We start from the raw sequence: 144,179 nt of genomic DNA on the forward strand, positions 1-144,179 counted from the left end.
CTATCCGTTAGTCTTTTGTATTATGGAGGATAATGCAAAGTGTAGTATCTGTCCTTATACTAGTTTATTCTATCCTATAGGAGAAATCCTATTAACTGTAAGAAATTCTGCAGAAATAAGCAAGCTCTTTATTGGACGGTTTCTCCGCCCATGGATTTATTTTAAGCAATCAAATTGCATATTATAACTAACTGCCGAGAATGTTCTTGGTGCCAAATTCCCTTTTCAGACCAGAATCCAAAAAGATGCAGAGTTGAACAGACATGGATTTCTCATTCGAATCAAGGCAGCGGAAAATACTTTGTTGCTTTTGAGACGTTTTAATGCCTAAACGTGGAGCGGAACTTTTATCATTGCAATTATCAATGCCCTTAAGTAGGGCAAATTATGTTTGCACGCTTGTGCTACAATTTAATGTCTGTCAAGAGGAATTTAAAGTGTACAGTTTGACCTGCTTGTCCGCCATTGGATTGACTCGAAGGACACCTTGTGGATGCCCGGCTAGCAATATCCATCTTGGAGGACATCTCAACACTCCGACCTGGGCATTTCTTCGTCAGCGGGAATTCTACCCACCCTTTATCGAAGATGAACTACAATTCCCTTCGGGGACGTTACCAGCCCATAGTGGCAGATAGCTGAAGAGGACGCATCTTTTGCAACATGGACCTTTTTACTTTAATAAAATTTACGTTGAAGTTTTAAAGTGAGCTTGTTGTAATTTCTGTTTCGTTTTCTTCCATTCTGCCAAGGGTAAAAACCTTGTGAGAGAAAATTTCACATAACCTTAGGCAATCAATTAGTTTGGATTTGAAACCATTTTTTTTTTTTTTTTTTTTTTTTAATTGTGTAGAATTGTGTAGGTTTAAACATTATTATTTCACTTTAACTCTGTACCATTCTGCTACCAGAGGACCAATTTCTGCTTTTACGTACCCATTTATTGCTAACTGGACTGAATGCGATAACGCACTTTGAAAATAATTAAGTATGGTCCTTCTAGAGCACTTCCGCTGTTGCATTTGGACATTTATTTTTATTATTATTTTTTTTTTTTAGATTAGGTCCACCTCCACAATTTTCTTTTAAATGACAACTTTTATAGGTTATAGACTATGCTGAATACGAAAATTGCATTGATTTTTTTGCAGAAATCAGTTATCGAGATATAAAAAGTTGTATTATGCATTGTATTATTTGGTGGCCATCTTCTTTACACGCGTGCGCGCACCATGAACAAATTTACTCATCTATGACTGACACTGCACGTGCGTAAAAAAGATGGCCGCCAAAGAATATAATGCATAATACAACTTTTATATCTCAATAACTAATTATTTCTGCAAAAAAATCAAGGCAATTTTCGTATTCAGCATAGTCGAAAACCTATAAAAGTTGTCATTTAAAAGAAAATTGTGGAGGTGGACCTAATCTAAAAATTTACCCGTTTATTTTCCTAAATACACACATATAATGTGCACAATGAAGACGTAGTTGAAGTTTACTATGACGTTTTTGGCTATTTCGTAGATTGTAATATCGCGCATTCGCAAATAGACATCCTTTCTTTCCTTTTTTATAGTTAAAAAACAAAATCCCCACCGTGCTGTCGTCTCCAGTGTTTGTGTCTTTTCCCAGTTTCCTGTGGTAACGTAACAAATCACCTGTCATCGACACAATATATCGACATTACTCATAAAAACATCCAGGTAGGTAGAAGAGTAGGGACTGCCAAACGATTGCGAAAAATGGACCGCATGTTTCTGTGACGTCAGATTTGTGTTAACTATACGAACTATGGAAAAGCAGAAGCGACTTAATGATTTTTTTAAAACCTTTATCTTCTTCAAACTGCAATTAATAATTAATCTTTGTTATAATTTTGTTAGATTTTAAGATTTACACAGTTTAACGATTAATAATATTATAAACATTTGTATATTAAATATGAAATACGGTTTTACTGAATTTTCATTTGGTTACCTATGGGGTTCCATATTTTGTTCGGTAAAAAGAGACAAACAAAATATGAGTGGAGGCCTACAAAATGCGTAATATTTGTGCAATAATATTGTTAAATTGGTTTTAATCTGGCGATAAAATAGCTGACAAGAGTCATGTTTATATTAAAACTTAGTATCTAAAAACAAATTTAAACAATAAAAAATCTATGTTGTAACGGAACATTTTGAAATAATGGAATTTTAATCGTTTTAAGCTTTTAAAAATTAATTAATGTTTACAAAGTTTCTTTTTCTTGGCAATTCAACTGATTATAGTACGAGGGGCTTGCAATAAGTAATGCCCCTGACCCACTTCCAGTTGTCTGATCTAGCTGAAATTTTGCATGTGCAATGATTTATATCTCTACGGGTTATGTGGCAAATTACAGCTCTGAACTAATTGTGGTTTCTGTTTTACAGGTGTTTGACCCGAGTCAGGTGTGAAATGAAGCCTATTGAATGTTGAGCAGTGATCCGGTCTTTGTCTTTGAAAGGACGCACACCTCAGGAAACTTATGGTGCTGATGCCCCCTCATATGACCTTGTAAAACGCTGGCATCGTGAATTCAAACATGACCCGAAGTCTGTGGAAACAGCTCCCAGATCTGATCGCTCCCGTCTGCCATTGATGAGACATCTGTCCGTCAAGTTGAGGCTGCCATTTTGGAAGATTGGTGTATTACTATTCGTCAAATAACCCAAGATGTCAAGACTAGTACAGGGTCTGTGGAAACTTATTCATGACCATTTGCATATGTATAAGGTGTCTGCCAGATGGATTCCCAGGTTGCTCACACCATTCCGGAAGCGAGAACGCGTCAAGTGCTCGAGGATGAACTTGGATATGTGCCAAGAAGATGAGTCAAAGCTTTTTAAAAGACTGATTACACAGGATGAAACCTGGGTCATCACTATGATTCAGAGACCAAAGCCGAGTCAATGCAGTGGAAGCACTTGGACTCACCACCTCCAAAGAAGGCAAGGGTGCAGCCCTCTGCTGGCAAGATCATGCTCACAGTCTTCTGGGACCAGGACGGAGTAGTGATGACAGATTTCCTGGCAAAGGATACCACAATTACAGGAGCATATTATGCTTCACTTTTGAGGAAATTAAGGGACGCTATCAAAATCAAGAGGCTGAGCAAGATCAGCAAAAGTACCCTCCTCCTGCAGGACAACGCTCCGGTCCACAACTCGCATGTCGCCAGATCAGAAGCATGGGTGTGTGGTTATGAAATCATCCCTACTCTCCTCACCTTCACCTCTTCCTAGCCATGAAGTTGTTTTTGAAAGGAAAGCGTTTCCCAGATGATGCAGCCTTAATTTCTGAAGTAACGTCGTGGTTGGAGGACCAATCTGGGGTGTTCTACAAAAACGGTCTCCAAAGCGCCACCAAACGATGGGAGAAATGCATAACTCTGGGTAGTTCATATGTAGAGAAAGACTAATAACTGTGCCAAGTTTCGTTGCTCTACTAGCAGTGTCAGAAATTTCGTGAAAATAGTGAATAATTCCACCCCATCTTTCCAAGCTTATAACTCCTCGAAAAATGTAATTCAAGCCCTAATTTTTTTTTTCAATTAAAGGAGTAAGGACCAAGGTTTTATTTAAAAAAAAAAACAAAACAAAACAATGTGTTTTTTTTTTTTAAAAAAGGTTTTAAACTTCGGACTTTACAGGTAAATTTCTAAAAAACTGATTTTTTTTTTTGTTTTAAATTTGAATATATTATTTATTGACCTTTTCTCTTCAATTTGTGATATATAAACCTATTAAACATAAATTAATTATTTACTTTTTAATAGACATTTCAAAATGAGAGGCGTAAATTATTCGACCCCCTATCTTTCTAAGCTTATAACTCCTCGAAAAATGTAATTCAAGCCCTAATTTTTTTTTCAATTAAAGGAGCAAGGACCAAGGTTTCATTAAAAAAAAAAAAAAAAGACAAAAAGAAAAAATGTGTTCTTATAAAATAAGGTTTTAAACTTCGGACTTTACAGGTAAATTTCTAAAAAACTGATTTTTTTTTTTTGTTTTAAATTTGAATATATTATTTATTGACCTTTTCTCTTCAATTTGTGATATATAAACCTATTAAACATAAATTAATTATTTACTTTTTAATAGACATTTCAAAATGGGGGGGGCGTGAAAATGGGGGGGCGTGAATTTAAAAAAAACGTTTGTCTAAAATATTATATTCGGTTTATTGGAAAGAACATAAAATTTCACATTGACCCTGAAAATATCGTAAAAATAGAATCAATAGAAAAATTTTGATAGATTTTTAAAATTTAAAAATTTAAAAATATTGAGTTTAAAAATTGAAAAATATTGAGTTCGGAAAATTCATTACTGTTTTAAAAAAAAAAATAAAAATATTTTTATTACTTTTAAAACAACTGTAATAGTTTATTTTGGAAGTATAATCCATAAAGAAAATAAATAACCCACTTTTAACAGAGAAATTACGAGATTTTTATATTGTATTCGCAGTTTCGTGTTAGGGGTGTCAAAAATTCCTACAAAAATTCTGATACTGCTATTGCTCTACTGCTATGGGAAGTGGGTCACAGGTATTACTTATTGCACGCCCCTTGGGATTTGTTTTACTGTACACAGATTCGAAAAAGTTGTCACAAAAATATAGAACAACTAAATGTTATCAAAGGCAAGATAAGTTACTTTTCTACCCATCTGGATATATTTTTACTGTTTATATTTAATGTAACATGTTTATTCAGCTCGAAAAAACTGTTTACCGATGTATTGGAAAATTCAAAATGGCGGCCGACTCTCTCTCTCTCTCTCTCTCGGAGACGGTAAGTTTGGGAAAAGGGGTTATAAATAATAAAAAAAAGAAAACAGTCTAAATACTGTTAAAAACCCGCCGAATATATGTCAGCCTATGACACGGTAACATATATTGAGCGAGTTTCTAACAGTATTTTGTCTGTTTTTTATTTGTAACTCATTTTTCCAAACTTACCGTCTCAAAGAGAGAGTCGGCTGCCATTTTAAATTTTCCAATACACCTGTAAACACTGTTTTTCGAGCTGAATAAACATGTTACATTAAATATAAACACTAAAAATACATACAGTTAGATGGCAAAATAAGTTAATTTTGCTTTTTATAAGATTTATTTGATATATATTTGTTTTGTGACAATTTCGAATCTATGTGTACACAAACCCAAAGATATATTTTGTTCGAATTTCGAAAAAATAAATAAGGGGGAGGGGACACGCACTAAAAAAAAAATATTTCAGTACTCCTTGGGCGTTCGTTGAGTTCCATGGCGACCAGTAGAAAAAAAATAGTCATTCTCTTAGTCCCCCCTACCCCGCACGTAACATCTTATTTACTGACGTTGCCGTAACTAAACGATTATTTGTCACATTTACAAACATTTATTTATTTTGAAATTTTTTTTTAACTCTTTATGAATATTAGTAAACATTTAATAATTTCTCACTTTTACAAACATTTATTTAGTAACTAAACTATTATTAATTGTTTAGTTACTAAGGCATCATCAGTACGTACACATGCGTCAGGCTTGACTAGGAGGGGGGGAACCAAGGGAGCGACTATTATTTTTTTCTGCTGGTCGCCATGGAACTCAACGCTCAAGGAGTACCAAAAGCGGTGAAAAAAATAATATGCTGACAAGCAAAGCACGCTGTCAGATAAAATGACGGAATCCGAGAAAAAAAATGGTCACGTAGAATTAAATGAAATCACAGCTTCAATAATTGTTGATGGAAATAGATTCGAAAAAGTTGTCAAAAAGCGAATATATATCAAATCAAAGGCAAGACAAGTTACTTTTCTACCTAACTGGATATTTTTTTTTAGTGTTTTTATTTAATGTAACATGTTTATTCAGTTAGAAAAACAGTATTTACCGATGTAGTGGAAAATTTAAAATGGCGCCGACTGTCGAACACGGTAAGTTTGGGAAAAGGAGTTTAAAAATAACAACTATATAAAATGCTGTTAAAAACAGTGATCGAGTTTCTAACTATTTCGTATATTTTATTTTTAACTCATTTTCCCAAACTTACCGTGTTCAACAAAGAGTCGGGCGCCATTTTAAATTTTCGAATTACATCGGTAAACAGTTTTTCGAGCCGAATAAACGTTACATTCAATAAAACAAATATAACAAATAAATGTTATCAAAGCCAAGATAAATTACTTTTCTACCAAACTGGATATAATTTTCGTGTTTTTATTCAATGTAACATGTTTATTCAGCTCGAAAAGCATAGTGTTTACCGATGTATTGGAAAATTCAAAATGGCGACCGACTCTCTCTTTAACACGGTAAGTTCGGAAAAAGGTGTAATAATTAATAAACTAGACAAAATACTGTTAGAAACTCGCTCAATATATGTTACTGTGACATAACTTGACAAATATTCGGTGGTTTTTTAATAGTATTTTTTCTAGTTTATTATTTATAACACCTTTTCCCGAACTTACCGTGTTAAAGAGAGAGTCGGCCGTTATTTTGAATTTTCCAATACATCGGAAAACACTGTATTGTTTTCGAGCTGAATAAACATGTTACATTGAATAAAAACACGCAAATTATATCCAGTTTGGTAGAAAAGTAATTTATCTTGGCTTTGATAACATTTATTTGTTATATATTTGTTTTTTGACAACTTTTTCGAATCTATGTGTACAGTAATACAAACCCACATTAAGTGCTTAATTGTCATGTCGAAAATAGTTATAGATTAAAAAATTACGAAAATTCATAGAGTAGAATTGCTAGTGTGCTCATAGTAAACAAAGAAGTATGTCGCTAGAAGGCCATTATGCCGCCATTAAAATGGCGTCTGGAATTTGCGTTCCGAGTCATGTCCCCCGTTCATCGTCTCCTATAAAACATAAGAAAAATACGACTTTACCCAATTTTTCGGTAAATTTTAACCATAAATAACTTTCTACTCGATGAAAGTTCGTAATTTCTGGATATATTACCATTTTCGACATAATTAAGCAAGTAATATTGTTTGGGCTTTAAATAACATTAAAAAAAAAAAAAAAAAAATCGATCTGTCGACTATCTAAAAGTGTTATAAAAGCTATGACTGATGTGGTTTGGTACTGTGTTGAAATAACATTTTGAAAGCCATTCTTTGCATGCTGTGCTCCACCTAACAATTTAATAAAAAAAAAAATAAAAAAAAAATGAAACTTGAATTTAACCCGACAAAAACTATTTAAGAATAGCGAGGTACCAAAAGTGCACAAGCATCTGTGGTTTTAATGATAGCCATCTTAAAGCTGGAAAATTCAAAATAACCATAAGAAAATCGCCCATGTTTTGAAAACCTACGCTTACGCAGTTTACGGACCGTGCTGAAATATTGTTCAGAAAGCCATTCTTAACATAAGCATTTTATTAAGTACTCTGTACTTTCCACCTAAAATTTAATAAACGATATCGAAAAATTGAATTAAATTTTAAATCCTACTTAGAAAATGGCACGATTCGTAAACTGCACAAGTACTGAAGATTTTTTTATATTAGGAAAATTGAAGAGAGGGCATTTGTATAGTCACAGCGAATTTAGAAAGCCATTCTTTACACGTGAAGAGGAGACTGCTTGAAGACAGCCGATTCAAATTTTAAAAAATAAATCAAACAATATTAATTATTCACGAAGATATATTTTTCAAACTTTGTTGAATATTAAAACTCTAAATCAGTAACATCTTTTTTTTTTTTCCAGAATCTGAAAGGCTGAAAACGTACACACGCGACAATCATATAGTCATGTGGAAGAGAGAGGTTTTTTTTAACGGGAATTTTAATCAACAAAAACATCGTTTTAAAACAAAATATGGCAGGGAGTATACAAAGACATAACAGATGTATGAAATAAACATTTTAAAAAGACGAAATTCAAAGAAGATTATAATGGATGTTAACAATAAAATCAAGAGATGAAAAAACATAAAACTTACAGTATGACGACTTTACCGGAAAAGGATGGAGAAAACTTCACCGGAAGTGAAATAAACGGACGTTGAATACAGCGCCCTCTCGTGTTCGTACGTGATTAACACTATTAAGGGAGATAACTCTAATATTACTTTTTCCATTAGTGTAAACTCTAAAAAGCCTCTACTATTGATAATATAAATTATTTTAAAGAAAATACGGTAGTTGTCCAGAATTTAACCTAATTAAATAAATAAATAAATAATACAGAAAAATATGATGTGCGTACCCATATCGCAACGAAATTATCTGATTCCAAAAAGGACGTAAATTTATTAAATATTTTTTTACACAAATAGAAAACCTTTTTTTAAGTCTTTTAATAAAAGTTTTTAGTAATTTTAACAGTAACTTGTATCCATTATAAGGTTGATTTTGATCTCAGTAGTTCGAATTGAGTTGTATCTTTTTATTTAAAATAGTATGCCGACTCAAAAAAACAGTCTTTTGCTTACTCATAAATTTGATTTTTTAGTTAAAAACCACTTGATCAATTTAGATGAATTTTAAGATATGACATCTTCATTTGGTGATGGGTATGTACAGTTACCCATAAAGATATCTATGTATTTTTTTTATTAGGTTGAATTCTGTACAAGCACTAGAAATACGTTCATGAAATTAGTCAAAACAATATATTTTACTTTGTGAGCTATTTGCGTAAAATTAATCTATCTATATATCTATAAAATTGAGAATGTGTGTGTGTGTATGTGAGGACACTTATAAACTTATATACTAAACGAATTTTTCATCTACAGACTTGAAATTTGGTATATAGGGTATTCAGACATGTGGAAAATTTTTTAATTGGTTTTCACCCGGAACAAAAAAAAAAGGGCAACTAGGAGGTCAAAATTGACAAATTGGTAAGTGGGGTGCGGATGGGGGATCAGATTTTTATCTGTTTGTTAACTGACTGACTGGGATAGCTTCCGTACATTCATATCGGATCTACCTCTGCGTTCCATGTTTAAAAAGGATGTGTCCTCTATAGTATCAGACCTGACGGAATGGTTAATTGTAAGTATAGACCGTTTCATACCCTCAAAAAAGTTCCAGCAAAAAGCTAACAGCCAGCCATGGTTCTCTCCAGAATGTGCTGCTGCCATCGCACACAGAAATCACTTTTTCCACTGCTTCCAATGTAATAGATGTATGGAAACTAAAGCCGCTTTCAGGACTGCCAGCAACCATTGTAAGAAAGTAATAAAGAACGCAAGAGAGTTGTATACTCAGTCCGTCAAGTCCAAAGTAGCTGAGCAGCGGCTTGGTTCCCACCAGTTTTGGCAAATAGCAAACAGAATCCTGAACAGAAGAGTGCGCTCTATCCCAACTATCGTCAATGGACCTGAGGTAATCTCATCAGCATCAGACAAAGCCAAACTCTTGCCAAGAACTTTGCAGCCAATTCTACCCTTTGCGACCAAGGCCGCCAACCCCCAATATTTCCTCCTGTATCAGAAAACATGCTATGTGATATACAAATATCTGTATGTGATGTTGCCAAGCTAATAAAAAACCTTGATTCCAGTAAAGCAACCGGCCCTGGCAGTATTCCAATTATAGTACTCAAAAAAATTCAATCAGAACTAGCGCCCATACTTACAAAACTGTTTAAACGTTGTCTTAAGGAGAATTGCTTCCCATCACCCTGGAAAATCTCATCAGTATTCCCTATATTTAAGAATTCAGGTGATCGCTCATCCCCCTCTCAGTACAGGCCAATAAGTCTCCTGTGCGTCATGAGTAAGTTGCTGGAATCTGTGTTAAATACGTAAGTAATCAACCATCTCAGCAAAAATAACCTTCTAAGTGACACACAATATGGTTTCTATTCTGCTAGATCTACAGCAGATGTGCTCACAGTTATATCTCATAGGATTAGCGAATCTCTCGACGGAGGCAACCTTTCTAGGGCAATTGCTCTTTACATATCTAAGGCTTTTGATAGGGTATGACATGATGGTTTACTTCACAAGATCTCTAGCTATGGTATAGCTGGAAATGTCTTCTCAATTATTAAATCATTTCTTTCTGATAGATTCATAAGAGTAGTAGTTGATGGGCAAAAATCAGAAGCTCACAGTATTAATGCTGGAGTCCCTCAAGGGTCCATCCTGGGCCCAACTATTTTCCTGGTCTACAATAATGATCTTCCACATCACATCCTTACATCATTTGTAGACATTTATGCTGATGACACTACCAAGACAGTAAATGACCAAGTTCTCTCTAATTCTCTCTCCTCTAATCTTGAGCATGTGGTACAATGGGGAAAGGAGTGGTTGGTTACTTTTAATGCATCTAAAACCAAGCTTCTCTCTTTACATCATCAACATTCTGATCCACATCTGGCATCAATTGAAATGAATGGCTCTCGTCTTCAGGAGGCCTCAAGTTTTGACAAGCTTCTGGACTTGACCTTTACTCCTGATCTTAAATGGAACACGTACCTCAAATCTGTTGCTAAGGCCGCTGGAAAAATGGTGGGATCCTTCTATCGATCCAGTAGATATCTCACTGCTGATGCAATTCTCTATCTATATAAGAGCCAGGTATGTCCAAGGATGGAATACTGTTGCCACATCTGGGCAGGAGCTGCTAGAAAGGACTTGTCCTGCCTTGATAGAGTTCAAAATAGACTTCGTAGCCTTGTGGGGGATGTCCTTTTCTCTTCCCTGCAACCTCTATCTTACAGAAGAGATGTTGCGAGTTTGTCTCTGCTGTATCGTTATTTTCATGGAAAGTGTTCGACTGAGCTTCAGTCTATGGTCCCCCCTCACCAAACTTTCACTCGTCTAGCTGAAAACACTATCAATAATTCCCCCCCACTCTTTATCTGTGCCTAAACCTAAATGTAGATTCCATGAACAAAGCTTCTTTCTTAGAACTGCACGTCTGTTTTCCTGCTTTCCGGCTGACTACAATATGGTTGTTTTCAAGTCTAACGTAAACAAGTTCTTGATGAGCCATTCCACTTGTTAACAAATTTACTGAATTTCCATTACTAACGATTACTATATTGTCCAATTTCTACTGTACACTCTTTAACCCTTATCCTCGAGTGGCCGCTTGGCCTTGATAAGTGGTGATGCCTTTGTAAAAAAAACAAAAAAAACTGTTTTGTGACTGCACATGTATGAATCGTTCACATTACAGATTCCTTATGTTGAGAATAAGTAGGTTTGAAAGCACCTTTTAAAGGTTGTGTCAATTTGAACTAATGATCATGCTTGATTCACTGACTTTAGGTATCGGTTTCGATCACAGCTCAGTCATTTTTCTTTTTCTTGGCTGAGATCAAAGTGTAGTATCTGTTCCGCAGATGCTGCACTTAAGATAATTTGTATCAGTCAATGGAGGGGAAACTCTCTATACTGGGACAATTATTATTTTATGTAACCAGAGTGCCTCCTTTTTGCCTACTTTTACGGGAGCTGGTTTTAACCTCACATTAAAAACGGCCTTCTGCCTAATTTGCTTTGGTGGGGAAGCAAATAAATACAATAAGACGTGAACTGTTTAGAAAAAACATGATATTTGCATGACCCTGTCTCAGTTTTTTTGTTTGTTTTTTTTTAAGGAATTTAATGTTATATTTAATACCGGGCAACGCCGGGTATATCTTCTAGTATATCTATAAAAGTGAGAATGTGTGCGTGTGAGGACACTTCTCAACCTATATACTCCACAATTTTTTTAATATATAGGATATTCAGACATGCAGACACGTGGAAAACTTTTTAATTGGTTTTCATCCAGAAAAAAGAGCCGCTAAGGAGTCAAAATTGAAAAATTGGTACTTGGGGGGTCATCGGATTTATTCTGCTTGTCAACAGTTTCATGATTGCGCATGCACGGTCGTGAAACCTGACATCTTCCTTATGCTAAGAATAAGTAGGTTTTAAAAAACACATTTTAAAGATCGTGTCAGGCTGGTCTAATGGCTATTGTACTTGACTCACTGTCCAAGTTTGGGTTGTGATCTCAGCTCGAGTATTTTTTTTTTATTTACAAAAAGTGAACTGTTTAGGAAAACAACAATACTCGCATGCACATGTCTCAGTTTCTGCATTAATTAAAATATAATGTTTATGTGTATTTTATGACTGGGCAACGCCTGGCGGCCTGCTAGTATTCAATAAAGTTATAAGGATTTTAAGTTATGGAAATATTAATTCTGAGGAAAGTAACCACCTTTGTTTAGGAAAGTTAAATCTGCTAGATTATTTTTTGTGGACAGATTTCTTCCCAAAATTCCACCAGATTCTCTTTGTAGCAGTAATTGTTCGGCACATCCAAACTTGCACATTGGTACACAGGCAATAGGTGCACCTTTTCTCTTCCCTGCAACCTCTCTTCCACAGAATGGACGTTGCGAGCCTGTCATTTTATTGCTACTTCCATGGCAAGTGCTCATCTGAGCTCCAATCTCTGGTCCCCCCTTGCCAATCTTTCACGATAAACACCCGTCTAGCTGAAACCACTGTCAGTAATTTTCCCCACTCTTTATCTGTGCCTAAATCAAAACGTAGACTCCATGAACAAAGCTTCTTTCTTAGAAATATTTGCAGGAGATTCTCTGGTGTCGGAGAGTAAATTACTTTGGATAGCTATAATATAAATCTCTGTTTGTATGTATGTATGTATGTATGTATGTATGTATACTTTTGACAAAAAAAAAAACAAACAAAAATCACTGAGATTCATGACTGCTTTTTGTGTTGGATTTGTTTTTACTTTTATTCATTGTTTGGATTCATTTTAATTGTAAACATCATCACTGTCGTCATGATCATTGAGGAATTCCACCGTTTTTAAACGCTTCTCTCAATTCAAAAAAAAAAAAAAAAGAAAACACTGTGATTCATGACTGCTTCATTTTACATGTTGCATGTGTTGGATTTGTTTTATCTGGGGTGGAGAGGGCTCCAGAAAGCCATGGTCAAGGCACCCTCTCTAGGAGAAGCAAATCTCTGATTTAAAAAAAACAAAAAGCGGAAGACCAATACCCGCTTTAAGCTGGTCTGCAGCTTGATTTGTTGCTGACTCTCTTGCTCTTGCTTGTTGCTGGATATCAACATTTTGAACCGAGAGAGAGACTAGCTGTCGTACAAAGCTAAATCTCTGTAATAACATCTTTGTACAGATACTTCCTCAGACATTTGTCAAAAAAAAAAAAGTCCTATTGGTGATAGCTGTCCATATTAAGAGGAACAGAAGATATGCTAAATGACACCTACTCCAGCTCTGTTGCTAAGCTGTTTCGGAGTCCATAGGAAACTCTTTCATATTATAGTAGGAGAGAGAGAGAGAGAGAGAGAGAAGAGAATTCTTTGTCATCTGTTTGTGACATATCGCACTACGTAACATTCTCGTCTGGCTTTGTTTCTTGTTCACGTGGTTGAGAAGAGAAACGTAAAAAAAAAGGTATAGTTCTAAATGAAGTAATGTGATGTAATGCTGGAATGTGAGAACACTTATTGACAATGGTCAAAGACTAGAACAGAAGACTGCAATTTTGACTAAGGAATTGCAAAGATACAATATAGACATTGCTGCACTCTCTGAGACACGTTTCACAGGTGAGGATCAACTGGTTGAGCATCAGTTGGGCGACACGATCTTCTGGTCTGGTAGAACTGAAAAGGAACGGCGTGAGGCTGTTGTTGGTTTTGCAGTTAAGAACTCCTTAATTGACAAGATCGGACAGCCAGTAGGCATAAATGACTGTGCAATGACATTGAGAATACCCCTTGCTACTGGTCGTTATTTGAATGTTCTTTCTGTCTATGCACCGACTCTTACTTCGTCTGAAGATGATATCACTTCCTTTTATCATATACTTAGATCTATTACCGGTTTGCCAAGTGTTGAGAGTTTGGTGGTTCTTGGTGACTTCAATGCATGGGTTAGATCAGAAAATGAGACTTGGTCTCCATTGGGTCCATATGGCACTGGTAGAGTCAATTCAAATGGTATGCTGCTTCTCCATCTCTGTAGCGAACTAAATCTTGTTATCACCAACACTTTTTTCCCATCAGCAAAACAAGGAGACCTGGTTCCATCCCCAATCTAAACATGGCCATTTGCTTGATTACATACTGTGTAGACGTAGTGATCTTGGAAATTTTTGCAAAGTTAGAGTAATGTGTGGTGCTGACTGTGGTTCTGATCATTTAATGGTCAGAGCTAAACTGAAAATTAGTTTGTAAAAATAGCCATTTCAATGGTGTCAAAGTCCCTAAACGTATTGATGTTTCCAAATTGAAGGATCCAGTCGTACGAAGTTCCTCGAAATCTGCTTTCGACCAGGTGGATTTCTCAGATTGTGATTGGGAGACAGTAAGATACAATATACCAAAAAGGTGTTGAAGCTTTTGGATTGAAGGTTCCCAGACATAGATATTGGTTTGTTGATAATTACAATCAAATTAAGCCTCAAATTGATAGAAAGCGGAAAGCTTATTTGAAACTTCTCAACTTTTCACCTCTGAACAAGCCAGCTTTCGCTGCCCACTTCTCTTCTGTGCGGAGTGAGGTTCGCTGTTGTCAGTGCCAAATAAAAAACAAATGGTGGTCTGACCTCTCCAGGGAGATACAGACTGCCTACGATCATAGAGATGTCAAGACATTCTACACTTTGCTTCATCAGGCTTATGGTCCGAAATCCTCTTTAACTACACCACTCCTGGCGAAGGATGGGAAAACCTTGTTGAAAACTTCAGATGAAATTATGCATCGATGGCATGAACACTTTCATGATCTTTTTCATAACCCATCCAATGTTGATGTTGCTGCAATATAAAGTATCCCTCAATGTTCCTTTTGTCCAGAACTTGATGTTGAACCGACTCTTGTGGAAACAGTTGACTGCATAAAACAGATAAACTCGAACAAAGCCCCTGGACATCCCTGTTGAGCTGCTGATACATGGTGGTGTCAATGTATATTGTGTGGTCCACTCTTTGATACTGTCAGTATGGCAGGGTGACCCGGTTGCCCAAGATTGGGTAGATGCCATCTTGGTTATGTTGTACAAAGGAAAAGGTACAAGGTATGATTGTGGAAATTATCGAGGTATCTCACTGCTGAGTGCGGTTGCAAACCAATTGGAAAAGTATGTATGTCCTGATATCCTTCTGGAATCCCAGTCTGGTTTTAGAGGTGGACAAGGAACTGTGGATATGGTGTTTTCTGCTAGGCAGCTTTTGGAAAAATGTATTGAGCAGCGTATGCCTCTTTGCCAGGTGTTTTTGGACTTAACCAAGGCGTTTGAGACAGTCAACCATGAGCATCTCTGGAAAGTGCTGGAAAAATTTGGCTGTACACCTGCTTTTACAGACAAGTTCAAGCAACTTCATCATAGTATGAAAGGTTGCATCAACTTCAATAGTCGGCTTTTGGAAGAATTCCCCATTGATAATGGTGTGAAGCAGCGTGATATAGCTGCACCAACATTGTTTTCGCTCTATCTGACTGCTGTGCTCTGATATGATTTCCACGATTGTGATATGGGTGTTTGTATTAGATTCCGAACGACTGGAAAGGTGTTCAACCTCAGAAGATTCCAAGCCAAAACACTTGTTAGTGTTGGACTTGTTGTATGCTGATGATGCTGACCTGGTAACACACTCCCCAGTAGATATGCAACTAGTGATGGATTTCTTTACAAATGCTTGTACCTGCTTCGGACTGACAGTATTAAGAAAACTAAAGTCATGTACACTCCAGCTCCTGATGATCTGTATATGGAACCTGATATCTTCGTCTGTGGAAAGCTCCTTGAAGTTGTAAAAAATTTTGTCTACCTTGGGAGCACCTTATCAAATGATGGCATTCTTGATGCGGAAATAAGACAGAGAATCAGCAAGGCATCTGATGCTTTTGGAAGGTTACAAGATAGAATCTGGTCTGACAGTGATCTAACTCTGACAACTAAAATTTCAGTATATCAAGCATGTGTAGTACCATCCTTATTCTACGCATCTGAAACTTGGACCTTGTACCGGTCACATATAGAATTGCTCGAGAGGTTCCATCAGCACTGCCTTAGACATATTCTTGGTTTAAAGTGGTATAGCTTTGTCCCTGATACATATGTCTTAAAAAGGGCCAAAACAACCAGTAATGCTACCATTGTTATTAAGAACCAGATACGTTGGGCAGGTCATCTCATCTGGCTTGAAGACTATTGACTCCCAAAACAGTTGTTCTATGGTGAGCTATTTCTTGGAAAAAGACCCCAGCACAAGCCCAAAAAACGTTTTCGTGATAGCATCAAGGAGAGTTTGGTGAGTTTTCATATTCCTGTTGACAGTTGGGAGTCCCTAGCGTTTGATCGCAAGCAGTGGAGGACACTGATATATAGGGGCGCAGAAGACTTTGAAGCAGACAAAATAGACCGAGCAAAGCTTAAGAGAGCATGTAGGAAATGTCAAACCTTGCCGCCCAACCATGGAGATTTCTGGATCTGTAAGGTGTGTGATCGGGCTATGTTGTCTAAGGCGTTTTGTTAATCACATGAAAACCCACGATGATACAGGTTCCTCTGCTGCTAGTTTCATCCAAACCAGTGAACGTTTTCAGTGTCATGTCTGCTTGAAGGTGTGCAAGTCGCTGGCAGGGCTAAAAAGTCATCTTCAGGCACTTGGACTTTCAGTGACTGAGGGAGTGGTTCTCGTCTGACAAGACATTGCAATCATCATACTTTCGGCAGAGGCAACGGATTTTCACGAGATCAGTATCGTTTTGAAGCTCGACCCTTCAGACGATAAATATCGAAAAATTGGCTAAATACATTAATTCCTTCACCCTCAACTGGGCACTTTTCTAGAGAGGGGGTTGCTTTTTTTTCGCTGATATTTTCGAAAGTCATCCCCTCTTTTCGATTGACTAGCCTTAATTTAAACCTACACCACTTCCAGTTTGGCGATGGACGCAACAGCAAAGACGGCACTTTTTTTACGCGTTCTTTTCTTCCTTCACAGTATGGGTTCGAGCCTGCCTGCTTACTACAACTTTTTTTTTTTTTTAAACAAACATCTCCAAACACCCGGGCAATGCCGGGTACCCAGACTAGTATAATATAAAGTGTAATGCGCCAGTATTATGATTGTTAAAGAAATTACTTTATTATTTTTATAATAAAAAAATGTCTGAGATTTTCTAAAACTTAATTACATTAAATATTTTTATAATTCATAATTTCATTAAATATTTTTTTTAAAAATAAAAACTTTTCATATTTTCAAAATAATATCAATCCACTTTGGTGAGTAATTTTTTTGCGAAAAAAAAAAAAAAAATTGTTAAAATTTTTTTTTAATCATTATTTTTGTAAAATGAAAATATTTAAAATACCTAAAATATCTAAAAAAAGAAAAAAAAAAAAAAAAAAAAAAAAATCATAGAAACCATATGAATCCATTTTTTTTTTTTTTTAAGCCAAACCAACGTAGCCGGTAGTATTTTATATCCAGAACCTATTTTGGCCTAACACCATTTTATGCTAAGTTTGAATTATGACTTATTCTATTATGCCTCGCCCTTTTTATTTCCGTCAGGGTTAAATAAAAACATAGACACAAACATACCTAAGGGACTAGAGACTTGCACTCACGTCTTTATCTGTGATACGGTTAGGGTGCATTCTCCGCAACCACCGTATCGTGGTCCCTTTAGAGTTATCAAGAGACACAAGAAGTTCTTCAGGGTTCTTATTAAGAACGAAGAACAGAACGTTTTGGTAGACGGGCTAAAACTTACACACTAGAGAAAAAATATTTTAAAATAGCATCCCCAAACATCGTGCCAGCAGATATGACACTTGAGAGAGTTGCCCAGGAAAAAAAGAAATGGTCAGGTAGACATGTAAGATGGCCGGCCCATTTCAAGAACTGTATTTGTATTAATAAAATAAAATTAATAAAAAAAAAATCAAGAACTGTATTTGTATTAATAAAATAAAAATAAATGTTCATTTTTCAGGTACTCCATATTTTTTTTTGGGGGGGGGGTATTATAGGAGAATAAGGACAAACAACACTGGTTACAGAGTAGACGGGAATGTATGTTTTTACCTCTCATGGGAACGATGCCCACTTGAATCAGAGTAAGACTCTAGAATGAATGATATTACCTGCTGCTCACAGTAAAGCCACCACGAAAGTGAGTACCATTTTATTGTATTGTTCTGTATTGTAGTGTTGCTGTTTTCACTCACATTTGTTGATATTGTAATATGTATTTATATACTTAGGCTTAGTCTAGTCCATCATTGTATGCTATGCTTATTAAGTATTTTCTACTGCAGTTAACTCATTTAACAATAAAACACAGTCTTTTACTGAATAGTCAATAATTTTTTTTGATGAAAAGGAGAAACTGTTATTTGGTTAAAAAATTTTTTGTCTTTTTGTAGCCAGAAAATTGACTTTTCAAAATTTACACATGTAACAGTTTTATTAGATGTTGGGAGAATTAATCAGAATCAGAAAATTGTGCTCATTTTCTAATCTTTTTTATATGATTTTGCTTAAAGCAAAAATCTTCCACTCCTGGCAATAATGATAAAATAAATATATATGGATTTTAAATTACTAGAAAAACTAAAATCTATAGATACCCCCCCCTCTCCTAAAATGCGTTTTTATGTCTGAAAGCATATATGTACACTAGCAAAGATACCTGCACGTGGGCACCCGCTTTGCAAGCACTCTTACAGTAAGTGGATGTATCTGTTTCTTAAGGTGTTAAATTTTTTTAACTACCTCCTGAAGTGACTGAAATCCAACTATGAACTTCAAAGCAAATAGTTTATATCAAAGTTAACACTTATATTGTTACACATAAAACTTCAACAATTACAAAAGAATCATAATTAATTGGTTGAGGGGGATGGAGGTAGAGGAGGGTGATCTGATTCAAATTCACAAAGAAGTTGGCCGAATCGTTCGAACTGCTATTTTCATATGTGATGTTATTCTAGCTAACTTGTGTCCGGTGTCACTTCAGTCATCTTAATTGTGTCGTACCATCTCGAACACTTGCACAACATCTCAAATTGTACCATACGCAATTAAAGTGCTGACGGCTCCCAGGATGGTGATGAACCTCAACTTGGTGAGCACCATCTTTAGGTGGGGAAGTTTATGAAAAGCTACGTTAAATATGACCTTAACCTTTGACTCAATTTGAAAAATGGTGTGCACCATCCCTAAGTGGGGGATCATCATCATTTCAGGTTTGGTCATGATCAGTCCAGTGGTGTGGGTTGTAGAAGAGTATATATATACATAGGTTATGATCTTGACCTTTGACTTGAAACATGGTGTGTACCATCCCTAGGTGGGGAAGCATCATCATCTCAGGTTTGGTCGATCAGTCCAATGGTGCAGGCTGTAGGAGTGTTGTACATACAGACACATACACAAATGATACTACTTATATATATATATATATATATATATATATATATATTTTAAGCATTTTCATGGTAATCATGGAAAATATAGCAACTTCCTAGTCTAATATTTAGAGGTTTATAAAGAATCGGAATCTGTAATTGTATCGGAATCAGGAAAAATATTGAAATTGACGCATTACTAATAAATATCAATATACAAAGTGTCCTTGTGTGTGTATGTGTGCAGAACGGTCTCTATTAAGCTACTCATACACGTATATTTGAGTCGATTGATTTGTAAAGTTTTGATATGCATGTCATCTTAACTCAGATGGTAGCAAATAACGCTGGAGAGCAAAGGTTTCAATTCTAGCCAATGGCAACCAAGTGATCATTTTAAACTTTTGAAATCACTATATATATATATATATATATATATTGGGTACAATATAATAATCAATACAGAATTGGATCTATAATAATAATAATAAATACAAAATCTGCATAAATTAAAATACATTTTACGATCGGATGGCCTGCTAGCTCTCATCTATTTCTTAATCATAAAGCCATTAATTTTAAGTTGGCTTTTTGTTGAAGCTCTGCATTTTTTTTTTTTTTTTCAATACTCTGTTAAGTTGGAAACTTGGAGGCATGGTAGTTATTCTTTGCTCAATTAATATCATTACTTTTCATCCATGTCTTAGAACAGAGTTTGTACAAATTTTTAATGTGCATTTTCAAGACAAAAATTCAAAGTTTTCAAAAGTCAAAATTTAATATATAAAAATATGATAAACCCAAAAATTCAACTGAAAAAGTCATTTTGATTTATCTTTTTATTTCATGAAGTATTTTAAAAAGGTCACAGTTATTTATATGAAGTTTTCTAACGCGCGACAAAACTGTTCAAATATTTACAGCTTTCGTTTGTTTTCTGTTTAGTGCCAACCATGTGTGATTTCAAGGCATTTTCACCGATTTTGCTCAAAACAAATGCCTTTTTTTTTTCTTTAAATACATACACAACAATGTGCCTATCGACAATGATATTTACATTCCCTGATCCACCAAGCAGAATTAAATGTTATTTTTCCTCATTGTAGATTTGTCTATGCTGTGTTCTTTTCATTTTTAAATTTTGAATTTCCAATATTGTGGAGACAAGAATTGCGTCCCTTTATCACAAAACTACCTGATGCTATTTTATAGAAAAGCACGTATTTTATGATAAAGGGACATAACTTTTGTACCCAAGATTTGCAATTTCAGAACAATATAATTTGATTTTAATTTAAAAAAATATTTTAAATGATATTTCTATTACTAATTCCGAAATAAATAGTATTTAATTCGATTTTGTTTTTAATATCCCAACAAATTTTTACTGGAAATAAAGATTTTAAAGACAGTTTCCATATTTTCACGGTAATAATATAAATAAAGCCTTTTCAAGACAACAGTAAATATTCAAAAACTTTTCAAACCTGTATGAATACTGTAGAAGCATTGTCTAGAGAATTTGAACTAAATGGTTAACAGCAGCATCTCACAATATGCAAATGATCAAGTCGGTGCACGAAGTGACATCACAGTGAGAAAGAGAAGGAAAAGAAAAATATGGACCAAAGGACACACGTGGTCGACGGACGACCGGCAAGGTTTGCCTGCATGAAATGGATGTGTGACCAGGTGGTGGCGTAAGAGACTTTTAAAGCATGTATTCGATGTGGCAAAGATTTGTTAAGCACATGTCTGTGCTAGAGGAACTGTAAAAAAAAAAAAAAAAAAAAAAAAAAAGGCAGGTATTGTTTGGAAAATACTGGTAATGAATGTGTTTTGTTAAAACTGAAAAAAAAAAATTTTTTTTAAATAAAGCTGAGGGTAATTTCTTCCTTTTGACTGTCACAGACACACTGTGTTGGGTCCAAGTGTTAAAATGTAACGACAACTGTTGGAGATTGCTGATTACGTTACATTATACATACAGGTTTTTTTTTTTTTTTTTTTACACAGTGGTCACCACTTATCAAGGCCTGGAAGCCACTTAGGGATAAGGGTTATTGCAAGTACATTACGTTAGTGTGGAGATTTTACGAAGTGTTTACTTAAGGGAGCGGTTCATTAGGAATTTGTTAACATTGGACTTGAACACATCCAAGTTGTAGTCAGGTGGGAAGCAGGCAGACGGCACAGAGTTCCACAGGCGTGCAGTTCTAAGAAAGAAGCTTTGTTCATGGAATCCATGTTTTGATTTAGGCACAGATAAGAAGTGGGGGAAATTTTTCACAGTGGATTCAATTAGACGGGTGTTTTTCGTGAAAGATTGGCGAGGGGGGGACCAGAGATTGGAGTTCAGACGAGCACCTGCCATGGAAATAACGATAAAACAAGGAGAGAGGTTTACTAGCACTTGCTTGTGTAACTATGTTAACTTCAAGATTTGGGGTTAATGTCTTTCAATATTTCAGTGCTTTTCGTAGTCTCCAGCTCTAAAACAAAAACAGTGTTACGTGCGAGCGTGATTAAGTGGTTATACCGTTACAAGAGTCAGCTAAAATGCGTGATAACAAAGATCCCCCCCCTCCTTTAGAAGATGTTTTATTCGATTGGTGAAAACAAGAGAAAAGTAACAAATTCATGACGCCCAAATGCTAATAACGGAAATGGCGTAGACAAACAGCTCTCCAAACCCTTGTCACGTCACATATTTCGTCATCCCCTTATCCTCCCCATTCTTCCTCTCTTTATCTTAAGAGAAGGAAGAAAGAAAAATTAAATAAAAATTAGTGGAAAAAAAAAAAAAGCAAAAAACAAAAATATAGCGTAGAAAATATTTAAGAAAAGATTTATTCTGGAATCAGCTGTCGAGATTGGTAGATGCGAGCTGACAGAATCCGTCGTGGATAAATGATTAAATTCGCCATACGCTCTAATTCAAATTGGACATAACTGCATGGGACAAGAGCCAGCATGTTGGCATATAGTTGTTGATGCAGCAAAAATATAAGAAGAAAAAAAAAAGAAAAAAAAAAGAAAGAAAAAAAAAAGAAAGAAAAAAAAAAACCCAGCACGCTGTATAATTCTTTTCACTTTATCAAGTAGTTATACACATGCTAAAAATGTTATGTCTTTTGTCTTCATTCCAATAAATTTAAAATCTTATTTTATTCTGATCAAAACGATACCAGTAAAGCTCTCATTTTTGATGATTTCTTCCGGTGTTTAATTTGTTTTTACACACACGCACAAACACACATATATAGGATTGAAAGATACAATGTTTCACTATTTCTTTAAAGAAAAAGAGTAAAATGTTATTGACAAATTTTTTTGTTTTACTTTTCTTCATCCCAAGCAAAGTATGTTGCTACATGGACATATGGGACTACTCGCTATGTAGGGAGTTGCACAACGCGACGTCTGTTCACATTACATTTAAATTTCTGCATGTTAGTACAGTCAAGGAAACAGAAAAGTGAAGGACTCAACCAGCCCAGCTCATTCCCCTCTAGCAGAATACACATGCACAAATTTCTCTTTATATATAAATTCAAGTAAGGAGTCTGAATTTTCTTTCCAAATTCACTGACCCACCCACCCCCATAACCTGACTAAATTTAGTTAGTTTTGTGAATTTTTACTTTTGAATGGTTTTATCATCTAGCAGTTCCCTTATTCTCAATTATAAACCTAAAAAACAGTTTTCACTAAAACTTCTGGTGAAACCATATCTCCACTCAAAATTTTCTACCCAAATTGGAAGTTCTTGGGGGGGAAAAAAAAAAAAAAAAAAAAAAAAGTGTCCTCCAAATATATAAGCCAAGAACTGATAGCTTTTTGAAAAGCTTTGTATAATACCAAAAACTTCTTAGTTTATAGAAAACTGATGAATAAAAACACTTCGAAATTTCTACTCTGATCACAACAGAATAAAATTCTTGTAACTTAGAATTTGCAGCAGTGCTTACCTTCAGTGAAGACATCTACGTTGAGAAGACTTACAAAACTTTTAAAATATCCTCAATTTTTTTAAAATCCAAAATGTAAAAAGACTAAAACCATAAACATTTTCTCTTAACAATGCAGCATGAAAACAATACTGACATGATCGATGAAAATAAATCTTACATAGCCATAACCCAAGAACTGGTAGCTTTTTTGAACTCTTGAAATAAGAAAAGTCACGTTATGCCATCAATTTTTAAATAAATAGACATAAAAAAAAAAAAAAAAAAAAAATTAAACAAATGAGGGAAAAAATTTAAGAATGTTAAAAAAAAAAAAAAAAGAAAAAAGGAGAAAGGGTACTAGCGCACTTACTGATCCGCACTATTTCTTTTTAAATCATATTTCCAAGTTTAAAGTTTTGTTTTTTTTATTCTATTGTAAGGTTAAAGTTTAGAATAGGTACAAAACACCCTCCCCATGTTAAGAATGGCTTTTTAAATAATATTTCAGCACAAATCAATAAGTGCACTAGGAAAAAGAAAAGGAAAACGAAAGAAAAGGATAAAGAAGAAAGGAAACAGGAAAAAGAAAAGGTATTTGCTTAGTTTAATCAGGACATTAAAAAATAATATTGTACATACCCGTTATGGAATTAAGTTCTCATAAAACTTTTTTTTTTTTTTTTTTTTAAACGGAGGAAAATCAAATTTTAATGCGATCGATTGTATCGCGGCCATCATGCCTATTTCGCGGATCAGGAGGAGGCACCAAGGGAGATAACTCCATCCACCACTTAAAATTTGACGAAATTATTTTGAAACATGGGCAGAAAAACATCTAGATAAATATTTTAGTTTTTTTTCACTTATTTTACAGAGTTTTTTTTTCTGTCCTTTTTCATTTTATCCTTTGTTAATCATTTTTTCGATTAAAAGGCGCCCCCTTCCTCGTCTGTAAAATAAGCAAGATTGCTGTGAAACAATCGATCTCGTTAAAATTTGATTTTCCTCTGTAAAAATAAACTACTTGATCAACTTGAGCAATTTTTTATGAGAACTAAATTTTATTAATGGTACGTACAATATAATTTTTTTTTTCAATATCTTCGGGGGGGGGGGTATGTCCTGATTAAACAAAGCAAAAAAAAAAAGAAAGGTGTTACATCCTCGTTTCGGCGTCATACTTTAGAATTTTATTCAAGGGTATTAATTTTTTTTTTTTTTTTTTTTTAACACAGGAATCACTTTATCAAGGCCAAGAGGCCACTCAAGGATAAGGGTTAAAGAGTGTACAGTAGAAATTGGACATAGTAATCATTAGTAATGAAAATTCGGTAAATTTGATAACTTATATGGAACGGTTCATCAAGAACTTATTTACGTTAGACTTGAACACGACCATATTGTAGTCAGCCGGAAAGCAGGAAAACGGAAGACAATTCCACAAGCGTGCAGTTCTAAGAAAGAAGCTTTGTTCATGGAATCTACGTTTAGGTTTAGGCACAGATAAAGAGTGGGGGGAATTATTGATAGTGTTTTCAGCTAGACGAGTGTTTCTTGTGAAAGTTTGGTGAGGGGGGACCATAGACTTAAGTTCAGTCGAACACTTTCCATGAAAGTAACGATACATCAGAGACAAACTCGCAACATCTCTTCTGTGAGATAAAGGTTGCAGGGAAAAGAAAAGGACATCTCCTATGAGGCTACGAAGTCTATTTTGAACTCTATCAAGGCAGGACAAGTCCTTTCTAGCAGCTCCTGTCCAGATGTGGCAACAGTATTCCATCCTTGGACGTACCTGGCTCTTATATAGATAGAGAATTGCATCAGCAGTGAGATATCTACTGGATCGATAGAAAGATCCCACCATTTTTCCAGTGGCCTTGGCAACAGATTTAATGTAGATTTCAAGTTAGAAATAGTTCATATGTTGAGAGGGTCATCAATTGGAGCATGTGTCCAGACTTTAATAACATATAAGTTATAACAATTCAACTTAGAAACGAGGTCTATGAGCTTAAAAGTGGTTATACAAATTATAGGTGCAGTTAAACAGAGTAAGTTCAGGTTGACCATGGTTGGATTATTCTTTTTCCTTTATTCCTATACTAGCATGGGTGTTGGCGTTGTCCATGTGTTTAGGTGTATGTTAAAAAAAAAAAAAAAAAGTGATAGTAGGAAGGCAGGCTCGAACCCGTACTGGGACGGAAGACTTTCGAAAATGTTGGTGAAAAAAGCGCCCCCCCCCCTCCCTGTAGAAAAGTGCCCAGTTGAAGGTGAAGATATTAATGTTTTTAGCCAATTTTTCGATATTTGTTGTCTGAAAAGCCGAACTTCAAAATGATACTGATCTTGTAAAAATCTGTTGCTCCTGTCAAAAGTTTTAGGCAGACATGCCAACATACATACATTTATATATTGGTAACTCAAATTTTCAACCCAAACCGATTAAAAAGCTTGCCCTATCTCTGAATACTCTTTATGGAAAATTTCAAATGTTTAGACCAGAAATTGTCCGAGTAATTTGGTAGACTAAAGCGGTCAAAATTTTTAAAACTTTGACTCCTATTATAACCCATTAACATTTGTTTTGGGCTCAAATCAAGTTATTAATCCATGTTCAAGAAACCTATATCTAAAATTTCAAATGTTTAGACCCAAAATTGGCGGAAGAGTTTGGTAGAGTTCTCAAAGCTCAAATCGTTGAACTTTGACCCCTTAACAGCCACATTTCTGGCTGAAAACCGATTAAAAAGATTCTCCCAAATCTCAATACCTTGTATATTAAATTTCGAGTCTGTAGACTGAAAATTGACAGAGTTATTGTGTAGGGAAATGTACACAGACAGACACTTTCACAGATATATAGATTGGGTTAAAAATATAGCAGAGTTCACATGACAATGTTTAAATACAGAAATACAAAGACGATAATTTGGTTATAAAAATATTAATCTTTTTTATTTGAAATTATGATAAAGAAGAGTCGAAGATAATTTAACTTACAAAGTCAAGCATCAAAAAAAAAAAAAAAAAAAAAAAAATTGAATCAGTTGAAAGTTTTTGTTTGTTTGTTTTTTAATGAGTGTTCATCTATATATTAATACAATAGCGTGTGTTTTCTGTGTCACGTTTACATCCGGGTAGTTTCATTGTACTTCCATTTCTTGTTATAAATAATTTTACACAGAATTCTTCATAAGTTTTGGTTAGAACTGACGGCACTCCAGTAATCTATTTTTTTGTTATAAATAATTTTATCAAGAATCCTTCATAAGTTTTAGTTTCAGCTATGGCTGAAAGGAACCAAGTTTTATTTTTATATATATATGATTGACATGTAGTTTGCTTGAAGCATTGTGTGGGATAGGTATGTAGTAGAGATTTAGAAGGTTATCACAATGCGAGGAATGAGATATAGTCGGTGTTGATGAGAAAAGACGGAAACAAATCAATAAGTACATACATATGTCTATATAGACATATATTTATTCAATTGTATTAAGTACAAATGTCTTGTTATATCCATGGCAACATCCATTATATTTCAGAAAAAAAAAAAAAAAAATCCCCTTTTCAAACAGTGGATGTGACAGATCGAATATATATATATCTCAATATATTACATATGAATGAATCCCCTATGAAATTTCCACAGGTCCTGTTAGTATAATATAGATGTTATGAACACAAGTTGATTCATTCGAGAAATTTCTGAATTTCTCCCCCACCTTTTTTGTTTTAAATTCAAATGTAATAATTCAATCATATCTTGTCTCCTTTTTTCTTCCTTGATTTATTATTTTATTTTCTTAAAAAAAAAAAAAAAAAAAAAAAAAAAAAAAAAAAAAAATGGCTCTTAAGGTATTCAATTCGTTCTTGAGCACAAAATTTTCAAATGAAGATTTAATTTCAATTGCTGTTCCCAGTTATTTTCAACAGGTGATAATGCATATCTATATATTATATTTATTTATATATATCTATATGACTAAACAAATTTCAAATTATGAAATTGATTTCATCCATTTTGGATCAAGAATGATTATAATCAATGTCATTTTTATTTGACTGAAATTTACACATTTTCCAAAACAAGACGGAAGGTATTAAAATCGTGATACACATTTTATTACGCTTCACTTCAATGGTTTATTTTTTAACACGAATAAATCATGAGATTTTATCATAAACAAAATTTTACATTTCAACAAGATGTAATTGTCATTAATGAGTTATTTTTGCATTCCCCCCCTCACACACACACAACACAATCTTTCTTAAGCAAACTTCAATTCAAAAAACAAACATTTTCCTGAGGAGGTTTTTATGCAGGATGTAAGCTCGTAAAACATTTACACTCACCGATTCTATATCGGATTTATTTCTGTTTGGAAATTCATGGTTTCAATTCTTTTTGATCCGGTAATTATCCCTTTCGTCTCGATCGCTAAGCTATTAGCATCGATTTTTTGTTGTATTCTAAAGTTTTTGTTTTTTTTCCTACGTTACTATTTGTTGCTAACGGAGTCACAAGATCGTTCAGCAGGTCTGGACCGACTAAAGAATGCCCAGAATAACGGTTACTTTTATTTTTGGTGCTAGAGTTGGTTTGACTTTTAATCCAACCCGATTCTTCTCGGTTCTTCCATCATTATAATGCTCTGCTATTACTAGTTAACTTAGGATCATCATAATTTTATACGTTAACTGATAGTCGTTATTTGGCATTTATTTTATGTAATAACAATCTTGTATCGTCAAAAGGAAAACAAAAGAAAAAAAAAACAAAAGAAAAAAAGGAAAAACAAACCAAATGAAAAAAAATAACAGGAAAAATAACAGGAAAAATAAACAGTAAAGACAAAAAGAAAAAAAAAAAAAAAAAGAAAAAGGAAACTAACTTTATTGGCAAATTTAATTTTTCCATTCAAATTTCCAGGAAAAAAAAAAAAAAAAAAAAAAAAAAACATTTATCTAAAAGATTTGATTAAATTATTTTTCATATTTTAACTGCATTTAATGCCAAATAAAGTTGTCAAATTAAATTCTATAATTATTTAGATTCCAAGAATACCTTGCTCATAGAAGAGAATTTTACAGAGTGAGATGCGACATTACTTGCAGAACACATTACCCTTTGTAAAAATTACTCGTTGGCATTGGTAATCTTCTTTGTTCCAAACACGATTCATCCTCAGCCACCGTACTCTAAACACTATTTGGGAAAAAAAAAAATAAAAAGGAGAAATAAAGTTTTGAGTTTTTGATAAATCAGACTGAATTTTATGGTTGAACTTATACATATCAATGCATGACAGGGTCAGCCGATTGATCAGATTGGATCTCATTGATCTGCCGGCTCACTGAAGTAAGGATCGAAGTGGGGGAAAAAAAAAAAAAAAAAAGAAGCTAAACCTTTAGAATCCTGTCCTAAAACATCATAGGTCACCAACCATGGCCTACAGGTGGCCTTGTTTTTGGGTGGGTGAAATTAGGTCCCCAAGGTACAAGACTCCTTTATAACAGATGCTCATATTAATCTAAAAAGCAAATTGCCCCACCTTTCCACCCCAAATAAAAAGGAGAAATAAAATGTTGAAAACTCAGGTTGGATAATAATATGGTTAGGGATGACCGTATAAATATTAGGGAACAATCAGTTGATTGGATCCGGCCTCTACAAATCCTGTGCTCAGGTAAAAATGGAAGAATTACTAAGCCACTAGGATCCCATTCATCCATGGCTAACAGGGGGCCTCTTTTTTGGAGGTTAATCCCTCTATATAGGGTACCTCACTGGCAGGTGATATTGGATTCTTGTCAAAATCTTTTAAACACACAAAATTGGTAAAAATCTTTTATAACGAAATTAAAACAAAAAATTCAAAATAAAAACAAAATAAAAATAAAAACAAAAAATAAAAATAAAAACAAAAAATTCAAAATAAAATAACGAAATAAAAACAAAAAATTCAAAATATAAAATAAAAACAAAAAAGTAAATACAAAAATAAAATTTCTTTTCTAAACTCAAATGTAAAGGTTGCTAACATCCATAATAAAAATAATGTTATGGAACCCTCAGATACAATTACTGATTCTGTGCTGAATTCCCTATTCTGATTTAAAAATTTCTAAATATAGTTTGTTTTTTGAAAAAGCAAGGTGTCAGATTACCTCAAAAAATCCATTTGATATGTACATATATTTTTTAAAATGTAAAAATATACTTATGAATATGACCTATAGATTTTGGTTTTACTGGTCGCTTAAAAATCAAATATTTAGCATTTCACGAGTCATGAAAAATTAGTTCCAAACAAAAACAAAGAAAATCGCTTTGGATATCAAAAATTTTTCTGATTTGAATACCCCAAAAAGTTCCGCTTTTTTATATTTTTATTCCTCGATTCAGATTAATCGTTCCAACGTTAGTTGCAATTCAGTCTATAGATGAGGTCGTATTAGTCAGCCAACGTACTTCCTAACTTCCGGTGCATCTGCTACCGGAAATGGTGACAAGGCAAATTGGGCTTCAGTATTTCTATTGTAAAGCAATCAATTGAAATAAAATATAATAAAACGATATTATGGAATAAAAAAAAAAAAAAAAAAAAAAAAAAAAAAAAAAGTGAAAAAGTGTTTTCAATAATGAAAAAAAAAAAAATTTTTTTAAAACTAATTTTAATAAGTCTTGATTAAAACAAGAACAAAAAAAACTTTTCAATGATTAAATAAAAAAAAAAAACAAAGCAAAAGAGTACATACAAAGGGGAAATATAGGTTAAAAAACAAAAAAACAAAAAACAAACCGATTTGCCTTGTCATCGCTTTCTGTAGCAGACACACAGGAAGTTAGACAGTACGTTAGCTGACTATAACTGATACGCCTGTTTTTGGGGGGAGTTTTACCCCTCCGTGTCTGGTTATAGTCGGCAAATTTGTGGTCTAACGAAAAAATAATTCAGGATAGATTTGATTACAGAAAAGAAAGAAATTAGACATCATCTTCGGTTTCCCTGTATGGGGGTTTATCAGGCCATCCTAACACGAAGTAAACTGATCTCTATGTATCTCATATGGAATTAATGTTCCAGTGCATTAACTTAAAGTTTTAATATCGATGTGTCCTAAGGTCATCTGATAGAAAAATAAATGTTTTGGTTTTGATTCTAGCTGATGGTACCCAAGTCATATTTTTTTTTTTTTTTTAAACTTGAAATCACTATTATATATTGAGCACAAGATAATAATCTCCCTGTTAATTATAATTATTTTTTATGCCTACAAACACTAGTGTTTTATGCTCACACAATCATCAGTGTAGGTGATAATTCCTGTCGGTCATGAGATTGGAACCCAGCCACAAAGCCACCCTTTGCTCCATTTGCTAAAACTACCTCGGGGCCACCAAACAATTGCTGCGAGAATGAAGCGAATTAAGCGAATATATTTTAATAATCTAAAGTGTTCACACAAGCAGAAGTCTTGGTCGTTATATAAAGGCTTTAGTTATAATCCCACAGACAGAGTCCATCCTTAGGTATTCTTGAAGGAACTTGATAATTATGATAAAATAATAATTATTTCTTTATACCTACAGACACTTGTGTTTCATGCTTTTGCAATCATCAGTGTAGGAGGTGACAATTCCTGATTCGAACCCAGTTACGAATCTACCTTTTGCTCCAGAAACTTCACAAAATTTGATATTTTAAATTAACATTTAAGAAATTTGTTATGAACAACATTCATTCATACAAAACAACATTCATTCATACAAAACAACAACATTCATTCATACAGGGTGACCAAAAAAAAAAAAAACAAACAAAATGGAAGCCATCTAGAACATATGCTGTAGAACGGAGAAAAAAAAGGCCAAAGGCCCTAGTGTTTTGATGTGATGTTTTGAATATAATAAACTAGTTATGATCAAAGTTTCATTTCATTCGGACAAAACACTAAGAAACAGGGCCTAATTAGAGTTGGGGCCCGTTTTTTTTGGGCCACCCTGTATAAAACAACAACATTGATATAAACGAATAACATTCATTCAGACAAATTTATAAAATCAATAAATATTAATATTTTGGTGATTTGATACAAGATCATTTATCTTTAAAATAACATAAGGAAATAAAAAGAACAAATCAATTCGCCGAGCAATTTTATGGAGGGTGAGGGCTAAGATTTGTTTTTCCTTTTCAAATTTACAATTTAGAAAGGAATGGAAAATATTTTGAAAATCAAGTCAGCCCCATCCCTTACAGGTTGGAAAGAAGGTTTGGTGATGCAGAAAAACAGGCAACTCAAAGCTCACACCAAACTACGCCAGATAAAAACTTTGCATGGATATATAAATGTTCCTCTTGCTAAACCAGACTTCCTGATTTAGTTGAAAATAAGTTTTCAAATCATCATAAAAAAGAAAATGTAATGGTTCTATACACATTTTTTAAAAATATCTTTTACAACAAGGCCGATAGCCATTAGTCGCCTGTTCTCGTGTAATGAATGAATGCGTGAATGTAGGATTGACATGAAATTCTTAAAGATAAACTAAAATGACCAAAAAAAATGGGCTGAAATGACTTAAATAAATAAAAAGTAAATGACTTAGAATGACTTTAATGATGAATTGAATGACCTTAAGAATGACTTGAATGGCTTTGAGACTGACTGGTTGTAAAGTGGGTGATCATTTTACATTAAAAAAATACAGAAAAGTGATCCCCCACTTCATATCACAAAGTTACAAACATAAGTACAGCATGTAGTAAGGACAGATACTACACTTTGATCTTAGCCAAAAGGCCAGGAAAAGCTTAAAAAAGCTAAGAACAGCATTTATTAACAACAGACCAAAAAGGCCAAACACAAAAGTGTTACGGACAGACCGACCGACGGAGTGACTTATAGAGTCGCTTGCACGCAACTAAAAAAATTTTTTTTTAGTTTCATAAAAAATAATGTTATTGTTTCACTGTTATGATTTTGTTTTAGTATTATAAAAAATATTTTATGAAATATTTATTTTCTTTTTAGAAAAATAGAAATTTTTTTTTTCTATATTAAAATATATTTTTATCAATACAGAATTGTTGCTTTAGAAAAGACGACAGGATTCCATTTCCGTTTGATGAAAACTGGTTTTCTTTTTTCTTCTTTTTATTACATTTTCACCCCAAACAAGGCACATTGCCATTTTGGTGTAGGGGGCTACTATCAGGGACATAAGTTACTGGGGTACTATGTAGGGATTTGGGCGGGGGACCAAAAAACGAACATGTTGACAGTTAATAAAAAAGTTACTTTGAATTGAAAGAGAATGATAAACCAATTACTTTAAAATAAAATTAAAAAAAAAAAAAAAAAAAAAAAAAAGAAATACCATATATATTTGTGTACAAGTCGATCTTGTGTATAAGTTGACGTGCATTTTAAAACCAAAAATGGTGTCATTTTAGGTATTACCTGTGTATAAGTTGACTGTAGATTCTAGACAAGTTAAATGGTCCGTCTCATGGCGTTTTCTTGCAAAGATAATTTCTTTTTTGATGTTTTTTGTAAGATATATTACAATTTGTTTCTTGGCATTCGTGAGTGATAATATGTGCATTTACGTGAGTTTGGTCTATTCGATTTTCATATATAGAACCAACCCGCTGCACACTTACATGCAACGAGCGCAAATGTTGCTAATCAGACATTTTGATCAATGAAATGTAGATTCCAGGCGCAGTTACTGTTTTTAGACATAATTTATGTCGCATACCATAACGTAAATGCATACGTTGCACGAGTTGCAATATACCGTAATAATGTGAACGCATGCGTTAAGTGCCATCAAATGGTTTCATTAAATAGTTGTCATTAAATCGTTAAAACTTGTTGAACTCAGGAGATAACGACATATAAAAACATTTTCTAACCTACTAGAAAAAAGAAAAGAAAAAAAAAAAGAAAAGACAAATACTAAAACCCCGTCATATAACCGAATACATCATATCAAATTTAGGCCTATAGCCACATCTAGAGAGTGACCATTGCAAGAGCTATTTCAATCATGATTAAGTCTCCCGCTGAAAAACCACGCAATTGTTTACATGCTGGCAAACACTGCAGTGGGGTTCAGAAGGAGTGCGATTAATTACTAGGATTACAGGTATATACCAAGTGCACAAACAAAATGGCGTTTTCTATGTTATGATCGAGCGCTGAGTCGCTCTTTAACATTTCCAAAAACATATGTAGAAGTCGACCCCCCCAAAAATAACCTTAATTTGTCTCCCAGAAATTCTTATACACAAGTATATACAGTAAGTTACTTAAAAATAAAACAAATGAAAGTCAAACAATTTCAATACAAAGTTACTAGTGCAGACTCCCCCCCCCAAAAAAAAACAAAAAAACGTTGCAACTACACTTTAATAACAAAATTTGGAAAAAAAAAAAAAAAATGGTATCTGACTTTTATCAATTTCAACTAAAATTAATATCTATTTAATTGTCATATCAGAAGTACTTAAATATTACCGCATTATTTAAAAAAAAAAAAAAAAAAAGAAAAAGTTTTCAATTTATAAAAACCATTGTCATGATTTTGAGAACATACGACATAAGGGAAGTAACTGTTATACTCAAAACAAGGCAAGTAACTCGTTTTAACGCTCAATTTATTAAAAAATTGGCAATAGTTACATGTTAGTTACTTCCCCTTGGAACTCTTCTGTATTCTTTGTTAAACTTATTTTCCTAAATTTTTTACAAAAGTATTTTCTTTAATAATTTTTTTTCTATCTTATCGTTTTTTTTTGTAACTTTTTGATATAGTCATTACTGTGACATGACAATTAAGTAAAGACCATTGGTTTGCCTTGAAATTCAATATGAAAAAATTTCCAATTTCACTATTATAGTGTACCTATTTACTATGCCTCCCCACGGGACAGAGTTAGACACTAGGGTCGTTTTTTAATGTAGAGAAAAGGTACAAAAATAAAAATTGTCTCAGTCGTGAAGGATTTCTCCTCCACCGAAAGAGAACAAGAAATGGAAGTGCAGCATCTGAAGAACAGATATTACACTTTGATCTTGACCAAAAGGCCGAAAAAATCTGATAATGTAGTTTTAATTTCTTTTACTACTACTTAGTAATATTGGTATTTTTCTTACAACAAAAATGATTTAACAGAATTTAAAGTATTTACGAGCAGAATTTTTTTTTTTTTTTCAATACTGCGATCTGAATCATAAGAGTCAATCGGAACAAAAATTAGAAAACCTATATTAATTCCCTAAAAATAGCAGTTCATTTAAGGTATATTTCAAAGTCTCATTAGGTAACATTTAGCACCAACAACTGTGATGTCATCAGAAAAACAAGACTCAATGGAAAGGCCTTTTCTTTATGAAGGCCACAGTTGTGCCCATACTATGCTCCTTAAAAACCTTTTAAAATACTCCAAAGGAGAAAAAAAAAAAAAAAAAAAATGTGGAGAATATTTTATTAATTGACGTCTACCTACAGTTAAAATTTCACAAAAAAATTGCAGCCATCTGCATTTTTACATAAAACTAAATTAAATTAAAATATAGACCATATCTAAATCGTTTACACTTAACAACAGTGTTTCCAAAATTCATAATGATCAGTTAATTAGTTTAGGTTTGATCGTTTTGTTTTATGGTATATCAACCCTTTTCAGATTATTTAATCTTGAATCCAATAATTTTGGAAATACAGGGTGAAATTCAAAAAACAGAATCTAAATGGAGGCCATCTAGAACATATGCTGTAGAACGGAGAAAAAAAGGCCCAAGACCCTAGTGTTTTGATGTGATGTTTTGAATATAATACACTAGTTATGACCAAAGTTTCATTTCATTCGGACAAAACACTAAGAAACTGGGTCTAATTAGAGTTGGGGCACGTTTTTTTGGGTCACCCTGTAGTTCTCAGGCTTCAAGTTCTTTATATCTCAAATACATTATATATCTCAAATACATTATATATCTCAAATACATTATATATCTCAAATACATTATATATCTCAAATACATTATATATCTCAAATACATTATATATCTCAAATACATTATATATCTCAAATACATTATATATCTCAAATACATTATATATCTCAAATACATTATATATCTCAAATACATTATATATCTCAAATACATTATATATCTCAAATACATTATATATCTCAAATACATTATATATCTCAAATACATTATATATCTCAAATACATTATATATCTCAAATACATTATATATCTCAAATACATTATATATCTCAAATACATTATATATCTCAAATACATTATATATCTTGAATACAGGTTGTTTTGTAGGGGAAAATTGATTTTGCTTCTAACTTTGCAGAAGATATTTTGAGTTTTTCAAAGAGAAAGGAGAAAAACAACATCAATGTTCGGTGCATTTTAAGTCAGAAAGCCAGTACCTTCAGATAGCCTGATCTGTTAGTTTAATTAGTTTAGGAGTGAATCCTGCACATACAAAATTTATAAAGACAGGGAACAGATTGAACACTAGCTAAGCATAATATTAAACGGAGGGTGCATGTTCATAAACACAAGGAATAATAACTCCATTTACATGGCAGCAACAAAAATTGCCTCAGTCTGTATTATTTATACGATGCCAATTTTTTTTTATTTTTCCTTTTCTTTTTATTTATTTATTTATTTTTTTAATTCACTTTTTATTTGATTATGGTTTTTTACAACTTTTTATTAGTGAATAATATTTAAATATAATGTCCCTCTCCAAATCCCATTCTTTGCAACCACACGCTACAGATAAACATCACTTTACGACTGTCTGAACTAGTGTTCCAACATACAATGCAGTCAGTTGTATGACTAAATATTTGTTTGGACTCGAGTTTATGTTGCAAATACAAACTACCTGCGCAAACTAGTTAATTGAACGTGTTGCGCGAGTTTCTCTTGCATGCCATTTGCATGCCTTGAATACAGTGTTGTGCAGCTTTTTTTTATTTTTTTTTTTATTTTTTTATTTTAAACTATCATAATCATTAACCACACACACCCCCGTCAAATCCAGGAAAATTTTAATAGTAAAAAAATAGTATGAAAGAGCTTGGTCAAAAAAAAAAAAAAAAAAAAAGAAAAAAAAAAGAAGAAAAAAAAGAAAGAAAAAAGAAAGAAAAAAGAAAGAAAAAGAAAGAAAAAGAAAGAAAAAAGAAAGAAAAAAGAAAGAAAAAAGAAAGAAAAAAGAAAGAAAAAAAAGAAAAAAGAAAGAAAAAAGAAAAAAAAAAAAGAAAAAAAAGTGCATTTTATACAATCACACAACCACGAGAAAAACAAAGAACCGTTGTTTTTATTTTTCAATAGGCTAACAGTTTTGCATATATATATATATTTGCAAAACTTAAAATCTACAATATATATATATATATATATTTTGTAGATTTTTTTTAAATAGGTTTATTGTATGGATTTGCTAAATATGCCAAGGTTCTTCCACATATATATGCCAATTATCAACTCTTAAAATATTGCTGCATATTGAAATGAAAAATTTTTGTTTCAATTCTTTTTTTTTATATGCTATGTAAAAAACTATGGCAGCTAAAGGCTCGCTATTTTTACTTTACTATGTTCCGTGAACTTTATTTCCAACATTTTCTTCACATAACACACAATCAGAATCGTGAATGATATGTGCTGCCATAGTTGAACACAGCAGATAAAATGGAGACAGTCATGTAATAAGTAAAATGCCAAAACGGTATACAACTCTTCCAGACCGTTCCCTGCTCCCAACGCACGACTCTTCTGGACCCTACCCCCTCGCAACAACACACGATTCCTCCCGACTATTCCTCTCCCAATAATACACAACTCTTCTTCTCCCTCTATATGACTTCCGGACTATTCCAAATATAGTTTTTCATGATGGTGTGATTGCACAAAAGTATGCACAGAGAAAATTTACTAATTTTGTTGCTAAGAAATTGGTAATTTTAATTCAGTTTCGCACCGGTGTATACTGGCCCAAACGAACGTCTTGAATTACAGGATCCGGACATGGTTCATTGGTATTCTGAAAGAAAGAAAAAAAAATTCAGTTTTTCATTTGGAGTGCATGTAATTCAGCATTTCGATTCGATTTGTGTTTGAAAGAAACGTATTTAGCACAAGATATCCGATCTGAACTCAATAAAATCAGTCATACTTAGAAGTGCAAGTAACTTTCACTTACTCAAAAATAACTACTTATACTCTCCCATCGTTCACCGACAATTCTTCTTTATGGTATACTTTTCCAATCATAGGTCATTGTTTCGTTTTGTTATTCTACAATATGTTCTTCAAATTTTTGAAATGAGGATTGGTTATCCATATTTAAATTTTTCGGATTACTATTCTCATCTTGAGTGTCATTTTCCCAACGTTTCAGTCGATGTAACCTCTGACCTTCTTCAGGTGTATCTTATCGAACTCTGGAATGTTTCTTTGGAACTCGGCAATTTGGATAGTATTTCGAACAGAATATTCTATTTACTTGATAGAGTAGCATGCTCTTGTTCCGTCAGCCATCACTGGATAGAGGTCCTAAGTAATTCACAATTATATTTTTTAGCCGACCACACTGAGAACAGAACCTTCTTGAAAAATGTCACTTTTACAAGTGATTTTTCCAAGTACTCTAACCACTATGCCACGGGTCCTCGTGGACAGTTCTAGTACAAATTTTGGGAATTAAACCCATTTTATTTCTAGTTATATATATCACTATTTATTACTAGCTATTATTACTACATATATTACTGTGTGTGTGTTTTTATATATCAGATTGACAAGTTCTTGTGATTTTTAACCTTTAAATTCAGATGAACATATCTTGACTCAAACAAAAATTTATTGATCAAAATAAGCACACACAGAATCAACACTTTCGCCAACGCAAAACAAGTGCATTTATACCAGTAACGGGAAAATCTTGCGTTCTGGTGGCGATGAAGTTGCTGAAGGTGTTTATGATATCGCTTAGGTTTTTGAAGTATTTCTCATGTAAAAAGTTGTCAAGATGCTTGAAAAAGCGGTAGTCGATGGGTAAGAGGTCTAGAGTGTATGGCGGATGAGGCAGAGTTTCTTAGCCCAATTCGTTCAATTTCTGCAGGGTTGGATTAGCAATGTGCGGTTGAGCATTGTCGTGGAGGAAAATTGAGCCTTTTCTGTTGACTAATGCTGGGTGCTGTTGTCGAAGTTCCCGATGCATTTCATCCATTTGTGACAATACTTGTGTGCCACGATGGTTTTGCTTGCATTAAAAAAAAAAAATAAAAAGATAAAAATAATGGCTGAGACTGGTCGCAGACCACCAAACAGTCAGCATGACCTTCTTTTGGTGCAACTCTGGCTTCAGGAAGTGTTATGGAGCTTCATTGGCGTCTAACCACTGAGCCAAGTGTTACTGGTTGTCGTAAAGAACCCACTTTTTATCACAAGACACAACCTGGTCGAAAAACGGGTTATTCTTGTTGCATAGAAGAAGGGAAGATGGCACTTTATAACGTTTCTTTTGGTTGTCATTCAATTCGTGAGGTACTCATCAAGATTTTTGTCTTTCCAATCTCAAGTAGTTGAAAGTCGTATACGTTACATCTAATTCAGAAGCAAGTACTCAAACAGTTGTGCGTGGATTAACTTTGAGTAAGGCTCTTAATTGATCGTTGTCAACATCCGATGACCGACCACTATGCTCATCCTTTTCAAAACTCGTCGCTGCCACAAAATTTCCTTATCTACTATTGTGCTGTGCATTCAGTAGTGGTTCCTAGGCCAACCGTTTTGTTGGTATCGTGAGCTGTTTCAGCAGCTTTTCAGCTTAGCTTGAATTGAAATAAGAAAATTTTGCAAATTTGCTTTTTTTCTATCTTGCCTAAACCTAAACATCAGATTCCATGAACAAAGTTTTTTTCTTAGAACTGCACGCCTGTGGAACTCTTTTCTATTTTCCTGTTTTCCAGCTGACTACAATATGGCCGTCTTCAAGTCCAATGTAAACAAGTTCTTTATGAGCTGTCCACTTAAGTAATCCAATTTACCAAATTTACACTAACTACTATATTGTCCCATTGACTACTGTACACTCTTTAACCCTTATCCTCGAATGGCCTCTGGACCTTGATAAGTGCTGACTCCTTTGTAAAAACAAAAAGGAAACGTTCTTGTTGCATAAAATTCAGAAACAAGTTCTCAAACAGTTGTGCATGGATTGGCTTCAATTAAGGTTCTTAATTGATCATTGTTAACATCTGATAGCCGATCAACGCTCATCGTCTTTAAGACTCTTGTCGCTGGCAAGAAATTTCTTAAACCACTATCGTGCAGTGCATTCAGTAGTTGTTCTTGGGTCAAATGCTTTGTTGATATCGTGAGTTGTTTCAGCAGCTTTTGGGCCTAGCTTGAATTGAAATAAGAAAATTTTGCGAATTTGCTTTTTTTTCATCTTGTATTCAACATTCTGAAAAGAAAATTTTTAAAACGATTGTTATTTACACGGTTATTTAGAGTGAAAAACGATCTTTAAAATGATATATAAAGTAAAGGTATTATAACTAAAACTTATTTCAAAATACATCATTTGAAATCAATTTAAAATTCTACAAGAACTTTCTTATTTGATTGTTTTGTTTTACGGCATATCAACCCTTTCGGATTATTTAATGCCGAATCCAGTTATTTTGGAAATAGTATTCATGTCGCATTCAATTATTTTGTAGAAGGTTTTTTATTTTCAAACTCTTTGTATCTTCAATCACTAGTTTGTAGTGTTTGGTTTGGTTGTTTTATAGTGGATTTTATCGTTTTTGTTCCCTGGCCTGCAGAACATGAGTTTTGCAATGGGAAAAGGGTTACAGTATTAATATTTGGTACATTTTAAGTTAGGAAACCAGTAAGGGAGATAAAAGGGGAAATGGGAAGAAGGAAAAAACCATCACTAATTTTCCCCACTCTTTATCTGTGCCTAAACCTAAGCGTAGATTCCATGAACAAAGCTTCTTTCTTAGAACTGCACGCCTATGGAATTGTCTTCCATTTTTCTGCTTTCCAGCTAACTACAATATGGCTGTCTTCAAGTCTAACATAAACAAGTTTTTGATGAGCCGTTCCATATAAGTTAACAAATTCACCAAATCTCCATTACTAACGATTACTATATTGTCCAATTTCTACTGTAGAATCTTTAACCCTTATCCTCGCGTGGCCTCTTGGCCTTGATAAGTGGTGATGCCTATGTAAAAAAAAAAAAAAGTGTGTGTGTGTGGGGGGTTGTTTTTGTTTATGCAGAACATAATTTTTTCAAAAAGAAGTAGAAAAACAAAAGCACCAATGTCTGCGGAAGCCAATATCTTCAGATAGCTTGAGCTGGTAGCACTAGATTTTCTTAACCTAATATAATTTTTATTAATAATAATTAATTATTATCAATAATTATTATTATTAATAATTATTATTATTAATATAATTTTTATTGTTTAGTCATTGCTCTATATATTATCTATCCAGTTCCTAAAATGCGCTTGTATATATTCACAAAGTCAACCTTCAGGGCCACGGGCAATTAATGCAAAAATCGAAGGAAATTATGTGCATATATAAAGTCAGCAGACATACATATTAAATAGTCAGCATATTCACCGATCAGTTTGTTTCATAAGTAAAATAAATAATATTTGTTTACATCCAATATATCCATATATGGCCGATCGTTCTAAGGAAATATATTTTCCCAGATCTCTAAGGATGGAGACGCTAATAACTGTATTCAATTAAGGTCATCAGCCCTATCACTGCAACATGATAAACAAAGATACAAATGACCAATGGGGGAGGGAAAGAACGGGGGGGGGGGTCTTTTACCCCCTCCCCCCAAAGTGGCTAGAGAGTGGTAGTGGGGGTAGAAATCACATATATCCTTGCCAGAATTTAGGTTTTTGCAGTCATTTCAAGGACGAAAGTCATTCTTTATTGTGGTAGAAAGAGCTCTTGCTGTGAATGTCTTTCTAGGAGGAACCGGAGATTTAAGTTCACTCAGCTGAACACTTTCACAATAACATTCATTGGATGGAAATATATCTTCAAAACCTTTACAACGACGATGTTCACTCTACATAGGTTCGAACGCTTCTTTCTTAGAACTGCCCGCCTATGGAACACTGTTCTGCTGGCTTGCTTCTTTACAGACTAAAACATTGTTGCCTTCAAGTCCAATGTAAACAAGTTCGGAAAAGTCTGACGATATTCACTCTACACAGGTCTGAACGCTTCTGCCCACTCCCAACAACCTGCTTTTATGGTACCCGGGCGCACCTCAAAATCACGTGTGAAACACAAATTTTCAAGAACTGTTTGAGACCATGGGCGTTAAAAGACCACGGTCGCTATCTTGGAGCTTTTTGATTTTTCTTCTCAGCCCACACGACAGACACGAGCACGTTTTTGCGGGTAAGCCTTCTCTATCCCCTCCCCCCCCACAAAAATTATAAAAATCAAACGAACAAAGCCTCTCCCAAAATACTACTCCCACTGATTATCAAGAGACTGAAAGCACTCAAAGAATGACTGAAACAAGATCACTGTGCCACGATGTACAGGGTTCGTATAGATTTTCAATGTCCATTTTCAAAGATTTTTCAAGGCTGTTTACATGGAGTTCACCACTTATCAAGGCCCAATAGCCACTCAGGGATAAGGGTTATTGTGTGCTCAGTAATCAAAGGGATAGTGTAGCAATAGTTTTGGAGAATTTGTAAGGTGTCATTACTTGGGGAGGGGGGGGGCGGTTCATCAGGAATTTGCTTGTGTTGGACTTGAAGACATCCAGGTTGAAGTTGGGAGGGAAACAGGCAAGCGGAACAGAGTTCCACAGGCGTGCAGTTCTAAGAAAGAAGCTTTGTTCATGGTATCTACGTTTTGATTTAGGCACAGATAGGGAGTGGGGAAAATTATTGACGGTGGTTTCAGCTAGTCGGGTGTTTTTTGAAAAAGATTGGCGAGGGGGGACCTGAGAATGAAGCTCGTTAAGCACTTGTGAAGAGACAGCTAAATAAGAACAGAAAGGGGGAACAATGAAATAAACAAATAGAGTGTTTCTTACCGAAACCAATAGGTGACGTTTTGCAAAAGCTGCTCTGAGTATTACCCCCTGGAAAAAAAAAAAAAAAAAAAGAAAAAAAAAAGAAAAAAAAAAATCAAATATCTATACTCTTATTTATTTTTTTGTGTGTTGATATTCATTAAAAAATATTTATTTAAAAAGAAAATACAACTTTGTTATATAAGGGTTGTGAAATTGCATTCACTAGCAAAAGGTCTAGCTAATTTGTATAATCTTTTGAACATTCATTTTAATTCATTCCCTATTAGTGTTTTTCGGTTTTCTTATACGATGATCATCTTTAGTTAACTATTACGTGTAATTATATTCATGCAGATATTCTACATGATTTATACTTGCGTAATATTTGCGTAAAAAGGATATAGTAAATACAAAATTGTCTCCATATATATTTATGTATGTGTATATATATATTTGTTTTAAAAAATTTTGCCTCCTGTCAGTTTTTGGTCTACAGACATGAAACTTAATATATAGGATATTCAGACCTATGTGAAACTTTATAATTGGGAAAATAGAAGTTGGAAACAGGGAAAATCAGAGCAAAAAGTGTGAAATTAAAAAAAAAAAAAAAAAAAAAAAAAAAGATTTTTCCAGGTGAAGGGCGAACGACGGCATTATGAATATGCATGCATAACGTAATAGCTATTGGTTCATGTTTTAATTTTCAGCCTTGCAGAAAACCTGTCTTCATAGCTCAGGCATTAATGTAAGAAGAAAAAGTAAATTGTAAGCTAAACGTTTTGGTTTCGATTTTCTGTGGTGGCGCACAAATTGTTTTTTTGTTTTTTTTTTAATCATTACGATATACTAAGTCCAATATCTATAATATAAATATTATCCTGATAGATTCTAAAATCAAGAAACATAACCATACTAAATAGAGCAATTTAAAAATAAATTAAAAAATTTTTAAATTGATAACGAAAATAAAAACTGAAAAATTAAAAATGTTTATTAATCCATCAAAAATTCAAACAAAGAATTATTCTTAACCCATGGATTTTCAAAGACAGGTTGTTTTCATCAGAAGATGAACATAAAATTATCACTAATTAGCATGAATAAATAAATTTAAAAAAAAAAAAAAAAACCACTGATTTATCAAAAATGTATTACTAAATGTTTATTCTCTGGTAAGTGTCTACTTTGGAAATTCATGTGTCAAGATCTATTTTTGTGAGATCTCTATATATATATATGTGTGTGTGGATAACTATAATGCTCGCTATCTTGGGTTGAGTATATTGGGAAGTGATATACAAACTGCCATCAGCATAGTAAGCGATGCTCTTTGTGTAAAGAGATTGAGCTTAGGTATTTGGACAATGTAAAAACATTGTTAATTCACTGCCCTCATAGTAGCAGTCGTATAGCGCAACGGTTAGAAACTGACTCATTTGGGCGATCGGGTTTCGATCCTGGCTTGAGATAGTTGCTTGTCTAGCCGCACTGATGAGCTGTGAAACAGCGAAACAGTACTGTATGTGGATGACTATGTATATATATATATATATATATATATATTACATACAAACACACAAGTAGGGTGACCTGGCATTGTCCCGGACTGAATCCATGAATATTTCACATACCCATATTCGTAGTCGAATTTGGTGAAATCACCCATTTTTCTATCAAATCGATTGATTGCCTGCTCTAGTTGAGGAACTCATCGCGATGCACCGGAAGGAAGCTGCAGTCCACAATATATTGTAATCTACATTGCACAGTAGAGAACCTGCTGTTGATTTTATAATTTTTTTCTTTATATATATATATATATATATATAATGGCCTGAATTAAAATTTAAAACGCGAAAGTCAAGTATTATGCTTCAATTATGCTCTAAACAAAAGCATTCATTTTAGAACATGCCTCTGTCATGTCAATAAAACCTACTGTTGATTTTATATGTCAGGCCTTTCAGCTTGTGTACTAATAAAACTTCTCAAATGAACTCGTGTTGTTGGACTGTGCAAGGTGTTTATTTTTACCACTGTTTTTTTTTTTTTTTTGGCTCAACACACCTCCAAACATCCGGGCACCCATGCTAGTCTATTATATAAAAGGGAAAATGAGTGCAAGCGTTTGTGTATGTCCTCGAATGGGTTTTTCGCCAAGCTTCTCACGTCTGTTACGTTTATTTTGAAGTTTCCTTATACTCCCTAGATTGAAATATCTCTTGTGACATTTCAGCAAGTCATCGTCACCGATGAATTGACTTTGGTTAATTTCAAAAGTGTCTGTGTAGCCTCCTAGCTGGGACATCTTGAAAGCAATTAGGTTTGACCAACTGGGGGAGAGGGGGGGGTCATCAGACAATTGCTATTCATTAAGACACTGCCAGAGTTCCCCCCCTTTTTTCCTCAACATCATGGGGAAACATAAATAAAACAGTAGAAAGTGGGAAGCTTAACTGGCCTCCAGCCAGACGTTTATTTCTGCGCCTGCGTGAACCCATTCACTTAACTATCCATTTCTGCAAGTCAACTTCTTGATTGACATCGCTAAATTTGAACGCTTTATCCTTCCGTTTACATCATGGCGTAGCGATAAGATGTCAGGTTTCCTTTCACTTTCTTTTCTGCTTTCACGTCAAAGGTTAGAGCCTGCCTTCTGTCACTTTTTTTTTTGGGGGGGGGGGGCTCAACACACACCTATAAACAACCGGGTGACGCTGGGCACCCAGGCTAGTTGAATATATAAGAGGCAAAACGTGTGTGTGTGTGTTTGTATGTCTGCAAAAAACTTTCGACAGACACGACAGTTCCTGACAAGATCAGTATCGTTTTGAAACTCCATCTCTCGGATGACAAATATCGAAAAATGGGCCAAAGACAATAATTCCTTCACCCTCAACTTGGCAGTTTTCTACAAGGAGGGGTCGCTTTTTTCATCGACATTTTCGCAAGTCATCGTCTCTGTTGGATTGACTACACTTAATTTGAATGCTTGTGACTTCCGGTTGTGCCATGGACGCACCAGCTAAGATGTTACGTTTTTATTTTTCCTCCTTCGCGTTATGAGTTCGAGCCTGCCTGCCTACTAACACTTTTTTCTTTTTATTATTATTTTTAACACCTCTCTCCACCCAAACTGCCTACTGTAATTTTGACCCTCTGCTACTACCACTTTTTTCGGGGTTCCTTATTACACCACCTCCATACACCCGGTCCTCTTGCTAGTATATATATATATATATATATATATATATATGTGCCCGGCATTGCCCAGGTGTTCGGAGGTGTGTGTTGAGAAAAAAAAAATAAATAAAAATAAACAAAGTGGTAGTAGGCAGGCAGGCAGGCTCGAACCCATGCTGCAAAGGCGGAAAAGAAAGTGAAAGAAAATCTGATGTCTTAGCCGATGTCTCCATGACACAATCAGAAGTCAAAAGCATTGAAATTAACAAAAGTCAATTCAATGGTGACGATGACTCGTTAAAATGTCACACACACACACACACACACACACACACACACAAAAAAAAAAAAAAAAAAAAAAAAGCCCCTTCTTACTTTTCGATATTTGTCATCAGAGATATTGAGCTTCAAAATGATACAGATCTTGTACGGATCACTCGCTTCTGTCGAAAGTTTTAGGCAGACATACAAACATACATTTAAACAAACTGGTTTATATTTAAGTTATATTATAACTGGTGGTATAGATTGGTTTCCTAGAAGTAAATCTACTGAAACCCGTGTGATTATTAAAGATTGCTCAGTGGAGGACAGAAACAGACCATATATAAGTATAAAGATTAATAATTGTAAATTATAATTCAATTTCAAAAGGACGGACAAACAAAATCAAATGGACTGTACGATCGTTTCGGAAATGATATTCATTTTATTAAAATCGACAAAGATTGTGTTTTTGAATATCGTCTCTTCATAATCACAGACAATTAAGACTTTACAACATCATGCCCATTTATGTACTGATAAACTTTTAAACAAATTTTCTAATGCAACTCAATAAGGACTATCCACTTTACTACAAAAATGTTAGATTTATTTTGGTGTCTTAACCCTAACCCACCATGCTGATGAGGAGACTATATTAAAAAACACATTCTTTGTCAATTATTGTCACTTTTAATAAAATGAATATCGTTTGCGAAACAATTGTACACTTAATTTGATTTTGTTTGTTCATCCTTTTGTCAAAACTTCAGCTTTTCACAGTTGTTGTTTCTAACATATTGGGTTTTAAAATTTCATCCCTTAGTTTTGGATGCTACTGTAGCTCTCGAATAAATATACCTATGACACTTATTATATATCAACACTATGAGTACTGTTCTTTTAAACTATTAATATATAAAAATAAACTTTTCTCTTTAGACTCCAGGTCTAATTCCCTGTATAAAATATAAATTTGTATACACACATGTCTTATTTGTAGTATTCCGAATTTTACTGGGTTTATGTAATTCAGTAATTGTTCATATACCAATAAATTTTAAGCCAAAAAGAGATGACTTAAACCGTAAGCTACAAAATTATCGTATTTCATAATTGAGCATTCATATACAGAAACCAAGACTTCAAAGAATGGGTTGATAGTGTATTTCATTGTTAGTATTATTTCAAGACCATTCGGACAAATCCAAAAAAAATACTTTGCAAAAGAGAAATGTTTTCCATAATTTTTTTATTGTTAAAGTGTTTTTTATTCAATAAGTCTGAAGAAAGGCTATTCTTGTGAAAATTTTCAAACAACAATGTTTGAATTTGTGCAAAGGGTCTCAAAACAATTATAACCAACAATGAAATAAACTATTTGTTGCTATCAATCCATTCTTCTCTGAAGTCTTGGTTTTTTGTTAAAACAGTGTGTGTATATATATATATATATATATATATATATATATATATATATATATATATATAGAGAGAGAGAGAGAGAGAGAGGGAGGGAGAGAGTTAAGAACGTGCAAATAAATTCTAGCATTGTCTTACTAAAGTTTTCCGCTGATATTCGTGCAAAAAAGTAAGAGCCTTCTCATAAGTGGAACTTCGCTGGTCTATATTTTTGGTATATACAACCTGGAAAACAAAAACAAAAAAAATCTCACACATAATTGCGAAACAGGAAAATCTAAGTATTTTGTCAGAAATACTCATTTCATGTTTAAAACAACCTCGTATTTGCATATTAAATAGTGATGGGACGATTCCAATATTTTTATGATTCCAATACAATTACCGATTCCAATTCTTTATAGATCTCTATATTAAACTATGGATTTTTTTTTTGTTTTCAATTACCATAAAAACATGTTAAACGTGCAGATATTTTCTCAAACATAAAATACCTTTTTTTTTGGGGGGGGGGGTTGAGCTATTGCTTGTCTTGCTCTCCTTTGTGACGGAGTCTACGTGTTGGGTCTCTACATGTTAACACATGTAAATGTGTATAACATTCCAGGAAGTGATAAGGATATGCTATATAGTTGTGGAACACGAGAAATTATGTTATTTCTGTTTGTCGAGCTATCTATATATCTATGCACATCTATCAATCTAGCTAGATATCTATATAGATATGTGTATTTATCTCGATCTATCTACCTAACTGGCGATCTAAATAAGAGATGTAAAGCTATGTTTTGATAAAAGTTGTCAAAACATGATTGAGATATAAAATGGACAAGTTGCAACGGAAGCTCTAAAAATAGCTGACCGGAAGGACGTGTTTGTTATCACGTGTTTAGATTGGCTGGACATAGAGAAGTTAGAATTTAGACGTTGAGAAGAGCGGATGGATTAATGGTTGTTTTTTTGTTTCCTCAAGATGTTGAGGGAAAACCAGCTCCCCATAAAAAGGGAAGTGTCCAAATGAATAGCAATTGTCTGATATGACGGTTTTCACTGCATTGATCAAAGCTGATTGCTTTTTGGACGTCCCTAGCAGGAAAGCCAAGGAACACTGCATTCGCTTCGATTAGTTTCACTTTATTTATACTAAAATGCTGAACAAACAAGACAAAACGGAATAGCACGAATTTTATAAAAAGTCAATCAAAATAAATCTAGACATAACATCCCTTTGCAAATTGTAGATATTATGATCTAGGAGGTATATAAAAAGTTCTAAGACATTGTTAACTCTTAGATATTATCATTTAGAGGTGATATAAAAAGTTTTAAGAAGGAAGGAGCCGACCGAGAAGTCCAGCGAAAAAAAGCCTTTTACAGACATACACAAAAAACGAACATATATACACACATTTTCGCTTTTATATATATATAGATTAACGGTTGAATATGGTTAAATTTATGTCTGTTTTTGCATTAAATATTAATCCCTATATACCCCTGACTGTGCATTGAACAGATACCATAATTTTTTTTCTTTTTCCTATTCACCTCTTCATTACCAAACAAGGCATATTGCCACTTGGACGTAAGGGGCTACTAATTGGAACCATGCCTAATAAAGGTTAAGATGTTGGTTTACATTACATTTAAATTTCTGCATATCAGTACAGTTTTTTTTGCTTTGTTTTTTTACATAGGCGTCACCACTTATCAAGGCCAAGAGGCCACTCAAGGATAAGGGTTAAAGAGTGTACTGTAGTCAAAAAGACAATATAGTAATCGATAGTAATGGAAGTTTGGTAAATTTGTTAACTTAAGTGAAACGGCTCATCAGAAACTTGTTCATGTTGGACTTGAAGACGACCATATTATAGACAGCTGGAAAGCAGGAAAACAGAAGAGTTCCATAGGCGTGCAGAAGCTTTGATCATGGAATCTACATTTAGGTTTAGGCACAGATAAAGAGTGGGGGGAATTATTGATAGTGTTTTCAGCTAGACGAGTGTTTCTTATGAAAGTTAGCAGGAAGGGAATTCCAAAGTTTAGCTGCTCGAGGGAAGAAACTAATTAGAGTAGAAAGCTTCTTGACATTTAGGAACCTCAACAGTTAAGGGGTGTGATTTTGTTGCTAAGCATGTTTGTCGATGATGTGTACGTCGTGGAGGGGGGGGCACAAGTGCAATGAGCTCAGAGCACATTCCATTAAAATACTTGCAAAAAAAAGGCACAGAGATGCAACATTGCGTCGATGGGACAGGGTTGGAGCCTAGTTGTTGCACCTTATGAAGATCCATACAAAATTTCATTCAGATTGACCCAGTAGTTTCCGGAAAAAAAATAGAACAGACTGACTAAGAGAAATATGATATAGAAGTGATACGGAGAGATTTGAGAGAAAGAGGGATAAATGAAGACCTGGCCAGAGATTGGAAGTACAACTTGTTGCAAAATTTAAAAAAAAAAAAAAAAAAAAAAAAAAAAAAAAAAGTAATGGACGGTTATCAGGGAATCGCCCGGACCAAAGGACACCACTGAAAACATAAGTCCCTCTCCGATAAATTTAGGGGCAAAAAAAAAAAGAAAAAGAAAATGGAACAGACTAAGAGAAATATAATATAGAAATGATACGAACAGATTTGAGAGAAAGAGGGATAAATAAAGGCCTGGCCAGAGATATGAAATATAACAAATGTTTTTACATTGTCATCACAAACAGAGAATTTGCACGATGACGAGAACGAATACCCTTACCTTGTTATGAGAATCGATCCTGGCATTAATCTGCCCTTCAAGAATCAGTTGCATCAGCTCGTCTTCTAAATCCTTCACGTTTGTATTGAATGCTTCGGCCATGTCGTGCATATCAACGGAAAGATAGGGCCTGAAATACTGAAGACATAAAGCAAATTGATATCTATCCCATATGCATCATACAAAATATGTGCTAAAATATTCCTGAGTATTCGAATCCAGTAAGGTTTAACAAAAAACAAAAAATAAATAATAATTAATTACTCTAATTCACTGTAATTGGCAATTAAATCACCAGAAAGTTATAAAAAAAAAAAAAAAAAAAAAAAAAAGGTCTGAAATTAAATGATTATTAGGGCTGTGACAACAGAATATTCTTTTCATTCTTTTGACTCAAATATATATCAGACACAGACAATCAACTGAGAACCACATCAGTCTATATAAAAATTAGTGTTGGGCCGATTAATCGGAAATCGAAAAAATCAGAAATTTTGGGGGTATCGGAAAAATTTGTGCCTATTTTCTGATGCCAACAATGATTCTTTTAATGGGCTTTTTCATTTGATTTTTTTTAAAGAAAAATATTCCACCACTGATAGTAAAACTAAAATAGTGAATATCTGTTGATTTTAACCTATTAATAAAACTAAAATCGATAGATCATCCCTCACAAGTGTATCCTTACATGTTTTATGGTAATCGTGAAAAATAACTTTATAGTTAAATATGTAGACGTTCTACGCATGCGTCAGATGACGTCATGACCTGATTTAGTTTAAATAGTGGAAGAACTGACAAAATTTCATGTTAGCTCAGTTGGTTAGCGCGTTGGTTCATTATCTAAATGTTTTGGGTTCGAATCGTGGTGTGAGATGTCTTCTTTGTTTTTTCGATTTTTTAAATTTAAATATTGAACCAGTGTTATTTAAGCCATTTTTCACGTAACGTTCGTTTTTCTGTTTTTTTTTTTTTTTTTGTTTTTTACTTGGCTTATTCTTCGGTTTTCATTAACACCCCCGACTGACCACACACACCCAAAAACACCCGGGTACCCACCGATTTTTTTAAATCTTAATATCGAAACAGGCTTATTTAAGCCATTTTTCACTTTTTTTTTTTTTTTTTTTTTTTTTTAACGCTCGTTTTTCTGTTTTCTTTTTTTCGATTTTTATATTTAACATCGTTCGTTTGCCTTATGTTAGTTTCTTTGTTTTTTTCTCGATGTTTTGATTACCCCCCCCCCACACACACACCCGGATTCGTTTTTCTGTTTTCTTTTTTTACTTCGCTTATTCTTAGGTTTTCATTAACACCCCCACCCCTTCCAAACACTCGTTTGTTTTTCCAATTTTTAAAAAGAAGTTTAACATAGGGTTTGGATCTAACACCCCCCCCCCACCCACCCCCAAAAAACATTTCGCTGTCATTTTTTTTTTAAATATTTGTTTTCATGCCTACCTTCCTACCAAAACGTTTTTTTGGGGTTTTTGATCTACCCTCCCCTCTCTACAAGCACCCAGGCAACGCCGGGTACACCCGCTAAACTATAATATAAAAGTGAAAATGTGTATGCGAGTACATTTTTTTCGTATGTCTGCCTAAGGCTTGGGGGAGAGGGGGGGGGGCTCATGGTGGTCACTGTTTCTTAGAACTTTTTATATACTCCCTCGATTATAATAGGTCCGATTTACGAAAGAACGTTCTGTCTCTTATTTCAGTGACTTTTATGTTACAAAATTTGTGCTGTGATGTTTGACCTAGAAAACCACACATTGGCGTTTAATCACCTGCTTTTTTTAAATGTTTAATTTCAAACATTATCACTTCCCTGCCCTCGTAGCGTTGTGGTAAGTTATCAGACTATTCGCCTCAAGGCTTCGGGTTCGACTCTACCTCCCTACCAAAGCTTTTTTTTCTTTTTCACCTCCAAACACCCGGGCAATAGCGGGTATCCCTGCTAGTCCGTAATATAAATCTCAACTGTCTGTTTAATTCTATGCATGTTTATATGTCTGCCTAAAACTTTTGACACAGGCAACAGATTTTCACGAGATCTGTATCATTTTGAAGCTCGACCCTTCGGACGACAAATATTGAAAAACATTAATTCCCTCACCTTCACCTTAGCACTTTTCTACAGGGAGAGGTAGTTTTTTTTTTCGCTGATATTTTCAAAAGTCATCCCCTTTTTTCAATTGACTAGCCTTAATTTAAACATTCATCACTTCCGGTTTGGTGATGGGCGCAACAGCAAAGATGTCACGTTTTTTTTTCATGTTCTTATCGTTCTTCGCGGTATGGGTTCAAGCCTGCCTGCCTACTACCACTTCTTTCTATTTCTTTTTTATTATACTCACTACACATCTCCAAACACCCTTGCAACACCGGGCACTTAGGCTAGTTATATATAAAAATAATTTTATAAAATCAACAGTAAGTTCTCTACAGTGCAATGTAAACTATAAGGTATTGTGGATTAAGTCCACTGCAAGAGGTATGTGAAGCTTCCTCCAAGAATAGGCGATTTCACCGATTTCGATGACAATAAAAATACCCGAGTACAAAACATTTATTGATCATCATGCAATACTTTTTACTGTATTCATATCCAACACGGCAGCAGAAAACAATAAAACTTACCTGAGAAAGAGCCTTCTTACGAATCAGCATATACAAAGGTTGTACGTGTGGAGCCAAAAAATTATCCAATAACAAATTATCCTGAAAAAAATAAGAAAAAAAAAAAAAAAAAAAAAAATGAATCAAATCTATATGAATAAAACAATAGATGTATGTATGCAGGGCTTTACGTTGAGAGTGAAACAGTCACATTTGATTTTTTCAAGTGGCAACTAGAAAGGATAAAACGCTTCTCTTTTGGCAATCCTGTTTTTACTGAATCTTCACTATGGCACATCTTACACATGTCTCACTGAATGGTATAGATTGGTCAAACATGAGAGGAAAAACTTAGCAAAATAATCAGAGAGAAATACTAATATTTAGCATGACTACGTATTTGATAGTTAATACACAGGATGGAACTAAAAGTTTCGAGTTTTAGACACAAAACTTAACATAATATAAATATGAAAAACAGTTCATGCAAACTAAGTATTTACTTCAACAGTGCTCAATACATAAGTAGAGCTAGGTAGTAAGTTATAAAATATATATGGCAATTAAGCTACACGGAATATTCTGCATAGCTTAATTACCATATATATATATATATATATATATTTTATAACTTACTAATATATATATATATATATATTTTATAACTTACTAATATATATATATATATATATATATATTTTATAACTTACTAATATATATATATATATATATATATATTTTATAACTTACTAATATATATATATATATATATTTTATAACTTACTAATATATATATATATATATATATATATTTTATAACTTACTAATATATATATATATATATATATATATTTTATAACTTACTAATATATATATATATATATATATTTTATAACTTACTAATATATATATATATATATATTTTATAACTTACTAATATATATATATATATTTTATAACTTACTAATATATATATATATATTTTATAACTTACTAATATATATATATATATTTTATAACTTACTAATATATATATATATATATTTTATAACTTACTAATATATATATATTTTATAACTTACTAATATATATATATTTTATAACTTACTAATATATATATATTTTATAACTTACTAATATATATATATATATTTTATAACTTACTAATATATATATATATTATAACTTACTAATATATATATATATATATATATATATATATATATATTATAACTTACTAATATATATATATATATATATATATATATTATAACTTACTAATATATATATATATATATATATATATATTATAACTTACTAATATATATATATATATATATATATATATATATTATAACTTACTAATATATATATATATATATATTTTATAACTTACTAATATATATATATATTTTAAACTTACTAATATATATATATATTTTATAACTTACTAATATATATATATATATATTTTATAACTTACTAATATATATACACTTGTGCTCGATATTATTCATACCCCTCGGATCTTTGAGATTTCTATAAGAATATTGCTCAAACCAGAAGGTAGACAATATTAAAGGGATTTCAAACAATAAATCAAGCATAAGCATTTATTTTAAACTCAACAAATAAATAAATTATGCAAGTTTGAAACAGTATACAAAGAAAAACAATAATGGCACTAGTTCAAAATTATTCATACCTCTCTTACTAATAGTCAATAGCATGCCCTTTATTCTTAATAACTGCCTGTAACCGTTTTGGATATTTATCAACAAGGTTTTTACAAGCATCAACACTGATTTTTTACCATTCTTCAATGCAGTAGTTCTCCAAATCCCTCAAATTTCTAGGTTTCCGCTTTTTAACCTCAGTTTTCAATATGTGCTAGAGGTTTTCGATAGGGTTCAGGTCGGGACTCTGGCTAGGCCATTCCAAAATATTAATTTGATTATCCTCAAACCATTTCTTGACTATTTTGGCAGTATGTTTTGGATCATTATCCTGTTGAAGGACCCAGTTTGGTCCTAAATGGAGCTTCTCCGCATCCTGTCTAATGTTTTTCTGGAGTATCTCCAAATATTGCTCCTTCTTCATGGTTCCATCTATCTTGACCAAACTACCTGGACCACTAGCCGAAAAGGAGCCCCAAAACATTAGGCTACCACCACCATGTTTCACCGTGGGTATGGTGTTCTTTGGGTTGTAAGCTTCTCCTTTCTTCCTCCAAACGTAAGAAGCATCCATATGGCCAAACAATCCAATTTTTGTTTCGTCAGTCCACAAAATACTTGAGAAAACGGACTCTGAAGAATTCACATGGGTCCTAGCAAACTTTAGACGTGCTGCAAGGTGTTTTCCGGTGTGCAATGGAGTCCTTCTTGGTCTTCTTCCTTTCAGACCATTTTCATGCAGAGTCCTTTGCAATGTTTGCCTTGATATTTTTATGCCAGAAGACTCCAGATTTTCTAAAATGTCCTTAGTAGTGGTGGTTGGATTTGCATTAACACTGCTTACAATATTCCTGGTGGCTCTAGCAGACAGTTTCCTTTTCCTTCCTCTACCAATCAAGTTGTTTGTTGTGTGGTGGCTCTGGAATTTTTTGATGATGCTCTGTACTGTTGCTGTAGGGACCTCAAATTTCTTGGAAATTGACTTGTAACCTAAACCATCCTTATGTGAATTCACAATTTTAGTCCTAAGATCATTACTAAGCTCTTTTTTCTTCCCCATTCTAATAATTTTTATTCTTTTATTGGTTTTCAGTTGATATAATTTTAATTTCTGAAAAATGCAAAAAACGAAATGAAATTAATCAAAGGTTGTATAAAAGCATTCAAAATAAGAATCAAACAGGAAACAAACAGTCAGAAACTCGATTAATACTGAAAAAATAAGGGGGTATGATTATTTTTGAACATTGCAGATTTTATAAATAGCTGTATATTTCTTTTATTACAAGTATCCCAAGATTTTAAAATGACGAAAATGATCAGAAGAGGTTTATTAAGAATATGTATCAATATGGACGTAAACAATAAATTCTTACAAAGTTACACCTAATAAACTCAATTTTCAAGGAGGGGTATGAATAATATCGGGCACAAGTGTATATATATATATATATATTTTATAACTTACTAATATATATATATATTTATATATATATATTATAACTTACTAATATATATATATATTTATATATATATATTATAACTTACTAATATATATATATATTTATATATATATATTATAACTTACTAATATATATATATATTTATATATATATGTTATAACTTACTAATATATATATATATTTATATATATATATTATAACTTACTAATATATATATATATATATATATATATTATAACTTACTAATATATATATATATATATATATATATTATAACTTACTAATATATATATATATATATATATATATTATAACTTACTAATATATATATATATATATATATATATATATATTATAACTTACTAATATATATATATATATATATATTATAACTTACTAATATATATATATATATATATTATAACTTACTAATATATATATATATTTTATAACTTACTAATATATATATATATTTTATAACTTACTAATATATATATATATTTTATAACTTACTAATATATATATATATATTTTATAACTTACTAATATATATATATATATTTTATAATTTACTAATATATATATATATATTTTATAATTTACTAATATATATATATATATATATTTTATAACTTACTAATATATATATATATATTTTATAATTTACTAATATATATATATATATTTTATAATTTACTAATATATATATATATATTTTATAACTTACTAATATATATATATATATTATAACTTACTAATATATATATATATTTTATAGCTTACTAATATATATATATATATTATAACTTACTAATATATATATATATTTTATAACTTACTAATATATATATATATTTTATAACTTACTAATATATATATATATTTTATAACTTACTAATATATATATATATTTTATAACTTACTAATATATATATATATTTTATAACTTACTAATATATATATATATTTTATAACTTACTAATATATATATATATTTTATAACTTACTAATATATATATATATTTTATAACTTACTAATATATATATATATTTTATAACTTACTAATATATATATATATTTTATAACTTACTAATATATATATATATTTTATAACTTACTAATATATATATATATTTTATAACTTACTAATATATATATATATATTTTATAACTTACTAATATATATATATATTTTATAACTTACTAATATATATATATATTTTATAACTTACTAATATATATATATATATATATATATATATATATATATTTTATAACTTACTAATATATATATATATATATATATATATTTTATAACTTACTAATATATATATATATATATTTTATAACTTACTAATATATATATATATATATATTTTATAACTTACTAATATATATATATATATATATATATATTTTATAACTTACTAATATATATATATATATATTTTATAACTTACTAATATATATATATATATATATATATATTTTATAACTTACTAATATATATATATATATATTTTATAACTTACTAATATATATATATATATATTTTATAACTTACTAATATATATATATATATATATTTTATAACTTACTAATATATATATATATATATATTTTATAACTTACTAATATATATATATATATATATTTTATAACTTACTAATATATATATATATATATATTTTATAACTTACTAATATATATATATATATATATTTTATAACTTACTAATATATATATATATATATTTTATAACTTACTAATATATATATATATATATATTTTATAACTTACTAATATATATATATATATTTTATAACTTACTAATATATATATATATATTTTATAACTTACTAATATATATATATATATTTTATAACTTACTAATATATATATATATTTTATAACTTACTAATATATATATATATTTTATAACTTACTAATATATATATATATATTTTATAACTTACTAATATATATATATATATTTTATAACTTACTAATATATATATATATATATATATTTTATAACTTACTAATATATATATATATATATTTTATAACTTACTAATATATATATATATATATATTTTATAACTTACTAATATATATATATATATATATATATTTTATAACTTACTAATATATATATATATATATATATTTTATAACTTACTAATATATATATATATATATATATTTTATAACTTACTAATATATATATATATATATATTTTATAACTTACTAATATATATATATATATTTTATAACTTACTAATATATATATATATATTTTATAACTTACTAATATATATATATATATATATTTTATAACTTACTAATATATATATATATATTTTATAACTTACTAATATATATATATTTTATAACTTACTAATATATATATATTTTATAACTTACTAATATATATATATTTTATAACTTACTAATATATTTTATATATATATTTTATAACTTACTAATATATTTTATATATATATTTTATAACTTACTAATATATTTTATATATATATATTTTATAACTTACTAATATATTTTATATATATATTTTATAACTTACTAATATATTTTATATATATATTTTATAACTTACTAATATATTTTATATATATATTTTATAACTTACTAATATATTTTATATATATATTTTATAACTTACTAATATATTTTATATATATATTTTATAACTTACTAATATATATATATATATATAAAGAGAGAGGGGAGCTAAAAGAAAAAATAAGATCAATTCTTTAAGAGGAGACTTATTGGGACAATACAAAGCTCAAATTGTTTTGGAGCTTATATAGAAATTAATAAAGAAAGAAAATGGTAATATAAAACTATATACTAATAAACAGTGCCTGCAAAAAGACAGTCTGCACTTGTAATTTTCAAAAACTGCTAATTTAAGCTACATTTAATGTAACTGTTTAAACAAGCTATACCTCATCTGATTCACCTTTTATTCCTCTATAATTTTACCTATTCATATTTGACTTTTGATTGAAATATTCCAGTGTTCACGTCAATTTAAAAAAATAACTTCAAATTGGGGAGGCAAAAAAAAAAAGTCAGCTGCAACAAATTCGCTTAAACCAGCTTAAATTATCGGCCCTAAATCAGTTTTAAATATCCACCAACAGGTAACAAAGCATCTCTAATCGTAATTGTTGTTATTCCAGGTTATACAACGTAACATTTAGTCAATATGCCACAACTTTCTGTTAGTGATCATTCGGAGCTCATTAATCTCCACCTTTCTGGTTTATCCAATCGAGAAATCGGCCGCAGATTGAAATGTGATGAGAAAATGGTACAAAAGACTGTGCAAAACCACCAAAACACCAGCAGTGTTCATGATGCCCCTAAATCTGGTCATACTAGAGTTACTTCTAACAGGGAAGACAATGCTTTCAAGATCCGCAGCCTAAGAAACAGATTTGAAACGGCTCCCCAAATCCAACAACAGTGCAATCTCGTTAAAAAATGCTCTCTTTCTACTGTCAAAAACAGAGTAAAGGAATCTAATTTGCAAGAATATGTTGCAAGACGCAAGCCAATGATTTCTATAAAGAACAGAAAGCGCCATCTGGACTTCGTCAGATGCAATGAAGATCATGACTCTTCATATTAGTCAGAAGTGCTTTTTAGCGATGAAAGCAAGTTCAATAGGCTAGACAATGATGGTAAGCAGTACATCTAGTGGAGGAAAGACAAAGAATTTAATCCTAGGTGCTCAGTTTCAATGCTGCAAGGTGGTGGAGATTCAGTTTGGGTGTGAGGCATTATTAGTACCAATGGTCCAGGGACTATAATTCGCTTGCAAGGTTGAATTAATTCGACCAAGTACATTAATATGTTGACTGAGCATTTTCTACCCTACTTTGGTCGGAATTTGGATGATAATCCCATCTTCATGCTCCCATTCACACAGCTGGCAATGTCAAGAGGTTCCTGGAAGAGCATGATATTCCTTGTCTTCAGACCTCAATCCTATCGAAAACGTATGGCATTACATCAAGCAACAGCTATGCAATGATAAAATTTCAAATTTGGAAGAACTTTGGACAAAAATTAAAGAAAAGTGGGATGCCCTTTCCCTGGAGTATTGCTGCAGTCTAATTCAAGGAATTCCCAAAAGATTGCAGGCTGTCAAATTTCAGAATGGCTATGCTACTAAATATTAACTAGTTCATTATGTTCCTGTTGTATTTGTGTTGCATTAATGTCCTAAAGTTACATTTAAATAATTTTCCATTGCGTGGACTTTCTTTTTGCCTCCTCAATTTGAAGTTATTTTTTTTTTTAAATTGACATGAACACTAGAATATTTCAATTAAAAGTCAAATATAAACAGGTTAAATTATAGAAGAATAAAAGGTGAATCAAATGAGGTATAGGTTGTTTAAAGAGTTACATTAAATTTAGCTCAAATTTGCAGTTTTTGAAAAAAATTACAAGTGCAGACTTTCTTTATGCCGCCTGTGTATATATAGATTCATTCATTTATTCAATAAGGGTGATATATCAATTAGGGGTGTTGGGTAAGTGAACTCTTTATACCATGGTATTTCGAAACATATCGTTTATCATTTCTAGTTGGCACTTGAAAAAAAGAAAATCACTTGCAAATGTGAAGCTCTGTGTATGTGATATTTATTGCATTTGTGATTTTTTTCTTTTTTTTTTTTCAAGTGGCAACTAGAAATAATAAACCGCTCATCTTGACGATTGTTTTTTTTTGTTTTTTTTTTCAACGACAATCTACCAAAGTTCATTATGGACTGAAAAATGTCTTTTCAACCTTTAAATTTTTTTTAATAAAACAAATTATTTAAACAATAAAAGTTTATTAGAACAATTATTATTATTTTTTTTTTTTTTAACAAAAGGCTGTTTAAAAAAAAACAAAAAAACACACCTGAAGAAATGTGAAGGTTTATATTTTCAAGTCTCAGCATAAAATCTGGTAGACATTTAGAATTAAACTCGTTTAGGCAAAAAACAGAAAAACATTTATGTACATACTTGTCACTGAACGGAGCATCATATTCCAAAAATCGTGTGGATTTGGCTAGTAAACAAAAATATTTAGTGGTTAAAGGTCAACTAAAGATAAATTTGTGTGTAGAGCCCTGGTATATGTGAAATATATCGTCAAGTTGAAATGCAAAATGTCCATTTCAACATGACACATTTCTACTACGTCTATCACTAGGAAAAATCAATTGTAAAAGTGATATTCTCCTAAAGGTTGAAGGTTCAATTCTCAGTGTGGGCAACTGAAAAATACAATTGCAAATTATTTAGAATCTCTATCCAGTCATCATGGCTGACGGAGTATGCTACCCCGTGAAGTAAATAAAGGTTTCCGTTTGGAATTTTGTCCAAATTCCAGAGTTTGACAAAAGACACGTGAAAATGACACTCAATCTTTTTTTTTTTTTTTTTACACAAAGGTGTCACCACTTATCAAGGCCTGGAGGCCATTCAAGGATAAGGGTTAATGAGTGTATAGTGGTCAAGGGGAACATGTCAGTCATCGTTAGTGGAAATTTGGTAAATTTGGATTACTTAAGAGGATGGCTCACAAAGAATTTGTTCACATTGGACTTGAAGACATCCATATTGTAGTCAGTTTGAAAGTAGGAAAACAGAAGAGAGTTCCACAGGCGTGCAGTTCTAAGAAAGAAGCTTTGTTCATGGAATCTACGTTTAGGTTTAGCCACAGATAAAGAGTGTGGGGAAATTATTGATAGTGGCTTTGGCTAGACAAGTGTTAGGTGGTCAGACATTTTCAGTTCTATGCCCCTGACCCCATGCTTTGGCCAAGCATCTATCATCTGCCATCCATATGCATGAAGGAAAACATGTCACACATTTACAATTCAAATATTGACAAAAAAAATAATGTCTTTTGAACTGATAAAAAAAAAACATTGATAATCATAAACTAAAAAGTAAAATACTTGACCATAGTCAAGGGCAACCTGAAGGCTGCCTTTCCATAAACTACTACACCAAGAAAAGGGGGAACCACTCATTTTTCCGAATTATTCTAATTACTATTAATTCCTACCTTATAATCTTGAGTCTTCAGCAAGCGGAGTGCATCAACTACCATTTTTTTAATTATTAGTATAAGGTAGAATCCTAGAACACTTAACTAGCATGACCTGTAGAAATTCAACAGCTGACTCATCTCCATATATAATAAAATGACTGCATAAATTGCTATCTAGACCAAAGTATTGTAGATTTGCAACAACAGATGCCACATACAAATTCAATACATCTAGACTAATAGCCACTATTTTATGTAGCTTTTGAACACTGTTACAGACGCATTCAATCGTGATATTGGATCCTACGAGCAACACCATCACAATCGCAACATCTTTAGATGAAGGAGTCCTTATTTTTCTAAATATTTAGTCCTAACACTGCCACTAGTTGTCACCGGGACGAATTCTACATGTTCCACAGATTCTGTAATTACACCAACCGTAACTGGCTCATACATAATCTTTCCAATTTCCGATTAATAAATAATAAAGTTTCCCTTTCCAAAGTCTGTCCATTCTGATAATCACATTGACACACGTTGAACCTGGTCAGTACTAAATGGGTGACCACTTGGGACTTCCAGGTGCTGTATGTGCTCTCTGCTTATCTCGGCATTGTTTCCAGTCGTCTTGGACTTCTTGCCACTGGACTCAGACAGTGCAAATCAGGAAAGGTGTGGTTCGAGATTGCGCAACCCTTGCCTCACAATTACACATGCAGCTACTTCTACAGGGGGTATCCTTTGTCTTTTAAGACTGAACAGAGGCATCGACCATTTGTTATTCATTTACAAGTTACTCAAGAAACTATAAATGCCGTCAAATTAAGGTGAATGTGAAAAGTCAATTTAACTTTTTTTTTAACATTACCTTATTAATGCTATACAATTTCCATATATGGCTATATTCAAGATGTTAACTCTAGACTAAATTGAAGAGGTTAGCTCCCAAATATTTGCGTTTGAATGATAGGCAAAAAAAAAAAAAAACAATAAAAATACATGTTTTATTGTACTACTTGATTTTTGGAAAATGATCTTTTCTATTCAGTCACGGTTATGCATAGAATAATTTTTTTTTTTTTTTTTTTTTTTTTTTTAAATCCAGGTGTAATTCTGTACAATCATCCATTCCATTTTAATAAAATAAAAATTCCTAATTTCATTAGATTTAGCCGAATTATCTCCCCTTTTTTGCAAACCGTTTGGGAAATTGCGAAGCTCTTCTAGGTTGCACAAGTAAGGAGTTTACCGTGTTCTTTTAAAATTTGTATACTTCAGAATAGAAAAGTAAATAGCTAGCCGCATCCGATTACTCACCTTGATTTTTTCCAACAATGTAAAGAAGGAATGGTATTTGCATTGGTGGAACATGTCTACAATTTTCCGAAGTATAGGTTCACTCTCAAAGAACATTTTGAAACTACTGAAATAAATGAATACGCAAAAAATATCAATAGCGTTTTTTATTTTAATAGCCAAAAGCAATTTTTTTTTTTTTTTAATTTAACTGCGTGTTGGCATCAAAAAAAAAAAAAAAAAGTTAGCCAATTCAGAATCTTAACTCATTGTTCTAAAAACAGGTAACTATTTTAAAAATTGATAAAGACCATAATAGATTACACAGGTTTAAATAAAAAACTAACTATATTTAAAAAAAAAAAAAAAAAAAAAAAAAAAAAAAAAAAAAAAAAAAAAACCTAAATGTTTTAAAAACATTAACACAAAATAAAATATATAAAAATACAAACTTTTTTATCAATTGTGTTTTTTTAAATTGCATATCTTTTTAAATAACTGTTTAAAAAGATATGCGATTGAAAATATATATATATATAAGATATATATAAGATATGCGATTGAAGAATGGCAAAAATAATTTATAAAAAGTTTACATATTTTTATTAAAAAAAAAAAATAAAAAATAAAAAATAATAATATATATATATATATATATATATATATATATATATATATATAATTGAAAATTGTATCGATTCTATGCTTCCATACCTAAATTGAGACGCAGGTGCCAACTTCCAGTGTTGGAAAAGTTAGGGTGTCCTTTTATACATCATTACCCATTTTTTCCTTAGAATTCTTAGTAGAAAAAAGTTACCTCCCTTAGAACAAGGAGTTAAGATGATTCCGAACTGCGAAAATTTAATTTACACTCATAAAAACGCAATTTTTTGGTTATTAGGTTGCTAGTTTCCAAGAACATTTTGAAACGACCACAATAAATGAAAAAAAAACTAATAAATGAATAAGTAAAGCATTTAATAGTCCAAACATTTTTTTTTTTTTGCTATAAAACACTGGATCGTCCGTGTGTCTTTGCTTGAATCTTGTGTACACATATAACATTTAAATGTTATCTATAAATATAAAAGCGAAAATGTGCGTTTGTGTGTATGTATGTGTGTGTTTTTGTGTATGTCCGCAAAAGGCTTTTTTCCAGATTGCTTGCGTCCAGAAAGCAATCTTTTGATCAATGCGGGGACACACACACACACACTTCACTTCTCAACATATTGGCGGGGGAAACAAACAAATACGCAGAAACTCGCCTGCAGCACCAAAATTAAGTCATGTGATGCTTTGACCTCATTAAATTCACGCACCTGTCATTAAACTTTATAATCGTTAAATTAAAACGGTTTTCAAGTCGTCTCCCTCCATGGCCGAGCAGGTAAGATGTCAGGTTTTTTTCCCTTTCTTTTCCACCTTCGCGTCAAGGCTTCAGGTTCGAGCCTACCTTCCTACCAAAGCTATTTTTTTTCTTTTACACCTCCAAACACCCTCGGGTAACCCCGCTAGTCAATCTTCTATATATATATAAAAGCGAAAATGTGTGTATGTATGTGTGTGTGTGTGTGTTTGTATGTCCTCCAAAAACTTTCGACGGTCCACGGATTTTCGCCAGATAGGTATCATTTACAAGCTCGAACCATCGGCCAACAAATATCGAAAAATTGGCCCGAAACATTAATTCCTTAACCCTCAACCAGACCCGTTTTTACCAGGAGAGGGTCGAAAAAAAATGGTATCTTCATGACAAGATGGCTTCTATGTATGCGTCGACATACACAAAAGACGTAGTTGAATTCGTTTAAATACTATAAAAACCGACCTACTTTCGCTCACGCGTCTAAAGCATGATGGGTTAAGTGACAGCGTCGTTATCTTAAGATTTCAGGTTCAATCCCAGTTATCAGATATTTTTTTTTCGATTTTTAAGCATTTGATATTGAAACAAGGTTATTGATACCATACACCCCCCCCACACACACTTTTCGCTGTGTTTTTTTGTTTTTTTCTCCTTTTTTGGTTTTTGTTTATCCGATTGTTTTAAAGAAGTTTTATGTCCGTTCGCTGTTTTTTCTTGCTTTGTTTTTTCCGATTTTTTTAAAAGTTAAGTTTAAACAGGGTTATTAATTTGCTTATTCTTTACCCGCCCCCTACACACCGCCAAACACCCGGGCAATGCCGTCCTTTTTTATTTTTGGTATTTGTTTTTCCGATTTTTAAAAAGTTTTACGTTCGTTTGCTGTTTTTTTTTTTTTTTTTTTTTTTTCTGATTTTTTTTAAGTTTAAACAGGGTTATTACTTCGCTTATTATTTAACCCCCCACTCCACACACCGGGTACCCCCACTAGTAAATATATATATATATATATATATATATATATATATAAAAGGCAAAATGTGTGTGTGTATGTGTGTTTATATGTTTCAAATTTTCGACAGAGGCGACAGATCTTCACAAGATCGTGTCATTTTAAAGCTCGACCCTTCAGATGACAAATATCAAAAAATTAGCCAAAAACATTAATTGCCTCACCCTAAACTGGGCAGTTTTTTTTTTTTTTTACAAGGGGGGGGGGGGGGGTCGGGGGGGGGGAGTCGCCATTTTTGCAAGTCATCGTATCGGTTGGATTGACTATGCTTAATTTCAACGTTCCGAAGTTCCGGTCAGACGATGGAGACATCGGCAAAGAAGTCATGTTTTTTTTTACTCCTTTGCATTACATGTTCGAACCTGCCTGCCTACTCTTTTTCTCTCCCCACTCAAACTGCCCACTGTTGTTTCAACCCCCCCCCCCTTACCACTTTTTTTTTTTTAACACTCCTCTCCATCCTGGGTTCCTTACTCGACCCATGCACTTGCAACTATAGCACTTTTTTTTTTTTTTTTAAAAACACCTTTTGATCTCCTTCCCCCTGGGGTTCCTTATTACACCAACTCGACATACCCGGGCAACGCCGGGTACCCCCCGACAGTCTTATATAAATACTATATAAGGAAGGTAATGTTTGAATAGAAAGGTTTGAATGATACCTAAGAGTTAGAGGTGACTCCAAATGGAAGTCAATGAAATCACATGATTTTCGGGATAAGATTTTTGCCTCTTAGCTGGCAAAATTCCAAGGAGAGAGATATAATGAGAGGGCAGGTGTGCACAATGTAACTGGATGTTGTGAGACAAAGTGTTTGATTATCTGTCAGACACTCGCCTTGTTGATTAAGTTCATCGATATTTTGTGGCAGGCATCAAGTTATAAATATTTATATAGACTGAAAAAATATACTTACAGACCGAAAAGATTTTTCCGCAGTTCTTGTCGATCAAGTGTAGCTAGTGAACACAATGTGGCATAGATGACCACATCATTCACGGTAAGAAGCTTTAAAAAATCAGAGAATGTAAAAAAAAAAAGAAAAGTTCAGAGAATGTAAAAAAAAAAAAAGAAAAGTTCAGACAATGTAAAACAAAAATTCCGGCAATGTAAAACAAAAATTCCGGCAATGTAAAACAAAAAAATTCCGGCAATGTAAAAAAAAAAAATTCCGGCAATGTAAAAAAAAAAAAAATTTTCCGGCAATGTAAAAAAAAAATTCAGGCAATGTAAAAAAAAAAAAAATTCAGGCAATGTAAAAAAAAAAAAAATTCAGGCAATGTAAAAAAAAAAAAATTCAGGCAATGTAAAAAAAAAAAAAAAATTCAGGCAATGTAAAAAAAAAAAAATTCCGGCAATGTAAAAAAAAAAAAAAAAAAAAAAAAAATTCCGGCAATGTAAAAAAAAAAAAATTCCGGCAATGTAAAAAAAAAAAATTCCGGCAATGTAAAAAAAAAAAATTCAGGCAATGTAAAAAAAAAAAATTCAGGCAATGTAAAAAAAAAAAAAATTCAGGCAATGTAAAAAGAAAAAAAAAAAATTCAGGCAATGTAAATTCAGGCAATGTAAAAAAAAAAAAATTCAGAAAAAAAAAAAAATTCAGAAAAAAAAAAAAATTCAGAAAAAAAAAAAAATTCAGAAAAAAAAAAAAATTCAGAAAAAAAAAAAATTCAGGCAATGTAAAAAAAAATTCAGGCAATGTAAAAAAAAATTCAGGCAATGTAAAAAAAAATTCAGGCAATGTAAAAAAAAATTCAGGCAATGTAAAAACAAAAAATTCAGGCAATGTAAAAACAAAAAATTCAGGCAATGTAAAAACAAAAAATTCAGGCAATGTAAAAACAAAAAATTCAGGCAATGTAAAAAAAAAGAAAAAGAAAAAAAGACAATGTAAAAATTGTTTTTGAAACTATGACTACGGATCTAATTCAATGTAAATTTGAAATATTTGCAATTTCAAACGAGACATCATCTATAATATAAATCTCACCTGTCTGTTTAAATGTATGTATGTATGTATGTATGTATGTCTTGCAAAAACTTTCGAAAGGCGCAGATTTTCATGAGATCGGTATAGTTTTGAAACAACCCTTCGGATGACAAATATCGAAAAATTGGCTAAAACATTCCTTCACCTTAACTGGGCACTTTTCTACAGGGAGGCGTCGCTTTTTTTTTCCGATATTTTCAAAAGTAATCGCCTCTTTTCGATTGACTAGCTTTAATTTAAGCCTACGTCACTTTCTGTTTGGCGATGAGCGCAATAGCTAACAAGTCAGGGTTTTTTTTTTTCACTTTCTTTTCCTCCTTCACGGTACAGGTTCGAGCCTGCCTGCCTACTACCACTTTTTTTTTTTTTTTTTTAATGCTCAACACACATTCAAACACCCGGGTAATGCCGGGCACCCAGGCTAGTCTATTATATAAAGGGGAAATTGAACGAGAGCATTTGTGTATGCCCACAGAAGGTTTTTCCTCGTATTTCAGCAACTTTTCTGTTACAAAATTCGCGCTATCATTTCATTTTGCTCTAGCATGAGGTTTGACCTAGAAAAGCAGACGTTGACGTTCGTTTAAGAACCTGCTTTTTTTAAACCATTTAATTTCAACCTTTCACACTTCTCTGCCCTCTTAGCGCCGTCGTAAGTTACCAGGCTTTCTTTTTTGACTTCACCTCAAGGCTTCGGGTTTGAGCCTACCAAAACTTTTTTCTTTTACACCTTCAAACACCCGAGCAATGCCGGGCACCCCCGCTAGTGTATATATATATATATTGTAAAGAAATGAACCATAGCAGAAATTCAGTTGACTAAAATAAGATGGAAAACGGGGTGAAGAAAAAATATGGGGGAAGTTACATGTAACAGATGTACAATTCTGTAAAATAAATAAGTCTATTAAAAAAAAAAACGAGATAGCTAAAATACACCAGAAACGCTTTTTGTTCAGACTAACTTTTCAAGGATATATGTCTGAAAAATGATTTTTTTTTTTAGAATATTAGGTAGTGGAATGGAGTAAGAGTGGAGAGGAGGTTAAAAACTGTGATTACCTAAATAATTCTAATTGAAGCCAGAGGTTTCTCTGCTTGCACAAAGTAGGGGGGTTGGAAATGATGGCAAGTGCCTTGAGGATAGACAGGTGGAACTTTGTACGTCCTCGGTGCAAAACAGAAAAACACTCCGGAGAGAATGCAAGCCCACAATCCTTTTTATCAACTAAGTGTTGGTCGATGGACGATTCTACCGATTGAGACCTTCTGGTCGGATGGAGCGGGGAACATGTTGGCCGATTCTAACCTGAAGACGCTGGGTAGTCTTGCCTATATAGATAGCATCACACCGACGTTGAAATTTGTAAACAATATTGCTTGATTGAGAGAGGCAAGACATCCTTACGAAAAGACGGAAAGGCGAATTTTGTGGAAAAAGCAATTCGGAGGGATAGAGCACCAAAATTAGAAGAAACCAGAGCGGAAATCTTATCAGCAATAAGTTGGCCTTCAGGTCCAATCCAGGGTAACTTAAGGTATACCTGGAGTCTAGATGGACCATATTTTTGTAGCTCAGAAAACTTAATCTTATTAGAAACCTAACCCCTCAGGCACTTGTTATTTGTTCCCCACCTTTTATTAATTCGGATATTGACAACATTAAAAGGATTTTCATTATGAATTGATATCCACCTCCATTAGTTAAAGTTATCTATAAATATAAAGGCGAAAATGTATGTATGTATGTACGCTTTTCCTCGATGTCCACAAAAGGCTTCTTTCAGAGAAGCGCTCGCTTGCTTCACAACTTCTTAAAACTTTTTATATCATCTATAAATTGTAATATCTCACAGTTAACCACGGAGCTTGCCTGTCTATTTAATTTTATTGACTTTCAAACGTTAATTATTCCACATTTCCCCGCATCGGCACGCGTTACATTCGGTTTTCGGTATAAACAAAAAAGCTTGACTAATCACAGGCCCAGAGCCAGTGGTCTCTAGAGAGCTAAGTAACGTTTGGTCAATGTCGACTTCGTCATATCAGACGGTAGCTTTCATTTCGAGATAAGGGAGCAGGTTTTTAAAAACAAACAAACCGATTTATTGACCTCATTAAAAACTGTCCCGCACAAAATGCTAACTGCTGAATAGCTATCGCCGTCACGTCAATCAAAAACGAGCACCTGTTTTTTTTTTTTCACACTTTACTATTTTCGAACTGCGCCTCGTCAAGGCTTTTTTTTTTTCATGGGCACCCGTTTTTTTTCACACACACCTACAAACACCCGGGCAACGCTGGGTACCCCTCGCTAGTTAATAAGAAAATTCAATCTTGCTAAAAAAAAAAAAAAAAAACATCTGAAGAAATTTAGATTTTTATACCTTCAAGTCTTGACATAAAATTCAGTGCATACGTAGAATTACTTAAAAAACAGAAAAATCTTTGATTTACATATTTGTCATGGAACGAAGATGTCATATTCCAAAAATTACATGGGTTTGGCTAATAAATGAAAATATTTAGTCAAAGGTCATTTAAGGTCAACTAAAGACAAATTTGTTCATAAAGCCCTATAAGAAGGTCTGCTTTTCCCCAGCTGCTTTTCCAGTACTGTAAACTGCCATACATTGCACAGGATCTCAATCAGCAAATGTTTTAAAAGATGTCCTAGTTCTGGAATTTTTAATTGAAATCAAAGTTTAATAAACAATGGTATTTGTGACTGTGATATTATCGATGTCTCTCCCCCTTCCCAAGTGTTAGAAGAAAAAGAAAAATATAAAGAAAGAGGAAATAGGTTTATTTGGGAGATCAAAGAGGTGGAAAATGTGGTTGAAAGAGAATGGATAGGAATTTGTTCACCAAGGTAGACAAAGGAGAGCTTAAATGGTGTTGTAATTAAGGTGAAAAGAAAAAAAAAGGAAAAAAAAAGAAAAAAAAAAAAAAGATTAAAATTATTTATATTGTTTTCACTTCTCATCTTGCATATTTAGAATTAGTTTCCGGATTGGCAAGAAGTTTTACGACAGCTTGACGATGGTTGGAAGTGTTGGGTTTTGTGGCAATAAGTTTTTATGATAGTTGGGAATGTTTTATGACATTTTACAACAGTCCAGTTGAGAACAGTGGTCAGTTGAACACAGAAGCAGATTGTAACATGAACCAAGTTGGGAAATCAAAATGTATTGATAGACTGACTGACAAACAAAGCTTTGACAGTAGATGCAGACATTGCACAGGATCTCAATCAGCACCAAATGTTTTAAAAAGTTCTTAATTTTTAAATGAAATCAAAGTTTAATAAACAATGGTGATATTATCGATATCTCTCCCCCTTCTCAAGTGGTAGAATGTAAAGAAAATTTTTTATTTATTTATTTTTTTTTTTATGTAGGAGTCACCATCAAGACCCAGACACCACTTGAGGATAAGGGTTGTAGATTGTACAGTAGTCAATGAGATAATATTGTAGTAATCGTTAGTAATGGAAATTTGGTAAATTGGATTACTTAAGGGGGGGGGGGCATTCAAGAATTTGTTTATGCTGGACTTGAAGACAACCAAGTTGTAGTCAGCTGGGAAGCAGGCAAATGGAAGAGAGTTCTACAGGCATGCAGTTCTAAGAAAGAAGCTTTGTACATGCAATCTACGTTTTGATTTAGGCACAGTTAAAGAGTGGGGAAAATTATTGACAGTGGTTTCAGCTAGACTGGTGTTTTTCATGAAAGAATTGCAAGGGGGGGACCAGAGATTGGAGCTATATATATATATATATATATATTAGCATTTCAGCTTGACATTGCCTGGGCGTTTGGAGGCGTATGTTGAGCAAAACAAAAAAAAAAAAAAAAAAAAGCGGCTAATTTTTTTTTTAGTATGACCCCTTAATATTTATTGTTTTGGGTTCAAATCAAGTTATTAAGTTAGATCCATGTCCAAGGAACCTATATCTAAAATTTCAAGTCTTTAGATCCAAAATTGTCGTTGAACAACAGCCAAATTTCTGGGCGAAAACCGATCAAAGATTTTCCCAAATCTCAGTACTTTGTATATCAAATTTTTAGTATGTAGACTTAAAATTGACAGAGTTATTGCGTAGAGAAATGTAGAAAAAAGACACGTTCACTTATATATATATATATATATATATATATATAACATAAGAGGAAATAGGTTTATTTAGGAGATCAAGGAAGTAGAAAATGTGGTTCAGAAATTCGATGGTGTCATACACACATCCAGAGAGCAACTAATATTTGCAGAAAATAACAGAGCATGTTACTATTGTTTTATCTTTTTTTTTATACTTGTAAATCAGTGCACCACATCTCCCTTGGCAGTCACCAATGCATAAAAGACAGCAATATATTCAGAACTAGAGAAGATGAAAGACAAATCAACTGCACATGGCATTGAGGTCAGCGATGTTGTTGAGTAGGGGACCAGTTAGTTTTGTCACAACTTGATGGGTCACATGATGGGTCAGGTAGATAAAGCCAAGCTTTGTTATAAGATGGAACTTACCTCTGTGTATTTGAAATTCTCAAATGAAGCTTGAAGGAAATTTCTGGCTGCAGGCCTGTATTTTCCCATGACTAAATCGTATAATCCTGCAGCACATTTCACTTTAGTTGTAAGAACCAAATCGTCTCCCTTGAAAAAAAAAAAAAAAAAAAATATTCCAGTAAAATTGAAAATAGAGTACACCGATATCACAAAAAAGAGGGACGTTGCAAAAAAGAAAAGAGGGATGATAAAAAAGGGATCATGAAGAATGATACAATTTTTTTTTTTTTTTTTTTTTACAAGGTGGTCGCCACTTATCAAGGCCCGGAAGCCACTCATGGATAAGGGTTATTGTAAGTACAGTATGTTAGTGTGGATATTTTAGAGTCTACTTAAGGGGGCGGTTCATCAGGAATTTGTTTACTTTGGACTTGAAGACATCCAAGTTGTAGTCAGGAGGGAATCAGGCAGACGGAACAGAGTTCCACAAGCGTGCAGTTCTAAGAAAGAAGCTTTGTTCATGGAATCTACGTTTTGATTTAGGCATAGATAAAGAGTGGGGAAAGTTTTTGACAGTGGATTCAGCTAGATGGGTGTTTTTTGTGAAAGATTGGCGAAGGGGGACCAGAGATTGGAGATCAGATGAGCACCTGCCATGGAAATAACGATAAAACAAAGATAGGCTCGCAACGTCTCTTCTGTGGGAGAGAGGTTGCAGGGAAGAGAAAAGGGCATCCCTCACTAAGCCACAAAGTCTATTTTGTACTCTGTCAAGGCAGGATAGGCTGTTTTTAGCAGCTCCTGCCCAGATATGGCAGCAGTATTCCATCCTTGGACGTACTTGGCTTTTATATAGATAGAGAATTGCATCAGTAGTGAGATATCTTCTGGGGCGGTAGAAGGATCCCACCAGCTTTCCAGCGACCTTGGCAACAGACTTGATGTACGTGTTCCATTTCAGATCAGGAGTGAAGGTCAAGCCCAGAAGCTTGTCAAAACATGGGGCTTCTCCTAGACAAGAGCCATCCATTTCAATTTATGCCAGATGGGGATCAGTGTGCAATGTCAGTCTTAAAGATGATCTCAGTGGAAGATTAATCTGGACTGTATAAGGAGATTTGTGTAGAATAGGAGATTCCACACATATATAAGTCATATTCAAAGAATGGAGGAGAGCTCTTAATATAGTTGAGTTAGCAAGGTCAATAGGAAGGCGAAGGAAAACAGGAGAATGATAAGGGTGTATTTGAGAGAAAGATAGAATAATGACCTGGTCAGAGATAACTTTAGAAATCAATTGCTAAAGGCCATCTAGCTCATGATAAAATGTAAAACGGACATTAAACCAAATATGATGATGAAATGAAGGGATGAGAGTTCTTGGGTTAGTAGATGTAGAATAGTTGAGGTAACAGGGTCTGTTGGCAGGGAAAGGCCAAGAAAAGGCCATGAAAAATGTATGATACCTCAGATCGACGTATTGCAAGCTCAGCTTTCTGAACATGATTACCAACTTGTTGCCAGTTTCGGGTAAAACAACCCACCTGTAGGAGAAAAAAAAAAAAAAAAAAAAAAAATTAAAGTAATTGGCCATATGTTTTTTAATTTGAGAGAAAGAAAAAAAAGAGGTCTTATTTAGAATTACATTAAAAAAGTAACAGCAATATCTTCATGTATGTACTCGTCATAAGATGTCATACTCCAAAAATCAAATTGATCAAGTAACTTTTATATAGAAAATCTTAAATGATTTTTAGCAATTTTAAGAGTAAATTCAAAAAAATTGACAAATTCAAAAAAATTGACAAATTCAAAAAAATTGACAAATTCAAAAAAATTGACAAATTCAAAAAAAATTGACAAATTCAAAAAAATTAATTCAAAAAAATTATTAAATTCAAAAAAATTATTAAATTCAAAAAAATTATTAAATTCAAAAAAATTAATAAATTAAAAAAAATTAACAGTAAATTCAAAGGTCAATTTTGATAGGTCAAATTTTGTTGTCTCTCCTTTTTTTTTTTATAAACAATGGCTGCCAGATTATTTAACAGCTAAAAATTATAAAATTTGATATTCTTTAAGAAAAACTACTTTAGCAATTTGATTTTTGGAATATGACATTTGTTCAGTGATATGCGGTATTACGAGAGAGCATTTTCCTAATAGAAAGTGTTATGACATTCTATTTTTCTGATAAAAATGGATAGAATATAAAAATATTCTATTTTGAAAGTTTTCTACCTCCGATACCACTTACACCATTGCCGATTCGTTCATAAGGGATAGTACGAAGAAACACCAGTTTGGAATCGTAGTTGCTTAAAAAAAAAAAAAAAAAAAAAAAAAAAAAAAAATGGAATGTCATTTTATTTCATTTTGTAGCTGATTAAAAAAAAAACCTGGAATGGACTGCGTGAAACACACCATTGGATTTAAGCGAATCAAATGGTTATTTATGCTATTTTTTCTTTTTCGCCACCACTGTGTTCTTTTGTTTTCGTTTTTCCAAACACGTCAATCTTTTCCCCTGATTTATGCTTTCTGTTTTTCCGATTTCTTTAAAAACAAATCGTACGTTTGATCGCCGTTTTTTTTTTTTTTTTTTTTTTTGCCAATTATATCCAAATTTAACATTGTTTTTTAATTTTTATTTTGATATTAAAACAGCATTACTTGTTTGCTTATTCTTTACTTTACCCCCACCCCACCTCCAAACAACCAGGCAACGCCGGGTACCACCGCTAGTATGTAATATATTGATGTTGGCATTCTGTAGATGTTCAGTATAAATGGATATACTGATATTATTGTAACTCTTTTGTTAAAACTGCAAAAATATTTATCTAAGCTAGCCAGGTCATAAAATACGCTTAAATATGATATTTTAATTCTTGCAGATTTCGTATATATTATTATAGAGTTGATGTTCTATTGATTTCTATATATTATAAAGTTGTGATTTCAAAACTAAAAAATATATCCATATGACTTGAGCGCATTAGCTTAAATCAAAACCCAAACTTATGAAAAAAAATAAATAAATATATATATATATATAGTTGATAAAACTGGTAATTAGTAAAAACCTGAAGAGAGTGCTCAATACTATTGCAGAGCAAATATGTGTTTTATTTTTTTTATTACCATTTTATTTGTTATATGGTTACATGTTTCGGATGTTGGACCATGTTTATGATCCAACAGCCTCGTCAGACCTTACAGAAATGGTTGTTAGTATTTGGAAGAAGTGTTTTAGAAGAAATACGAGAAAAAAAAGGCGGGGGGGGTAAGAGATAATAAGGAGGAGGGAGACGGGTATCGACAATATTTCAGTTTTGAAGATTAAAATACATTAGATTGTAGCGTGTGTGTGTGGGGGAGGGGTAGCAGATTCAGGTAGGATAGTGGGGGAATTGTTAATTGCCCCCTTATTTACTACACTGTAGTTAAGCGATAAAAGTTTTTCGTTTTTAATAAAATATTCGTTTGGGTATTGCACGTGGAAACAAATCGGAGTTAGAAGGTCGCCATGTTAACTTGTTGTATTCCAAAAGGCCTCGGCAAAGTCTGCTGCCCGGAAGGGTCAGGAGGAAAAAAGTAGTGAGAATTTCAGATTTCGCCTTTTATGTACTCAGCCACGTGATGGAGTTGGCTTGTGATTGGACAAGCTAAGGAGAAAATGGATTTCAAATCTCGAGCCACAAGAATTATCTCCTGCCTGTGATTGTAGCAAGTTTCAGCTGTTACAAGTTCGAAAATATTTCAGTTGAGTTGTTTTAAATGAGCAGACAACATGAAGGCGTTCAAGCAGTAATTGTGTGTGTGTTGCATTTTTTAAGCATGAGTATATAAATAACGGTGTATGATTACGCGAGTTAAGGATTGTTGTGATTGAGACACAGCATTGTCTGAATTTTTGGTCTCAACTGTTTATTGAAAGAAAATCTGTCCCTTCTAAAGAGTTTAGTCGGCTCCCACAAAGACCAATTCGAATAAATTCAGGAAGTTCTGATTAGTCAAAATATAAGCATTTGTTTACAGTAATTCATGCCCGCACGAATTCAGTGTACTGAAATGAGTTTATGCACTTTAATTTTGGACACTGAAGGATAACCTTGTGCTACCAAAACCACTATGTATTAGTAAACTAGCGAGGGGTACCTGGTGTTGCCCAGGTGTTTGGGGGTGTTAAAAAAAAAAAAAAAAAGTATGAGGATCGAACCCGAACCGTTGAGGCAAAGTTGTGAAAAAAAAAAAAAAAAAGTGTGACGTTAACCATTGCCCCACCGCGACATGCTTACAAAAACGTTTGAATTTATTTAATTAGTTGGATTCAGCAGGTGCTCGTTTTTAATGAGTTAATGAGGTCAGTTTGACTGTGAGATTTCATTTACTGCTGAACGCTTTTTTCCTCGCCCCCAAGATGTTATAGGAAAAAGACTAACCCACATGCGGCGAGCGACAAATATTGAATATTTATCTTCCCGAAATCCACCAAATTAAATAGACAGGCGAGCTTCGTTGTTAACTGTGAAATATTACCATTTATATGTGATATAAAAAGTTTTAAAAAGTTGTGAACCGACCGACCGCTTCTCTGAAAGAAGCCTTTTGTAGACACACAGAAAAAGCGAACACACACATACATTTTCGCTTTTATATTTATAGATAGCAAAATATGTAGAAGGGGAGATAAACAGCAGAGGCAATATACATATTAGAAGGTTGCAATTCATGAAATATTTTAAATTTTCTAGAAAACATACAATGTGTTACAATAGTCCTTTTTTGTTTTATTTTTTTATTTTATTTATTTTTTTTTTTTTTTTACAAAGGAAGTCACCACTTATTAAGGCCCGGAAGCCACTCGGGGATAATGGTTATTGCGTGTACAGTAGCCAATGAAATAATATTGTAGTAATCGCTAGTAATGGAGATCTGATAAAGTGTCTTACTTAACGGGGCGGTTCAACAGGAACTTGTTTATGTTGGACTTGAAAACATCCAGGTTGTAGTCAGGTGGGAAACAGGCAAACGGAACAGAGTTCCACAGGCGTGCACTTCTAAGAAAGAAGCTCAGTTCATGGAATATACGTTTTGATTAGGCACAGATAAAGAGTGGGGAAAATTACCGACAGCAACAGATTTTTTGGGAGAAATACTGTGTATTTATTTTCGCCAAGAATTCTTCATAAATTTTGGTTTTAGCTGATGCCAAGTTATTTTTCTTACTTTTAAAATCACTATATATTGGGTAACATTATAATCTATGATATAAATCTCACCTGTCTGTTTAAATGTACGTATGTATTTATGTTTGCCTAAAACTTTCGATAGAGGCAACAGATTTTCACGCGATTGGTATCGTTTTAAAGTTTGACCCTTCAGACGACAAATATAGAAAAATTGGCTAAAAACATTAATTCCTTCACCCTCAACTGGGCACTTTTCTACAGGGAAGGATCACTTTTTTCGCCAATATTTTATAGTCATCCCTTCTTTTAAACCTTTGCGATTTCCGGTTTGGCGATGGATGCAACAGCAAAGACATTACTTTTTTCCTACTCCGCAGTACGGGTTCAAGCCTGCCTGCCTTCCTACTACCATTTTTTTTTTTTGTTCAACACACATCTACAAACACCTGGGCAACACCGGGCACCTAGGCTAGTATATAATAATCGATAGAGAATTAACTATAATAAAACATCTTTTAGTGTGTGTGTGTGTGTGTGTGTGTATCGTTAAAATTATCAACACGCAATCAACACTGACAGAAATGGTTAATTGTAGGTATAGACCATTTCATACCCTCAAAAAAGTTCCAGCAAAAACCTAACAGCCAGCCATGGTTCTCTCCAGAATGTGCTGCTGCCATTGCGCACAGAAATCACTTTTCCATAACTATCAACCATTGTAAGAAAGTAATAAAGAACGCAGGAGAGTTGTATACTCAGTCCGTCAAGTCCAAAGTAGCTGAGCAGCGGCTTGGTTCCCACTGGTTTTGGCAAATAGCAAACAGAATCCTGAACAGAAGCATGTACTCTATTCCAACTATCGTCAATGGACCCGAGGTAATCTCGTCAGCATCAGACAAAGCCAAACTCTTTGCCGCTAATTCTACCCTTTGCAACCAAGGCCGCCAACCTCCAATATTTCCTTCTGTATCAGAAAACACACTATGTAATATACAAATAGCTGTACGTGATGTTGCCAAGCTAATCAAAAACCTTGATTCCAGTAAAGCAACCTTCCCTGACTGTATTCCAATTATAGTACTCAAAAAAAATTTAAACCGGAATTAGCACCCATACTTACAAAACTGTTTAAATGTTGTCTTAAGGAGAATTGTTGGGTTGGGAGGAAAACCAGCTCCCCATAAAAAATGGGGGTGTCCAAATGAAAAGCAATTGTCTGATATAACAGTTTTCGCCACATTGATCAAAGTTGATTTGCTTTCTGGATGTCCCTGGCAGGAAAACAGAGGAGCTGTGTTCGTTTCAGTTAGTTTTAATAGCACTTACTTGATAAAAGTCGATCAAAATAAATCTAGATGCGACGTGCGTTCACAAATCGTAGATATTATCTAGGGAGTATATAAAGAGTTCTTAGATATAGTAACCCCCACGAAAAAAAAAGCCTTTCTTGGACATACAAAAATGCGTGTACCCGTTTTACCTTTTATTTTTATATATATATATATATATATATATTTTTTATTGACATTATATATATATATATATATATATATATATATAAGACCAAGTAGTTAATAAAACATGTTAAAAAACACTTTGAAAAAAAGAGTTAAAAACATTTAATTTTAAAAAGGAAACATTAAATAAGTGGATAGTCCTTAATCCGCGGAGTTTCGAAGAAATATTTTCCTTCTCATCAAAATGCGGGATCGGATTTTGCTTGCAAAAGTATTAAATGAAACTACAAGTAAGTCATAGATCTTACTTGATTCTTATTATAAGCTCTATCTCCTATTTGCTTTTATCAAGCTTTTACATCTGATTGAGATTACTTTATGAATATTAATTCTTTAATATTTATAATTTACTTTAGTTTTGCCATCTTGGATCATTTTGGTAAACTTAACTGTAATTCTTATATATATATATATGAAATCTGCATAAAATATTTTATGACCTACTCTACTAGCTTGTTATATATTTATTTCTACACCACTTTTTATTGTCTATAGTCAAACATGCCCCCCCCTTTAATTTGATATATCCTTTCATTCAAAACAACTCTTAACGTTATTTGATAGAATTCCAATTCTTTAACTTGCGTTTCCAGAAAATACAAAAAAAAATAAAAAAAGCAGGAAAATGAAATACAGATTTGATATTTACCCTGACGACGTTCAGGCACATATTAAGGATATGTTTCGAGCTGGTACAATAGTCTCGAGTTCTTAAATAACATTTTAGAGAATTGTTTAGATCACCCATATCAAAGTAATGGGCAGCTAACTCATCATTGCCACGTCTGGAAATCAGAAAAAAAAAAAAAAAAAAAAAAAAAAAAAAAAATGAATAAAAAAATATAAATACATTTAAAATATTAAAAACGTTTTTTGTTAAAAATTTCCATTATATTACACAGCGAAAAGAAAAATCTGGATGTATGCACCTGTAACAAAACCACCATATTCCAAAAGTCATGTAAATTGATCAACTAATTTTATTTTATGCTTCTGATGGATGGATTATTCGAACTACCGTTTTCATCTAGAGTTATTTTCACAAGGTTTCGGTTTATGTAATCTCCAACTGCCTTCAGGTATATCTTGTCAAACTCTGGAATCTTTCTGTTGGATTCATGAATCTGCACAGAATTTCAAACGGAACCCTTTAATCCATGAGTGTAGTATACTCTCATTCCATCAACCATGACGTGGTAGAAATCCTAAGCAAGTCGCAATTGTATTTCTAGTATCACCTGCACTTGTTACGTTGTGGGGTGGTGTTCATATATATATGTGTGTCATGTTATTGTGTGATGTGTACTGGTCTATTGTGGGCTTCTTCACTATCTGAACCCTAAGTTAACGTGTTGCAGTCTATTTGTGTTCTGTAATCGTCTAAGTGTGTTGTATGCATATATGTGTCAGACAAACGCATACATGTATTTCAACCTACCTCACCAACTTTTCAACTGCGTTGTTGGTCTTTTGATCCACCTGGAATTTTATCTGTTCTTGGAGGGAAGCTGGAACCTATTTAAATGAATGCATTTCATTCCAAGATGATGGTTGGTTTTATATAGTTTTTATTCACTTTCCCTGTGTCGATCGCAGAAGAATGGAAAGTGAATATCTTTGTTTGGGTGGTTAATTCTAGTCTCCAATTTTAGACATGTCAGCTCCCTCCCTGGTAAGGGGTGGGGGGAACTACCGTTAACCCCTCCGCTCTTCTCAACGTCCAAATTCCAACTTGACTATGCGTAGCCAACTAGAACACATGACAATAACGTCATTCTGGTCAGCTATTTTTAGAGCTTACACCTAATTATGTTTTGACAACGGTTATCAAAACATAGCTTCACATCTCATCTCTTCTTTCTCGCCAGTTAGATAGACAGCTAGATTGAGATAGATATATAGACAGATTGACAGACAGGTAAATAACAGATAATTTCTTGTGTTCCACAACTACATTAAACCTTCTATCCCCAAAAGAGGGCAACTTTACAGAATTCTACTAAGCATTCCATCCGCTATATTTTATAACAAGGAAAATCATCAACAGCAAAGTGGCCCTCTTGTCCATCATTTTGAAAGCAATTGTTAAAAAAAATAAAGAACCCAACGATTTCCTTTATAAAAATTAATTACATTAATTTACATTAGTTTTGGAACATGAAAAATTCAAAAGATGGCGTGACTAGAAAACAATTGCAAATTTATTTCCGATTTTGATGCAACATCACTATTGATTAAAAACTAGCGAGACCTGTGGACATTCCATAGGGGACTCATTCGCATGTAATATATTGATTTTGGCATTCTGTAGATTTTCAGTGTAAATGGAGATGCTCTTATATTATTGTAGCTCTTTTGGTAAAAATGCAAAAGTATTTATCGAAGCTAGCAGGGACACCCGACATAGCCAGGTCATAAAATATGCTTAAATATGATATTTTAATTCTTGCAGATTTCGTATATATTATTATAGAGTTAATTTTCTATCGATTTTTACATATTATAAAGTTGTGGTTTCAAAAATAAAAAAAATATATCCATATGACTTTGGTTCATTAGCTTGAATCGAAACTGAAATAAAAACTTATGAAAAAAAAATAAAAAAAATAACGAGTTCCTTTAGCCAAAATCGAAACCAAAACTTATGAAGAATTCTTGATAAAATTATTTATGACAAGAAATGGAAGTACATGAACGACCCGGATGTAAGCACAACACAGAAAATAACATGCACGCTATCGTATTAATATATAGATAAACGATTAAATCTATATGCATTAGTCGTTCTTTTATATAAGCTCCAACCCAATTTGTTGAGCTTGGCATTATTCTGACAAGTCTCCTCTTAAAGAATCTATCTTATTCTTTTGATTTCCCTATATATATATATATATATATATTAGTGATGTGGAATTGTCTTCCGTTTTCCTGCTTTCCAGCTGACTACAATATGGTTGCCTTCAAGTCTAACGTAAACAAGTTCCTGATGAGCCGTTCCACTTGTTAAATTTACCGAATTTCCATTACTAACGATTACTATATTGTCCAATTTCTACTGTACACTCTTTAACCCTTATCCTCGAGTGGCCTCGATAAGTGATGCCCATGTAAAAAAAAAAAATTTTTTTTTCATTATTCCGATACAATTACCGATTCAATACTAAATTCCAGATTACAATTCTTTATAAATCTCTATTTAACTATAAAATTGTTATTTTCCCCGATTTTCGTAAAAAACACATGTTAAATATGCAGATATTTTCCTAAACGTAAAAATACACTTGTGGAGGATGATCTATTATTTTAGTTTTACTGGTATTTTAAAATCAATAAATATTTACTAATTTATCATTATTACCAGCAATGGAAGATTTTACTTTAAAACAAAATCAAATAAAAAAAGAAAAGGTACATGTACAGTTTAATCAAGACATTAAAAAGTGAAAATATCAAAAAAAAAAAAAAAAAAAGGTTATATTGTACATATCCGTTATGGAACGAAGTTCTCCGTAAAAACATTTCATCAAGTAGTTTCTTTTTTACAGCGAAAAAACAATTTGTTATGATGCTGAGCAAAAGGCTTGATTTTTAGGAAGAAAAAGATGGGGAGGGAGTGAGTGTCAGCGATAACATGGAGTTATCTCCCCGTGGCGTTTCTAAATCTAAACAAAATTTTTAAAAACGTGTTTTTCCGCGCTGTAAAAAAAAAAAAAAAAAAAAAAAAAAAAAAAAAACTTATCTGAAATTTTTTTTCAAAGATTTTCAGTTCAAAACGGATATGTACAACTTTTTTTTTTTTTTTTTTTTTTTCGATATTTTCATTTTTTAATGCCTTGATTAAACTGTACGAGTAACAAAAACAATTAAAAGAATCGTTTTGGCATTGGAATATAGGTATCAATTTTTCCAATTCCCCAAATCTTCTGATTCCCGATTTCAATTAATCGTCCCAACACCAATATATACACACACACATTATATATATATATATATATATATATATATATATATATATATATATATATATATATATATATATATATACATACATACACACACACACTTAACTATATATATATCTTGGCTTAAATTTACTTGGGAGAAGAGGGTTGACACTATATACAGGGCAAATATAGATAAAATCAAGAAAAAAGACAAGAAGGCTTTATGCCACTCAAAAAGTACTCACCGTATACTTTCTTTGATGGAATTGTCTTTATAATTCTTTAATTCCGCATCTAGCACGTTTAATTTTAACTCAGCTTTCCGGTTTGTTACAGCACTCCAGGTATTGTCCGGAGGAGGAATGGAAGTTTTGGAAGTGTTTGGGGTTAAATTCAAGCTGGAAAAAATAAATTAAAACTTTCATAACATTTATACACTGTTCAACAAGAACTTATATTATTAAATTGGAATTCATTATTGAGATGAGTATTATTAATTTATTTATTGCAGACTATTATCCTCATCTTTATTAGTTGTTTCACGATGTTTCGGCCAACTATTCCTCTGGCCTTCGTCAGGTGGTAACCACGATGAGATAGGAACTCTGAATCTCCCAATTGCATCCTTAGTAATTACTGCCTTCCACAGTTGTCGTCTCACCACGTTTTGGCCAAGTAAGCCTCTGGCTTTGGATAGGATTGAAACCGCTATCTTCAGATAATTCTCACCTGGAACTATAGAGATTCAACGTCTGTCCATTGTGCCACGGGCCTTGAAGGGCAATCAAGGTTGAATTTTTTGGTCTTATAAATCCACGTCTATTATCTGATCTTCCATGGTCGGGTCCGTAACGAACAGTATATATTATCACCTGACCAGAGGAATAGTTGACTGAAACGTCACGAAACAACAACTAAGAAAGATGAGGATAAGTAAACGAAAGGGGGGGGGCATGAAAAAAAAAAAAAAAAAGGAAAACGGAACAAAATGGGAAAAAAAAAAGGAAAAACGGAACAAAATGGGGGGAAAAAAAAGGAAAAACGGAACAAAATGGGGGGGAAAAAAAAGGAAAAACGGAACAAAATGGGGGGGAAAAAAAAAAGGAAAAACGGAACAAAATGGGGGAAAAAAAAAAACTAATCCAGCAATACGATCAAATCAAAAAGGAAAACATACAATTCTTTAAGGTTCTTGTGTAGTTCCCAATATAAGTTTGTGTTGTACGTTTTTTGTACAATGTCAAGGGCTAGCTGAAACGCTTCCATCTTCAGCGTTGATGAATTGTTGATGATGAACAAAAGTTTGTTAAGTTTTGCATAACCCTCGTACGGCTTGATATACGATTCCAGATCCTACAAAAACAAAAACGGTAATTTCATTAAATAACAAGTCGTGCATCTGTGGTCCCCCTGTGGTGCTGCGTGTGAGATGACACCACAAAATAGAGTGAAGAAATGATGAATGTGAAAAGTGTGAAGAGCAAAAAATTGCCTCCACATTTTCGGCAAGTTTCAGAAAAATCTAATTGACGGGGCAAAATTTTTTGGGGTAAAAAGTGTCACTTTTCGCAATTTGGGGGCATTTGTGACCGCTTTTGAGCTCCTAAAAATGCTGAATCCCAGTGAAAATGGACAAACAGTGCAGCTTCACACCTTAACACACGTATATTTGAGTTGACCACTGAAAAACCACAATATAGTCAAACAAAGTTTTTGAGAAATATAAATAAAAGAGCCATAAAAAGTGGTGTTTTTAGCACTGAAAGTCCCCGGGGACACAAACCAGAATTTTGCCAGGGTCACCCATACTGGATTTATATGAAGGACAATGGGGTCCACATTTTGGCCAAGTTTCAGAAAAATCTAATGGATGGATCATAAGTTATGAGGCAAAACATATCTTGAGGCATTTTGACTCCTTTTAAACCCCTGAATTTTCGCAAAAGAAAAACCCGAGAAGGAAAGAAAAACCCGAGAAGGAAAGAAAAACCAAAGAGAAAAAAAAAACCATAGAGAAAAAAAAACCATAGAGAAAAAAAAACCATAGAGAAAAAAAAACCATAGAGAAAAAAAAACCATAGAGAAAAAAAAACCATAGAGAAAAAAAAACCATAGAGAAAAAAAAACCATAGAGAAAAAAAAACCATAGAGAAAAAAAAACCATAGAGAAAAAAAAACCATAGAGAAAAAAATAGAGAAAAAATAAAAAGGAAAAAATAAAAAGGAAAAAAAAAGAAAAAAAGAAAAAGAAAAAAATAAAAAGAAAAAAATAAAAAGAAAAAAATAAAAAGAAAAAAATAAAAAGAAAAAAAGAAAAAGAAAAAAGAAAAAGAAAAAAAGAAAAAGAAAAAAAGAAAAAAAGAAAAAAAAAAGAAAAAGAAAAAAATAAGAAAAAAATAAGAAAAAATAAAAAGAAAATAAAAAAAGAAGAAAAAAATAAGAAAAAAATAAAAAAAAAATAATAAAAAATAAAAAAAGAAAAGAAAAAAAAGAAAAAGAAAAAAAGAAAGAAAAAGAAAAAAAAGAAAGAAAAAGAAAAAAAAAAAGAAAAAAAAAGAAAAAAAAGAAAAAAAAAAGAAAAAGAAAAAAAAAAGAAAAAGAAAAAAAAAAAAGAAAAAAAAGAAAAAAAAAAAAAAAAGAAAAATGAAAAAAAGAAAAAAGAGGAAAAATTTTTTTTTTACTGTGCACATCTATTTAATGAAATAGAATTTGTGGCAAAATTTCAGGAAAAACTAATGCACGGTTATCTAGCTCTCCAATATATCAGGGGACCAATACACAATATGGGATTTATTAAAAGTTAACAATTACACTGAGCAACAATTTTTTTTTTTTTAGTTTTTGAATGTCGTCTGTGTTTCTCCAACTGATTTTTGCACTGCTAAATCAAAAATTGGCATCTGTTTCACTCCATCCGATCAGGTTTTTATTACAAGTTAATTAAAAAAAACTAAAAAAATGCAAACTTTGTAAGAAAAATTGATTACATTTTTGTTGCATTATCAGTTGAGTTTTCTCAACACAAATCATCCTAAATATGTTTTTAAGGGAAAAAATGTTTTGCCAACAAAATATATCGATTACGTGATAGAAACATTGATTACTATAAACTGAATGGTGGCCATCGATAAAAGTAAGTACATGTAAATTGCATGCTGCTTCACGATTGTTCAAACTGCAGGGCTTGAACTTCTGTTTCTTCAAACACCTGGAATGCTAGGTAGCAGAGAGCTCTTTTCAGATTTCAACAGTAGTGAACCATCATGATACCTGGTCTCCATCTTTTTCAGGTTCTGATGGAATCTCTTCCCCTGCGTGTCACTAATGGAACTCAGGTTCCCAGGAAAGAGGTCTATGCGTAAAAATAGGTAGTGTATTTTTTATGCTTATGCTGCAACCAAAGTTCCTGAAAGCAGTTAACACATTGCTGACAAGTTCTGCATAGTTTCTGGCCTTATTGTTGACAAGTTCTGCATAGTTTCTGGCCTTATTGTTGACAAGTTCTGCATAGTTTCTGGCCTTATTGTTGACAAGTTCTGCATAGTTTCTGGCCTTATTGTTGACAAGTTCTGCATAGTTTCTGGCCTTATTGTTGACAAGTTCTGCATAGTTTCTGGCCTTATTGTTGACAAGTTCTGCATAGTTTCTGGCCTTATTGCTACCAAGAAATTCTTCACTACCAAAACAAATGCCTTTCACGCTTCCAGTTCCATTTTGTTTGAGTTTTCAAACTCTGGATCTCTGATGCTTGGAAATGCACATCAGCTAAGAGTTGGGAGTCAGAGAGTTAGCAGACTTAGTCGGAGTCAGAAGAGAAAGACAGTTGTAGATAGTAATGGCTCAGAGTAGGGGCAAATGTCAACAGTAAAAATGTAGGACCAGCATTGCAGTTTTCTAAGGGAGGGAAACTTCGGTAAATAAAACTGCTGTAAATACTACCAAGACTGAGTTGTACGAATCTTCAGTGTTGCAACTTTTCAGAGGATCTGTCAAGTGAAGACCACATGGACCAGATATGTTCCGATTGGCCACATGTTGAAACCACAAATAAGTGTTATTTGTCCTTTGTCATAAAGGTATTTATGTATATTTTTGTCCCGTCATGAACTGTATTTAAATGTACTTACACACAACGAACCCTAGATTAGATGATTACAATGTTAGACGGTCATAGATGAACACATGTATATGCATTCTCATACAATTTAATCACTAGACAATACACGAATTCAGACATAATTATTACAATAATTGTTTTTTTTTTAATATCTACAGAGTTTCATCCTTTCGGGAATCATCAGTGCAGGGTGACACGATAATTTATGTATATATATATATAATATGCACGCACATACACACACACACAGCTACATAAAATCGTTTAAACTTGAAATAGTACAATAGGCCAACTTTTGCCTTCATTCAGATTGATTTAAAGGGAAAAAATTAGGAAGAAAAGGACGAGGACGAGGAAGAAAAGGACGAGGGGGAGGAAGAAAAGGACGAGGGGGAGGAAGAAAAGGACGAGGGGGAGGAAGAACAGGACGAGGGGGAGGAAGAACAGGACGAGGGGGAGGAAGAACAGGACGAGGGGGAGGAAGAACAGGACGAGGGGGAGGAAGAACAGGACGAGGGGGAGGAAGAACAGGACGAGGGGGAGGAAGAAAAGGACGAGGGGGAGGAAGAAAAGGACGAGGGGGAGGAAGAAAAGGACGAGGGGGAGGAAGAAAAGGACGAGGGGGAGGAAGAAAAGGACGAGGGGGAGGAAGAAAAGGACGAGGGGGAGGAAGAAAAGGACGAGGGGGAGGAAGAAAAGGACGAGGGGGAGGAAGAAAAGGACGAGGGGGAGGAAGAAAAGGACGAGGGGGAGGAAGAAAAGGACGAGGGGGAGGAAGAAAAGGACGAGGGGGAGGAAGAAAAGTGTTACAGAGAGAGAGAGGTGAGTAAACGTGGAGGTAGACACGTTTACCAGAACCGAAGGTCAGCTGACCAAATTACGTATGTGTGACGTGGTCAGGCAGGTTGGCTAGATCGGTGAGATTTGATTTGAGCTTTGAAGAAGACGGACGTTTTTTCCGTGGTCTCCCCCTCTTAACTGGGGAGGGGGGGAGACGAACGCTGACATGTGTGAAGAACCACACAAGCAGATTTCACTTCCACCTGCTGCAGGACCTCTGGGGAAAGTGAAATAAAAAACTATAAAACCGATTCATCGTCTTGGAGTGATAAATCTTCGTCAAACAGGTATCAAGTCTCCCTCCAGGATGAGAAATTTCCAGATGGTCCGTTTTGAAGAAGCAGAGGTAGGTTCAGAAATTACATGTCACACACACGATTCCCTTTATGATAATCAAACACACAACCATTTATATTAGAGACAATCACACGGAATCTTTGATGTTATATAGTGTATACACCCAAACGTAAAAAGTGCCCCTCAATGATTTAAATGGCGCCCCTAAATGAAGAACTCGATAACGAATATATAACAAAAGGACGAGGAGGAGGGGGAAGAAAAGGACGAAGAGGACGAGGAGGGGGACGAAGAGGACGAGGACGACGAAAAGGACGAGGACGACGAAAAGGACGAGGAGGAGGAGGAGGAAGAAGAAAAGGACGAGGAGGAGGAGGAGGAAGAAGAAGAAGAGGAGGAGGAGGAAGAAGAAGAAGAAGAGGAGGAGGAAGAAGAAGAAGAAGAGGAGGAGGAAGAAGAAGAAGAGGAGGAGGAAGAAGAAGAAGAGGAGGAGGAGGAGGAGGAGGAGGAAGAAAAGGACGACGAGGAGGAGGAAGAAAAGGACGAGGAGGAGGAGGAAGAAAAGGACGAGGAGGAGGAGGAAGAAAAGGACGAGGAGGAGGAGGAAGAAAAGGACGAGGAGGAGGAGGAAGAAAAGGACGAGGAGGAGGAGGAAGAAAAGGACGAGGAGGAGGAGGAAGAAAAGGACGAGGAGGAGGAGGAAGAAAAGGACGAGGAGGAGGAGGAAGAAAAGGACGAGGAGGAGGAGGAAGAAAAGGACGAGGAGGAAGAAAAGGACGAGGAGGAGGAGGAGGAGGAGGAAGAAAAGGAAAAAGTTAATCAGAAACCATTTCTGATTGTGTGCTAATGGTTGGCATGTGCCCGCTGTAAAAAAAGCATTGGCACTCAAACCTGAAACTGATAGAAGAATAAGTAATATTTTTTTTTCAGATTGTTTCCGACTCGGTTTTAAAAAACTGTTTCTATGCACAGTAATGATTCAATGACATATGCAGGTCCACCTTCTCCATTAAATACAACAGAGCCATCTACATTGCATTAAGTTATCAAATATAACTACTATACGGAAAATTCTCGCACACCTATAAATACATTTGCTCTTTCACAATTAATGATATTGCAGGTAATTTTGAAGGCAATTAATCTAAATTTGCCCTATTATTGGATTGTGCATAAATTGCAGAACACACGCTTTAAGTTAAAAAAAAAAAAAAAAAAAAAAAAAAAAATCATATATATAGAAAACATGGTCTACAATTGTCAAAGCTTCTGATCAAAAACTTGATAAATCGTTTGACATTTCATCTTATTTGCGTGAATTGCTAATTGCAAGTTGTAACGACAAAAATGTTATATGCAGAAAAGAAAATTCTTAGACAAAGCACGGTCTGTACCTGTCCTATCAAACAGAAGGTGAATTTATTTTCATCTCTTTATTTCCCTGTTTTTATTTTTTAAATGACAATATCATGCAAATCTTCAATTAATTTCTATACTTTTATGTAAACCACGTACGCAAATTTAAGTGTTGTTTGAAGTCTGAGGTGGCAACATAAAAATATTGGTTTTATTCAATAAGAGTCTTTCGTTTTTGGATATCGCTTCATTTGTGCACAAGTTTATTATCAGTTGAGGGGGGGGGGGAGAACTGCTGCTGCTTAGGTGGATAAGCAAAGGTTTTGTCCTAGAAGAGACAAAATAATCCCACTCCAATGTGCGTTTTGTTAACTTGAAAGAATTTAAGTGACTAAAATAGGAATTCCAAAAGCATCATTCAATCGCAAAAAATTATAGACAATCTTCCAATATAAAACTGGGGGAAAAAAAAATTGCTAAAGAGCAGAGAATTCTCATCCGCAAACACATCAAGTGAGGATTGCGTGAAACTATTATAGGGACTTTCCCATTTATGCATAATGGACACTGCTAACCATTATATTAACTATGAGGCTAATAATCTTGTGGGGAAACATTGTGACTTAATGTGAGACTACAGATTGTCTAACAGTCGGAAATACCAACAATCTTTCTTTGTATTCACTTTCTTATACAATATACTCTTTCTACCTTAACTTGTTATTCATATCTTTCTTAGTGACCCTTTCTGGTTTGGAAAAATTAGACATACACTAGAAGGAGGAGGGGGGAATAACCTTGCCGGCCATAAAATATGCTTTAATATATTTTAACTTATTACAGAGTACAGAGCCAATTCCCTATTGAATATTATATTGTACCTATTATATTGTACCTAATATATGGTACTAGTTTCAAAAGTTAAAAACTTTAGTGCAATCAGTTAGAATTGTAAACCATATCATTTAGCGCTTCAGTCATGTTTTTTACCATTTGAGCTAACCCGACAGAGATAAGTTAAAATTAAATTGCTTTTAGCTATGATTAATTTTACGCATGCGTAAAATTAATAGAAATATGTATGCAAGTTAAAATGGACACTTTGCATTTTAACTTGCTGACATTTCTGTACATGTTATTCATCCATCCAAACAAAGATTTTACTCATTATAAACCATTCTTGGTGTATAATTACTATTTCCTGTTAATTTCAGTGTTATGTGACTGGTAGTTTAAGAATTTATCAGTTAAATATTTTCACACACTCACATACATCTACCGTTATATTTACTTAGATTAGAGATGTGTACATACAATATTTTTATTGCTTTAAAAACAAGTGGGGGTAGCCAGCTTTCAAAAGTTAAAAATGACTTGGATGCTTTCAGCTAAAATCGAAACCAAAACTTCTGGCGCTCCTGCTGTATTTCCTATCAATGCAGCTATCAAGAAATAGGTAGGAAAAATTTAATATTAAACGATTTGAGGAAATTAATTAAATTTTAGCATGCGCAGAAAGAAATAGAAATATGTCAACAAGTTGAAATTAGCATTTTGTATTTCAACTTTCCGACATATACACGTTATTCATTCATCCCAACAAAGACTTCACTCATAAATCATCCTTGAAATAAATATAAATCATCCTCAAAGTTTTTCACATGTCTGAATGCCCTATAAACCAAATTTCAAGTTTGTAAAAATAAAATTCATTGAGTATATAGGTTGAGAAGTGTCCTCACACACACACACTTATTGATATATAGATGATAAAATAAATATTCTAGAGTTCACTTACACCTCATCCTTTACCCTTTTTGAAATTTTCAAATTTACATTCTCACCTATTTGCTAAACATTTATGACACCTCTCAGGGAGTTCACAGTTGAGTATTAAAACACTTTCAAAGATAATCCTTTTTATATATATGATTTTAATTGGAATTCATTATCAAGATGAGTATTATTAATTTTATTTATTGCGGACTATTATCCTCATTTTTCTTAGTTGTTGCTTACTTGGCCAAAAACGTGGTGAGACGACAACAACTATGGAAGGCAGTGATTACTGAGAATACAGTTAAGAGATTCCGAGTTCCTATCCTGTTGCGGTTACCACCTGATGAAGGCCAGAGGAATAGTTGGCCGAAATGTGAAACAACAATTAAGAAAGATGAGGATAATAGTTCGAAATAAATAAAATCTTTTTTATTTTAATCAAATGTATATAACCATAAATAATAAGTGTTATATTTTTCACTTTTTTCTTACAACCTAATGCTTATTTCTCTTTGAAATTAAATCAATTTCTTTTTTTTTTTTAATTTATGGTGATTTGGCAGATGCTGATCTATGTCGAAAAAAATGGCTAAAAAAAAAAAGATTCTAAATAAAATTTTATAAATTCATTTATTTATTGCGGACTATTATCCTTATTTTTTTTTTAGTTGTAAAATACGCATAAATATTTTAATTAATACAAAAACGGAGACACGTTTCTCATAATATTCGCATGCATAACTAAAAGATGAGGGTAATAGTCCGCAATAAATAATACTCATCTCAAACATTCCAATTGATTAAGTTTGTCAAATCGCAATTTTAGAAAATTAAAAAAAATGTTAATTTTAATTCACACAACACAAGTGACATTTTTCTTTTAAGCTTCTCCAGTCAGAATACTTTTGATAATTTTCGTTTTTGCCGATTTTTTTTTTTTTTTTTTTTTTTTTTTTTTTTTTTTTTTTTACAAGGTTGTCACCACTTACCAAGGCCTGGAAGCCACTTGGGGATTGTGTGTACAGTACGTTAATGTTGGAGATTTGATAAAGTGTCTTACTTAAGGAGGCGGTTCATCAGGTATTTTGTTCACATTGGACTTGAAGACATCCAGGTTGTAGCCAGGTGGGAAACAGGCAACCGGAAGAAAGTTCCACAGGCGTGCACTTCTAAGAAAGAAGCTTTGTTCATGGAATCTACGTTTTGATTTTGACACAGATAAGGAGTGGGGAAAATTTTTGACAATGGTTTCAGCTAGACAGGTGTTTATCGTGAAAGATTGGCAAGAGGGGACCAGAGATTGGAGTCCAGACGAGCACCTGCCATGGTAGTAATGATAAAACAAAGACAGGCTCGTAACGTCTCTCCTGTGGGAGAGAGGTTGCAGGGAAGAGAAAAGGGCATCACCCACTAAGTCACGAAGCCTATTTTGTACTCTGTCAAGGCAGGATAGGCTGTTTTTAGCAGCTCCTGCCCAGATGTGGCAGCAGTACTCCATCCTTGGGCATACTTGGCTTTTATACAGATAGAGAATTGCATCAGGGGTGAGATATCTTCTGGAGCGGTAGAAGGATCCTACCATTTTTCCAGCGATCTTGGCAACTGACTTGATGTACGTATTCCATTTCAGGTCAGGGGTAAAGGTCAATCCCAAAAGCTTATCAAAACATGGAGCTTCCCCTAGACGAGAGCCACCCATATCAATTGATGCCAGATGGGGATCAGTCCTTTATTGATAATTTGTGATTTTAGTCGACTTTGGAGGTCAGTTTGATCCTCAAGTTTTCTGCTTTCTTTAGTCTCTTTACACTTTCAATTAGAAAAAGCCTTTGATTATCTCTTTCATAATCTAAAATTTGAAATCCTGGAGTTGGGTTGTTTTGTAATGGAAAACTGGGGTTTTGCAGAGCATGATTGAGTTTTGCAAAGAGAAAGAAAAATATATGACAATGTTTGGCACATTTAAGTCAGGAAGCCGATATCTTCAGATCAGACTGATTTGGTAGCAGCACGTACATAGGACAGATTGGTCGTATCGAGATGCAGAAGTTCGATCTCCAATACTTTTTTGATAATGGGCAGACTGACATTTTTCAAGGTGATGGAAAACTTCACAGCTAAATCATTTCACTGTGGGATAGCATGAAGCAATAAAAAAACAACAAAACAAACATCTCACTACTGATGCAATTCTCTATCTGTATAAAAGCCAAGTACGTCCAAGGATGGAGTACTGCTGCCACATCTGGGCAGGAGCTGCTAAAAACAGCCTATCCTACCTTGACAGAGTACAAAATAGGCTTCGTGGTTTAGTGGGGGATACCCTTTTCTCTTCCCTGCAACCTCTCTCCCACACAAGAGACGTTGCGAGCCTATCTTTGTTTTATCGTTATTTCCATGGCAGGTACTCGTCTGAGCTCCAATCCCTCATCCCCCCCCTCGCCAATCTTTCACGAGAAACACCCGTCTGGCTGAAACTACTGCCAATAATTTTCCCCACTCTTTATCTGTGCCTAAATCCAAACAGATTCCATGAGCAAAGCTTTCTTAGAACTTCACACCAGTGGAACTCTCTGCCGCTTGCCTGTTTCCCACCTGACTACAACTTGGACGTCTTCAAGTCCAACATAAACAAACTCCTGACAAGCCTCTCCCTTGAGACACTATCTAAACACCCAATACTAATGATTTCTACAATACTATCTCATTGATTACTGTACACGCAATAACCCTTATCCCTGTGTGGCCTTCGGGCCTTGATAAGTGGTGTCTACCATGTGTAAAAAAAAACAAAAAACAAAAAAAAAACTCACACACACTGATGAAATATCGTAAATTTTCAAGAGAAAAAAAATAAAGCAAGCAAACAAACATTGGCATTTCTGAAAATTGAATACGAATGCAAAGTTAGGTGTCATTCTGCTTACCAAAATCGCATTTTCCAAAACAGGGTAGCTATTTGTAAGACAATCTGGTTCTACAGAAGGAACATCCACCTGCATTGATTCCTCCATTGGCTTCTCTGGAAAAGCAAAGAGAAAATGGTTACGGAAAGTCGAGATGGTGAGGAAAAGAAAATGAGATGAAAAGTGAGGAGGACGAGATTAGAATAGATGAAGTGATACGAGGGAGAATTTTATTATGAAAAGAAATTTATATGCAGTTTTTTTTTTTTTTTTTTTTTTTTTTTTTTTTTAAATAGAAATTTTGTAAATTCATCTTTTGACAACAAAAAAAGTCCCATTGCATAAGAGTACTCCCCAGTCAAATAATTAAAAGAAATTTGTCATCTATAATATAAATCTCACCTGTCTGTTTAAATGTATGCATGTAGGCAAGTCTCAAAAACATTTGACAGAGGCAACGGATTTTCACGAGGTCGTATTATTTTGAAGCTTGATCCTTCGGACGACATATATAGAAAAATTGGCCAAAAACATTAATTTCTTCACCCTCAGCTGGGCACTTTTCTACAGAGAGGGAGTCGCATTTTTTGCAGATATTTTTGAAAGTCATCGCCTTTTTGATAGTCTAGCCATAATTTAAACCTACGTCACTCCTGGTTTGGCGATGGGCACAATCGCAAAGACATCACATTTTTTGTTTTCACATTCTTTTCCTCCTCCGCGGTACGGGTTCGAGCTTGCCTGCCTACTACTACTTTTGTTTTTTTGCTCACCTCCAAACACCGGGGCAATGCTGGGTACCCAGGCTACCTAAAATAAAAACGGGCCCCAACTCTAATTAGGCCTCGTTTTTTAGTATTTTATCTGAATGAAATGAAACTTTGTTCATAACTAGTTTATTATATTCAAAGCATCACATCAAAACACTAAGGTCTTTGGCCTTTTTTTTTCTCCGTTGACTGTAAAATGCTCCGAAAAACAATTGAATTTCCTGTTTTTTGGGGGTCACCCTATATTAAAGCAATTGAAAATGAGAAACCTTTTCGATGAGCATTTTAATATTTTTGCAAAATAAAATTCCATTATCAAGGAAATTCAGAATAGAGTATCAAAAAAAAAAAAAAAAAAAAAATATATATATATATATATATATATATATATTGGTTTTTATGCAGTTTATGGTTAGAGCCTTATTTTATTTTTTTTTTTTTTGATAGGATTTTCAAGTTCAACTTTTACAGTATCTTGTTTATTAAATTGTTAGGCAAAAGTGCAGAATAGTTTACAAAGCCCCCCCCCCAGTTAAGAATGGATTTATAAATAGCAATGTTATTTCAGCACATAAACTATTCAGCACAAACTGCACAAGTGCCATTATTTTTTATGCCAGTGTTTTGCTGCAGCAAATTGCCCGATAAATTAAAATCTTGAATGAAAGAACTTGCAATGCTCACTTGTTCTTACAGCCAGAATTTGAATTCAGCAAACATTGAAACACGTGGATCGTTTGTCTAACGACCTATCAACCTTTCTATATTTGCATTTTGTGGAAATTTTGGTGTGTTATTGTATATAGGAGGTTGTTTTCTATTTTGTTGAATAAGTTTATTACTGCATTCATTCTTTTGGCAGACTTATCCTCATCTTTATATATGTTGTTTCAACAGGTTTTGGCCAACTCATCCTCTGGCCTTCTTCAGGTGATTAACTGCGATGGAATAGGAATGCCAAGTCATGTATCCCCAGTAATTACTGCCTTCCATGGTTGTTGTCTCATGTTTTAGCAAACTAATCCTGACCGGCTTGAGTAAGACTGAAATCACTATTTTCAGACAAGTTCATCTGGAACTGTAGGACACCCAATACTTCTATCCACAGCACCACAGGCCTCGAAGATTGAATTTTATGGTCTTATAAATTCAATTTTTGTGTTCTTATCTGGTCATCCATTGTCAGATCCATGCCAAATTTTTTTTTTTTTTTTTTTTTTTTTTTTTTTAAATCCTTTGTGCATTCATTCTTTTTAGTGGTCTTATTTATTTTCATATTTATAGTTGTTTCACCAGGTTTCAGCCAACCTAAAGAAGGCCAGAGGATGAGTTGGCCAAAATGTGATGAAACAACAACTACGAAGATGAGGATAACAAAAGTCCACAAAAAGAATGAATACACAAATTATGAAGCCTCATCTGAAAGGATTAAAAAAAAATTAATTATTTCAAAAAGTTTATTATTTTGGATAATTCTTTTTTTTTTTTTTTTTTTTTTACAAAGGCATCACCACATTATCAAGGCCCAGAGGCCACTCAAGGATAAGGGTTAAAGAGTGTACAGTAGAAATTGGTCAATATAGTATTAGTAATGAAAATTTGGTAAATTTAATAACTTATATGGAACGGCTCATCAAGAACTTATTTACTTTAGACTTGAACACAACCATATTGTAGTCAGCCGGAAAGCAGGAAAACGGAAGACAATTCCACAGGCGTGCAGTTCTAAGAAAGAAGCTTTGTTCATGAAATCTACGTTTAGGTTTAGGCACAGATAAAGAGTGGGGGAAATTATTGATAGTGTTTACAGCTAGACGAGTGTTTCTTGTGAAAGTTTGGCGAGGAGGGACCATAGATTGAAGCTCAGTTGAACACTTTCCATGAAAATAACGATACATCAGAGACAAACTCGCAACATCTCTTCTGTGAGATAGAGGTTGCAAGGAGGAGAAAAGGACATCTCCTACGAGGCTACGAAGTCTATTTTGAACTCTATCAAGGCAGGACAAGTCCTTTCTAGCAGCTCCTGCCCAGATGTGGCAGCAGTATTCCATCCTTGGACGTACCTGGCTCTTATATAGATAGAGAATAGCATCAGCAGTGAGATATCTACTGGATCGATAGAAAGACCCCACCATTTTTCCAGCGGCCTTGGCAACAGATTTGATATACGTGTTCCATTTAAGATCAGGAGTAATGGTCAAGCCCAGAAGCTTGTCAAAACTTGAGGCCTCCTGAAGACGAGAGCCATTCATTTCAATTGATGACAAATGTGGATTAGAATGTTGATGATGTAAAGAGAGAAGCTTGGTTTTAGATGCATTAAAAGTAACCAGCCACTCCTTTCCCCATTGTACTACGTGCTCAAGATCAGAGGAGAGAGAATTCTATTTTATTGAAGAGATCTTAAAGGTTGGACTCGTGGTAGTATTTCTTTCGGTATGGTATAAAGTTAAAACACTCTTCTAATATATGTTTGACGGTTAGTTTCTCCTTGCATGCTGTACATAATGGGGTTTTGGCACATTCCAGTAGGTACAAGGCGTGTTAAACAAGTGCGGTCTATGTGTAATCGATTTAATAGAATTTCTATAGAGTCGGGTTTTTTATGCCATTATCCAATGATTGGTTTCATTTTCTTGTTTATTGTTTACACATGAATTCCATTCCTCTTACCATTTATTGGTGATCATTTTTTTTTTTTTTTAAATTTCAGGGTTTTAGTATGGTATCTTGTTGCAAGAGATTTTTCCCTTTGCAGCTCTTTGCTTCTTTGTCAACTCAGTGATTTTCATGAAGCCAAATTTGACTCGGTATCCAACATGTTATTTTGTGAGCTTATGCCAGAGCAAAACATTGATATAACTAGCCTGGTTGCCCGGCATTGCCCGAGTGCTTGGAGGTGTACGTTGAGCAAAAAAGAAAAAGGTAGTAGGCAAGCAGGCTCGAATCCGTACACGGAGGAGGGAAAGAACTTGGGGGGGAAAAAAAAAAAAAAAAAAAAATGACGTCTTTGCCGTGGCATCCATCGCCAAACCAGAAGTGATGTAGGTTTAAATTAATAAGCAAATTTTTGAAGGAACTAATGTTTTTAGCCAATTTTTTCCATATTTGTCGTCTGAAGAGTCGAGCTTCAAAACGATACCAATCTCGTGAAAATCCGTTGCCTATTTTAGGCAGACATACAAACATACATTTAAACAGACAGGTGAGATTTATATTTTAGTTAATACTAGCGAGGGTACCTGGCGTTGCCCAGGTGTTTGGAGGTGTGTGATTGATGGGGGGGGGAGTAAATCAAAACAAAATGATAAATGAAGTAATAACCCTGTTTAAATATTATAAAAAAAAAAAAAAAAAAACAATGTTAAAATTTCTTAAATTCGGAAAAAAAAAAAATAAATAAAACGCGAATGTGATGAACCCCCCCCCCCCCCGAAAAACGAATGTTAAAATTTCTTTAAAAAATCTGAAGAAAAAAAAAAACAAAAAAATAACAGCATGATTTGAACTCTCAACCCTTAGATAATGACGCCACGCTCTAATCAACTGAGCTAAGAGGACGTTGACAAAATTGGGTTGTTTTTGTTTTTTGTTTTTTTTAATATATAAACTAATTCAAGTTCCGACGTTATTTGCGCATACATAGTAGCCATCTTGTCACGAAGATGCGATTAGGAATGTTTTTGGCCAATTTTTCGATATTTGTCGGCCGAAGGATCAAGCTAGAAAATGATACCTATCTCGTGAAAATCCGTCGCCTCTGTCGAAAGTAGCAGGTCCAGTTCAGGGGAGATAGTAATGTTGCATTCCTCTGCTAGTTTTACAAGTACTACAGAATATGTTTTGATGAACCTGCTGCACTTATACCCCTCTCTACTATAAATACTAGTATTGGGGCGATTCCTAAATTTTTTCTGATTCAAGGAAAATGTTGATTAACGATTCTGATACCAAGTACGATTCTGATAAAATTGTTGTTCTAAAATATACCATTATATAATTGAAAGCTTTTGTGTAGCAAAAAAATTTGGTACGGCGAAAAAGTGGAAATACAATTAAAGGAATTTCGAAAACCATTTGATTTTTTCGTAAAATTTCTTTCATTGAAGAGAAAAGTCAAAACAAATATTTTAACCATGAATTAAACATGCACCATAAAATTAATAATCAATTTCAGGAATTATTTTATATATTAAAAGATATAAAGAAAAAGTCATGATTAATTCAACAAAAATACAATAACATCAAATTTCAAGGGGAATAACGTGTTTTGTTTATCTTTTGGTTTTCATTTTTGTTTGTTTTATTTTCTCTATCTTCGATAACTCTTTAAAATTTAACTTTTTTTTGCATCTTCAATCGCTGATTTTTATTCCACTTTCTAGAATATTCTTATTTCTAAATGAAATTTAAAAATAACTAAATCTGATTAAATTTTTAGCCTTTTTATATTCAATCGTCTCAAATTATTCCAATTTATTTGACTTTTTAAAAAAATATTTTAAACAATAATGTTATTTTTAAAATCTAAATAAATTGGTTTATTTCTATATTTATTTTTATTATATAATTATATACGTATCGTCCTTTAATGTTTATTCTTATTTAATGTCTTAATTTACCTCTTTATTTCTATATAAAAAAGTAAATTTTGGGTAATTGTTTATTTCTATTGTTAAATAAAAGTCATTTATTGAACTTTCAAAATCGCCTCTGCCTTAATGCTGTTTCTGACAACCTTTTTATTTTTTTTTTTGTTAGGGGTTGGGAAACATTTACCTATGCTCACATCACGACTGTGATACCAGGCATCAGTGAATGTCGACCAAGCGGCAGAGTTTCCGTTTAGTTGTACAAATAGCCTCAAACTATCACAAAAAGGGACACGGGTCAACACCGGTATATAGCACTCAATGTAAACTACATTGTTAAACATAAAAAAAAAAAATGAAAGATAAAGTTTTAAAATGATTAAATGTTTTATTTTATAATTTTTTTTTAATAATTTAAAACATTGAACAATACAAATAATATGTTGTTTAACAAATAAAAAAAGAAATGAAAGATAAAGTTTTAAAAATTATTAAAGGTTTTATTTAGGTACGGGCAAAATGAATGCCGATGCTTAAAATGTATAAACTAGTGGTGGGACGATTAATCGGAATCGGAATCGTTAATCGTAAGAATCGTGTATTTTGGGAGGTATCGGAATCGGAATCGTTAATCGTTAAAAAATACCTTAATTTTCCGATTCCTTCATTACGATTCTTTTAGTCTGATGTTGAAAAAAAGAAAAAAAAATCCTGATATTTCTAACCGCAAGAGAGAAATAAAAAGAAACCAAAGAAATTCATTATTAACAGGGCAATGCTTAGTGCCCCTTCCTTACAAGGTTCATTCATTCAGATCTATTGTAATCAAAACTACAAAAGAGTTAACTTGAAAAGAAGTATGCAGGGCTCTACATTGCGAGTAAAAAAAAAAAAAAAAACGCTTATCTTTTTGGCGATTGTTTTTTTTACTGACAAATCTTCTAATACTGAATGAAAATTCTTTTTCAACTTATATTTTCTTAAAATAAAACGAGCAAAGTCAAATTATTTAAACAGTAAAAGGTTTAATAGAACAATGTACTTTTTTTTTCTTTTAAAAAGAAGGCTTTTGAAAGAAATATCTCTAAAATGAAATTGATCACGTTGTATCATTTCGCAAAGTTTTGACAGTAGTCGGTTTCTTTTTGAAGTTTCAAAAAAATCGACCCCATACCTATCTCTTCCAAACCTAAAGTTATTAAATAACCCCTTCGTTAATTTAAGGGTAATTAATTCAATTCAGTCAAGTTTTTTTTTTTTTTTTTAATTTCGTTGAAATAAAATCCATTATTTTTTTTTCTCCAGAAAGATAAAACCCTGAATTTGATTATATTAAAAGCAGAATAGGGTTTGTATTACTGTACACATAGATTCGAAAAAGTTGTCAAAAAACAAATATATAACAAACAAATATTATCAAAAGGCAAGATAAGTTACTTTTCTACCAAACTGGATACATTTTTTTTGTTTTTATTCAATGTAACATGTTTATTCAGCTCGAAAAACATGCAGTGTTTACCGATGTATTGGAAAATTCAAAATGGCGCCCGACACTCTCTTTAACATGGTAAGTTCGGGAAAAGGTGTTATAAATAATAAACTAGACAAAATACTATTAAAAAAAACACCGAATATATATCAAAATATGTCACGGTAACATATTGAGCGAGTTTCTAGCAGTATTTTGTATAGTTTATTTATAACATCTTTTCCCAAACTTACCGTGTTAAAGAGAGTGTCGGGCGCCATTTTGAATTTTCCAATACATCGGTAAACACTGTATGCTTTTCGAGCTGAATAAACATGTTACATTGAATAAAAACCCGAAAAATATATCCAGTTAGGTAGAAAAATAACTTATCTTGCCTTTGATAACATTTGTTATATATTTGTTTTTTGACGTTTATTCAGCTCGAAAAGCATGCAGTGTTTACCGATGTATTGGAAAATTCAAAATGGCGCCCGACACTCTCTTTAACACGGTAAGTTTGGGAAAAGATGTTATAAATAATAAACTATACAAAATACTGCTAGAAACTCGCTCAATATGTTACCGTGACATATTTTGATATATATTCGGTGTATTTTTTAATAGTATTTTGTCTAGTTTATTATTTATAACACCTTTTCCCGAACTTACCATGTTAAAGAGAGTGTCGGGCGCCATTTTGAATTTCCCAATACATCGGTAAACACTGTTTTTCGAGCTGAATAAACATGTTACATTGAATAAAAACAAAAAAATGTATCCAGTTTGGTAGAAAAGTAACTTATCTTGCCTTTGATAATATTTGTTTGTTATATATTTGTTTTTTGACAACTTTTTCGAATCTATGTGTACAGTAATACAAACCCGGTTATTTTGTATCTACGGCGCCATGTCACGTGATATATTGGGGTTTTTTTTCATTACGCACGTTCATTTATAAATTATTAAATTAAATATTTATCTTTTTTATATTTAATTAGTATATATTTTCTTTCTTTTCCGCTATATATTTTTTTATTTAATTCATTAAATCTGTTAATTATGAGGACCAAAATAATGAATCGTGTGTATTTATTCTCTAATTTTCTTGTTTTTGTTCTGTTATATAAATTCTATTTTATTTGTTTTTTCTCTGAAGGATAAATTCTATTTTCTTTGAGTTTTTTTTTCTGTATTCCAATTAAGTAAAATAAATTTTCTCTAGAATAAATTTTGCTAATTTTTCCGTTTAGTTTGCTATATAATAATTTTATTTAATCCAAAACACGACGGTGTAGACATAAAATATCTCTTCCAAAGTTAGGGAACATATTTGGGAACTACCGACCATAAGTATAAAACTACCTGATATATTTCAAAACAATAAATTCCCTAGGAATCGGAATCGGAATCGTACTTGGTATCGGAATCGTTAATCAATATTTTCCTGGAATCGGAATCGTATAAAAATTAGGAATCGTCCCAACACTAGTATAAACATTTTGACCCCTCCCTTTACTTAAAAATTCACCAAGAATCAGGAAATTAACCAATTTTAATGAAAATTTCAGTATTTATCAAATAATGATCGTGGAATATTAATTATTTTATGTAAATCTTATTGGAAATGTATTATTTTGTTTAAACAAAAAATACTTTAGTTATAGTTTTCAGTAGTAAATAAAAAATGCAAGAATTTATTTTTGCTTTTTTTATATAAATAAAGCCTCGTAATTTGTAACAATAAAAAAAAAAATAATTTTTTCAGGAACATTACGAAAAAAGTCCCTAATGTCTGTGTTAATGAATTTGATAGAACTCGAAGAAAAATGAATTTCTCAAGTTACCAATATTACCATTGAATTAAGCATTGTTTATTTATTATTTTCACAAAAAATTATAATAGCAAAAATATTTCTACTTTTTTTTTAGCATAATTTTTATATGCAAGATTTTAATAATTTCTTTGCTCGCAAGAATGTGAAACTTTTGATGTAACAATTTTTATATAATCTCAAACAATAATTAAAACAAAATTAATTTAAAAACAGGAACATAAAAAATAATTAAATTAAAAAATGGCAAAAATTGATACAAACGTTCAGAATAGGAACGTACGGATGCACATCTGGGGGGGGGGAGAAATCTGACAGCCCTACCTCCTTTTACTATCAGAACTTCATTTTGAAACAGTGTTTCGATTGGCTGTAATTTTGGGCTTTCGTATAATCAGGTTTACAAACCTTTATTTGTTGCGTTTTTGGCGAACGGTAGAATTACTTGCTTTTTGAGAGCTAATTAAGTTATATTTGCACAAAGGTGTTTTTTTTTTGTTTTTTTTGTTTTTTTAATTTAATTCAATATCTTAGGACTTTACTAATTATCTTTGAAATAGACCCAGAAAACTAATACTTATCTTTCAAAGATTTTTACAATGAATTTATTTAACTTCAAAATTTAGCTGAATTGGCTAGCTCACCGAGAAAACATTTTTCATAACTTTTTTTTTTCACATGTCCAAATATTTTTTTCCTTTAGGAAATTAATTTTAGTCTCTAATTTTTCAAATGCAATGTAAAAGTAGTCGGAAACCTACAAAAAAAAAAAAAAAAAAAAAAAAAAAAAAAAATTATGATAAATCGGCCTTCAAAACTAGGTCCCTCTATCTTTATCCGCCCATTTTTGCCTGTACCTATATTTTATAATTTAAAATATTGAACAATACAAATAATACGTTGGTTAACAAATAAAAGAAAAAGAAATCATGCAAGATGAAGTTTAAAACGATTTCTTTATTATTATTTGTTAAACAATGTGATTAATTTAAATTAAATTTTAATCTTACGATTACATTTTCAATAATCATGTAAATATAAACAAACATTTGTTTACATTAAACGTTATATACCGGTGCTGACCCAACATGTTCCTTTTTGTGATAATAGAGTTCAAGGCTATTTGTACAACTAAACGGCAAATCTGCCTTAAAAAAAAAAAAAAAAAAAAAAAAAAAGTTAAATCTTTTTCAATAAATTTTTCATATTTTTTGTTTTTGTTGTGCAAAGAAGTTCCAAAAGAAATGTTTAATTGCTCCATTCGCAGAACATTTTAATGCAATGTAAATTTCTAAAAGAAAAAAAAAAATTAAATTCACTTACCACATTTATTTAAGAGGTAGCAAAATCATTGTTTACTTTTGGAGTTTTCAAAAGACCTTAAGCGGAACAGTATGGGAGTTGAAAACTCCCAGCCTAACTTGATTGTCGTCCTTTAACTCAGAAGAGCGACCTAGCTACGTCACTTCCTGTTCCTCATATTTCTTCCTCTTTTGCGCTGGACCTTCAAGCAGTTAAGATGTAACAAACACCGCTCCAGGTAGCATCGGCCACCACAACGCCCTGACTAGCCAGTCAGCCTTTCACAGCTACCGATCGCAAGTAACGTTACTCATCTTTCAACGAACTTTCATTCTTTCTATCGCTTCTTCATGTATATTTATGTAAATAAATTGCATTTCTTTCGCTGATATATAATGGTATGTTTTCGTCTTCATTATGCGACCTTTTGCCTTTTCAATTCCTCTACCATTAAATACATACACCATCATACACATGGGGACGGGGTCGTCTATCACACAGCAGATCATCCTGTCCCCAACACATCTGGTGACCCCGACGTGGTATTTCTTCAAATGGTGACCTAACGAACGCTGAACAATCTTCGTTCCCAAAAACATTTAAAACGTTCTTACTGTCGCAATGAAGCAACTCTATCTTTTCACCCTGCTACTTAATAAATAAAAAAATTCTCTCGTTCTCTATACAGTGGACATTATATATATATATATATATATATATATATATATATGCATGTTTTTTCTCCAATTTTCTTTTCTCTAGCTTCCAGCTAACTAGGAAGGGAGTATTGTGGGAGTTGAAAACTCCCAGCCTAACTCGATTGTCGACTTAACTGAGAAGAGCGACCTAGCTATGTCACTTCCTGTTCCTCATATTTCTTCCTCTTTTGCGCTGGACCTTCAAGCAGTTAAGATGTAACAAACACTGCTCCGGGTGGCATGAGCCACCACAGCACCCTGACTAGCCAGTCAGCCTTTCGCAGCTACCGATCGCAAGTAACGTTACTCATCTTTCAACGAACTCTCATTTTTTCTATCACTTCTTCATGTATATTTATGTAAATAAATTGCATTTCTTTCGCTGATATATAACAATATATTTTCGTCCTCATTATGCGACCTTTTGCCTTTTCAATTCCTCTACCATTAAATACATACACCATTACACACATGGGGACTGGGTCGTCTATCACACAGCAGACCGTCCTGTCCCCAACAACCGTCAGTCAGCATAATATGTAGTTCTAACGTTTTTATTTTTGGATACTTCAAAAAAGCCGACTGACTGTCAAAGTTTTGCACCACGTGATCAGTTTCACTTTAGAGAGGCTGACTGGCTAGTCAGGGTGCTGTGGTGGCCCATGCCACCCAGAGTGGTGTTTGTTACATCTTGACTGATTGAAGGTCCACCACGAAAGAGGAAGAAATATGGGGAACAGGAAGTGACATAGCTAGGTCGCTCTTCTGAGTTAAAGGGCGACAATCGAGTTAGGCTCCCACACGGTTCCGCTTAAGGTCTGTCGAAAACTACAAAAGTAAACAATCATTTTGTTACCTGTTAAATATTTACTCGTTTCATTCCAAAACGCTCATTTATTGAAAAGTGTGTGCAATAAAACAATTTTATAATGAAAGCAACATTGGGTTTTTATAAAATAGTTTTTTTTCTCCAAACAAATAATTTCAATGAAACATTTTTGAATTAAAGGGTCAACAAAAAATTAATTTAAATGAAACTGAAAAATCATTATCTAGTTTAATTTTTGTTATTTTTCGGTCAGAGTTTAAAATACCGATTTCTACCTCGCATTTTAATGACAGGTGTGCGAAGAAAATGGTGTCTGCATTTTTGGTGATAAACTGTAGAAGTACCCTCGAGACCTATATGTTCTATCAGATGTTTTTGATAAACTTGAACTGAGATATCTCAAGGTTGTGTTAGGTGTCAAAATCAACACCAGTAGAAATAAAGTTCAACTGGAAGCTGCTTTCTCCGACTACTTGAGAAAAAAATCCAGTCGATTCATTTTCACCTCCAAAGCACACACACACACACAAAAAAAAAGTCCCTTAGTGAATCTGCTGAACATTCAGATAACTCCTGCAGTTGTGATGAAGAACCATCTCAGGATATCTTCAGTTATGAGCATCAAGGACAATGGTTGCTGTCGACTATGACACCAACTTTTACATTGACCAAGTCATTGAGGTTATATCTGCATACAGCACTGTAATAAAATTTTTATTGCAAACCAAAGGTAGAAAAGATTTTTTTCGATGGCCTTTGTCAGATGACATTGCACAGGTAGAGTCAGCATTTGTTTACAGATTTGGTTTTGAGGTAATGCCAGTTTCAAGTGATGATAGGATTTGGAGTGTTCCTGATATATCTACCATAGAAGAATTCTGAGAGAAAATCAATAAGGAAAGGAATTGTAGTAAGACCTCTGCCTATAAAATATCTTACTTGTTTACTTGTCTTTTTAAGTTGAAAGTTTTTCAATGCTTGAAAAAAAAAAAAAAAAAAAAAAAAAAGACTTGACTTTGTATAACAAAGTTCTAAATCTTATTGTTGTCGGCCCTTTTTTTTGGTGAGTTTAAATTCCCCAAAGTAAAAATATTTCTGTGGCAAAAAGTTTTGTTATTAGAAACAAGCCAAACATTTTTTTTGAATTCCTCACCCAAAAATTAGCAAAGTTGCAAAGTTTTAAGCTTCTACCTTTTTTTACAGCAATTTCAGTAACGTATACTTTTATTTTTACCCTTTTTACCAAATTGTTTGTTCGACTGCTTTTACATGGTCCACAATTGAGTGGTTTTTATCAATTTATAATTAAAAGAAAGAATTATCTTGATCTCTAATGTGTTATGAATCATGCTAAGAAGATTCAATACATTAGCTATTGAAATGAAATTGATATGAACAGTCAAAATTTGCACTTCCGTGTCATATTTGCACCCCCCCCTGTTGGTAGTGGGATTTTGCCTAGTGTTTAGGTTGGTTTCATCTAATAATTATTGCTATCATTAGTATTAATTTTCATTTACCACAAGATGACATTACATTTATAAGGATTTTTCACTTGTTAGTAGCTTACATTTTTAGTTATATACAATGAAATTTGGCTTCTGGACCATGATAGCAAATTTTCAACTTTCCGACAAACTTTGAATGACTAACTTGATGGCTAATTGAGCCACCAAAAATAAATTTGGTATTTTTTCTTTATGGCTTACAAAAATCTATATGACCACATAAAATGTTTTTTTAATTTTTTTTTTTTAGATATAATGAAAATAAAATTTTGGTTTGGAATACCTACTTAAAAATATAAGAAAATCGTAGATCTAAGATATTTTTTAACGATGCAATTCTGATTTCCCAAAATACTCGATTCTTACGATTAATGATTCCGATTAATTGTCCCACCACTAATAAATACCCCAACAAACCAGACTAACAGTAAAACACCATCCATCCACTACAGAGGTCCGAAGACTCCAGAAAAGCTTTTATTCTAATAGTTTATTTCCTTTCACTGCTGTAGCAGGAAGAAAAAAAATAAATAATCCGACTGCTTTTTTTGTTTTTTTTAGTAAAAAATAATTACCAAACAATGCCTGCTTGTTTTTTTTTTCTAAGTGTTCTGGCATAAGATTTTTTTTTTTTTTTTTTTTTTTTTTACACAGTGATCACCACTTATCAAGGCCCGGAAGCCACTCAGGGATAAGGGTTATTGCAAGTACATTACGTTAGTGTGGAGATTTGATGAAGTGTTTAATTTAGAGGGCGGTTCATTAGGAATTTGTTAACATTGGACTTGAAGACATCCAAGTTGTAGTCCGGAGGGAAGCAGGCAGACGGAACAGAATAACAAAACCCTGCCATCTCAACACTAGCTTAAGTCTTGCCGCCACTAAAGGACCACACATCCATCTCACCCAGCACACATTTTTCTTTCTACACCCCCCCCCCCGACCTCATGTTGGTATTAGAGAGCCATTTCTCACCTTCGACTTTACACAACCATCTTTTTATTTATTCATTTATTTATTTATTTTTTTTACATGGAGATCACCACTTATCAAGGCCCGGAAGCCACTCGGGGATAAGTGTTATTGCGTGTACAGTAATCAATGGGATAGTATCGTAGCAATAGTTAGTATTGGAGATTTGACAGGGCTCTATGGATAAATTCATCTTAAGTTGACCTTTGACAACTAAATATTTTTGTTTACTAGCCAAATAGAAAATTTACCTAGCCAGATTCACATGAATTTTGGAGTATGACATCTTCGTTCCGTGACGAGTACATACATCATAAAGATCTTTCTGTATATTTTTAACAAGTGTAATTCTAAGTAAACACCTAATTTTATGTTGAGACTTGAAAGTATAAACATTTGTATTTCTTCTTCAAACGGTTTTTCTGAACAAGCTTCATTAAAAAAAAAAAAAAAAAAAAAAAAGAGTATATTGTTCTATTAACCCTTTTATTGTTTAAATAATTTGACTTTGCTCGATTTATTTTTTTTAAAAAGTTGAAAAAACTTTCACTCCATAATGAGCTTCGGAAGATTGTCAGTGAAAAAAAATCACCAAAAGATGAGCGTTTTATTATTTCTAGTCGCCACTTTGAAAAATCACTCGCAAATGGGACTGTTTCACTCGCAATGTAGAGCCCTGTTTGAAAAAGTGTCATACTTAAGAGGACGATTCATCAGGAATTTGTTTATGTTTGATTTGAAGACCAAGTTGTAAATCTCTTCTTCAAATCCAAATTAATACAAAATAACTCGACCTCACAAATTGAAAGTTCCACATATAAATATAGGAGGGGAAACTATTTTCAACCATCTTCTCTTGTGCAAACTTTACTTCTCCTTCCGTCACGTTTTCTTTTTGTCACGCTAGCGCTGTACACACTTCCTAATTTGCATATGTGCTTTTTCGGCTACTGCTGCTAATATCTATGCAAACCAGCTATACGTGCTCATATGCGCTGTTCCACTGTTTAGCTTTTGGAATTTCATTCACGCTCCCCGTCTCCCCACCAATTGTAAAAGAAACTTAAATACAATGTAAACAAACACCCTGCTGTTCAATTTCTCAATTAAACTGTCTATGTATCTATATATCTAGAAAAGTGAACATGTCTGTCTGTGTGTATATTTCCCGATGCAATAACTGTCAATTTTTAGTCTACAGACTCGAAATTTGATATACAGGGTACTGAGATTTGGGAAAATCGATGTGATCGGTTTTCGGCCAGAAATTTGGCTGTTAATGGGTCATGGTTCAATGATTTGACCTTTGACAACTCTACCAAACTCCTTCGACAATTTTGGGTCTAAACACTTGAAATTTTAGATATAGGTTCCTTGGACATGGATCTAACGTAATAACTTGATTTGAGCCCAAAACAATAAATGTTAAGGGGTCATAATAGGGGTCAAAGTTAAAAAAATTGTTTTTTTTTCCCCTCAACATACACCTCCAAACACCCAGGCAACGCCGGGTACCCATGCTAGTAATCTATAATCACTAAAGTCCTTTCATTTCATCGGCCATCCACTAGACTTCGAAGTTGGTTTTGTACTCTGCAGAAAAAAAAAAAGCCTTGCTTGGAGTGAAGAAAAGGGTGGAAGTGATAAAAATTGACCAGAGATAAAAATCAATTCAGAGATGGGTTCGAAGTCAATTTCTTAAAAGCATCTAACACATGCTAGGGCTTTTATGTTGCGAGTGAAAACAGTCACATTTGGAAGCGATTTTTTTTTTTCCACGTGGCAACTCAAAATAAAACATTTATCTTTTTGTGATTCTGTTTATTCACCGACAAGCTTCCAAAGTTCATTACTGAGTGAAAAAAATATCTTTAACTTTTATTTGTTTTAATAAAACGAACGAACAAAGTCAAATTATTTGAACAATAAAAGGCTTAACAGAACAATATACGTTTTTTTTGTTTTTTTTTTAAACAAAGGCTGTTAAAAAAAAAAAAATCCATAGAAATCTGGTTTTTTTTTTAAACCAATGTATTTCATATATATTTACATATTGAAGAGTTTAGCTCCCAAATATTTGGCAGTTTATTAAAAATATTTTCCGCAAAAAATTAAACAAAATAAATTACGCAAGTTAATTAATTTATCATTTCCATATGATTGGACAACATTTAAAAGGTTTTCAGGTATTCTGAAAATGAATATCGCATGTAAAATTGCCGACAAATAGTTTGTTATGCTTTCGTTATGCTTTCTGACAGCAAACCAAACAATGCATGATTGCATGGCAAGACAATGGAAAATTTTTAGTTTATCGACTCCTCGGCATTCACCTTTAATTTGTCGACTATTATAGGTTTTCGGGTACGCTGAGAACGAATATCGCATTTATTTTCGGCGCAAACCTGCAGTTATTCGTATTTGAAGACATTCAGTATCCAACGTAATCAGTATTGTTTTTGCTGGCGGCTCGTATAATAAAATGCATTCAAGAACAATTTATTTTAAAAGAAAACATTAAAAAGTTCAAAATTATAAACAGTTCTATTTACATTGTTTAAAATTAAAAAGGTTTGTGAACAATATTTCTTTCCAAATTATAAAAAAAAAAAAATCTATTTCTGTTGTCTAAAATTAAACTGTTCTATTTATATTATTTATTATATAATACAATTCTGTATATATCGTTTAAAATAAATAATTGTTTATCATTTTAAGAAAATATTCTGTTAAAGTGCACGCATATTTTTGGTGCAAAACTATGGCCACCATTTTTAACATAAAAAATTATGTTTAATATTCGAAAAACTACGTATTTGCGGAAAATTTAAATGCGATATTCGTTTTCAGCATAGTCAAACCCCCATAGAAGTCGACATTTCAAAGGAAAATGTCCAGATGAAAACCAAGTAAAAAAATCATTATCAAATTATCATTTAAAATTATAAAATGTTTGGTACTTATGTATTTTTGTTACCGTGCTGAAATAATATTTTGAAAGCCATTCTTAACATGGGAACAGGAGGGTGTTTTGTAACAATTATGTGCTTCCACATAATAATTTTTAAAAAAAAGTGCTTTCTGTTTAATATATCGTGTAAGGTTCTGTTTAAAATTAAAAAAATGTTTAAAATAAATAAGTAAAAAGTGAGAGAAAAAAGATATTGTGAAAAAAAAAAAAAAAAAAAGATCGTGAAACGTTTTAAAAATAAGTTGGGTTTTTTTTTTAAGTGAGAGAAAAAAAGAAAAAAAAAGGGTGCTAGTGCACTTACTGATTCCGCGCTATTTTTTTTTTTTTTTTAATCGTATTTCTAAGTTTAAAGTTTTGTTTTTTTATTCAATTGTAAGGGTACTTGTGCATTTAACGAACCAGACGTAACTCAGCATTTGTTCGGCTTTGTCCGGCGCATGATGACGTCAACAGCCGGATATAACCGAGCGTTGCCGATTAAGCAGACGAGAATTTCGCTATCAATTGGAAGAGTGTCACAACTCAAGAAACGCTTATTTGAAGAGAGTTAAAAAAAATTTGTTTTAAAAAGGGTAAATGTTTCGTTTAGGTCCACCTCCACAATTTTCTTTAAAATTGTGACATTTATAGGTTTTCGACTATGCTGAATACGAAAATCGCATTGAAATGTTGCAGAGATAAGTAGTTATCAAGATAGAAGAAAAAAATGCATTATGCACGGTAATTTTGGCGGCCATTTTTTTTACGCGCATGCGCGCGCGCCCTAAGCAATCAGAATTTTACACGAAGGAAAAAAAAAAAAAAAAAAAAAAAAAAAATGGCCGCCAAAATTACCGTGCATAATGCATTTTTTTCTATCTTGATAACTACTTATCTCTGCAACATTTCAATGCGATTTTCGTATTCAGCATAGTCGAAAACCTGTAATTGTCGTCATTTTAAAGAAAATTGTGGAGGTGGACCTAAACGAAACATTTACCAAACTTTTGCCAGCAACGGAAATTGTTGGCAGAAGAGAAAAGGTGTTTACATTTTGGCTAGGATTGTGTACTTGCAAAGAGAACAAGCCTTTCCGACGGTTACGGTTGGAGGTGTAGAAGTGTAACATGTCGTCGATGGACCTCCATTAGGATTGGGACCTTCTTCTCAAAATCCCGACTAACCATCGCATGTATAAGAAAAACAATATACTTATGGACGTTCGAGATGGCATCTACAAAAAATCTCCATCGCGATTGTGGGTTACGTTCTCGCCACACAATCGTGGATTGGAAAATTTGCTGCGTGATATATGCAGGGACTATTTTCTTAGGAATCCCCGGCAGATTGGAGGCCCAGGCCATAACGGTAGAAATCGACGAGTCTGTTTTTAACCGCCGGCAGACTTGTAACACCGGTGGTCTGGGTCTTCGGTGGATACGACCCCGCCGAAAAGGAGGGTTTCTTGGTCACTGTACCAAATAGGAAGGCCGAAACCCACCTTCCACTAATAAATATAAATAATATATATATATATATATATATATATATATAATAAAGGGGTTTGTATTACTGTACACAGATTCGAAAAAGTTGTCAAAAAAACAAATATATAACATTATCAAAGGCAAGATAAGTTACTTTTCTATCAAACTTTTCTACAAATCCTTGTTTCTGGCGAAAAAAAATGTACAAATAATCCTTGTTCCTGCCCCCCCCCCTTTTTACGTTAAAAATTGAAAAAAAAAAAAAAGTTAACAAAAAAAAAAAAAAAACTTGTCTTATATGTATTTATTTTGAAAACAGAAAACAATTCCAAACAATAATTAAAAAAAAAAAAAAAAAAGATCGTGAAACATTTTAAAATAAAAAGTAAAAAGTTTGGTACTCCTGCAGTATTTTACCCACCGATTTCACGATCTTAGCCGAGCGTTGATCGACATCCATCGGAAAACGCCGGAACATGGCGAGCGGTACGATACTCTATCAGCCAATCAGGGCGCTTCAAACGAACGCGCAGCAGACGAATAATTTTCATTGAAATTACACACATAGCGTTTCATTTCAGTTATTTTATTGTTCAAAGTAAAAATACACAGCCTTTCATTTCAGCTATTTAATTTAGCGATAAAAAAAAAAAAAATAAAAAAAAACGGGAGCTGTTGGAAACATATTTATGCGAATTTATGTGGAGACAAAAATTTGGACACAACCCTTGTCTCCATAATAAATCAAATCGCGGAAGGCTACCCGGTTGGGAAGGAGCTTCTTTCCACATCCTCTGAAAACCCTTTGCTCCCTACTTTGCTTCTACAGTCAGTAGAAAATCTTCCAGTCGGAACTAAAGATAAACAGTAATTGTTGTCCCCCCCCCCTACAAACATTACTGAGAAAAAAAAAAACATTGCTACTGTTTAATAACGTTTTGTTAAAAACAAACAAAAAAAAAATCATTGGAGTGTTTATTACTGTTGCTTACCCCCCCCCCCAAAAAAAAAGCTATCGGAAAACAAAATGAACCAAAAAAAAAAAAAAAAAAAAATTCAACAAAATAAATTTATTTTACTTTAAAAAAACTTACGGTAAGTGTTTGTGATTTATTTTATCCAAATTTTTTGTATTAATTTTATCCATTTTGTTGTGTGTGTGTGTGTAATATCTTTTCCTTGTAATGGTGTTGCTATTCACATACTTTTAGCGTTCTTGCACCGTAGTAGCTCCGAATTCTCGGCTTTCGTCGGCGTTAACGCCGAAAGCGTTCGTCAACGCTCGGCTAAGATCGTGAAATCGGTGGGTAAAATACTGCAGTACCAAAAGTTTATATATTATTGCCATGGTAACGTACCGGTGATTAGGGAAATTAGTTCCTTTTATGTGATAAAGGGTTCGAGATTATTTTTCCACCTAAACTACAGACATGCAGAAGTGGGTCCAGAAGACGAGCCTCGTCCTGAAAAATCTGAACAGTTAGGTTATGTGACACCGGTGCCGGTGCTTCTATCATTATTGACCCTTTGAATAATGTACAAAGCATGAGCCAAATAAATGTTCGAAGTTTCTTTTTTTTTTTTTTTCTTATAGCTTAACTTGCTTTTATATTTCATCATTTCGTTTTTTAGTAATAAATGCTTCTCCATAAACCGAACTTGTGTCTAACTCTGCCCTCGTGGGGAGGCAAGTAAATAGGAAGAAATATGACCGCTTAAAAACGTTTTGACTCCAATAAAAGCATTACAATTTGGCCTTCGGGACAAGATCAAAGTGTAGTATCTGTTCAGATGCTGCGCTGCACTTCTATTTCTTGTTCTCTTTCGGTGGAGGAGAAATCCTTCACGACTGAGACAATTTTTATTTTTGTACCTTTTCTCCACGTTAAAAAACGACCCTGTTCCGTGGGGAGGCATAGTAAATAGGTACAATAATACATTTAAACCCTGAAGAATTTCGTCATGCGTACGCCCTTGTTGTTCAACTAGCCACTACTTGAGTTTTAAACTTAAAAAAAAAAAAAAAAAAGCTTTAAAATAGTAAAAACACTAAAGCTTTTTACGCTTGTCTGTTTTTTTTTTTTTGGAAGGGAGGTTTAAGGCGCCCCTATTATCCCAAAGACCCAGCTATGTAAACACTTTGCAATATTTTTCAATAATTATTTATAAAACAATTATTTACAATCAATTTTTATTTAAAATTAATAAATCATTTCCTAAAATATTTTGTTTATATATGTTTACATTTTGTTAAGTAAAATTAAGAAATTAATTAAAAATATTGTTTATATCCATCTTCATTCAAAAGGGTTACCTTTTTGGTAGCTTCACCGGTTGTTAACCTAAATTTTCCGAATGTCAGAGCGAGACCTACTTCTTTAAGTTCCACAAATTTTTTTTTTCTTTTGAATGACGACTTTAAGAGATTTTTGACTATGCTGAATACGGAAATCGGGGTTTGTATTGTACACAGATTCGAAAAAGTTGTCAAAAAACATATAACAAATGAATGTTATTAAAGGCAAGATAAGTTACTTTTCTACCAAACTGGATATATTTTTCGTGTTTTTATCCAATGTAACATGTTTATTCAGCTCGAAAACCATACAGTGTTTACCGATGTATTGTAACATTCAAGATGGCGTCTTATTCTCTCTTTAACACGTTAAGTGTGGGAAAAGATGTTATAAATAAAAAACCGGATAAAATACTGTTAAAAACTCGCTCAATATATGTTACCGTGACATAGGTTGACATATATTCGGCGGGTTTTTAATAGTATTTTGTATAGTTTTTTTTTTATTTATAACACCTTTTCCCAAACTTACGGTGTTAAAGAGGGTGTGAGACGCCATCTTGAATTTTCGAATACTGTATATTTTCGAGCTGAATAAATATGTTACATTGAATAAAAACACGAAAAATATATCCAGTTTGGTAGAAAAATAACTTATCTTGCTTTTGATAACATTTATTACCCATTTATTTGTTATATATTTGTTTTTTGACAACTTTTTCAAATCTATGTGTACAGTAATACAAACCCACAAGTTTTGTTTTTTTAATATATATAAAAAGTACGATTGTTGAATGCTATTTTTTCTATTACTTTCGTTTTTTGGGGACTGGTGCGGGGGGGGGGCGAGCACACAAAAAAAGATTACAACGGAAAGAAATTTAAATTTCCGTTCCATTTTATACAACAACCGTAAAACAGAGCATTCTCCGCAAGTTTTATCATTTGTTTTAATTACATTTTCACACCAATGTGCATTGTAAACCAAATTCAAGAATAATTTTAATAAAATATTTCATAATTCATTTTCATAAAATTCTTGTCTTAAATTTATTTTTGAATGGAAAAAAAAGTTGTGAATTCAAAACTCCCGGAAAAAGTTAAGCAAAAAAAAAAAAAAAAAAAAAAAAAAAAAAAAAACACGTGTCTTTATTTACATTTTTTTCTAGTAATTAAAATTATTCAACGAAATAAATAGCTTTAAATTATAATTAATATAGCAACAAAATAAAATATATACATAAAAACAAATAATACATACCTGAGTCCTGGAAAACAAGTCCAACAATAAAATAAAGTACCTAAAGTTTTACAAGAAAAAGTAAATATGTTTAAAACTAAACCGGAAGTAAATAAATACGCATGACGGAAGTTGTACGCTTTTTATTTTTCGTTAGACTCATATTCTGAAAGTGATTTTTTTTTTTTTTTTTTTTAGATTATTGACTCCACAAAAAAATCTTTGGCACTTGTGCATTTTTTGCGTTTTTAGGACAAATTTTGGTTAATTTGTAGTTTAACGGCGTAAATTCTCTGACAGACATAAAACCATAAAAAAAAACTATGTTTTTTTAGGTAAATGTTTACTTTAACTACAACAGAACACCGATCAATAAAATTTGTTTTTTATTGGTTTTCGGGGTCGCTGACAACGAATCTGATATTCAAATCCGTCGCAAATTTACCGTTTGCATGGTATTAACCCCCTAAACTCTCGTACTATTTTGTGCCAACTCACTGCCATCGGTTATGCTATTCTTACATGATGCGTTCGCGCATGAACGCGCGTAGTAAGGTGACTTGTCACATCGCGGATGAATTGTTTAGCAACAGAACAAAAAAAATGTGGTTCATTTTTCTGTGTTGCGTAGATTTTTTATGCTTTTTTAATTGATCTAAAAATATAAGTTTTCACGAGCGGTTTACAAAAGCATTTTTATTTTTCGTTTTTTTTTTTGGAGGGGGGGCCTTATTCAATTATAGAACTTGTACAACAGGTGCTCCTGCAGTTTAATTTACCGTTTTTCCGAAAATAACGCCCCCCCCACCAATTTACCGTAAGTAATGCGCCGACATATCCTTCACGACTGAGACAATTTTTATTTTTGTACCTTTTCTCCACGTTAAAAAACGACCCTGGTGTCTAACTCTGTCCCGTGGGGAGGCATAGTAAATAGGTACACCGAGCAGAAGAACTGTTTAATTTTTCACAAAATTCTTCTGCTCGGTGTATGTCGGCGCGTTACTTACGGGAAAACGGTAAATTAAACTGCAGAAGCACCTGTTGTACAAGTTCTATAATTGAATAACCCCCCTCCCCCAAAAAATAGAGAAATGTGTTCAGTGCATACGTCTGTGGAGTGCACGTGGAAGAAAGTGTGAGCTTGAAGAGAGCCATTGTTAGCTTGTTGTACTCACATTTGTCCGGGGGCCCGAAGCTCCCTGGCGATGTGTGCTGCTGGGAAGAGAAGAGAGAAAAAGGGTTAAGAGTTTCAGATTTCATCTTTTATGTACTCGGTCATGTGATTGAGAGCTGGCTTGTGATTGGACAAGCCAGGGAGAAAATGGATTTCAAATCTCGAGTTGCAAGAATTAGCTTCTGCCTGTGATTGTAGCGAGTTTTGGCTGCTACAGTTGCGCAATCCCAGCCACACCTCTCCTGATTCGGCACTGTTTGAGTTAAGTGACAAGGAGAAGTACTAGACGACTGAAAACAATGCCAAGATAAGCAGAGAGCACATACAGCACCTAGAATTCTCAAATGGTCACCCATTTTAGTACTGACCAGGCTCAACATTGCTTAACTTCAGTGAGAATGAGTAGTTGCAACTCAAAATGTTCATTGTATGAATATGTGCATATTTACGTATTTGGCAGCGTGACATTGTGCACATGTGTGCATTAACTTTGTTCTTATTTAATTTATAAAACTCATTATGTCTATATGTCTCCATATTTTCAAAGTTTACCTCTTTCGGAACTAAAAATCGCAGAGCGTCGCTAAGGGTCTCAAATGATTGTATTTTTTATAGACCGTTCTTTTATGGGTCTTTCGCCAGTTAAAATAGTTTTTAAGGGGTCAAAATTGGGTCAAAATTGAAAAAACTCGCTATATATTTTGTACATTCATCTTAGTTTTTTTTTAATCAGTTCATATGCGTGTCACTTTGGTACAGTGGTAACGTCACCAGCTTTGAATGCTACAGTTTTGCTTTCGGTTTCAATTCTAGCTGTTTCCCGGAGGCTTTCACCCCCGCTCATGTCATGAACTCTACTAGAGTGGACCCTTCCTGGACGAAGAAGTCCACAGATGATGTTGTTGCGGTTTCTGTAACTTTCTTTTACAGAATTGGTTTGTTGGCCCTATACTAGCCCCCAACCTGGAGGACCAGTGTGCTCTTAGTCTGATCTCTACCCTTCATCCTGTCTGGCTTGGATGACCCTAACAGGAGACGAATCTCCCGCCAGCATAGCTACCCAGGTCCTAGATACACACAAACCCCCCCAACCACGCCAAGGTTGCACTCGCTAGGGGGCGAATCATATTTACCACATATTAAACATTTTTCTCAAGAAAAAGAAAAAAAAAATCCTTTTTAAGACAAAACTATTTGTGCCTTTGCACTTTTCTTTTATTTTTAAAGCAAAGAATTTTTTGTTTGTTTTGTTTATCAGTGTATTTTTGTGACCAGTGTACATGCCTTACAAATTAGATTTAAGTTGACTTCGTCTTGCTTATCAGTGTTTATTAATTTGTTTGTAAATAACAGTCATTGAAGGATCTCTCAAACTGATTTTGTTGATTAGGTCTAATAAGAATATGTAAATTTGCACTGTCTTACTACATTCACATATAGGTGTTACATTTGGAGGTTTAGAAAGATTTTTATTGGTCGCAAAAACGAACTACACTGCGTATCAAATTATTAACGAGTTTACATTTTTCTCAATGTTTAAGGAACGCGTGAATAAAAATCCATGAAACTTTGAGCAAGTGCTTACAATACTAATCAGCTACTTCAGTCAAAAAATAAAAGTATTTAAAGCAGTATTAGCGAAACTATGGCAGAAGATAGGAATATTTGTTGCTTTCAGTGTGTCAAATTATTAACGAGGTTAAGAAAAAAAACACAATATACCCTTAACTTGTTTATTAGGATAAATTTTCAATCATTAAATGAACTAGTAAAAGGCTTAGAACACAATAACTACATAGCAATTTCCACGTTGACATAATTAGTAGAGGATATGCAATCTTTTTTATGAATGACTTGTGAAAGACAATGTGACTTTTATGAAAGATGTTAGTCCATAGAATTAGTCAAATTTGTGATTTCGTCAACAGTTATTCCTCGCAATACCTCTTGGAAGGCATTTCACAACTTACCTTTGCTCTTAAAATTGGCGTCCACTTGCATAGAGGCGTCGCTTCATTATACTCCAAAGGTTCTCAATTGGATTCAAACCTGGTGAATTTGCAGGCCACTCCATCTTCCGTCGCCCAGAGAACCCCAGTTGTTGCAAACACTCTTTGCTTTTATTTGCTGCATGTGAGGGAGCATTATCCTGCATAAAAATAATTGTTTTTCTGAACGTTAACCCTTGCTTCTTCAGCAGTAATCCTTCAGAAAAGCTATGTAAGCATTTAACATCATCTTTATGCCTTCTGGGACTTTCCATGTGCCAACTAAAGTACCTCCAATAATCCCAGCCCAAATCATTATCCCACCACCATCTTGTTGGCTCCTTAAACGCTGATGAAGGTGTCGCCCATCTAGGACCCATCTCTTGCTTCAGCCATCTGAGCAATCAAGAGTGACACGCACTTCATCTGTAAATTAAACTTTGGAAAAATCCGTTTTCATGTTGTCCTCTGCCCATTTCAATCGGTTTTGTATGTGATGTTGCTTTAATGGGGCTGTGTCACAGGTTTAACAGACTTTGCCACTTCTTTCAGAAGGCGACATCGAGTACTTTTTGAAACATTCTTCAATCTGGCTTGGTCAAAGACTTCTCGACTTGTCTGCCCAGGGTTCTTAACAACTTCAGGTTTTATTTGGAGTAGAGAGCGACGTGAAACAACTGTAGATTTACCTTTATAAGCTATCTTACATACCTTTGTAGGATCCTTGACAAAGTTCTTCACAGTTTGATGGTACCTTCCTATCATTTTTGATATTTCGAGGGTAGGTTTATTTTTTGCTATCTGTTCTGTAATAGTACTCTTTTCAGAACTACTCAAACCACCTTTATGACCCATTTTATTGACGAAACAAACTGCTTTGTTAATAATTTGACACACCTCAAATACCGTGGATTCAGCAATTATGATGGCAAGTTGTTTACATTGCGCAGAACAGTACAAAAATTTTACAGTACGCGCAGCTCAGCATTGCCAACGTTTCCAAAGCTTTTGATATGAAATTACGAATAAGTTTCTGAAACTGGTAGAAAAATGTTATCTCGTTAATAATTTGACACGCAGTGTAGAGAAAAAAAGAGGATAAGTAATTAGAAACATTTGCATTTTAGCATTCGTTTGAATTGCATCTCGTTGTCTAATCTCACACAAAGTTAAAAAAAAAATTTTTTTTTTAAACTCAAGTTTTTTTAATGGTAAATGTTTAACCCCACAAAAAAAAAAAAAAAAACTGACAATAAAAAATAAATATATCTACAAATTATTTAATTCTCTCAAATCTTGATCTGTCAGTTTGAAAAAAAAAGCTTATTTTTTATAAAAGTTTTTGGCAAAAAAATAATTAAAAAAAACAAAAAAACTTAACATACCAGTCCATGTAAATTAAAATCCGTTGTAGCAGCCGAAACTTGCTACATTTGTAGCAGCTGAAACTTGCTAATTCTCACGGCTCGAGATTTAAAATTCATTTCTCCCTGGCTTGTCCAATCACAAACCAGCTCTCAATCACATGACCGAGTACATAAAAGGCGAAATCTGAAACTCTTACTCCTCTTTCCTCCTGGCCCTGCTAGGCAGCAGACTCCACCTGGGGCTTTGCCCCAGGCTATGGGAGTACAACAAGTTAACATGGCGACCTTCTAACTCCGATTTGTTTCCACGTGCGATACCTAAACGAACATCCTTTCATTAAAAACTAAAAACTTTTAACTACAGTGTAGTAAATAAGGGGCAATCAACAATTCCTGCACTATCCAACAATCATGAGGTTGTTTGCACAGCAACCGAGAAGGCTAACTTAAACATACTTGCCAGTCGATTTACCTCAAACTTCACATTGGGGACTCAACAAACCACTCCTCCCTGACTTTCCTTTGTGGACAGACACCACACTAGATGATTTGAAAATTACTTTTCAGGTGCATAATATCAAAAAACCTAGACACCTCAAAAGCATGTGTATCTGATCTCCACTGAGGTTGATCCAGTCCTCTCGAAACTTTACAACAAATGCTTTAACGAATCTTGCTTTCCTGACTGCTGGAAAACCGCTTCTGTGGTACCAACCAACTATATGGATTTAGGAAAACCTGTTCTACAACAGATATCCTAACTGTAATCTCTGAACGTATATACCATACACTGGACAAAACGGGGAGGGTAGAACGGTAGCCATAGATATATCTAAGGCTTTTGACAGAGTATGGCATGATGTTTTTCTCAGGAAATCAGATCATATGGTATCATTGGACGAATACTTAACATAATTAAATCCTTCTTAAATAAGAGAAGAATAAAGGTTGTCCTCTGAGGTTATACATCTAAACAATATGATATAAATGCGGGTGTACCTCAGAGGTCTATCCTTGGACCTTTATTATTCCTGTTATTCATAAATGACCTCCCTGATAAATTGTCTCCAAGATGGGTATATTTGCTGATGACACCACACACTATAACAGGCACGAGGGGTAAACAAATGCACACATATCTAAGTGGCAGAAATGCTAGGGGAAGACCTTCAATCTGTAGTGGAATGGGGTTAAAAATGGATGGTCACATTCAATGCTGGCAAGACCAAGCTTGTTTCCTTCAACAATTACAAGAAACCTCCACCACCAATAGTTATGGCTAAAGATACTTCACCTAAAAGAATTTCTTTCCAACTCCGCAACTTAACGTTTACAGGAAATATGGAACGGATACATTGATGAACATTGCCAGGGCCGCTGTGAGGAAGGTGGCGATCTTCTAACTCCCATTTGTTTCCACGTGCGGTACCCAAACAAACTTTCTTTATCATGCTAAAGAACTGCTCAACTCGATACACCGACACACACGTACCCACTACAATACACAAATACACTGAAGACTTTGATCTTTCTCTCTCCTTTAACCGGCCCCCTTCATCCCGACGACGACTACTAGCTATAAACGGAACTATTCTCTCCTTAACAAGCCGGCAATATATTAGATCTATCTTTACACAAGAACACTTCAACCTACTAACCCGTTTCTCTCTTGTACACGCTACTAACAAAGATAACAAATAAAGTTGTTTTTGAATCTAGAATGAAACTCCATTTCGTTGTCTCTTATTCTGTATGGTTGTTTTTTGTTCTTGTTATTTTTATTGGTTGAAAATTCTTTAGAAATTAACATCTTCATGTTAAAAGTTGTTGGTGCTTCTGCACTATTAGGACGAAATTTCGGAAATTGTAATTCTGAATTTCACATGAAAACAATAGTCTCTACATATCTCTCGCATCTTAAAGATGATTATATAAAAAAAATTACGAAAATTGATACAGTAGAAAATTATTTAGTGCTTGTCTATAATTGGGCCGCAAAAAATATTTTACAAGAAAAATCCGAAAAACACTTTTTAATGTACGTACTAGTCACTGCATGAAGATGTCATATTCCAAAAATTACGTAAATCGATCAAGTAGTTTTTTTTTAATTTAAGAAAATCAAATATTATGACACATTCTAGCGAAGAATTGCTTCACGACATCTTGTTTGTGACTGATACGCTACTAATGACACCTGTTTGCGATTGTCGGAAATATAGGATCAATAAGGGAAGACAATCGACTTGGAAACGAAAATGCCCCCCCCCTTTTTCTTACTTGTCGAAAACACTTTTTCTTATAATACAAATACAAAATAATAAATTAACATAACGACTTCTTTTCCTAAAAAGAATGTCTAAAATAGTTTTTTTTTTTAATAGACTTTATTAAGCGAACATGAAAAACATATGAGAATATAAAAATGGCAAAACCCTTTTTTTTCTTTTTCAAACGAAAAAAAAATCCAGTGTTTTCAACATTCTCTTTATTAAAAGAAGTTAATTAATTTATTAAATAAGTTAATTTATTTATTAAATAAGTTAATTTATTATATTGTATTATAAAAAAAAGTGCTTATTTTAGAAAAAAAAATGGTTTTGCCATTTTTGTCGATTGTCTGCCCTTGCAGTGACAAGTACGTACATTATAAAGTTATTTTTCAGATTTTTCTTGAAAATATTTTATTTAGGCCAAATTATAGACAAGCACCAATTATTTATTAAAGAAAATAACAAATAGACTTCGATGAAAACGATCATAAGGCAGTTCAAAAGGGAAGTAATTTTCGGTTTCGATTTAAGCAAGATGGCCGCAATTTTTCACCTGCTGACACGATTAAAGTCTTTTTTTTTTTTTTAATAATTCAGTAATATGCAGGTAATTTCGACTGCATAATTTGGAAGCTAACATTGTAATTTATTAGAATTGACAAAAAAACCATTGTTTTTTTTTATCTGAAAAATCAATTTATCGACTACAAAATTTCGTCCTAATAGTGTAGAAGTGCCAGGTTGTTAGCTTTAGGAAATGACGGAAAAAAGCGTATCGAAAAAAAATTAGAAGCATTTGCATTTTCGCATCCGTTTGAATTGCATCATGATGTTTAATCTCACGCAAAATTAAAAAAAAATATTTGTTTATTTTTCTTTTAATCGTGTTTTATTTTTGTGCTTATAAAGCTATAGTCGACAGATTGACTTTTTAAAAATATGTTGTTTTAAGCAAAGACAATATTAGGTACTTAATTGTCATGCCGAAAATAGTAATATATCCAAAAATGACAAAAAATCGAGTAGAAATGTATTTATAGTTATTAATAAAAGTAATTTTTACGGAAAATTGGGTAGATGCCGGAAAGCTTTCTACTCTGAAATATAATTTTGCTACATTGACAAACAAAAATTATATGATATATGTTTATACAATCTTACTGTAAAAAAAATCTTTTTGTAAAATCAAAAAAAACATTATTCTTAAACCTCTATAAATGTTTCATGTTTTTTTTATTTTTGTTTTCAGTTATAAATCACTGACTGAAAAGAAACGGTCGTAAAACACAAGAGAGTTCAACAGGAGGTAATTTTCCATTTGAATTAAACAAAGATGGCGGCAATTTTTCACCTGCTAATACGATTAACGTATTTTTTAATAATTCAGTAATATTCAGGTAATTCCGACTGCATAATTTGGAAGCTAACATCTATATATTACTACAATAGTGTGTGTGTGTGTGTGTGTGTGTGTGTGTGTGTTTTCTGTATCACTCTTACATCCGGGTCATTTAATTGTTATGTACTTCCATTTCTTATCATAAATAATTTTACCAAGAATTCTTCATAAGTTTTGGTTTCGGTTTCGATTATAGCTGATGGCACTGAAGTAATTTAATTTTTTATAGATAATTTTATTAAGAATTCTTCATAATTTTGTTTTCGGTTTTGTTATATTACAAAACTGAGTGTATGGAAAGCAAGAAAGTGACAAACGAAAAGGTTGAGGTTAAACGTTTTATTTAAAGCTTAAATGATCGTGAAATGAATTGTTTGGTGTGTCAGGATAATTGGACGGCGACAACGGTAGTGGGGTGTCGGTAAGACTGCTGCACGGGTGTTGATGAACTTGGCGACGACCGAAGTTATCGTCAGGCTGAGGTGGGAGGGGGCGGCGATGGCAGGAACCTGGCTTAGCGGCGATCCTCAATAATTGGTATTGGTGGCGGAAGAGATGTAGTCTTCACGGCTTGCTGTCCAGTATCACGAGTGAGATGGTGGCGGCTGTGGCATAGTAATTTCAGTAACTGGTGCCGTTGGCAAGGGGTTAACTGCTGCTGGCTGCTGACTGAGCAAGATTCCAGGCTGACACGCTTGCTTGTCGAAAAGGCACTCACTTTAAATAATCCTGCTTCAATATTAAAATTTAAAAAATCTAAAAAAAAAAAAAAAAAGAAGACATCTCACACAACGATTCGTACCCAAAACATTTAGACAATCAGACCACGCTCTAAGACACTGAGCTAAGATGACATCCATGAAAATTTATCGTTTTTTTTTTAATTTTTACATTAAATCAAGTTAGGACGTCATTTGCGCATGTGTAGAACCGAACTCGTCATGAGAAGACGGTTTTTATACTGGTAACGCAGACGTAGTTGTAGGCAAAAAGGCTTTTATTGCTGGTCGTCATTTTCGCTTTTTATTTATGTTTGTTTTTTGTGTTTTAATGTATTGTAGGGAGTCGTCTGTTTGATGTTTGTATATATGTGTTATATCAATTTAAAGCTAAGAAAGTTGTGAATGCGTTCTGGTAGGTGTTGTACTGTTGCAGTGTTTTATGAGATAATTATTCATGTTTATATGCTGCCGGATGTTTGTGCCTTGTATTTTGATTTTTCTTTTGATGTGTGGCTTCCTCTGGCGGTTTTCTTTGTTGAGGTGCGACTTATTCTGTTGATGTGTGTGTTGTGTTATACCGACGAACGGGCTTTGTCTTAGCTTCACCATTATTATTATTATTAAAAGCAGGATTATGGATAATGCTATTTCTTTTGTTGTTCCAATGACAATGGTAACTAATTGCTCACATCATTATCTGCATTTTAGGTTTTAAATACCCAGAGGCATTTTATTATGTCGCTGCTCCTGCTGGTTTCTGGTTTATTCTTTTTTTTTTGTTACATGGAGGTCACCACTTATCAAGGCTCAGAAGCCACTCGGGAATAAGGGTTATTGTGTGTACAGTAATCAATGGGGTAGTGTTGCAGTATTCGTTAGTATTGGCGATTTGATAAAGTGTCATTACTTAAGGGGGCGGTTCATCAAGAATTTGTTTATGTTGGACTTGAAGACATCCAAGTTGAAGTCAGGAAGAAAACAGACAAGCGGTAGAGAGTTCCACAGGCGTGTAGTTCTAAGAAAGAAGCTTTGTTCATGGAATTTACGTTTTGATTTAGGAACAGATAAAGAACGGGCAAAATTATTGACAGTGGTTTCAGCTATATGGGTGTTTTTCATGAAAGATTGGCGAGGGAGGACCAGAGATTGGAGCTCAGACGAGCACCTGCCATAGAAATAACGATAAAGCAAAGATAGGCTCGCAACATCTCTTCTGTGGGAGAGAGGTTGCAGGAAAGAGAAAAGGGCATCCCCCCACTAAGCCACAAAGTCTATTTTGTAGTCTGTCAAGGCAGGATAGGCTGTTTTTTAGCAGCTCCTGCCCATATGTGGCAGCAGTACTCCATCCCTGGACGTACTTGGCTTTTATATAGATAGAGAATTGCATCAGTAGTGAGATATCTTCTGGAGCGGTAGAAGGGTCCAACCATTTTTCCAGCGACCTTCGCAATAGACTTGATATACATGTTCCATTTCAGATAAGGAGTAAAGGTCAAACCCAGAAGCTTATCAAAACATGAGGCTTCCCCTAGACGAGAGCGATCCATTTCAATTGATGCAAGATGGGGATCAGAGCATTGATCATGTAAAAGTAGGAGCTTGGTTTTAGATGCATTAAAGGTAACCAGCCACCTCTTCCCCCACTGTACCACGTGCTCAAGATCAGAGGAGAGAGAATCAGAGACAACTTGGTCATTTACGGCTTTTGTTGTATTGCCATAGATGGTCGTGTCATCAGCATAGATGTCAACGAATGATTTAAGTATGTGTTTTGGGAGATCATTGATGTAGATCAGGAAGAGTTGGGCCCAGGATGGATCCCAGAGGGACTCCAGCATTAATACTGAGGGCCTCTGATTTCTGCCCATCAACCACTACTCTTATGAGCCTACCAGAGAAATGATTTAATGATTGAGAAAACATTTCCAGTTATACCATAGCTGGAAATCTTGTGAAGTAGGCCTTTAAGTCATACCTTATCGAAGGCCTTTGATATGTCAAGAGCAATTGCCCTAGAAAGGAAGCCTTTGTCAAGAGATTTGCTAATCCTATGAGATATAACTGTTAGCACATCTGCTGTAGATCTTGCAGAACGGAAACCATATCGCATGTCACTAAGAAGGTTATTTCTGCTGAGGTGGTTGACTACTTCTCTATTTAATATGGATTCCAGCAACTTACCCATGACACACAGGAGACTTATTGGTCTGTACTGAGAGGGAGATGACTTATCACTTGAATTCTTAAATATAGAGTACACTGATAAGGTTTTCCAGGGTGTTGGAAAGCACTTCTCCTTAAGGCAACGCTTAAACAGTTTTGTAAGTATGGGCGCAAGTTCTGGTTGAAGCTTTTTTAACACTATAATTAGAATGCCGTCAGGGCCAGTTGCTTTACTGGAATCAAGGTTCTTGATTAGCTTGGCGACCTCACACACAGATATTTGTATGTTACCTAGTGTGTTGTGTGTTATAGGAGAAAATACGAAGAGTTGATGGCCTTCATCGCATAGGGTAGAAATAGCTGCAAAGTTTTGGCAAATAGTTTGGCCTTGTCTGATGCTGACGAAATGACCTCTGGCCCATTGATAATAGTTGGGATAGAACGCACGCTTCTGTTCAGGATCCTATTTGTTATTTGCCAAAACTGGTGGGAACCAAGCCACTACCCAGCTACTTTGTATTTAACGGACTGAGCATATAGCTCTCTTGCATTTTTTATTACTCTTTTACAGTGGTTGCTGGCAGTCCTAAAAGCAGCTTTAGTCTCAGTGCATCTATTACGTTGGTAGCTATGAAAAAAGTGATTTCTGTGCGCAATGGCAGCAGCACATTCAGGGGAGAACCATGGATGGCTGTTAGGTTTTTGTTGGAATTTTTTGGATGGTATGAATTGGTCTATGCCTACAATTAACCATTCGGTCAGGTCTTATACTATAGAGGACACATCCTGTTTAAACATGGAATGCAGAGGTAGATCAGATATGAATGTACAGAAGCTATCCCAGTCACCCATAGAGTATCAGTATACAGTATGGTGGAGAGGTACGTTTGAAGACTTATTACATTTCATTTTTATCTTAACTGATACAACAGAGTGGTCGGAGGATCCCAGAAGAGATAGAACGGAACATGAACATAGCTCAGGGGAAGTTAAGAGAAAAAGGTCTAGAAGGCTTGCATACTGACCGGTAGCATTGGGCACACGGGTGAGCTTGCAAACAATCTGAGTGAGGTCATACGCAATGGAAAAATCATGACAGAACCTCCTCTTATCATCAGTCTTATTTGAGTGTAATATCAGCGACACCTGCTTCTAACATGTTTTGTCTAGGCAGATTACCCTTGACCCCCTCACTTTACTCACGCTAGGTGCACTGGGTATTTCCGTTTTCCGTAAGGTTTTCCTGGCATGTACTTAAAGTAACACTCCCGAAATTCCTACTAGCAAACATAATCTCTAATTACTGGTGTAGAGCCACAAAATATAGCAATAAGTGTCATTTCTACTGTGATAAGCTAATAGACGGCAAACAAGATGGTCGAAAATTTTCATTATTTTATACAAGAAAAAATAGGGCGCGTTGAGCTGAGGTTAAATTGGTTGAATCAAAAAAAAAAAAAAATGGATTTGCAAAGCTAGTTCAATTAAAAAAAAAATAAATAAAAACAAAATGAAGAGGTAGTCTCTTTTTGCTCCCTGTATCGTTTTTTCACTCTCCTTATCTTCTCTGTCTCCTAATTTCTCCATTGCCTTATGTTCCTTTTTGCGGTGTAAATAGCATTACTATCTGTGGCGATATTTCTTTTGTCTATAATAAACTATTCCAGAGTTTTATAATTATTATATTACTATTGGCTCTTAAGAGATAGATAGATAGATAGATAGATAGAGAGAGAGAGAGAGAGAGAGATAGATAGAGAGAGAGAGAGAGAGTGAGAGAGAGTATAGCAACAACATAAGTTTGATGTTCAAACGGCATAAAGTGGGAGAGGGTATGACATATATATTGAAGTCGCCGCAAATGTGAATGTTAGCCAAGGGATGAGCAGACAGGATGTGGTCAATTTTCTCAGATATACTCTTAAAGATAGTAACTCCGTTGTTGTGGGGGTAATAAAGGGCAAATATAAATGCTGTGGTGTAAGCAAGTGCAACCCGGAAGCACATATAAGGTAAATTAGGGTCTTCTCTGGAGATATCCCGGCCACACGGGAAGTCATCTTTAATGTAGGCGCATATTCCATGCCCATGGCGATCTTGGGGGTCAGATTTAGATGTTAAGTTAGAGTATCCTTAAATTATGAACTTATCTAGGGAAGTGGTCGGCCCTATTCCAGTTTTGCTTATGTAAATATGGACGGATATGCGATATAGTAGTTTCGATTATAGCTGATGGCACTGAAGTCACTTAAGTTTTTAATAAATAATTTTACTAAGAATTCTTCATAATTTTGTTTTCGCTTTCGATTATAGCTGATGGCACTCTGGCAGTATCTCATCTATTTTTTTTATAAATAATTTTACCAAGAATTCCTCATAAGTTTTGGTTTCAGTTTCGATTATAACTGATGGCACTCTGCCACTCCACCACCACTCCAGTCATCTAGTTGTAACTTATTAGAATTGACAAAAAAAAAAAAATCAGTTGAAATCATTATTTTTTATCTGAAAACTCCATTTATTGACTACAAAATTTCGTCCCAAAATCCACAAAAAAAAAAAAAGTGCAAAACAAAATATTCCAATAATTGTTAGAAAAAGGAATGTTTTTCAACTACTTTAGTAAAATAGAGTTACCCCCCTTAGACATGAGTTTCAGTTAACAATTAAATTAAACTTGAAAATCCTGTGCCCAACGTTCTGTATTCTGCATAAATACCAAAATAAATAAATAGATAAACAAATAAGAGACCGCATGTATTTAACCGTTATCCTCGAGTGGTCTCTGGGCCTTGATAAGCGGTGATGCCTACGTAAAAAAAAAAAAAAAAATGATAGGATGGCACTTCAATTTATTTAGCGATGATTTTCTCATGTCAGCAAAAAGATAAGTTCGTTGGAATTGTTTTGTTTTTCTTTTTTGGTCAACTCTGATTTTCTAACCCTAACCTTTTCTTCTTATTGTTGTTTCTTTGACAATACGATATTTATTTACGAACACGTGATTTCTTTTTTCTTTTCTTTTTGTGTGTGTGTGTGTGTGTGTGTGTGTGTGTGCGTGCTTGTGGGATGCTTGTACTTGTTTTTAGGTGAATATTCAGATCTGAGAAAGGGTATTTTTACAACCTGCCCCAGCGTAGTACAAACACCCCCAACCTCCCCATGTTAAGAACGGCTTTCGATGTGGGGTGGGTGGGTTATTCCGAAAGCTATTATTAATATGGATTGGTTGGGGGTGTTTATACTACGCGTGGGCATGTCGTAAAAATTTACCTGAGGAAGTTATATTTGAAAAATGTTAGATTATAAACGCAAACAAAAATAACGAATCCAAAAGCATAAATTTATCATGGTGCGTTAACATCGTGGTTCGTATTTTAATACGCCGGCCATTTTGATTTGTAAATAATCTCACAGACGCCGTCTAGCGGTAGACAATCGGAACTATTGACCTTGTGTTGAAAATAGCAACACCCACTTTCCTTATTTCAAACTAAATAAAAAGAAACATAAATTCAACCCTTCCCTATCAGAGTGCCCCTTTTGCTTTTTTGTGGGGGAGTTGGTTTAACCCCACATTAAAAACGACCTTGTATCACATTTTGCTTCCGTGGGGAAGCAAATAAATACCAATAAAATAGCAGAGAGTTTCATTTCCTCTGATGATATAAGCCATTATTGAAAATCCATGGATTAAGGAAATAAATATAATTCTTTTCCATACATTCCTCATTTCAAACAATAAATTCTTAACTTGAATATATTTTTATGTATACTTATTTTATTCTACAGAATTTAACTTTAATCATCACACTTATATATGAGAGATAAAGAACTTTAATGAAACATTCGAATATCTATGTATCTCATATAGACTTCAAGTGTTAGCCCAAGGTTGTGGGCCCCTTGATTTCTGAGAACTTCGACTGAAGTAAAATAAAACAAAAGCAAAAGTACCCATCATTGACTGGGTTCAAAAACAGCCTACAGAAAATGGACTCTGATTTATGAAAGTATGATAGGTTATGAAAAGGAAGGGTTGTAAAGAGATAGCTTCGAATTTGGGGGTATCAGAACCAAAGCAAAATATGATGAAAGTAAAAATAAAATAGATAAACCCCATAATTTATTATACCATACCTGTTCACACTAAAACACTTATCACAATATTCTGTGGATCTATATTAAAAAATCTTGTTAAACTTTGTGACATATTTCCATTCTATGGAGGTTAGGCGCGAACGAACACCACAATTTTATTATACCATATTTCTTCAAACTGAAACATAATTATCAAAGTATACTTACGCAGATAGATATGAAAAGTCTTTATTAAAGTTTGTGCCTATATCCATTCTATGGAGGCCTGGCATGAACGCAGACCCCACAATTTTATTATACCATCCCTATTTAAGTTAAAACATACTTATCAAAGTATTCTTATGTACATCTATATCAAAAACGCTCGTAAACTTTTTTTTTGCATTTTTTATTTCCATACTTTGGGGTCCAGGTGTGAACACAGACCCCACAATTTTAATGAACCACCGTTCTGCCAGATCAAACATACCCATTCCTGTGTCTCGATACATCTATCATTATATGTAATCAGTTTTTTAAAATACACAACCATATAGGAGCCTATTCGTGACCAGACACACACACAGACGTTCAGCTTTATATTATATATATATATATATATATATATATATATATATATATATATATATATATATTATATTTTATATATTATATTTTTGAAAAATGTAATTGTCTAGTTTAGATGCTTGAAAATACCATAAGGTTGAAATAAATTATTGCATCGACAATTATGTAATTTCCGTGTTATAATTTTTATCTTATTGCTCTGTTTACCACATTGAGCTCTCATACCCGGATTTCCTCCTAGAATTATTCCATTATAACACATATATATATATATATATATATGCTATGAAAATATATATGGCAATTAAGCTACACAGATTATTCTGCATTTCATTCGCGTAAGAATTTGTCAGGATTATGCTAAAAGTTGGTTATCAAGATTGAATTTTCTAGTTAGCCAATCAGCTATTTAGTTGCCGCCGCACCCATCTTAATCACCAAATGGGCAGGCACTTAACAGGACAAAGGAATAGTTGTTCTCAGGTTCACCGATGTCCTTTGTGTGTGTTTATGGGAAGGACAGGTATCCATTGTTGTAGTAAGCTGACCTACTTTCAACCTAATTGTTTTTTTGTGTGTGTTTTAGTCTATATTTTGGATATTATGCTAGTTTACACACACACACACACACGTATATATATCTTTATATATATATATATATATATATATATATATATATATATATATATAGTCATCCACATACAGTACTGTTTCGCTGTTTCACAGCTCATCAGTGTGGCTAGACAAGCAACTACCTCGATTGATTGATTGAAACCCGATCGTCCAAACAACAGTCAGAGCTTCTTACTATTGTGCTATATGGTTGCTGCTATGCGGGCTGTGAATTAACAATGTTTTGACATTGTCCAAAGTACATGAGCTCAATTTGTTTACACAAAGAGCATCACTTCATATGCTAATAGTAATTTCTATATCACTTCCCAAATGCTCAACCTAAGATAGGGAGCATTGTAGTCATCCACATATAGTACTGTTTTATAAATATATATATATATATATATATATATATATATATATATATATATATATATATATATATATATATATATATATACATATATATATGTATATAATTATTTATGAATATGTATATAATTTTATTTTATTTTATATTTATTAATTCATTTATTTTCTATTGTTATTGTCAATTTTAAGATTATTTTGTATCGTTATCCTAGAGTAAAATTTATCCTGTTCACACAGATGTTTGCTATTTCTCGCCTACAGTTTAATAGATGTTGGGGTTCTTTAAAGAATAAGATAGCAAATTTTTCATTCAGGCATAATCTACATGGATCGGCGAGGTCCCTACATGTACTTGCTTGTCTTACTATTTTGTATTTGAATATCGGTGAACGTCCCCTTTCTTTGAGTTCCCAGTATTGGTTTACTAATGCTGTTTTCATTCGGTGTTCTTTTGTTTTTGAACGTACTTTTATGGTCATAATATCTAGTTTTGAAATCTAAAGAAGTCATACCTACGTAATATTTCTTGTTATTCAGGTTTTCATTGTCGAAATATAGACTAAAACACAAAAAAATCATATCTACCCATATTTAGGTTGAAAGTAGGTCCGCTTACTACAACAAAGGATACCTGTCCTTCCCATAAACACACACAAAGGACATGGGTGAACTTGAGGACAACTATTCCTTTGTCCTATTAAGGCTGATTAGGATGGGCTAACTAGAAAATTCAATTGCATGTGCATATATATTAATGCGATAACCACAACTTTTCGCATAAGCCTGATGGATTCTCATGAGAATGAAACTCGGAATATTCTGTGTAGCTTAATTGCTATATATATTATATACGAACTAGAGTAGGCAATTAATCAGTTTGGTTGAAAAATGAGCAATTTCACCAATTTCGATGACAATAAAATATAGGAGTGTGAAACATTTATTGATCCTCATTCAATCCCGGTCAACGCCAGATCGCCTTGCTAGTCATTTTCTATAATTGGATTTTCAGATAATTTTTTTTTGTTGTTGTTAGGATAAATCTGAGTTTTATTTCGCAACAGCATTTATACCCCACCCCGTAGATCTGATTGAAAATTATTAATAGGAATCAATGTTCGTTCATTTTTGCTGTAGAAAATTCAGTGAGAAATTTCAGGGTAAAATTTGACACACTGCTGTGAAAACTCACTACTCCAAAATTCGTAACTCTGCTGTCAAACGTTGCAACTCCAAAACTCATAACTCTGCTGTCTCAATTTGCTACTCCAAAATCAAAATCCAAACTGCCCGAGTCTCTGAAAAATCAACCTTTTTTATTAAAAACCGAAAACATTTCATTTGCATATCAGGTGACAAGATCGCAAACATATAAAGAGAAGTAGAAACCTTTTTTTCTTTATGTCTGGCAACGAACGCTACAGGGTGCATAAAAATCGGTTTGTACCCCTTTTCTTTTAAAGCATTTAATCGCATTGTTAGAGACCATTTTAGACGACATTAGCATCTTTGTGTATTTTGTGTATAATGTTTATTTGTGGATGAGGTTGAGAATAAAGAAAATTAATTATGTTTTTTTTTTATTACATTTTCACCCCAAACAAGGCAAATTGCCACTTTGGTGTAGGGGGCTACTATCAGGGGCAACTGCTACTGGGGTACTATGTAGGGATTTGGGCAGCAAGATGTCAGTTCACGTTACACTTGAACTTCTGCACGTCAGTACTGTTAGGGAAGCAGGGACCTGGAATGGAATTCCAAAGTCTAGCGGTTCTGGGGAAGAAACTATTGGAGTAGAAAGATCTTTTACATCTAGGGATCTCTACAGTGTGGGTGTGGGATTTAGCAGCCTGTCGGGTTTGTCGAGGGTGCTCACGTCGTGGGGGCACAAGTGATTGCAGTTCGTCAGAGCATTCACCACTAAAATACTTGTAGAAAAGGCAGAGGGATGCAAAACAATAAAAATAAAACCTAGTGTACTTTGTAATAGATAGACATCCAAAGAACGTCAATACCTTTGTAGTCACTCGATTGTTGACTGAAAATCCCGAATCAGTCCCAGAAATGACTGAAGCAGTTTATGATTTGAAAGCTACTTTATTTGATTTTTTGTTTGGAGGTGGGGCGGGGGGGTGTCTTTTTAAATTAACGTTTTTTTTTCTTGACGGCTTAAAATATTTTTGATAACAACCCAACCGTCACGGCATTTAATATGAATTTGGGTATAAAAAGTTATTGTTTCAGTGAAGGAAGAAAATGAAAGGATATTTACATACACACATGCATGATAAAAATGTTAAATAAATGAAGTACTGAGCGAATAGAAGGGTCACCAGTTAGCAAGTGCTACCTAAAACATAAACACAGTTTTGTAAATGCAGAAAATTGAGAAAAAACATCTTATAAGAAAAAATTTTCAACAAGAGATAGCAATGTAAAAGTTATTTTCACATTAAATGTTCATAGTGCAAACATACATTTTGTAAAAAAAATGTTCAGTAAACAGTCACAAGGTTTAAAAACGTGAATGTCGAAATATTCATAATATATGTATGTGAGTGTTTGTCAGGATGGCATTGTGTGTGCATGTGTGTTGGTTTACCTTGTTCTTGTTAATATGTATATAACTGTGAGTAGTAATTCGTTTCTGTTTGCCTGACTCTTTTTAGTGTGCAAGCATGCATGCATGAGATGAAAAGACGCTGGTGTGTGAGTCATTGAGTCTTTTTCTTTTGTGACTTGCCTCCCCTTGAACGAGAGGGTGTTTTTTAACAACGACGATGACAACGTTCTTGGATGCCTTCAGGTGTGGTTGGTAAAGTCTGGAGAAAACTGATTTTGTTGACTTGTTTTCATAGGAATTTCTAAGTTTGCCCTCGTTCTAAATTCCCGATTCCGATATAATTATTCATTATGTTCTAAACGTCGATAGAATAGAAGAGGTCACCAGGTAATAAAACAAATGGAAAAATTGAGAATAAGAATATAAAAGTTTGTTTGATAATTAACATTGTTAAAAGTCAATTAGTTATTATCGATCTATCTGTCTATCTATCTATTTATCTATCTATTCAATGATATTCTTAAAATAGTTTATATTGGGAGTTATTTATTGTTTATAGAATAACGTATAGCAATGGGTTTTAGCTGAAGATGTTTATATAAATTAGCTAGGTTAAATAAACAAAATGACCTTGAGTAGGCAGACGTGGAAAGGTCACACGTTAGAGATACGTGTGCTTTTTGAATGATGACGTGACGGAACTGAGGTCAGGAGGTCGAGAAGTTCAGAGTCGAGAGTTGGAGTTTAGTCACGCAAGTGAATAGACGTACTTCAAGCCAGGAAGCGAGGCTGTGACAAATAAGCATACAGGCATGTAATGCGGATTCTGTGAAGACCATTTGAGACAACTGAAATAAATTTCCGAGACATAAATATAAATAAGAAAGATCAGGGAAGAAAAAGAGAAGAGAAAAAAAAAGATGATAGAGTTAAATATAAAATAAAGGGAAACAAATGTCAAAATGACCCAGATAGGAAATGTTAAAGGCGCGAAAAAAATATATAGGGCAAAATAATATAGGTCAACTGAAATGTACAGGTCATCACTTAAAAAAATATCAGCAAGAGTTTTTTCTCTCTCCTCTTTTTCTTCCCTGATCTTTCTTATTTATATTTCAGACAACTGCGGCTTCACAAAAGAAGGAAGAACAGAAGTCTCAATTGGTTATGGTGTTGGTCATTTCATGTTTCATCACGGAGCTCAGCAGTGAAGATAGAAGAACCCTTGGAGAAAGAAAAGGTATGAAGTATATATTATTCTTCTCATAAAAAAATGATATCTTTATGTAAATATGAACTGTAATATATACCCATGTGATAACTCTCCGGTACAACATGACTCAGTTTACATGTCAATATCATATCCCCTGAACAACAATACATACAATTTATACATTTATATCTGATCCCGTTCTAAGAACACAATATCTCCCACCTCTTGGAGGCCAATCTACCTCGTTATCTAACAAATTATTTCCATGTTCGTAAACGTTCATATGGCAAATGAATATTTTGTAAAGAAAGTTCAAAGTAATTGTCTGTATTTTTTGAGATGAGGTGTTTTCATTGATTGAGATTGTTATATGTGTGTGTGGGTGTGTGTTCTTATCCTTACACCGTTTCTTGCCTTGGAAGTCTTCAAGACGTGTACGTACAAATGTATAATGCGTACATACCTGGTTGCCTTAGCCAGCGGATGATATCTTCTGGTCGCTGGTCTGCCATCTCATTGGGGAGTGGTCACTGCAGACAGATTCATTAATGACAACAAGATGGACTGAAGCTTCAATCTTTTATTTAAGGCATGCCTTTATCTCGAACTCTGATTGTCAAGAGAAACCTGAAATCTCCGATCTGCTTCTTCTACTGCCTAAACCACTCTCCGCATGTGGTCGTCAACTGGAAGCCTATGACCACAATTTCCGTGTCACCCCTAATTTCCGGTGCATTCTCTCTAGGTTGATACCTGTCAAACCTAACCTTTTGTTACCCGGTCAACTCACTGATGGGAAATGAAAATATACTTACATGACTTTCTATTTCTAGAACTACCTAAATAGCAATTAAGCTGGGATTCCCAATACTACAGTTCTTCATCACACATACTTACACACAAATAAGTGAACAGAAACAAACTACTAATCATAGCTATACACACACTAAGAAGAACAAGGTAAACCAATGCACATACATGCACAATGCCATGTTGCCAAAACTCACATACATATATTGATTACACACGCATATTTAAACTTTGAACTTTCTTGATTGAGATTGTTGAACTGACTTCCTCATCTTGGTTGTTATAGTCACAATGTTTCGGTTGTTTTGCCCTCCGGCCTTCATCAGGTGTTTTTTTTTGTATCGAACTGGGGAACTGTTTGTTAGGAGTCTCGAACCCAACCCTTTATTATTATTACGGGGGTACCGTGTTTGGACTCCAGCTAGGTTCTGGGACATAGTTGCTGATTCTCTGTTTTGAATGTTACTTTTTCACTGCCTTCGTTCAGGATTGAACTCAGCACCTTTGGGCAATTGTAAACTTTGATACAACGTCTAGAACCACTCGGCTATATGTCACTAGGTACCCCCATAATAATAATAAAGGGTTGGGTTCGAGACTCCTAACAAACGGTTCCCCAGTTCGTTACAAAAAAACTTGACCTCATTAACTCATTAAAACGGGCACCTGCCAAATCCAAGTAATTAAATAAATTCAAACGTGTTTCCGTTAGCATCTCGCGGTGGGGCAATCGTTAATGTCGCACTTTTTTTTTCACACTTTAATTTACAACTTTGCCTCAACAGTTCGGGTTCGATCCTTACCTACCAAAACATTTTTTAACACCCCCCCACCCCGGAGTTTCCACACACACCTCAAAACACCTGGGCAACGCCGGGTACCCCTCGCTAGTACTTTATAAAAACGAAACTGCAAACTATTCAAATTTTAATTAATTTAATTAAAATACTGTTTTTGCTGTTTGTTGTTTAACTAAATTGATACTTATTCATTAATTGTACCGTGCTGAAATAATAATGTTATTATTTAGAAAGTTATTCTTAACATGGGGAGGGTGTTTCGTAACTATTCTGTACTTTCACCTAACAATAAAAAATGATGGTACTTATGCACTTATTGTACCGTGCTAAAATAATAACTTTACTTAGAAAGCCATTCTTAACATTGGGAGGGCGTTTTGTAACTATTCTGTACTTTCACCTAACAATAAATAATAATGATATTTATGCATTTATTGCACCACGCTGAAATAATAACGTTATTACTTAGAAAACCATTCTTAACATGGGGAGGGTGTTTCGTAACTATTCTGTACTTAGACCTAACAATAAAAAAAAATGATGGTATTTATGCATTTATTGTACTGCACTAAAATAATATCATTATTATTTGGAAAGCCATTCTTAACATGGGGAGAGGAGGGTTGTTTCGTAACTATTCTCTACTTTCAGCTAACAATTTTATAAAAAAAATCCTTCTTGTTTGATTTGTACAAGACCCTTTTCTTTTTTTTTATTTTAGAATTTTTAATTTGACATTGGTTTCCAAATAAGAAAAGAAGGGTGTTTTGTAACTATTCTGTACTTTCACCTAACAATTTAATTTAAAAATATCATTATCATTATTATTATTATTATTATTATTATTAGTAGTAGTAGTAGTAGTAGTAGTAGTTAAACTGGAAAATATTCAATTTTTAATTAATTAAATTGCTGTTTCTGCAGTTTGTTATTTAACCAAATTAAGATTTCGGGATTATGTTCTATTGGCCTTGGAGATAGGCCGTATATACGGGGTTAAAACGCAAATAATCCCAGTCGTATCAATTTGTAAGGGCAATTGAAAAAAAAAATGATGAATCCACGATGTTTTAGGTGGCCTTCAGACTTCTGCTATTGTAGGAACCATCAACATCCTTAGGAAAACTCTTGATCTTTGAAGCTCCTGGTTTGGAGCCGGGATTGATTGGAAATAAATCCCACCTATTTTCAGGGAGACGCTAATAAAAAAAAAATAAATAAAAAAAATAAATAATAATAATAATAATAATAATAATAATACAGGAAGCAAGCGTACCAAACTGGATGACAAAAGGTAGAACTACACTGCTACAGAAGGACATGGAGAAAGGAACCGTCCCTAGCAACTATAGGCCAATCACATGTTTACCAACTATGTGGAAGATATTGACAGCACAACTGAGGGAACAAATCTACCACTCCCTGAATAACTGTGGACTCATCCCCAAGGAGCAGAAAGGATGCCAAAAAGGAACAAGAGGAACACATGACTTGCTATATATAGATCAAAAGATCCTAAAGGAGGTAAAAAGGAGGAAAAAGAATTTAGCCATGGCATGGATCGACTACAAAAAAGCATGTAGCAGGATCCCCCAAGCATGGATAATAGAATGCCTAAAAATATATAAAATACCGAGCAAGATCATCAATGTAATAGAAAATGCAATGAAAACATGGAGACTCAAATTGACAGCTGATGGACAACACATAACAGAAATTAACATACAAAGAGTCACCTTCCAAGGACTCACTATCACCACTACTGTTCATCATAGCCATGATGCCCTTGAACAGTATTCTGAGAAAGTGCCAAGCCGGATACAAGTTCTCCAATACAGAAGAAAAAATGAACCACCTGATGTACATGGACGATCTGAAACTTTTTGCAAAGACTGAAAAGGAGCTAGAGACACTAATTAACACTACCAGGATCTTTAGCCAAGATATCCAAATGGAATTTGGAATGGAAAAGTGCGCAGAACTAGTTATAAGAAAGGGTAAACTGGAAACAACAGAAGGCATGGAACTACCAAACCAAATAGAAATGAGGACACTAGGGGAACAAGACAACTATAAATATTTGGGAATTCTGGAAGCGGACACCATCAGAGCAACAGAAATGAAAGAGAAAATTGGAAAGGAATACCTCAGGAGAACAAGAAAACTCCTGGAAACGAAATTATATAGTAGAAACCTAATAAAAGGTATAAATACATGGGCAGTATCACTAGTAAGATACTCTGGACCGTTTATAGGGTGGACAAAAGAAGAACTGAGACAACTCTACCAGAAAACCAGGAAACTCATGACCATGCATAATGCACTACACCCAAAGGACGATACTGACAGGCTCTACGTGAAAAGGAAAGATGGCAGGAGAGGACTGATCTGTATAGAAGACTGTGTGAAGGACACAGAAAAAGAACTAGAAAAATACATAATGCAAAACACTGAAAGGATAATTATGGCAGCGAGAAACACTGAAAAAAACCCAACAAAACAGAAAACAGAGAGACAAATGAGAAAAGAGAAGTAGGAAGAGAAACAACTCCACAAAAGATTCATAAGAATGACAAAAGATAAGAATAACGAAAACACCTGGACATGGATGCGAAAAGGACATATAAACCAAGAAACTGAATCTCTAATAACTGCAGCACAAGATAACTCGATAAGAACCAACCATATCAAAGCAAGAATTAATAAAACAAGAAAACAGCAAATGCAGACTCTGTGGACAAAGAGACGAAACGATAAACCATATAGTAAGTGAATGCAGCAAACTGGCCCAAAAGGAATACAAAAACAGGCATGACCAAGTGGGGAGGGCGGTGCACTGGGAATTGTGCAAATGACTGCATTTTGAGTGCACAGACAAATGGTACAAGCATAAACCCACAACAGCACTCAAAAACGAGAACCACAAAATCCTATGGGACATGGACATACAGACGGACAAACCCATCCAAGCAAGAAGACCAGATGTCGTAATAATTAACAAGAAAGAAAAATCCTGTCAAATCGTAAACTTTGCTGTCCCAGCTGACCACAGGGTGAGTATGAAAGAAAAGGAGAAACGAAGCAAATACACAGAGCTAGCCAGAGAGTTAAAAGGGATTTGGATGATGAAGAAAATCAAAATGGTACCGATAATAGTAGGAGCACTAAGAACAATTCCGAAAAACTTTGAAAAAAGAATGGGAGAAATTGGAATCAGTGGAATAACTGCAAAAGTACAACGACTAACGATAATGAAAACGACTGAAATATTAAGGAAAACCCTTGAATGCGGAGAATAATACAAGAAGACAATATAACGAATAAGTGTTACAAGGAATGAAGAACACAGAAGCTGCATATCTACAAGTTCTACACTCTCATCATGCACCCCCCCCGCATAGTTTCATCACCGCTGCTCCTCCCAATAAAAAAGTGATACCAAAGAGCTGAGAAGGGTCAAGAAGGACTGAAAGACCGAGGAGAGAACGCTAGCCAGACCTCGGCTGGACAAGCGCAAAGAGAACTGGGACCTTGGGGAGGCTTAGTGCCACTCAAGTTCCAGTATAAACCAATGGCCGCTGCCGGCGAGAAATTGGTGGTAAGAGGCTGTTGCGATAATGCAAATTCATTTGCAAATGCTATCGAAGGAGGTGGAGAGAACTGGACGTCTGGGGAGACTTGTTGTCACTCAGCCTCCAGAGAACACCACAGGCTTCCAATCAGATCGTTTGTTGACTTGTGTGAAAGCCCATGTGAGCCGCCGCCGCCACCGACGACGACGACGACGACGATGATGATGATGATGATGATGACAATAATAATAATAATAATAATAATAACAACAACAATAATAATAATAATAATAATGATAATAATAATGATAATAATTTGTTGTTAAACTGACTTATTTCCCTTGTTTCATCCGTCACTTTTCTTTGTATACGCATCAAAAGTGCTTATGCAGAGTACAGACAATGCGAATTTTTAGATATGATTTTCGGGTTAAATTAAAATTTTACCGTACTTTTTGTTTATTACATTGTCAGGTGAATGTAGAAAATAGTTTGTTTTTTTTTAACCCTCATCATCTTCATCGCAAGAATAGGTTTCTAAATAGTTACGTTATTCAGAATTGGCCTTATTCTGCATAAATAAAGATTCCATGTATACAGAAAAGATTCTTTTTTTTTTGCGTTTGTTCTTTTTTTACTCGCTTTTTCGTTACGTTAACTACAATGTACTGTTGCAAAAAATTGTTTTCTTTTACTCATTTAATTAAAAAAAAAAAAAAAGAAAAGGTTTCGTAGCCAATGAAAATGTTTTTTTTGTTTTTCTCATTTAATATCAAACAACAACAACAACAATATTTAATATCAAACAAGATTTAATATCAAACAACAACAACAACATTTAATATCAAACAAGATTTAATATCAAACAACAACAACAACAACAACATTTAATATCAAACAACAACAACAAAAAACATTTAATATCAAACAAGATTTAATATCAAACAACAACAACAACAAAAACAAAAACATTTAATATCAAACAACAACAACAACAACATTTAATATTAAACAAGATTTAATATCAAACAACAACAACAACAATAACAAAAACATTTAATATCAAACAAGATTTAATATCAGGCAACAACAACAACATTTAATATCAAACAAGATTTAATATCAAACAACAACAACAAAAACATTTAATATCAAACAAGATTTAATATCAGACAACAACAACAACAACAACAAAAACATTTAATATCAAACAAGATTTAATATCAAACTACAAAAACAATAAAAACATTTAATATCAAACAACAACAACAACAACATTTAATATCAAACAAGATTTAATATCAAACAACAACAACAACAACAAAAACATTTAATATCAAACAACAACAACAACAACATTTAATATCAAACAAGATTTAATATAAAAAAAAACAAGAAGAAGAAGAAGAAGCCAAATTGTCTTAGTTTTGCAAGATTCGTTACAATATTATAGAGTTATCTCTCTTAGTTTTGTGAGACTGTCAAAAAACTATATTCGAGTTACTTCCCTTGTATTTACAGCATCAATTAGAATTGCGCCCGGTCATGTTTTTAGATGTTGGGAGGAAGAGCGAATGACATAAACAAAGAGTGAATAAAACAGAAAAAGAGTTGATGAAGAAAGAGATGGGGGGGGGCGAAATGGTAAGAGAAGTGGTGAGAGGAATGATGTACATAGTTAAAAGATGGGGAAAATGGTAGAAAGAAAGAGATGGGGAAGATAAAGCAATCATACCTAAAATAAAGATTTATTTTCTCTCACGAATCAATGTCCCTGCGAAGTGATTTGACCAGATGGCCTCGGCGTTTGGCCCATAACATGAGAGCGTAGTCGGCTTCAGGTCACTGGTGCCTTATTTCTTTTCCTTCTTCATCTCTTTAGGTCGGGTGGGAGAATGTCCGTGCGTTCACTGACGCAGCTGGGTGAAAATCTCTTGTTCCCTCCTCTCGGTTCCCTCAAATACCTCGTTTTTATAGTCGCAAACTGGCTCCCAGCGACTGTGATATTTGAGGTGTTTATTTTAGGCGCGGATCTCTGCCATTCGTTGATAATTATTTTGTGGTTATCTTATTTTTTTCTTCATCGGAAGCGATGCGTGGAGCCATGTGCAAATGACGATTTTTTATTTTGTCTCTCATCGTGGATGCGTTAACATCCGGTTGGCTGTCAATTCTCATCATGTTCCCACAACCATACAGTCTGACCAATCAGCTTGCAGGGCGCATTGATTCCATTTGTCCCCAAATAAACTTCTTTGTATCTTTATGAATCTTGGTCGGTCAGTGTCCTTCCATCTACATTGGTGAAATGTCAAAGACAACAAAAAACAAGGCTTTTCCAACATCAAAAGAAAATCTCCCAGAAG

General features: G+C 33.4%; 2 protein-coding genes and 1 pseudogene across 5 annotated transcripts in view; 1 reads left to right on the plus strand and 2 right to left on the minus strand.

Annotated features, from left to right (window-relative positions):
* Positions 1–28,280: 28,280 nt before the first annotated feature.
* LOC145268718 (COP9 signalosome complex subunit 1-like) lies at positions 28,281–116,264 on the minus strand. Of its 3 annotated transcripts, none has more exons than XM_080124266.1 (15): positions 116,133–116,264; positions 94,183–94,277; positions 84,044–84,219; positions 83,112–83,264; positions 79,572–79,707; positions 73,674–73,751; positions 72,226–72,354; positions 66,622–66,713; positions 63,345–63,450; positions 52,811–52,891; positions 50,168–50,305; positions 47,555–47,641; positions 42,563–42,610; positions 37,436–37,498; positions 28,281–28,609 (listed from the first exon to the last, which is right to left on the minus strand). In XM_080124266.1, exons 2-15 carry the CDS (start codon positions 94,267–94,269, stop codon positions 28,589–28,591), a joined length of 1,395 nt encoding a protein of 464 aa, XP_079980392.1. In that variant the 5' UTR covers positions 94,270–94,277; positions 116,133–116,264; the 3' UTR covers positions 28,281–28,588. The 3 variants fall into 3 exon arrangements, with proteins under 3 accessions (XP_079980392.1, XP_079980393.1, XP_079980394.1); XM_080124267.1 differs by lacking the exon at positions 116,133–116,264 and adding an exon at positions 113,934–114,037; XM_080124268.1 differs by lacking the exon at positions 116,133–116,264 and adding an exon at positions 113,670–113,783.
* On the minus strand, positions 32,087–32,223 carry LOC145268943 (U2 spliceosomal RNA; annotated as a pseudogene).
* A 13,783-nt stretch (positions 116,265–130,047) lies between the features above and the next one.
* Positions 130,048–144,179, plus strand: part of LOC145268715 (uncharacterized) — a 144,221-nt gene continuing 130,089 nt past the window's right edge. For both annotated transcript variants that reach the window (XM_080124258.1, XM_080124260.1), the window contains exons 1-2: positions 130,048–130,091; positions 136,538–136,658. In XM_080124258.1, the coding sequence (XP_079980384.1) occupies positions 130,063–130,091; positions 136,538–136,658 (150 nt within the window). In that variant the 5' untranslated portion in view covers positions 130,048–130,062. The remainder of the gene's footprint in view (positions 130,092–136,537; positions 136,659–144,179) is intronic.

This window comes from Euprymna scolopes, chromosome 44 (assembly GCF_053919585.1).
Source record: "Euprymna scolopes isolate OS-2025 chromosome 44, ASM5391958v1, whole genome shotgun sequence".
In the NCBI taxonomy this organism is placed as follows: domain Eukaryota; kingdom Metazoa; phylum Mollusca; class Cephalopoda; order Sepiida; family Sepiolidae; genus Euprymna; species Euprymna scolopes.

Bases quoted from the DNA above. Each gene is read 5' to 3' on its own strand.
- LOC145268718 (XM_080124266.1), bottom strand. From the start codon at position 94,269: ATGGAGGAATCAATGCAGGTGGATGTTCCTTCTGTAGAACCAGATTGT. The intron at 63,451-66,621 runs GTAAGTATATTT...CATTTATTTCAG, and splicing joins CGGAAAAATCTTTTCGGTCT to TAGTTTCAAAATGTTCTTTG. The intron at 28,610-37,435 runs GTGCGAAACTGA...TTTCCCAAATAG, and splicing joins GTTTGGGCCAGTATACACCG to TGTTTAGAGTACGGTGGCTG.